The sequence below is a fragment of the Balaenoptera acutorostrata genome, chromosome 4, assembly GCF_949987535.1.
Source record: "Balaenoptera acutorostrata chromosome 4, mBalAcu1.1, whole genome shotgun sequence".
Lineage (NCBI taxonomy): Eukaryota > Metazoa > Chordata > Mammalia > Artiodactyla > Balaenopteridae > Balaenoptera > Balaenoptera acutorostrata.
Window position 1 is genome coordinate 38,309,906 of NC_080067.1, and position 144,179 is coordinate 38,454,084.

At 38.5% G+C, this 144,179-nt stretch overlaps 1 long non-coding RNA gene across 2 annotated transcripts; it reads left to right on the forward strand.

Moving 5' to 3' along the window:
- Positions 1–15,924: 15,924 nt before the first annotated feature.
- On the forward strand, positions 15,925–57,390 carry LOC130708168 (uncharacterized). Of its 2 annotated transcripts, XR_009008271.1 has the most exons (4): positions 15,925–16,341; positions 30,620–30,762; positions 51,948–52,067; positions 53,136–57,390. It is a non-coding gene; the product is annotated as an uncharacterized LOC130708168 (long non-coding RNA). The 2 variants fall into 2 exon arrangements; XR_009008270.1 differs by lacking the exon at positions 30,620–30,762 and having other exon boundaries at positions 15,928–16,341; positions 53,136–57,389.
- The last annotated feature ends 86,789 nt before the right edge of the window (positions 57,391–144,179 follow it).

Here is a 144,179-nt window from a genome sequence, read left to right on the forward strand (position 1 = left end):
AAAAGTTCTGAAACAAAAATAAAATTCTTGCCTTTTCATACTACCTACATAAAAAATTGGAATAAAACTGATAGCTTCAGTGTTTTCAGATTCATCGAATTTTTAGCTACCTAATCCTTGTTTTTTTTAAAATAGGAAACTTACACTCCAAAGAAGGAATGGATTTAGTCAGAATCACATACTTAGTGGCCAAATGAAACTGCTTCCCAGTATTAGAGATAACGTAACAGATTATGGCTGGACCAGGTATTTGCAAATTTTTATTTTAAAATTTGACTCAATACTTTTTAAATATAAAAAGCAAGTTTTGGGTTTCTTTTAAGTTTCAGTGTCTTATAAAAGCTTAGCTTCTTAAGCTACAGTGAGTATCGGAAGGAATTATTAATAAAACAAGAGGTGTTGATAATATTTTATGCAATTTTACAGAGAACATTCTCAATTTTTCATGTGCTTTTTTTTTATGAATTAGCTGGGAGTTTTGACTTCTGTGTCTTTTCTACTCCAATATTTTGTCTGTTTTAAGACTCCTAAGACATTTTCTACCCATAGGCAGAGAAAGCCAATATTAATTATCCATTTGTTTTCTATTTCTTTTGTTGCCTTGGTAAAATAAGTGATTGAGGAAGAAAGAGTTTTAAACAAGAAACTTTTACTTAATAAATTATCTGTTGTAGTTATATAGTATTTGGTACTTCACCTCAAGCCCCTCCTACTTCCCTTTTTAGTAGCTGTAAGAAATTGAAAGATTCAGTTTGTCTTTGAAATCAGAACAAGTAGATTATAATTCTAGCTCTGCTTCCATCAGCTGGGTGACGTGGGCAAGTTTCTTTAGGTCTCTGGGACTCAGTTTCTCCATTTGAAAAATAAGGAATGACATGTATTGTACAGTTATTATGCAGATTAAATTATATGCAGCTTGTAAATTATAATGCTTGATGCCTGACAGAAAGTTGGTACTTAATAAAAAGGGTTCTCCTTTCTTTAGTTCTTTCTTAAAAAATAAAACTAGTAAAGAAATGTTTTATACTTAGTATAGATTAATTATGGATATATACTTAGTTTAGATTAATTTCACTTTGCTTTACCCTAGTTTTGATTCAGGATTCAGTTCCTTTTGAAGTCTTATTTTAAATTTCGATATTGCTTTCGTGGATTTGAAATTTGGGTCCAGGTTACAATTATTCATGTTGTTTCTCTTCTGATGGGGAAAAGCTGTGGATAAAGATTGTTTTATAAAGAAGAGATGGGCTGGAGGGATTAAGGAGGCTCCGTAAGTATCCAGGACTTAACACAGCATCTGATGTGTAGCAGGCTCTTAATAAATACTAGTTGAATAATGAAGGTATTCCATCTCTTCTGTTCACTGCATGGGCATATCTGGGTGTGCTGGTGGGCAGGTGAAAGCCTCTTTTTTAGGGTTTGGTTCAGCATTGGATATTTTTTAATTGATGTATTTTTATCTGATTGTAAAAATTAAAAACCCTGTATAACCATTAGAAAACACAAGTGAAAGCAAACCAGAATTTTTTAAAAAACGCACAGTCATAGTTCTCAGTGTTATAACTATAACTACTTTAACACAGATGTATTTTTCTAAACAAAAATAGGACCTGAAATTGAACGTCACATTTCTACCTGACTACTTTTAGGACAAATATTTGTGAGCTGGCTACATTAACTCCATACTTTGAAAATCAGTCTCTGGCATTAATGAGGCAAAATGAAGTTTAATAGAAAATTCAGAATGAAATTTTGGGCAATTTTAAGGCATGTATAATTCCTAAGAATTCAAAGTTTTTAAAGGATTGCTGTTAAATAGTAACATTTAACAGCATTTTATTTATAATTCCTTCAAATCTTTACTAATACTATTTACTGAACTATTTTATTAATGAATTATTAAGTTGCCTAATACTTCAATCCTATTCATATTGAGAACTGGATTCAATTTTCAATCATTTCTGCGCTTATGTTGAAGTCTCGATTTTCTCCTCCACAGAAAGGAAACAGAATGTAATAGAAAGGAGCTGCATGCCTTCATTTGTTTGACTCCTAGCTTTTAACACAAAATTGCTGTCTACACAAGTGGTGTCAACCTCTCCTTTCACCGGCGTGCAAAAGTGAAGAGAGGCAGGGCCACAATCAGCCAGTGTGGTTATTAACTCCAGGCATCTCACGTCAAAGGTGACTGAGATTCACCAACTGTCCCAGGGACGTGTGAAAACTTTGCTCTGAGGAACTCTGTGGCCAATAATAGGTTGGACTTGAGAACTTTGCTTTGAAAGTTTATGAAGATTTCCCAGGGCCGTAAGAATATGAGCTGTGAATCTAGACCCCTCAACTAGCATTTGTAAGCATAATTTTAAATGCTACTGGCAAATTTTAAATATCACATATAGTTTCTCTAATAATAGTAAATTATAGGAAAGGAAATCTTGCCTTCGACTTTTAAAAAATTAAATATTTACCTCCAAAATTCTAGGTTTGTTTCTACCTTGGTAACAGGTTTGCTGGGCTGGATCAGCTAAAAGCTTGTACATCTTCATATACTGAACTCCAGAATAGCTTAAATGCTTTTTGGTATTAAGTGCCTATAGATACACAAGATTCAGAGAAGGGGTAAAAGTCAAATTATCCCTTATTGCACCAATTTTGTAATTTAAAGTTTGCTTGGAGGGTCTCTAAAATTTTTCATGCAATTGGTAGTTCAGCCTATTTTAAGAAACGCCAGGTATGTAACTCTGTGTACTAGGCTTAACATTAAAATTTCATTGCTTTCCAATGCCAATACTTATCATTATCTTTATAATTAAATCCAGTTTTCATTTATCATCCAGATCAGGCAATCAAACCAGGCAATTTTATCCTTCTCTTCACTTCCCTTTAAAAGAGTATTTGGTAGCCAAGACATGGAAACAACCTAAATGTCCATTGACAGATGAATGGATAAAGAAGAGGTGGTACATATATACAGTGGAATACTACTCAGCCATAGAAAAAATGAAATAATGTCATTTGCAGCAACATGGATAGACTTAGAGATTATCATACTAAGTAAAGCAAGTCAGACAAACACAAATACCGTATGATATCACTTATATGTAGAATCTAAAATATGATACAAATGATCCTACCTACGAAACAGAAACAGACCCATAGATATAGAGAACAGACTTGTGGTTGCTAAGTGGGAGGGGATGGGGAGGGATGGATTGGGAGTTTGGGGTTAGCAGATGCAAACCATTATTTATAAAATGGATAAACAAGGTCCTACTGTTTAGCACATGAACTATATTCAATATCCTGTGATAAACCATAATGGAAAAGAATATAAAAATTAACACAACACTGTAAATCAACTATACTTCAAAAAAAAAAAAAAAAGAGTGTTTGGCGACCCCTTGTTAACTCATCTATTTTCAGGTGTCACAATTCACTCAGCCCGTCCCAATCTCATAAGAATGTATACAAAAGTGAATAATGGCAGAAAACAATTGAGGTTTATTATTATAGAGAATATTGACCCTTGTAATAGTATTTTTTTGAATTTTTGAATTATTTATTTATTTATTTATACAGCAGGTTGTAATAGTATTTTTAAATGATCATTCTTTAGTTTTCTTTTACAATTAAAGATTCAAATCCAGAATGAGAATTCTGCCCTTGTTTTTCAGCTCATCTACTCTGCACTCATCCTGTTTGTAAAAACAACCTTCCCAAAGGAACCCCAGGCCATTATTGCTCTCCCCTGTTCCTGTCAGTATCTGATTCAGGAAGCTTCCTTGAAAAATGGGGAAGAATGGGGTTTTCTACTTTATTATCACCACTGCCGAATATGTTACACATGGATTGACGAAAATCTGAATGCAATAAAATAGCAGTCCATCTATAAAGAATACAGTTTAGGCCTTCAGGATGTAGAATTTGCAGTTGTGCAGACCTCCGTTACAAACATCAATGATAATTATGCTGTCGCTATAAAAAATATAGGAAATGGGCTGAAACAGCCTTCCTCCTGTAATATTCTACAAGTTGTTTGATAAAAGGAACCCTTTCTATAACTTGCTTACTTGTCTCTTTCTTATAGAGGGGAAGGGAAGAAGGGGGTGGGGAGAGGGAGATAATGAGAGGATGGTCCATGGGTGTGTGTGGGACATAGTTCTTTATTGTATAAATGTATTACAGTATATAAGAAATAGTGATGTTAGCCAGCCTCCACAAGGATCTACCATAAATGTAATCAGAGGCAGGGACAGAGAGAGGGAACTGAGACAAGTTACACGGCCTCAGTGATGGGACAATGCCAGCCCATTCTTTTCTTTCCTAGGGAGCTCAAGTCAAACAATAAGTGGAAGGCTCCCAAGCTTAGTCACCACGTGATGACTTGACTGTCAGTGTGATCTCTCTCCTCACTTCCTTCCACCCCATGGGGAGTCCTCACATCCCTTGGAACTCTATGCCTGCTGGGTTATGGAAAGATAGACACATTTCGGGGCTCCAGCGCAGGGTCTCCTGTCCTCCTGAGTCATTCCTGCTTCCCCTCAGGCCGGCTGATCCGCCTCCCTAGGAATGTGGCAGGCAGTGAGCCAGTGGCAAAGCTTCCCTCCTCCACATCACCAGGCAGAGAGGAGAGAGCCAACTCCACAGCTTCTGGTCCCACTTTCCTCTGGGTTAATTCCTCCTCACTCTGTTTCAAATGTAATTAGAGTTTATCCGCTCTGTTCCCAATGTTAGCACTTTTTTGAGCAGGTGAGTCAGGTAATTCTCCTCACCAGCTGCTGCTTCCTGCTGAGTCAAGCCCTCCTGGAAGGCTGCATTTCCTGTTGAACGCCTGATGAGAGGTGCTGCTTGCAGCGAGGCCAGTTAATAAACAGCTCCTCCAGCTGAGACCATTTGTCTGAGGGATATTTCCATCAGTTACCATTGGAACCTGAAGTATTTTCACTGTAGTACGCTGTAATCTCCTGGAGCACTAGGGGAAAAAAAGGAAAAAAAAAAAAAAAATATATATATATATATATATATATATATATATTTTTTTTTTTTTTTTTTTTTAGAAATCTCTGTAGTTTCACCAATAGGAGGTAGCCTCCCTCTAAATGAGCAAGACTCAGCAGGTCTGGCACAGCTACCCTTGATTCTTCCTAGCTGGTTTCTCATGGCTGCTTCTTGCCCAGCCTCCTTTCTGTTTTCAACCTGGCCTCCTCTTTTATGTTCACTTATTTCATTACTTGAAAGGAAACAGCAGAACCTGGAAACTCTAGTCCAGTCATGCTCCTGGACTCCTGTCTCGCCCTGTGGTCTCTTTTGATCTAAATCTCTTTCTCGCTATTACAAATGTGGCAGCTGAGGAGCCTGGGGAATCTGAAATAAACCAAGGGATTGTATGAGGATGTGTTTGTAAGCGTATGAAGCCAGGTATGTCCCCCACATCACTGTCTGATCTCAGGTTGGCGGCAATTGTAGACGGCGCAGCCTCCCTCCCCAAACAGGTTTTTATGGCCACACAGAAGTGTGAGTTCCTACATTTAATTACAACATATGGTGAGTTACAACATGCTCTGGTGCTGATTTTAACACTTGTGAGGCGATTGGAGGATTGTCCATTCTTAGATATTTAATTGCCTCACGGCTGGAGAAGAAGTATTGCCACAAGCTGGTTTCATAATGAAAGGCTACTGCCGGGATACTCTGGTTTAGGCAGGCCTGCTTTTCTTGGGCAAAGACAACATGCACTCCAGCCTGCCTTTGTAATACTATGTTTGATATACTGGTCTTCTGTATTTTTTGCTTTCTCAGCTAGCTCTTTAAAAAAAAAAGTCAAAAAAAAAAGTCAAATTTTAAAAGAAATGGAGTTTAAATTGGAAAATGGCCATACACTATTCAGGTAGAGAGGGCATGTGTAGCATCCTATTACATACACCTATACAGTTTTATACATTTCATATACATAGTTTTATTTGAATTCTTATGAGTGGCTACCTTTTTCTTAAATCTCCTTAATTCATTCATAAAGATGTTAGCACTTTTTTGTGCCAAACACTAAGGGTTTTAAATTTCGTATTTTGTAATTGGTTTTTTCATATTGTGTATTTCATATTGTGTGCTTAAAAACATATTTTGAGTTTGTGTTTATATACTGTTTTCAAGCTGAGCCATTTTGAAGAACTCCAAGATACAACTTATATTTTCATTTGGAATTATAATGATTTTCAACTCTCTTAAAATACTAGATTTTTAATTGAATTGATTTGTTTTGCAGACTAATTTCATGTGGTAATTAAAATGTTTCCTTTATACACACTTCAGCACATTTTGTTGCTGTGGATTCATTTCTAACATCTACTACCTAATCCTGGAAAAAAGAAAAAAAAAATCAAGCACAGAGCATTTCCATTCTGGATGAGACCTAATGTCTTTTCAGTTCTGATTCTGTTTCCTACTAAACCAGGAGATGTGTTTTAGAAGGACATGATTGACCTCCATGGTGTCAACTTCAAAACGCAATCTACCATTCCCCACTAAAAGGAATGAGGACTCCTTGAGAATGGCTGATTCTTGGGCAGCGGCAGTGAGGGTACACCGTGAGCCTGAGATTTTTTTTTAATGCCAGAAATAGGGAAGTGCTCAAAAAATGATGAGAACATGTCAGAAGTTCACAGAAGCCAGCTTGAATGAGTTCCCACAGGCCAAATATAGGACAATTTGGGCATGAGAGAGAGAGAAAAATAAAAAAGAGAGAGTTACATTAATGGAAAATAGTTGAATAAAACAAGAATTAATGGGTCCAAACTGTTAATAAATAAATAAGGAATAAAATAAAGCTATTCCTTACTGCCAGGTAGATAGAGTAGGCTAATAGATAAATAAAATGTAAATTACCATTTTGCAACCGTCCCAGTAAAATTGATTCAAGCTAGAATGATCAATAGGCTAAACCTAGGGGAGGAAATTTGATTAGGAACAATATATTTACATAGTTCCAAATTCTCTCTTCACACATTACTTAATAATTATAAAAGGGAAAAGAGTGTACAGTGGAGAAATGGCATAACATCTTAAACAAGTAGATCTACATTAACCTCACCAATAAGAGGGAAAGTTACATCCAGTTCCTCCAAATTTGAAACCATGAGAAGGACACATCAATCATGTAGCAACCCAACTAAAAATGGGTAATCTGAGTTTAATCACCAGGAAACAACAGAGAAACCGGAATCTTAATCAGTATGAAATAACTGGCCTGTATTCATCAGAAATGCCAATGGTATGAAAGACAGAGGAGGGCTGAGGAACAGTTCCAAATTAAATAAGACTAAAAAGACATGATAAAATGCAGTATGACATCCTAGACAATATCCTGAATTAGGGGAAAAAACTAAAAAGGATATTATTGGTACAACTGATAAAGTTGAAATATAGACTTTAAAGTGTTATATCAATGTTAAGTGTCCTAATTTGTTAATTGTACTGTTACTATGTAAAAGAAAAATCTTGTTCCTAGGAAACAAACTCAGGTGTGGAGGGATAAAGGGGCATGATGTGTGCAACCTACTCTCACGTGGATAAGAAAAAATATGTATATTTTTAAAAGTGTAACATATAATAGATCTATGATAGATAAATAGATATAGATAGATGGATACATAGATGAGAGAGAAATGTTAAAATTTGCTAAATCTTGGTAGACAGTAATCAGGTGTTCTTTGCACTGTTTTTACAACTTTTCTGTAAGTTTGAAATGGCTTCAAATACAAATTTAAAAGAAAAAAATACAGAAGAGAAACAACAAACCAACTAATTTTTATAGAAAGCTTGCTGTAGCCCAATTCACCTGTAAAAGCAAAGAGGAACTAAGAGACATGGAACTTCCCATTAGAATTTGTAAATATACTTGAGAAGACATTAGCATATAAAACAAATCAATGAATCTTATATAATAAAATAGTTACAACTATTTATGGAATAAACCTTTTTAAGTTAAGAATGCACATCTATTTATACCATGGACATTCCCTGATCATATGAAACTACAGGGTTCTAACTTTTTTCCTGAAATCGCATAGATTCAATTTATTATCTGGACCTATTTATCATACAGTTGACTTTTTTAATATAAATTTATTTATTTTTGGCTGCATTGGGTCTTTGTTGCTGCACGCGGGCTTTCTCTAATCGCAGCAAGCGGGGGCTGCTCTTTGTTGCGGTGCGCAGGCTTCTCATTGCGGTGGCTTCTCTTGCTGCGGAGCACGGGCTCTAGGTGCGTGGGCCTCAGTAGTTGTGGCACGCAGGCTCAGCAGTTGTGGCTTGCAGTCTCTAGAGTGCAGGGTGGGTCTGTAGTTGTGGTGCACAGGCTTAGTTGCTCCGCGGCATGTGGGATCTTCCCAGACCAGGGCTCGAACCCGTGTACCCTGCACTGGCAGGTGGATTCTTAACCACTGCGCCACCAGGGAAGCCCCATACAGTTGACTTTTGAGCAACAGGGCTGGGGAGAGGGGCGGTTGGGGGTGCTGACCCAGACACAGTCGAAAATCCAAGTGTAGCTACAGTCAGCGCTCCATATACATGGTTTTGCATCCACAGATTCAGCCAACCATGGATTGTGTAGTACTGTAGTACATATTTATTGAAAAAATTCCACATATAAGTGGACCTAGCAGTTGATACACATGTTTTTCAAGGGTCAACTGTAGTATTATTATTTGGCCATTTCTTTATTTATGTAGCAGAAAAACATTGCCCTAGGACTCAGGACACGTAGTTTTAGGACTAATTTGTCATTTAATTGCCATTGACTTCATCAAATCAGTTAATTTTGTGTGGCCTCAGTTTCCTCACCTATGAAAAGGGGAAGGTGAGCTCAAGAGTCTCTGAAAGTCTTTTCAGCTTTAAAGGCCTGTGATTCTACATGGGATGGAAACTATGAGAACTACACAGGGCAGAAAGCTGATGAAAGTAACTGGATATATTAAATATGTTTTGATGATTTGCAGTTAGGATGCATAAGCAAGTGGCCAGACTTATGTAGAAGCTACACACTTTGATGACAAAGACACTTTTATTTCCCCCAGTACTCCCATACCTTTAATTGTTTTGACATTCGTGGCAAAGTTGCTGTGAGATAGAGTGTACATCATCAATCCAGTTTTTCAGGAAACAAAACAGATCCTGAGAGGTGACCTTTATATCTGTAAATAATATTAATATTTCTTTCTTGGTCTGTCAACTTCAGAAATTTGTATTCATAATCACATAAAATGAGGAAATTAATGCCCCATATGCTTTCTTCCATCTCTACTCTATTTACATGTCCCAACTTTTTACACTGTCAATGTTTCTATCACTTGGGTTGTTCTAAATGGTTGATTATTCTACACTTTGCCAATAGGTTGAGTGAAAAAAAAATTTTTTTAATAAAAAGCTTTTTTACTATTATATAATGCGAGTATTATTACTTAAGGTACAAAGTAGTATGATTAGACCCATAAAGAAGGAAATATAGCCTTGTGTTAATTGACCTATGCTAGTTGAAGAAGAATATTCCAAGTGTCAAGGTCAAATTGATTCCTCTCTTTCAGTGTATTAAGTATCATACAGCAATATAGTTTTTTTAATATTTAGACCATGATTTCTTTATATATCATGTTTGTTGTTTGGAAATTCTGATTAAATTTTTTTCTTGTGGACAGAATTGTAGTATGCTTTCATCTTGTCAAAGATCATTCAGTTTATTAATACTATTTCCTACAGGAATCCTTCAATGTGAGGACTTAGTCTTCAGAGCTTTCTGATTTCCTGTTGCTCTTTGGACTGTTGATTTTCTAAGCCTGCTGAACAACATTTATCTAATTATCTTTCATAGATTTCTATTTTTGTGACTGTCATGTTCACCTTTTTCTTGGCTTCCATGACCTTATTTTTCCTGGATTATTTTTTCTTTTTGCTCTAGTACATCCCCCAATACTTTTTTTTCCAGAAAGTATGCATGGGAGATAAAATTTTCTCAGCTCTTGCATGTCTAAAAATGTCTTTTGGACTTGAAAAATAATTTAGATAGGTATATAATTCTAGTTTCAGAGGAATTTCCCCTCGGAACTTTTAAAGCATTTTCCATTATCTTCTAGCGACCAGTTTTGCTGGGGAGGAGATTAACACCAGTCTGATTCTCATTTCTTTATAGATAACTTGTTTCTTCTCAGAAATGTTTAGGCTCTTATCTTTGACATAGTGAAGTTTCAGAAAAGTTGCCAAGGTGCGGATTTTTTTTTTCCATGTATCATTTTGTGATCCCTTTAAAGTTAAATCATTCATTTAGTCATTACAAATAGAGAGGCTACTCCTTATGTACCAGGCACCTAGCACAGGAGCCTTAGCCCTTCACAGACAAGTTACTCAACTTCTTTAGAGAATACTTCTTTGGTTTTAGTTTAATTAGGGGACACATCACCCCTGCATGTAGATGTGGGAGTAGAGAACAGGGGGAAGACGGACTCTTGTAGTTTTTCTGTGTACATTAAACTAATACCCTTGATTTTTCATTCAATTTCCCCTGGAATTCTTGCCAGTTCCAAGCTTTGAGCTTCCAGCTTTCTCTGTGTAATTTCTTAGTTGTAAATTCTTTGGCTTCTGTTTATAACACTGAAATCTAACTTTTATTGAGCTGTGTTCCAGGAAGTATCCTAGTGCTTCATATAACTTGGCCAACCTACACAACAACCCAGTGCCATAGGTCCTATGATTTTTCACATTTTAATAAATAAGGAAACAGTTGCTCAAAGTCATATAGCTTATGACTGATGGAGCTGACATTTGAATCCAGACAGTCTACGATCCCATCCTCTGCATATCTTGGAGAAATATATAGAAATCTTTCATTCCCTGATATGGGGATTTATTATGAATTTATTTCATTTATATATTTTTTAAACAGGTATTTCAGTGGAATGTGAGGTGGGAAGGCAGAGAAGGAAATTCATGTGTTCTGTCTACAACATTTAACTGAAATCTGTCCATACCTCCTGAATGCCAAATGCACAAATGCTGCTGGTCAAATCTGGGTCTAGGTAGTTGCTTCTGCTGTGAGTTTTTGAGAACCAAAATGGCAGACAATGAGTAGCCAGAGCCTTACTTTTAGAGGTAAGACTAACTGTGGTCACTCTTTCCCATTGCTTTAATAACCTTCCAGTGACAGAGCTGGAATGACATCTTGCTGATAGAACCTAAAGATAGAGGTGAATTTCTCCACTTCCTGCCATGCTCATTTCTCTGATTGGGCTGGTCAAGGGCTGGTAGGTGGAAGGAGGCAGATCACCAAGGGAAGGTGGCACTGGGACAGAAGGAAGGAGGAAGTGAAGAATGGAATTTGTGTGGGAAGCTAGGCTTGGCTTCTAATTAGCTCCCTGCTAATTACTAAATATCTCTAATGTGTCATGTGTTGGTCTAGGTATTCCATGTATATCATTCTATTTAATTTTTATAATGACCCTGTAGCAAAGGTATTATTATGCCCATTTTATAGATTAGGGCACTAGGTTTAGAGAGGTTAAGAATTTTGCTCAAGGTTACACAGGCAGTATGTTCAGCTGGCTTTCAAGCCCATGTCAGTTCTACTCTGCCATGCTGTCTCTTAACTCCCTAGGGGAGTATTTGGAATGGAGCTGGTATTTTTGCATGCTCACCCTTCCTCCTTCTCTCTTGATACACTCTTAGGCACACTCATGCACACATGAATTAACTAATTCAGTATTTATTGAGCAGTTATGTACCAGGTGTTTGGTAGAGTCAAGTGATTGATGTACTCCCTTCCATATGTCAAATCATGCTTGTCAAGCACACTGTGATGTAACTCTCTAAGGGGTGGGAGGAGCGGGTGTGGAATCTGTGTTCAGATACGTGGCTGCCTGTAGATCAGGATTGGAAGGGCTGCAGAAGAGGTCTTTGCAGAAGAAAAGCTCTTTCTCATCTACCACTGGGCCTGCAATTCTGACTCTAGACACTGGTTCCCTGGAGGTGAGATATTTTGCCAAGTTATGAAGCAAACCACCTTGTTAGGGGTCCTTATCACCTTCGTGTGAATTAAATTTATGGGATTTCTCCAAAATGATAGTGTGATGGATCACACAAATTACTTATATCCCTGTATCCCTTTGCAACGGAATTTTTGCCATGACTCCCATCAAAAAATTGAGTTTACTTCTCTATCCTTCGAACCTGGGCTTGGACAGCTAACTTTCTTTGGCTGATGGGACATTAGAAAATGTGGTGCAAGGGCTTGAAAAGTGCTTCCAATAGGGTTTTCCTCCTCCTGCTGCTAGGGACCTTTCTGTCACCATGTGGACAGACATCCTTGAGGATGAGAGACCACATGAAGAAAGGCCTTAAGCATCCCTGGTGTCCTGGCTGTAGCCCCAGACATGAGAGGGAGGCCATTTTAGAGCATTCAGCCCCAGATGAGCTGGCCTAACCCAGAAGAGCTAGCCAGATCACTCACAGGATTGTGATACATTATAAATGGTTGTTTTAAGTCAAATATTGTGTTGTTTTGTTATGGGACAAAAAACTAACTGATGATAGATAGCTAGATGGATAGGTAGTTGTGGTAGGTTGGGGAAAGGGGAGTGAAACAGAAAGGGAAAGGGAGCGAGAGAAAAAGGCCTATATTTGTGCAACTGGAGGGCTGGGAAATCTTGGGTAGAGACAGGGGAGCCCCTGGGGAGAGTGAACTACAGAAAAGGAGGAAGAGAATACACTAAGAACACACTTGACTCTTCCTCATGGTTGATTTTTTTTCTTTTTTTAATTTTTTAAAATTTATTTTTGGCTGTGTTGGGTCTTCGTTTCTGTGCGAGGGCTTTCTCTAGTTGCGGCGAGCGGGGACCACTCTTCATCGCGGTGCGCGGGCCTCTCACTATCGCGGCCTCTCTTGTTGCGGAGCACAGGCTCCAGACGCGCAGGCTCAGTAATTGTGGCTCACGGGCCCAGCTGCTCCGCGGCATGTGGGATCTTCCCGGACCAGGGCTCGAACCCGTGTCCCCTGCATTGGCAGGCAGATTCTCAACCACTGCGCCACCAGGGAAGCCCGGTTGATCTTTTTATAACTCCAAGAAGAAACATTTAAAACATGAACACTTCACCTAAATGTCAGGGTTTTGCTGTAATTTGAACAATCCAAAAGTAATCTGACACTCTTGTTTACTTTTTATTTAATAGTCCAGCAGAGATAAATCATTTCTCAACAGAGTCATTGAGTTGCATGTTGACCCAGAACTCAGTCTAAATACAGCCCTTATCTAAAACTGTGAAACATCAGAAGGGGAAGCCGACTCAATTTGTTCTCTGTCAAACTCCTACCACCTTGTTTTAACATCCCACTGTGTTAGAGAACGGCAGACCCTGATGTTTTGATTCAGTTTCACACTCTCAGTTGGATAATCCTCTTTCTCCCTCCTCTGCCCTCACATATAATGCTTTCTATTTCTTCCACCATGTGAATAACCTACTCCGCAGTCTGGTTACTTGAATGGATGTTTGTTTCAGAGGCTTTAAGCTTTCTGAGGGCAGGGACCTTATTTTATTCATTCATTCTTCTATTAATTTATTTATACAGGGAATGTTTATTGTGGAATGATGAGTCATCCCTGCTTTCAAGGATCTGATTATCTAGCAGAAGAGGAAAAAACATATATCGGTTTGTAAAGAACGTGTAACCTTAACATTGAGTCTTGGCAAAATGTCGTGTGAGCACAGAGAGGAAAGCATCGCCATGGCTCCTCCTGCACCTGTATCCTAATTTGTCTTCCTGCTTCTCTACCTGAGCCCCTAAAACCCAGTGTGCACTCCACAGCCAGAGAGGTTTATTAAAATATATTAGATTCTATCAGTCCTCTGCTTTAAATTGTCAATTTAAACTTCTTACAGGCCTTACAAAGCCAATGGGGTCTGGTGGCGGCCTTGCCCTCTGGCAGCACCTCAGTCACGCTGGCTTCTTTCGGTTCTTGGGAACCAGGCTTGCTCTCTAGCTTAGCGCCTTTGAATTAATGGTTCCTGGCTCTGCATGACTGGCTCTTTCTTGTCATTCAGAGCTCAGCTTACGTGACTGGATTCCTGACATCCAGTGTCACTGAATGTCATATGGCCTGCCTAACCCTAACCATCATGAGTTAGTAACTCCCCCCCTCCCTTCTTCTTCCCTTCCTCCCACCGCCCTTCCCTTGCTCCCTTACTTCTTTCCTTCCTTCCCTCCCTCATCCATTCTTTTTTTTTCTTTCTTAAAACTTTGTCTCTCTTTCTGCAGTAAAATGAAAGTTTCATCAGAACAGTGACCTTCTTCCCTCTCCCATCTCCCCATGTCTGCCTCATAATAAGTGTTCAGTAAATACTCTTTGAGTGTATGAACAGATGAATAGAATTCTGAATGCTGCAGGTACTCCCTGGGTGGAACAGAGGGAGGGAGAAAAGAGAAAAGAGCACCTTATTCAAAGACACATAACAAGGGACTTCCCTGGTGGTGCAGTGGTTAAGAATCCGCCTGCCAATGCAGGAGACACAGGTTCGAGCCCTGGTCCGGGAAGATCCCACATGTCATGGAGCAACTGAGCCCGTGAGCCACAACTACTGAAGCCCGCGTGCCTAGAGCCTGTGCTCCGCAACAAGAGAAGCCACTGCAATGAGAAGCCCTCGCACCGCAACGAAGAGTAGCCCCCGCTCGCCGCAAATAGAGAAAGCCCACGTGCAGCAACGAAGACCCGACACAGCCAAAAATAAATACATTTATAAAAAAAAAAAAAAAGACACATAACAAGGACCAAGCGCACTGAAAGTATTTTGGCACGGCTGGAACACAGGGTGTGAGCTGAGCTTGGAGAGAGCAGGAAAATAAAAGGAGGTGAGAACTGAAAGGTTATATATAATAACACTCAGGAATGCAGACTTCTGCCACTTTCTGACATTGCTGTCCTGCAGGAAGAGAGGGAAGTGGCCTTGACAAAAGATACTGACAAATTTGGTCTGCTGTAATGACTTATTTCAGAGTTTTAACTTGAATTGGAAATGTACTACTGAACTTGGCCAGTTGTGAGAAACATGTATGTCATCATTTTGTGTCATTTATTCATTTGACTCTTACAACAAATCACTGTCAGCAGCAGCTTCATTTATGATTTTTTTTAATTTTGTTTGAGCTTTGTTTATTATTTGTGAGGTTTGAAAACAATTTGGGGAGACAGTGGAAAGGCTTTCATTCATTTTGATAACTTCCTCATTTGTAAAATGGGAGCAATAATAATGCTTATCTCAAAGGGTATTTGTAAGACGTAAATGACTTAAAATATATAAAGTGCTTAGGGCAGTTCTTAATGTAATAATTGTTAGCCTTTATCATCATCATAATCATTTGCTGCTCTCAAGAAGAGAAACATAATGTAACTTTATTGAAGCAATTTTACACTAGGTTCAAAACACTGCTGTAGATGTGTTTACATTTTGCTGGAGAGACACACACTGCCGTTTTGCATTGTGAAGGCATTGCTTGATAATGATGATTGATATCATTTCTTGCATGTTTTTTAAACAGAGTATAAATGGGGACCACTCAGTTAACTGTGTCAAGCCCACTGTTTAAGAACAATGCAAGGGCCAGAATATACCAGGCAGATACTGCGTAAAAGTGAAAAGAGAAATCTCAACAGAAACAGTGCTCTGTAGGATGAAGAGAGTGTGCTTTCCCGGCAGCTGGGTCCTGACATTTTAATCCATTTGGCGAGCCTACTGCAGTGGCCCAGACTCTGTCTGTAGCTCCAGCCCTGCTCACCAAGATTCTAGGCTCCTTGTGGCCTGTGGTTCTGCAACTCAGCTGGTCGGGAGGGCAGGAAGGAAGGGTGGACCCGCTTGACATTTCCTGTCTTGCTGTGAGTCACTGATACCAAGTACTTTTCTTGCACTTCTCTGCCTACTATCGGGAGAGCAGGAATGCGGCCACAGAAGTCAAACCGGAACCATCCCCTGCGTCATGATAACGGCTCTCACCGTGGTAAACTAGCGTGGTCTGCACCGATATCAGGGGGCACTCCCTCCCTGCGCAAGCAAGGAACTGAAGGATGGGCTCGCCATTACATTATCCTTTGTAAGAAGAGGATGATGACACCTAGGAGAAAGAAAAATCCTCCTGTATCACTTTGGTGCAGTGGAAAGGAGACTCATTTTGGAGAAGGAAGGCAAAATTTCCAATTCTGACTCGGCTGGTAAAGATTGTAAGCCCGTCTCACACCTACTTCCCTTCTACTCCCTGCCTGCCTGCCTGCATTGCAAACAAACTGAAGTTGAATATGGGGTTTTGAGATTCCTGTAAGTAAATGCCTTAAAAATAAAAATTTTAAAGTAATTCTTGCTTGTGGAGTATAACGTGAACGGGATTAATCATCTTTGTAGGAAAAGTCTTTCGGGGGGCATGATAATAATTGTACTACCTAACTTCTAAGCTTGCTGGGAGGATCAGTAATAATAATAATAGCTACTGAGCACTTGTCTTACATTGGATATTATACTTTATATACATTATTGCTATTCCTCACAACACCCCGCAACAAGCACCCCATTCTACCAGCTGCCTTGAAATGGGATGATGTATACGATAGTGCTTTGAAAATATTAGTCATTAAATAAAAGTATTTTTATATAAAGGTATAATTAACATTAGTAAAAATTCCAGGGGCAATATTTTACTTAGGTTACGAAGAGCATGAGCTATGGAGTTACACACAACTAGGTTATTAGGTTCAAATACCATTTTGCCCCATAGCTATTGCTTAGTCTCTCTGGGCCTCAATTTCCTCCTCTGCAAAATGGGTGCAATAACAGCTACCTCATGATTATAGCAATCACAAGGACTATTTGTAAAAATTCCACATCTCTGTATTTGACACAATAGGTTCACCACAAATATGGACTCCCCTTTCTTTTCCATTTTTCCTCAAGGTAATAGAAATAATACAAAGATATTTAGAATCATTAATTAGGTATTTGATCATTTTTCAGAGTGCCTGCAGCAATACCGAGGAAGAGGAAGGACACGTATAAGAAAGAGGAATAACAGAATAGTATAAATGAAGGAGTTTGCTGACCATGAGGAAACTGGTCTGATTGTTCTCATAAAGTGTATTTGGAAGTAACTTTGTATCAGAGACTTGAAAAAAAGTTGTGATGGAAGAGGAATTATTAAAAATGCATTTTATTTTCTTTAACATTGTCTGATCAAAACAATATAACTTGATTCTAGGGTTTTGGTAGGGAAGTTGTTATGAATTCAGTTGTAGGAACGAATTTAAAGTGCTAGTCATTGAGTAGCTGCCTCAGAAAACCAGAAACCTGGCCTGTCATACTGAGTATTCACTGGAGGAGAGAGATTAAGCTGTATAGTGGTCACTGCTGTGCAGTAGAGAATTCGATATTTTCAGTATTTTACTTTGTTCACACAATTAAACTTTTTATCCATGAGAGCTGGATCAGTTCTCAAAATGGTAACTATTTTATTAAACAAACAGCTCCTTTTCTCAGTCTCTCGCTAACTTTACACTTCAGAGTAGAAAATAACAAGTCAGTATCTTTTTTTATATCAGTGCAGGTTACATTCAATACACTTCTTGATATTCTCTACTTTTCATGGACAATTTTATGAATGTGGAGTTTGTCAGTACATTTGAAAGACTGCTTGTGTTGAAAAAACAGTCTTGAGAACTATCTCAGCGAACACAGCAGCACCACCCTGTTATATGCCCGAAGCATCATGGTTTTCTGTTCAGGCAAGCTTTGTAGAGATTTGAGCACCGTATCATTGTGTTAGCCCTAAATACTTAAGTATGTAAGTAGCATTCTTTTCCACAATTTTGGAAGCTTAAAACACTGGGTTCTAATTATATCTGCACATCTAAAAATAAAGTATACTCTGCAAAGGAAAGACAGAAGACCAGAAGAAACATTCTTAAATAGTAACAAACTTTTTACTACAAGGTCTTCATTTTATTTCACAGTTATCTCCTAACAAAATTCTTATTCTCTTTGTACGTACACTCTCTGCTATGGAAATGGCTTCAGTTATGGGTGGTAAATAGAAAACTATCTGACAAATTGAGTATACGGCCCTGATAATTATCTTGTATATTATGGTTTCAGGTACTGAGTTGCATTTTCCTACAGTAGTTGATAGTTATTGAGTACATATTTGATAAAGAGTCTAAAAGGTATTATCCAGAAAAATGAGTCCACGTCTTTAAAAAGGATAGAGGGGGATAAAAGGAAATGAGTGAAACGTAGTATACCTTTTAGAAGCAGTTTATAAGATCTTTGTGTGAGCCACATTTAACTAATGGCAGCAGTGTTGGTTGTAGCTTTCATTATTCATGGATATCCTGAGGATATAACATAAAAGTATTTTAATGCTACTAATATTGCTAAGCTTAACATGAGTTTCTCAGTCATGAAAGGGGATTTTCTACTTGCTTAGTTCCTTATTCTTACACTAAAATATAAGCTGTGATTTTTTTTTTTTTCATATTTTGGTTATTTGATATCCCTGATCCACACAATACAGGATCCACATCTAAGGAACAGAAATTTGCTAGTGAGTCACATGGAAAAGAAACTTGAGTGTTTTTCAGGGCGAAGGAATTTTACAGTAATAATGTAAAATAGGCAAACTCAACCTTGCCTCATCTCTTCTGAGTTATTTTTTCCTCCCTTCCCCTTAATCTTCCATATGTTACATAAACTAAATTTAGAGAGGTTTGTCATTTTCAAAATAATTATGTTTAACACAGGAAGCAAAAAAGGTCAATTTTGAAAAGTGACGGTTTTTTCTTCTACTGGTTTTCATCATAAAATTAGAAATACACCCTTACAGTTCCCAAATCTGCACAGTTGAAACTTTTACTAAAGGAGTTAAGGTGGAAGTAAGGCCTAGGCCGTAAAAGACCCGGTAGTTCTTAGAGAACTGGAGTTCTTACTTAGATCCTGAATTTGGAATTTCCCTTCTGCTATTAACCTTCTACTTCTTCTACTATTTAACCCAAAAGTCCATCTCCCCTGTCAGAGTGAGGCCTCAATTCCTCCCACGAATGTTCCAGCTTGGTGCTTGGCTTTCTGACTGCATAGGTACAGTCTTGGTCCAAATCAGCCTCTCCGCCTTCTGTGACAGAGCCACATGGCGGTGCAGTGGTTCTCAAACTTGAATGTGCATCAGAACCACCTGGAGAACTTGTTAAAACACAGCTTACTGGGCATCATGCCTGGAGTCTCCGATTCATTGGTCTGGGGCGGCGACTAAGAGGTAGCATTTCTAAGAAGTTCTCACATGATGCTGCCAGTTGGAAACTACCAGTGTGATGCAAAGTGCCCCAGACTGAAAGCTGAGAAATCTTGCCTTCATCTAGTTTCATAATTTCCCTCCACAAAAACCCTAATGTGTGACCTCTGTGCCTTATATTTTTTTGTTGTTTTTAAAACAAAAAAAGTTTGAGCCGGTAAACTCTTGCTCAGAATGTCTCAATGATTTCTCAATAACAGTATTTTGTTATCTTGATTATTAATTAGTCTTCTAATGTTTGTCACCCTCTTTTTATATAGTAAATTCCCACTGCTTTAGCAAGCCTTTCTGCTTGCTGAAGCATCGTTGAATTGATTGCTTATGAAATAGTTTAAGCTGACCCATGGGCTCTAAGTGAGCTGTTTTCCATCTCCAATTGCTTCCTTCACCCAGAAAAACTATGCGAAAGCTCTATAGCATCTTCTTCTGGAACCAAATGGCTCTCACACAACCATGAATAAAGTTAACACGTAAAAACCTATCATTTTTGTGGTAGTACCAAACTGATTTTTACCTCCAGTTAGTCAATCACTTTTAGCAGAGGGAAAGCAGGTGACAACATTGGGATCCTTGTAGAAAATAGACAACGTCCAGAAGATACTTAAGGCTGTCCTAGCTCCAAGCTGGGGAAAGATCATTTCCCTGGGGCTTAATTCCATTTTATACTTCTCTTTGTAACTTCATTTCTCAGTTTATTACTCATTACTGATAATTCTATGTTTGACTCTGGTTGGGCAAGATTTTGAAATGGCAAACCATGTATTATTTTCATTTAAATTTGCTTCAGGGTTAAAGGAGTCTGAAGATCACTGTTTTTTGACAGAGAATCATCTAGATGTACATTCCAACAGATATGGAATTCCTTTCCTTTATTATCCACATCTGCTTTATGTAATCCAACCTTCTCCTAGCACTGAGAGACAACCATCTACCCATAATTTGCCAATTTCTATTCTGCTGAATACTGTCCTGCCTGGTTTTCGTAAGAATATTCCTACTGTTATTCTCTTGAGCATTAAAAGCAAGCATAAGCCAAGAGACATACTATGCATATATTAATTTAAAAAAAAAACAAAAACCAAGTCTAATAACACAAGACAGCTCCTTGCTAAGGGGCACTGCCACCATCAACACCCTCATTCCCAAAGCTTCACCTGTTATCTCATAGTACTCCCATCTGGTTCTTTCAATAGGATTTCCAGCTCCTGGGGGCAGGAATCCTGTAATACATCTTTTGCATCCTTCCCAGTGTCTAATGGAGTACTGAGCATCACATGGATATCCAATTAGCAATTGCTGAGTCATGCTGAATTGAATTAAAAATTCCCATATTCCTGGTGCTAATGAAGGAAGCAACTGAACCTGCCCCTGCTCTCCACAGTCTGAGAATTATCATGAAAAGTAAGGATTATCAGATAAATGAAGATTACCAGGAAGGAAAAGCCAAAGACCAATGAAAAATAGTGCAAAGAAGGGTTCCAAGAATAATAATTCCCCTTTAACTTAGTTGTCTCTCTGCTGCAGAAAGGGAATGTTTGGTAAATGTTTGGTGAAAGTTATAGCCCACATGGTCTATTGCGATTGTCACGTGTACCAGCAGCATAAAGCGAAACAACTTTTCTTTAGACCTGCCTGAATTTCTAATAAAAAAGTTTTGTGTTTATTTCTTTGATTCTATGATTAGTAAGCTTGTGTATAAATAATGAAAAGTGCTTCTCCAAGTCCATGACTAATTCCTAAATATTAATTCAGTGCTCAGACACTAGTTTTTACTGCACATTTTCATCCCTAATGTAAACCTTGTGAGTGTCATGTGCAGGAAGTAGGACAGAGAACAGAGGTCTTCTGTTAACTTTAGGGCTATTACATGGACTTCCTTGAGGACTGTGTGTTGGGTTCCATATGCTACAACCGTGACCTCATAGTCATCTTTACCATGCCTTGGCTAGCTTCTGGTTTTTAAAATCTACTTTTGAATCTCTTGCTTTTTAGAGTTGTATTATAAAATCTGTCACTTTATACATTTTTTCCCCAGTGTCTAGTGGAGTAATGAGCATCTTGTGGGTTTCCAATTAACAATTTTTTAATCATGTTGAATTGAATTTGAAAGTTAAAAGGAATTTAAAAATACTATTCTTTGTTTCCAGGATGAAAGTTTTGCATGGCATCTATGGTATAATTGAACAATTATTACAAGCTAAATTATTACAAACTAAATATCATAAAATATTGAAAAAATATTGTAACCAAAAATTGGCATTGCATACAAACACAGACACACCTTGGCTATTTCCTATAACATATTTGTCTTATAGTTTTTATATAAAGATTTTACGTAAAAGCATTAACCACATTTTTGTTGTTGTTGTTGTTATTGACCACATTTTTTGAAAAGTATTTGGAATTCTTTGTTGTGTACAAATGCTAAGGTAGGACCACATGGGACCCATTTTTTTGGCTTTTGAAAAAGTAAACTCAATTTTTCCAATAAGTCTATGGATATTACATGGTATGTACATATGTTGGCCCGATAGATAACTTTACTTGTAGGGTTGGTCCAGTAACAAATCAAAGTCTTAAAAGAAAAAAGAATTAATGTCTTGGCACCACCCCACCTCAACTTTAAGGAATTCTCTGTAATAATGAATTTTCACCCTTTATAATAAAGATTTTCTTCTCATGCAGATGGTGGTATTTTGAATGAACACAAGTATATATAAAAGATCAATAGGAAATAAAGTTATACCCATATGAAAGGTGCTATTCTCTAAATAACAAAAATTGGACTATAAAATAAAGATGATGGTTTTAGTTTTCTAAGTTCTCCCTCTTGTAATTTCATTGGCCCTTGTTCAGCAAAATGAAAATTGAAAATTAGCCTTTGTTGTTTTATTATACATACATATATCTTGCAATCCACTTGATAGGCCACCATTGTCACTGGCAAAGCTAGAACATTTCATCAGACTGTTGTTGTGACTAGAAGTTTGGGATTGTTTAGCAAAACTAGAAGTTTGGGATTGTTTAGCAAAACTGAGCTGGGAGCAGGCCTGTTTTGCTGTGCTCACAGACCTGATTAAATGCCATTTTTCATATGCAGTAGAACCTAAAGCAGTGGTTTCCAAAGCATGGCCTGAGAATCGTCTAAGAAGCTTGTAATTATGCATATACCCAGGCCCCACATGGACCAACAGAATCAGAACCTCTGGGTGCATGGCCTGGAGATTTACATTTAAACAAGTATCCCACGTGATCATTACGCTCACCAAATTTGAAAGCCAGTAACTGCAGGCTCACATTTAATAATTAAAAAATATACAACTCATCTTTTGGTTAAAAAAAAAAAAAGATTAGTTTGGTAAAATTTATTTTTCGGTTTTATTTGCTTTGCCTCTCCATTCAGTGTGCTTCTGTTATTTTCTGTTCTCCTCCTTTTCTCTCTTCTCTTACTAAAGTAAGTCTCATAGAATTTTAGAACTACGTGTGATTAGAATCCTTTGGTTACAAGCAGCACAATCTAATTCTGAATGAGTTAAGCTAAAACTCATTAAACTCATAAATAAACAAAATTTATTGCAATTTATGGAGTAGCTCATAAGTCAAAAATAAATCTGAAGACCCAGTGTTAAGAAAAAATACGAGTTAGAGTAGAGTAAGAAGGACCTACCGTCTTCACTTCCTGTGTCACTTTATTCAAATTTCAAATTACATTTAAAAAGTATAGGCTTTGTCTACCATGGTCCTGTTCCCATATCTTGGCCAGGAGAGGGAGTGTAGCTTAGGAGTGCTTTCCAGAACTGGATCTAGTGACTGAGGGGTAGATCTCTAAAGCAAAATAGTAGTACCTTTACAAGAAGACTGAAGAAAGATTTCCATGTGGTCAAAAATGATAGATTCACCATGATGCAGAAAACTTTAGAGTACTGAATGTGAAGTCGTTATTTTAATCATAAGTCACCTAACTTCTGAGAGTTAGTTAACAAATACTTATTACACAACTAGTACTCTGAGTCAGGTGCTATATTAGGTGTTAGGGAAATAATAACAAAGTTACTAGAGGTCAGGGCAACAAATTAAGGCAAATAGTAGGTGGGCTAGTTTAGATTGAATATGTTTATAATAGGAAGTCTCTAATCAGGACTAAGGGAAGAGCCTGTTTATGTAAATAAAAGTCTGAATCAGATGCCTTTTCATTTAAATGGGCTATTGTTTCCATTAACTAAGGAAGGCACAGTAAACACTGTTTGCCTGCTGGGTGTTCTTATGGGGCCTTAAGGAATAGATATGGGGCTTGCAATTTGTATAGTAGTGGATTAAGTAATTATTGAATGAATGAAATGACCTGATTACAAGTTTTTCTCTCAGTTAAGTAGGAGAGTAGTCTTTCTGAAATTATTTTGTGTTACATTACATTACATTATTTATTTGAACAGACACCATCATTTCAACCAACTTTTATTGAGCACCTAATGTGTGCTAGCTACTGGGGATACAAAGATTGTTCCTGCACTCAAGGAGTTCACATTCACTTTCAGGGAGTGCCTTTATTCAGCAATAATGGAAAAGCAAACTTTAGCCTGGTTGTATATTAACTTATCAAAAGTTCAGTGATTTGCCCTCTTAAGCTTGTTTTTGCAACAGGTGGTCCTGCCAGGAATGCTCCAGTCCCCAGTCACTCCACTAATCAATACAGATTCATCCTTCATGTTTGACATAAAAAGACCCTCTGGGTCGAGTTTTCTTGCTTTCCCTAAAATTTAAGTCTCCTATAGCATTTTATGCCAATACTTCCATCCCATAATTGCTTACCTGCCTTGCTCCCCACTAGACCTTAACTTCTTCATCTTCCAGGAGCCTAGAGCCTGCTTAGACAATCTCTTACACAGTTTCAACCACCATTTATACTCTGAGAAAGCTCAAAGCTATGTCTCCAGTTCAGAAATATCTGTTAATTTCTGGATTTATACAGCCTACTGCACACACAGAATTTCCGAATCTGATCTCACTGATCATTCCCTCATTTGTTTCCTCCTCTTGGAATCCTCAATTTGGGTGAAAGGTACTGCCTTCTATCTAGTTTTCCAAGACAGAAACCTGGAATCTCCTGTGCCTCTTCCATCTCCTCCTCCTTGCACATGAATTCAGAATTCCTTCACCTTAATATATTTCTACACCACCCACTCTACTACATCCCCGCTGTCACCACCTTTGTTCAAGCCAGCATGATTTTTTGTTTGTTTGTTTTTAACGTTTTTATTGGAGTATAATTGCTTTACAATGGTGTGTTAGTTTCTGCTTTATAACAAAGTGAATCAGTTATACATATACATATATCCCCATATCTCTTCCCTCTTGCATCTCCCTCCCTCCAACCCTCCCTATCCCACCCTTCTAGCTGGCCACAAAGCACCGAGCTGATCTCCCTGTTCTATGTGACTGCTTCCCACTAGCTATCTATTTTACATTTGGTAGTGTATATATGTCCATGCCATTCTCTCACTTTGTCCCAGCTTACCCTTCCCCCTCCCCGTGTCCTCAAGTCCATTCTCTAGTAGGTCTGCATCTTTATTCCCGTCTTGCCCCTAGGTTCTTCATGACCATTTTTTTTTTTTTTAGATTCCATATATATGTGTTAGCATATGGTATTTGTTTTTCTCTTTCTGACTTACTTCACTCTGTATGACAGACTCTAGGTCCATCCACGTCCCTACAAATAACTCAATTTCGTTTCTTTTTATGGCTGAGTAATATTCCATTGTATATATGTGCCACATCTTCTTTATCCATTCATCCGTCAATGGACACTTAGGTTGTTTCCATATCCTGGCTATTGTAAATAGAGCTGCAGTGAACACTGTGGTACATGACTCTTCTTGAATTATGGTTTTCTCAGGGTATATGCCCAGTAGTGGGACTGCTGGGTCGTATGGCAGTTCTCTTGTTAGTTTTTTAAGGAACCTCCCTACTGTTCTCCATAGTGGTTGTATCAATTTACATTCCCACCAAACAGTGTATGAGAGTTCCCTTTTCTCCACACGTTCTCCACCATTTATTGTTTGTAGATTTTTTGACAATGCCCATTCTGACTGGTGTGAGATGACATCCCATTGTAGTATTGATTTGCATTTCTCTAATGATTAATGATGTTGAGCATCCTTTCATGTGTTTGTTGGCAATCTGTATATCTTCTTTGGAGAAATGTCTATTTAGGTCTTCTACCCATTTTTTGATTGGGTTGTTTGTTTTTTTGATACTGAGCTGCATGAACTGCTTGTAAATTTTGGAGATTAATCCTTTGTCAGTTGCTTCATTTGCAAATATTTTCTCCCATTCTGAGGGTTGTCTTTTCATCTTGTTTATGGTTTCCTTTGCTGTGCAAAAGCATTTAAGTTTCATTAGGTCCCATTTGTTTATTTTTATTTCCATTTCTCTAGGAGGTGGGTCAAAAAGGATCTTGCTGTGATTTATGTTATGGAGTGTTCTGCCTATGTTTTGCTCTAAGAGTTTGATAGTGTCTGGCCTTACATTTAGGTCTTTAATCCATTTTGAGGTTTCTTTTGTGTATGGTGTTAGGGAGTGTTCTAATTTCATTCTTTTACATGTAGCTGTCCAGTTTTCCCAGCACCACTTATTGAAGAGGCTGTCTTTTCTCCATTGTATATTCTTGCCTCCTTTATAAAAGATAAGGTAACCATATGTGCATGGCTTTATCTCTGGGCTTTCTATCCTGTTCCATTGATCTATATTTCTGTTTTTGTGCCAGTACCATACTGTCTTGATTACTGTAGCTTTGTAGTAGAGTCTGAAGTCCGGGAGCCTGATTCCTCCAGCTCCATTTTTCTTTCTCAAGATTGCTTTGCCTATTTGGGGTCTCTTGTGTTTCCATACAAATTGTGAAATTTTTTGTTCTAGTTCTGTGAAAAATGCCAGTGGTAGTTTGATAGGGATTGCATTGAATCTGTACATTGCTTTGGGTAGTATAGTCATTTTCACAATGTTGATTCTTCCAATCCAAGAACATGGTATATCTCTCCATCTATTTGTATCATCTTTAATTTCTTTCATCAGTGTCTTATAATTTTCTGCTTACAGGTCTTTTGTCTCTTTAGGTAGGTTTATTCCTAGGTATTTTATTCTTTTTGTTGCAATGGTAAATGGGAGTGTTTTCTTAATTTCACTTTCAGAATTTTTATCATCAGTGTATACGAATGCAAGAGACTTCTGTGCATTAATTTTTTATCCTGCTGCTCTACCAAATTCATTGATTAGCGCTAGTAGTTTTCTGGTAGCATCTTTAGGATTCTCTATGTATAGTATCATGTCATCTGCAAACACTGGCTCCTTTAATTCTTCTTTTCCGATTTGGATACCTTTTATTTGTTTTTCTTCTCTGACTGCTGTGGCTAAAACTTCCGAAACGATGTTGAATAACAGTGGTGAGAGTGGGCAACCTTGTCTTGTTCCTGATCTTAGTGGAAATGGTTTCAGTTTTTCACCATTGAGGATGATGTTGGCTGTGGGTTTGTCATATATGGCCTTTATTATGTTGAGGTGAGTTCCCTCTGTGCCTACTTCCTGGAGGGTGTTTATCATAAATGGGTGTTGAATTTTGTCAAAAGCTTTCTCTGCATGTATTGAGATTATAATATGGTTTTCCCCCGTCAATTTGTTAATATGGTGTATCACATTGATTGATTTGCATATATTGAAAAATCCTTGCATTCCTGGGATAAACCCCACTTGATCAGGGTGTATGATCCTTTTAATGTGCTGTTGGATTCTGTTTGCTAGTGTTTTGTTGAGGATTTTGCATCTATGTTCATCAGTGATATTGGTCTGTAGTTTTCCTTTTTTGTGACATCTTTGTCTGGTTTTGGAATCAAGGTGATGGTGGCCTTGTAGAATGAGTTTGGGAGTGTTCCTTCCTCTGCTATATTTTGGAAGAATTTGAGAAGGATAGGTGTTAGCTCTTCTCTGAATGTTTGATAGAATTCGCCTGTGAAGCCATCTGGTCCTGGGCTTTTGTTGGAAGATTTTTTAATCACAGTTTCAATTTCATTGCTTTTGATTGGTCTGTTCATATTTTCTATTTCTTCCTGGTTCATTCTCGGAAGGTTGTGCATTTCTAAGAATTTGTACATTTCTTCCAGGTTGTCCATTTTATTGGCATATAGTTGCTTGTAGTAATCTCTCATGATCCTTTGTATTTCTACAGTGTCAGTTGTTACTTCCCCTTTTTCATTTCTAATTCTATTGACTTGAGTCATCTCCCTTTTTCTCTTGATGAGTCTGGCTAATGGTTTATCAATTTTGTTTATCTTCTCAAAGAACCAGCTTTTAGTTTTATTGATCTTTGCTATTGTTTCCTTCATTTCTTTTTCATTTATTTCTGACCTGATCTTTATGATTTCTTTCCTTCTGCTAACTTTGGGGTTTTTTTGTTCTTCTTTCTCTAATTGCTTTAAGTGTAAGGTTAGGTTGTTTATTTGAGATGTTTCTTGTCTCTTAAGGTAGGATTGTATTGCTATAAACTTCCCTCTTAGAACTGCTTTTGTTGCATCCCATAGGTTTCGGGTCATCGTGTTTTCATTGTCATTTGTTTCTAGGTATTTTTTGATTTCCTCTTTGATTTCTTCAGTGATCTCTTGGTTATTAAGTAGTGTATTGTTTAGCCTCCATGTGTTTGTATTTTTTACAGATTTTTTCCTGTAATTCATATCTAGTCTCATAGCATTGTGGTAGGAAAAGATACTTGATACGATTTCAATTTTCTTAAATTTACCAAGGCTTGATTTGTGACCCAAGATAGGATCTATCCTGGAGAATGTTCCATGAGCACTTGAGAAGAAAGTGTATTCTGTTGTTTTTGGATGGAATGTCCTGTAAATATCAATTAAGCCCATCTTGTTTAATGTATCATTTAAAGCTTGTGTTTCCTTATTTATTTTCATTTTGGATGATCTGTCCATTGGTGAAAGTGGGGTGTTAAAGTCGCCTACTATGATTGCATTACTGTTGATTTCCCCTTTTATGGCTGTTAGCATTTGCCTTATTTATTGAGGTGCTCCTATGTTGGGTGCATAAATATTTACAATTATTAAATCTTCTTAGATTCATCCCTTGATCATTATGTAGTGTCCTTCTTTGTCTCTTGTAATAGTCTTTGTTTTAAAGTGTATTTTGTCTGATACGAGAATTGCTACTCCAGCTTTCTCTTGATTTCCATTTGTATGGAATATCTTTTTCCATCCCCTCACTTTCAGTCTGTATGTGTCCCTAGGTCTGAGGTGGGTCTCCTGTAGACAGCATATATACGAGTCTTGTTTTTGTGTCCATTCAGCCAGTCTATGTCTTTTGGTTGGAGCATTTAATCCATTTACATTTAAGATAATTATCGATATGTATGTTCTTATTACCATTTTCTTAATTGTTTTGGGTTTGTTATTGTAGGTCTTTTCCTTCTCTTGTGTTTCCTGCCTAGAGAAGTTCCTTTAGCATTTCTTGTAAAGCTGGTTTGGTGGTGCTGAATTCTCTTAGCTTTCCTTGTCTCTAAAGGTTTTAATTTCTCCGTTGAATCTGAATGAGATCCTTGCTGGGTAGAGTAATCTTGGTTGTAGATTTTTCCCTTTTTTCACTTTAAATATGCCCTGCCACTTCCTTCTGGCTTGCAGAGTTTCTGCTGAAAGATCAGCTGTTAACCTTATGGGGATTCCCTTGTATGTTATTTTTTTTTCCCTTGCTGCTTTTAATATTTTTTCTGTGTATTTAATTTTTGATAGTTTGATTAATATGTGTCTTGGCGTGTGTTTCCTTGGATTTATCCTGTTTGGGACTCTCTGTGCTTCCTGGACTTGATTAACTATTTCCTTACCCATACTAGGGAAGTTTTCAACTATAATCTCTTCAAATATTTTCTCAGTCCCTTTCTTTTTCTCTTCTTTTTCTGGGACCCCTATAATTCGAATGTTGGTGCGTTTAATATTGTCCCAGAGGTCTCAGAGACTGTCCTCAATTCTTTTCATTCTTTTTTCTTTATTCTGCTCTGCAGTAGTTATTTCCACTATTTTATCTTCCAGGTCACTTCTCCATTCTTCTGCCTCAGTTATTCTGCTATTGATCCCTTCTAGAGAATTTTTAATTTCATTTATTGTGTTGTTCATCATTGTTTGCTCTTTAGTTCTTCTAGGTCCTTGTTAAACGTTTCTTGTATTTTCTCCATTCTATTTCCAAGATTTTGGATCATCTTTACTATCATTATTCTGAATTCTTTTTCAGGTAGACTGCCTATTTCCTCTTCATTTGTTAGGTCTGGTGGGTTTTTACCTTGCTCCTTCATCTGCTGTATGTTTCTTTGTCTTCTCATTTTGTTTAACTTGCTGTGTTTGGGGTCCCCTTTTCGCAGGCTGCAGGTTCGTAGTTCCCGTTGTTTTTGGTGTCTGCCCCCAGTGGCTAAGGTTGGTTCAGTGGCTTGTGTAGGCTTCCTGGTGGAGGGGACTAGTGCCTGTTTTCTGGTGGATGAGGCTGGATCTTGTCTTTCTGGTGGGCAGGTCCATGTTTGGTGGTGTGTTTTGGGGCGTGTGTGACCTTATTATGATTTTAGGCAGCCTCTCTGCTAATGGGTGGGGTTGTGTTCCTGTCTTGCTAGTTGTTTCACATAGGGTGTCCAGCACTGTAGCTTGCTGGTCCTTGAGTGGAACTGGGTCTTGGCATTGAGATGGACATCTCTGGGACATTTTCGCCATTTGATATTACGTGGAGCTGGGAGGTCTCTGGTGGACCAGTGTCCTGAACTTGGCTCTCCCACCTCAGAGGCACAGCCCTGATGCCTGTCTGGAGCACCAATAGCCTGTCATCCACACGGCTCAGAATAAAAGGGAGAAAGAAAGAAAGAGAGAGAGAGGGAGGGAGGGAGGGAGGGAGGGAGGAAGGAAGGAAGGAAGTAAAGTAAAATTAAATTAAAATAAAAAAGAAAAATAATTATTAAAAAAATTTTGTAAGTAATTAAAAACAAAGAAAGAACAACCAAACCAAAAAACAAATCCACCAATGATAACAAGCGCTGAAAACCATACTAAAAAAACAAACAAAAAACCGATAGACAGAACCTTAGAACAAATGGTAAAAGCAAAGCTATATAGACAAAATCACACACAGAAGCATACACAAACACACTCACAAAAAGAGAAAAAGGGAAAAAACTATATATATATATCATTGCTCCCAAAGTCCACCTCCTCAATTTGGGATGATTTGTTGTCTATTCAGGTATTTCACAGATGCTGGGTACATCAAGTTGACTGTGGAGATTTAATCCGCTGCTCCTGAGGCTGCTGGGAGAGACTTCCCTTTCTCTTCTTTGTTCGCACAGCTCCTGGGATTCAGCTTTGGATTTGGACCCACCTCTTCATGTAGGTCACCTGAGGGTGTCTGTTCTTTGCTCAGACAGGACGGGGTTAAAGGAGCAGCTGCCTCAGGGGCTCTGGCTCACTCAGGCCAGGGGGAGAGAGGGGTACGGATGCGGGGTGAGCCTGCGGCGGCAGAGGCCGGCGTGACATTGCACCAGCCTGAGGTGTGCTGTGTGTTCTCCCGGGGAAGTTGTCCCTGGATCACAGGACCCTGGCAGTGGCAGGCTGCACAGGCTCCCGGGAGGGGCGGTGTGGATAGTGACCTGTGCTTGCACACAGGCTTCTTGGTGGTGGCAGCAGCAGCCTTAGCGTTTCATGCCCGTCTCTGGTGTCTCTGCTGATAGCCGTGGCTCGTGCCCGTCTCTGGAGCTCCTTTAAGCGGCGCTCTTAATCCCCTCTCCTCGCGCACCAGGAAACAAAGAGGCAAGGAAAAGTCTCTTGCCTTTTCGGCAGTTCTGGACCTTTTCCTGGACTCCCTCCCGGCTATCCCTGGTGCACTAGCCTCTACAGGCTGTGTTCACGCCGCCAACCCCAGTCCTCTCCCTGCGATCCAACCGAAGCCTGAGCCTCAGCTCCCAGCCCCCGCCCGCCCGGCGGGTGAGCAGACAAGCCTTTCGGGCTGGTGAGTGCTGGTCGGCACCGATCCTTTGTGCAGGAATCTCTCCGCTTTTCCCTCCGCACCCCTGTGGCTGCGCTCTCCTCCGTGGCTCCAAAGCTTCCCCCCTCCGGCCCCCACAGTCTCCGCCTGCGAAGGGGCTTCCTCAGGTGTGGAAACCCTTCCTCCTTCACAGCTCCCTCCCACTGGTGCAGGTCCCATCCCTATTCTTTTGTCTCTGTTTTTCCTTTTTTCTTTTGCCCTACCCAGGTACGTGGGGAGTTTCTTGCCTTTTGGGAGGTCTGAGGTCTTCTGCCAGCGTTCAGTAGGTGTTCTGTAGGAGTTGTTCCACATGTAGATGTATTTCTGATGTATTTGTGGGGAGGAAGGTGATCTCCACGTCTTACTCTTCTGCCAGCTTGAAGCTCCTCCAAGCCAGCATGATTTTTGTGAGGAGAACTGCAGTAGTTTCTAAATTAGCCTAGCCCCTTCTGGTCCATCTTCCAAAGAGTTAGCAGAAGCCAACTTTATAAAACAAAACTTATTTCCCTTACCTCTTTTAAAAAACATTTCAAAAGCTCTTGTAATGTTAAGGAGAAAGGAGAAGAAAGTTCATGTTCACAGGCACTATATGAAAACCTCTACATCGTCCATCCTCGCCCATAAGTCTAATTTCTAGGTCTGCCAAAGCCAGCATATAGTGTTTGAGGTCCCACCCCGCCACCCTATCCCAAGGCCTTACCATTTTAGTGAGACTGACTTCCAACTGCCTGACGTCTTTCTCCTCTAGCTGTCCTCAACCGACAAATATCAAAACCTGATGCATGAATGAGTAGTCCAACTTCCTTCCTCTGGTTAGATAACTCTAAGGCCTGTGTCCTATATCAACTCCCAGAATTCCCTAGTGTAACTGATTTCCATTTATCTGTATTTACCACAGTGGTAACAGACTTGATAAAGTAACCTTTGCGGCTGCCTCTCCTTTCCCAGCTTACTTTCCCACGGTCCTCCCAGTATCTCCTGGGACCACCCCACTGATACAATGAATCCTTGTCTCTAAATCGGATTTTTAGGAAGCCAAATAGACACCCAACATGTATCCGTTGCTTCAGAAAAAAAAAAAAAAAATTGCATTTTTTAAAATGTCATGTTTTCCCTGGAATGATTCCAGCTCCTACCTCCATTACTTTGCTAAACTTTACTAATTTCTTAAAATTTTTGCCCAAGCACTGCCTCTTTAAAGGAAGCTTAACACTGAATTGTGGACTGGAAAGCTCTACCTCACCGTACACAAGCACACCTGTACCATGGCAGACACCTTAATCTTTCATTTGTTTGTCTGGCTTCCCTAGTAGACTGTGATCTCCTTGAGAGTAGAGATCAAGATATATGAGAATGTTTAGTCCAGCCCTAAAAATATAAGGGAAGACAACGTTGATTAAACTCACTAAATGTTTGCTTGAATGAATGGTTTTTAATGAATACGTTATGAATGAATGAGTAAATAAAAAATGAAACCAACAAGGGCAGATTTAATTCAAGGAAAGAAATCTATTGCTGAATGAAAATTTATGCAATTAATCCCAAGTTTCAGAAGAAATAGTTTGGTTTATTTGCACCATTGTTCTTCCAGTAAGTGTGGATAACAATAAAATATTACATTCTAAGCAATTGTTATGTCCCAGACACTGTGTAAGCACATTAAAAATATTACATATCTGGGCTTCCCTGGTGGCGCAGTGGTTGGGAGTCTGCCTGCCAATGCAGGGGACGCGGGTTCGGGCCCTGGTCTGGGAGGATCCCACATGCCGTGGAGCAACTAGGCCCGTGAGCCACAATTGCTGAGCCTGCGCATCTGGAGCCTGTGCTCCGCAACGAGAGACCGCGATAATGAGAGGCCCGCGCACCGCGATGAGGAGTGGCCCCCACTTGCCACAACTGGAGAAGGCCCTCGCACAGAAGCGAGGACCCAACACAGCCATAAATAAATAAATAAAAATTAAAAAAAAAAAAAGAATAAAAAAAATATTACATATCTAATCTTCCCATTGTATATGACATTATGATATCATATTACACCTATTAGAATTTATTATTATTATGACTATTATTGTTATTATGACTGTTATTGTTAGTTCTATTTAACAGAGTTAATTATGCTCATGCTGGATATTTTAAAGCAGTTTCTTTTCACAAGAGTCTCAGAAAGTCCCATTATCCTTATCAAGGTGGTACAGAATAATAAATTCAAATGATGGGTTGAGTTTGGGAACTTTCTGCCTTTTGCCTTAATCAATACAGAAGGTTAATAATTGCCAGGGGCAAACTTCTGGCCTCACACTGTTTTGTAACTTTTTTTTTAAATTTATTTTTGGCTGCATTGGGTCCTCATTCCTGCACGCACGCTTCCTCTAGTTGTGGCAAGTGGGGGCTACTCTTCCTTGCGGTGTGTGGGCTTCTCATTGCGGTGGCTTCTTGTTGCAGAGAACGGGCTCTAGGCATGTGGGCTTCAGTAGTTGTGGTGCGCAGGCTCAGTAGTTGTGGCTCACGAGCTCTAGAGCACAGGCTCAGTGGTTGTGGTGCACAGGCTTAGTTGCTCTGCGGCATGTGGGATCTTCCTGGACCAGGGCTCGAACCCACATCCCCTGCATTGGCACGTGCATTCTTAACCCCTGAGCCACCAGGGAAGCCCTGCTTTGTAACTTAATGCAGCCAAAATACTCTTATTATGACCATAGGCTAGAATTTCCTAAAACCAGTTTCAGAATTATATTTTACAAACACATTCAAAATTTGGGTTCACAATAAAGTAGTAAAACATTTATTCAACAAACGTAGTAAGCCCTTTTTGTATATATTGCATGGTATTAACTTCTGGGGATACAGATTTAACTAAGTCAGGATTCTGATCACTGGCATGTGGTAGCTTATCCTGAATAATACAGCTGACCCTTGAACAACATGGGTCTGAACTGCGTGGGTGCAACTTATACTCAGTTTTTTCAATAAATATACAGGCCCTCAGTATCTACGGGGTTCCATATCCATGGATTCAACCAATCACAGATCATGTAATATTTATGATCTGGATCTGCAGTTGGATGAATCCATAGATTTGTAGTCTGTGGATACCAAGGGCAAATACGGGACTCAAGCATCCGTGGATTCTGGTATCTGTGGTGGGTCCAATCCCCCTCAGATTCTGATGACTGTAATTGCCCTTTCCAACTTTAGGATCAGTGACCAAAAGGTACCACCTAAGTCTTTTTTCCTCTGCTGTGTCTAGGATTAAAAATAAAGATTGACTTAGTCTTTGATAATTTTGTGTTTGTTTAGTCTTTCTGCTAAGAAACTCCAGATGCTTTATAGACATTAGCATGTTTATCTTGAAATGACTACTCCCTTTGTGTCAAAACTGAACTAAACAATACTTTAATTTTATCTATAAATGAATGAATTTATTAATTTTGCTTTTCTCTTGTGGTTTTCTCTCTTAAGAGTACTTGTTTTTTTGTGAGGAAAGGGACCATGTTTTACCTATTTTTGTATCACCAGGACCAGCCATGGCTTTAGGCACCTCATAAGCACTCTATAAGTGTTTCTACAATGGATTAAAAAACAATTCTGTAAAACATTTCATGCTTTTAAGTGTAAAAACTAGAAATGTTTTTGCAGAGTAGTTCTTTATAAATTTTTATCAATAAAGGCATTTAAGTTTAAGTCCTATGAACTAAACTGCACCTTAGTTAATCCCCACCCCAGTATCTTTTCTTCCAGACATAATTTGAAATCAGTGATAAATTCTAATTCATAAAACTAATCTCTAGTGTTACATCCTGTCTGCCTCATTCACTAGCTTTCCAACAATAATCTGAAGTAGTCAGCATGTAGTAATCAGGAAACCTTTACTGGCGTGCTTCCAGGCCCTAGTCATCGTTTATGAGCCTTAACACTATTAAGTCACATCGACTTAGGCTCAACCACATGAATGAAAATTCCACGATACTCTAAGCCACTATGTACAGGTCCACAATTTACAAAGAGGCTGTACGTAGAAGTTCGTTTTCACATCAGTGTCTGCAGCTTGGAGAGCATTTTCATAAATTCCCAAACTAGCCCATCAAATCCTTTTGTAAACTTTATTTAAAGACAGCTGAATCATAAATGCTAATAGTTGTACTTAAAGTTACGGATTCTGGGTCGTGGACCTCTGGTGCAGGACACTGGGGAGTAGGGATGGGGTTTGTCAAAGAGAGATGTATACCCCGCGGGCCTGAATAGACCAGTGTAGCAAATCCCCCAGTCTTTGCAAAGCCTATGCAGCACCACTGGGGGCACGCACATTTACATTACTTTCGGGTCACACATACCTTCCGGAGCCCAACAGCAGGACGAAGGCAGAGGGCTGGCTTCCCAATGTCTAGACTTACAGCTTTCTTTGGATAGCCCTGCCACCTTTTCTCTAAAGGGCCAGATAGTAAGTATTTTAGGCTTTTTAGGCCATACAGTCCCTGTCACAACTCTGCTGCTGTGGTGTGAAAGCAGCCAAACATGATACATAAACATATGAGCATAGCTGTTATAGTAAAACTTTACTAACAGATACTGAAATTTGAATTTTATGTAATTTTCACTTGTCACAAATATTATACTTCTTTTGAGGTTTTTTTTCCCCCCCCCCAACCATTTAAAAATATAGAAACATTCTTAGCTGTGCTGGACAAAATAGACAGAAGGCTGGATTTGGCCCACAGGCCATAGGGTGCCAACCCTGCTTTAAAACAATCTGTGTTTGAGACTTCCCTGGTGGTCCAGTGGTTAAGAATCTGCTTTCCAACGCAGGGGATGTGGGTTCGATCTGGGGAACTAAGATCCCACATGCTGTGGGGCAACTAAGCCCACACGCCACAACGAGAGCCCTCGCGCTCTGGAGCCCATGCGCCACAGCTAGAGAGAAGCCTGCACGCCGCATGAACAGCCCGCGTCCCACAACTAAGACCCGACGCAGCCATAAATAAATAAATAAGTAAATAAATAAATAAATATTAAGCAAAAGCATCCGTGTTTAACTTCACATTTGCTAAAATTCTCTTTCTGCCTCGTGTTCCATCTCCCTCATGCATGCTGAACTCCTGTTTTGTTCTAAATCCCCTGCAGGATGATACTAGGCCAAAGTATCCCATGCTCTGATGTGTCTAAATTTTCCTTCCTGCCTTCCCATTTCCCAGGTACAGCTTTCCAGATAGTTCTTAAGAAAAATTAAATGGATTCACCAAGAAGTGCTGTTGCCAGAGTATTCTCTAGAAAATACACATCTGGACCTGTCTTCCCAGTTCCAACATTTCCCTATCTTTCCTTTGACTGAAAGAAATTATTTAATCTTTTAAAGTCAGCTGTTAAGTCCTTGGTCACCTGGCTGTCATCTCCCATCAGATCTTGCTCCTTATCAGTTCTGTGATTCTCACATGCACTACACACCCTGTGGCCAGGCCAATTGTTTCCTCATTGCCAAGCAGGGCAGTTTTTTGCCCTTTTGCCCTCGTGCAGACCACTCTTTCTGTAATTCTTTGACCCCTCTTTCCTGATATGGAACTTCAGTTGACCCTCCAAGGCCCAGCTCTAAAGTCACACTTACAGTGAAGCCTTTGCTAATACCTTAAGAAATCGCTTTATAAAAACAACTATAATGTATATATATATATTAAATTAATTAACTTATTTATTTTTGGCTTGTGTTGGGTCTTCGTTGCTGTGTGCGGGCTTTCTCTAGTTGCAGCGAGCGGGGGCTACTCTTCGTTGCGGTGAGCGGGCTTCTCATTGCAGTGGCTTCTCTTGTTGCGGAGCACGGGCTCTAGGTGCGCGGGCTTCAGTAGTTGTGGTGCACAGGCTCAGTAGTTGTGGCTCACAGGCTGTAGAGTGCAGGCTCAGTAGTTGTGGCGCACAGGCTTAGTTGCTCCGTGGCATGTGGGATCTTCCTGGACCGGGGCTCGAACCTGTGTCCCCTGCACTGGCAAGTGGATTCTTAACCACTGCACCACCAGGGAAGTCCCTATAATGTATTATTTATTATGACATATAACACTCTGTGGTGTAACTATCTGTTTATATACCTTTTCTTCCTGCCAGACTGGTTTCAGGTGGTTAGGGATTGTGTTTTCTTCATCTTCACTGATACCTTCCTCTACAACCTGCAGGTCCTAGCCCAGATTTGGCAAATAGTGTATTCCTATGATAGGTATTAAATTTAACCCTCCAAGAGAGTTTAATGTTTTCACTTTTAGAAGTGTCTATTTGTTAACTCTAGTGAATTTCGAACTGGCAGAGTTTCAGGCTATAGTAAAATAAAGTGAACACATTTGTGCATAAAAAATAAATACACTATTTGTCCTCAGGGTCAGCTTCCCCAAGGGGTGTCCATGGTTTACAGTCCTTGTTTCTTTTCTGGTCCCCCAGGCTCACCATCACATCCAATGTCCCCATGACCTTCATGGGTAAGGCTGCAGGTCTGAGGAGGGAAGTGGAGTGAGAGGAACTGCCATTCAAACTACCAGTCAGCTGTCACTTGTTTGAAAGCTAGTGACTGAGGCAATACCTGGTACTGCTATTTTCCTTACCTACCACATCCGGGGAGCAGAGTAGGGTTTAAATGGGAGTGACACAGAATCTGAAGTGTGTCACTTGGAATTAAATAATTTTACTAAATGCAGAAAGAGTTAGGGAAATGAACAACTTTTAGTCTAAAATAAATGGCAGTGATACAATGAAGGTCCTGTCAGGAAGGTAAAATGTAAACAATTTTCTGATTTCTCCTTGGAAACTTTTCTACCTTTTAGACCTATTCAATCTGATTTCTAAGGGGAAAAAAAGTAAAACTAAAAACAACAGAAAGAATTTTCATTAGATATTTTTAAATGGTTATTAACTAATTTGTATTCTTTTCCTGGTTAGCAACATAGTTTCACCTTGATTACTATTTTGATTTTGACATCCCTGAAATTTAGAAGTAGAGATTTGATTATCTATGGATTATAGCAACGTTCCAAACCTGGTTTTCTTTCAACTTTCTAAACAGGACATTGTGGACTCATTTCATCTTCCCATTGCAGGAATTACAGACTAATTTTTTTTTAATCTATTTAAAAATTTTTTTCATTTATATACAATTTTAAAAGATTGCTTTCCATTTACAGTTACTGCAAAATATTGGTTATACACCCTGTGTTGTACAATACATCCTTGAGCCTATCTTATACCCAATAGTTTGTACACCCCCCTCCTCCAACTTCATACTGCACCCCTCCCTGGAAACAATTTTTTTTTTTAAACATCTTTATTGGAGTATAATTGCTTTACAGTGTTGTGTTATACAGTTTCGGCTGTATAAAAAAGTGAATCAGCTATATGCATACGTATATCCCCATATCCCCTCCCGCTTGTGTCTCCCTCCCACCCTCCCTATCCCACCCCTCTAGGTGGTCGCAAAGCACCGAGCTGATCTCCCTGTGCCATGCAGCTGCTTCCCACTAGCTATCTATTTTACATTTGGTACTGTATATATGTCAATGCTACTCTCTCACTTCATCCCAGCTTACCCTTCCTCCTCCCCGTGACCTCAAGTCCATTCTCTATGTCTGTGTCTTTACTCCTGTCCTGCCCCTAGGTTCTTCAGAACCATTTTTTATTTTTAGATTCCATATATATGTGTTAGCATATGGTATTTTTTTTCTCTTTCTGACTTACTTCACTCTGTATGACAGAACCTAGGTCCATCCACCTCCCTACAAATAACTCAATTTCGTTTCTCTTTATGGCTGAGTAATATTCCATTGTATATATGTGCCACATCTTCTTTATCCCTTCATCTGTCACTGATGGACACTTAGGTTGCTTCCATGTCTTGGCTACTGTAAATAGTGCTGCAATGAACATTGTGATACATGTCTCTTTTTGAATTATGGTTTTCTCAGGGTGTATGTAGTGGGATTGTTGGGTCATATGGTAGTTCTATTTTTAGATTTTTAAGGAACCTCCATACTGTTCTCCATAGTGGCTGTACCAATTTACATTCCCACCAACAGTGCAAGAGGGTTCCCTTTTCTCCACACCCTCTCCAGCATTTATTGTTTGTAGATTTTTTTGATGATGGCCATTCTGACTGGTGTGAGGTGATACCTCATTGTAGTTTTGATTTGCATTTCTCTAATGATTAGTGATGTTGAGCATCCTTTCCTGTGTTTGCTGGCAATCTGTATATCTTCTTTGGAGAAATGTCTATTTAGGTCTTCAGCCCATTTTTGGATTGGGTTGTTTGTTTTTTTGATATTGAGCTGCATGAGCTGCTTGTATATTTTGGAGATTGATCCTTTGTCAGTTGCTTCAATTTCAAATATTTTCTCCCATTCTGAGGGTTGTCTTTTTGTCTTGTTTATGGTTCCTTTGCTGTGCAAAAGCTTTTAAGTTTCATTAGGTCCCATTTGTTTATTTTTGTTTTTATTTCCATTTCTCTAGGAGCTGGGTCATAAAGGATCTTGCTGTGATTTATGTCATAGAGTGTTCTGCCTATGTTTTCCTCTAAGAGTTTTATAGTGTCTGGCCTTATATTTAGATCTTTAATCCATTTTGAGTTTATTTTTGTGTAGAGTGTTAGGAAGTGTTCTAATTTCATTCTTTTACATGTAGCTGTCCAGTTTTCCCAGCACCACTTATTGGAGAGGCTGTCTTTTCTCCACTGTACACTCTTGCCTCCTTTATCAAAGATAAGGTGACCATATGTGCGTGGCTTTATCTCTGGGCTTTCTATCCTGTTCCATTGATCTATATTTCTGTTCTTGTGCCAGTACCATACTGTATTGATTACTGTAGCTTTCTAGTATAGTCTGAAGTCAGGGAACCTGATTCCTCCAGCTCCGTTTTTCTTTCTCAAGATTGCTTTGCCTATTTGGGGTCTCTTGTGTTTCCATACAAATTGTGGAATTTTTTGTTCTAACTCTGTGAAAAATGCCATTGGTAATTTGATAGGGATTGCACTGAATCTGTAGATTGCTTTGGGTAGTATAGTCATTTTCACAATGTTGCTTCTTCCAATCCAGGAACATGGTATATCTCTCCATCTGTTTGTATCATCTTTAATTTCTTTCATCAGTGTCTTATAGTTTTCTGCATACAGGTCTTTTGTCTCCTTAGGTAGGTTTATTCCTAGGTATTTTATTCTTTTTGTTGCAATGGTAAATGGGAGTGTTTCCTTAATTTCTCTTTCAGATTTTTCATCATCAGTGTATAGGAATGCAAGAGACTTCTGTGCATTAATTTTTTATCCTGCTGCTCTACCAAATTCATTGATTAGCTCTAGTAGTTTTCTGGTAGCATCTTTAGGATTCTCTATGTATAGTATCTTGTCATCTGCAAAGAGTGACAGTTATACTTCTTTTCCGATTTGGATTCTTTTATTTCATTTTCTTCTCTGACTGCTGTGGCTAAAACTTCCAAAAGTGTGTTGAATAATAGTGGTGAGAGTGGGCAACCTTGTCTTCTTCCTGATCTTAGAGGAAATGGTTTCAGTTTTTCACCATTGAGACTGATGTTGGCTGTGGGTTTGTCATATATGAGCTTTATTATGTTGAGGTAGGTTCCCTCTATGACTACTTTTTGGAGAGTTTTTATCATAAACGGGTGTTGAATTTGGTCGAAAGCTTTTTCTGCATCTATTGAGATTATAATATGGTTTTTATTCTTCAATTTGTTAATATGGTGTATCATATTGATTGATTTGCGTATATTGAAGAATCCTTGTATTCCTGGGATAAACCCCACTTGATCATGGTGTATGATCCTTTTAATGTGCTGTTGGATTCTCTTTGCTAGTATTTTGTTGAGGATTTTTGCATCTATGTTCATCATAGTTATTGGCCTGTAGTTTTCTTTTTTTTGTGACACCTATATCTGGTTTTGGTATCAGGGTGATGGTGGCCTTGTAGAATAGTTTGGGATTGTTCCTCCCTCTGCTATATTTTGCAAGAGTTTGAGAAGGATAGGTATTAGCTTTTCTCTAAATTTGACAGAATTCGCCTGTGAAGCCATCTGGTCCTGGGCTTTTGTTTGTTGGAAGATTTTTAATCACAGTTTCAATTTCATTACTTGTGATTGGTCTGTTCATGTTTTCTATTTCTTCCTGGTTCAGTCCTGGAAGATTATACCTTTCTGAGAATTTGTCCATTTCTTCCAGGTTGTCCATTTAATTGGCATATAGTAGCTTCTAATAATCTCTCATGATCTTTGTATTTCTGCAGTGTCACTTTTTACTTCTCCTTTTTCATTTCTAATTCTATTAATTTGAGTCTTCTCCCTTCTTTTCTTGCTGAGTCTGGCTAATGGTTTATCAATTTTGTTTATATTCTCAAAGAACCAGCTTTTAGTTTTATTGATCTTTGCTATCATTTTCTTTATTTCTTTTTCATTTATTTCTGACATGATCTTTATGATTTCTTACCTTCTGCTAACTTTGGGGTTTTTTTGTTCTTCTTTCTCTAATTGCTTTAGGTGTAAGGTTAGGTTGTTTATTTGAGATGTTTCTTGTTTCTTGGGTTGGATTGTATTGCTATAAACTTCCCCTTAGAACTGCTTTTGTACCATGCCATAGGTTTTGGGTCATCGTGTTTTCATTTTCATTTATTTCTAGGTATTTTTTGATTTCCTCTTTTATTTCTTCAGTGATCTCTTGGTTATTTAGTAGCGTATTGTTTAGCCTCCATGTGTTTTTTCTAGTTTTTTTCTTGTAATTGATGTCTATTTCCATAGCATTGTGGTCAGAAAAGATACTTGATATGATTTCAATTTTCTTAAATTTACCAAGGCTTGATTTGTGACCCAAGATATGGTCTGTCCTGGAGGATGTCCATGAGCACCCGAGAAGAAAGTGTATTCTGTTGTTTTTGGATGGAATGTCCTATAAATATCAATTAAGTCCATCTTGTTTAATGTGTAATTTAAACCTTGTGTTTCCTTATTTATTTTCATTTTGGATGATCTGTCCATTGGTGAAAGTGGGGTGTTAAAGTCGCCTACTATGATTATGTGACTGCTGATTTCCCTTTTATGGCTGTTAGCATTTGCCTTATTTATTGAGGTGCTCCTATGTTGGGTGTATAAATATCTACAATTGTTAAATCTTCTTCTTGGATTGATCCCTTGATCATTATATAGTGTCCTTCTTTGTTTCTTGTAATAGTCTTTAAAGTCTATTTTGTCTGATATGAGAATTGCTACTCCAGCTTTCTTTTGATTTCCATTTGCATGGAATATCTTTTTCCATCCCCTCACCTTCAGTCTGTATGTGTCCCTAGAAATGGGTCTCCTGTAGACAGCATATGTACGGGTCTTGTTTTTGTATCCATTTAGCCAATCTGTGTCTTCTGGTTGGAGCATTAATCCATTTACATTTAAGATAATTATTGATATGTATGTTCCTGTTACCATTTTCTTAATTGTTTTGGGTTTGTTATTGTAGGTCTTTTCCTTCTCTTGTTTTTCCTGCCTAGAGATGTTCCTTTAGCATTTGTTGTAATGCTGGTTTGGTGGTGCTGAATTCTCTTACCTTTTGCTTGTCTGTAAAGCTTTTAATTTCTCTGTTGAATCTGAGTGAGATCCTTGCTGGATAGAGTAATCTTGGTTGTAGGTTTTTCCCTTTCATCACTTTAAATATGCCCTGCCACTCCCTTCTGGCTTTGAGTTTTTGCTGAAAAATCAGCTGTTAACTTTATGGGGATTCCTTTGTACGTTATTTGTTGCTTTTCCCTTGCTGCTTTCAATATTTTTTCTTTGTATTTAATTTTTGATAGTTTGATTAATATGTGTCAGCATGTTTCTCTGCGGTTATCCTGTATTGTACTCTCTGTGCTTCCTGGACTTGATTTTTACTATTTCCTTTCCCATGTTAGGGAAGTTTTTGACTATAATTTCTTCAAATATTTTCTCAGACCCTGTCTTTTTCTCTTCTTCTTCTGCAACCCCTATAATTCGAACGTTGGTGGGTCTAATGTTGTCCCAGAGCCCTCTGAGACTGTCCTCAGTTTTTTTCATTCTTTTTTCTTTATTCTACTCCCTGTCAGTTTTTTCCACCATTTTATCTCCCAGCTCACTTATCCATTCTTCTGCCTTAGTTATTCTTTTATTGATTCCTTCTAGAGTATTTTTAGTTTCAGTAATTGTGTTGTTCATCAATGTTTGTTTGCTCTTTAGTTCTTCTAGATCCTTGTTAAATGTTTCTTGTATTTTCTCCATTCTGTTTTCGAGATTTTGGATCATCTTTACTGTCATTACTCTGAATTCTTTTTCAGGTAGGTTGCCTATTTCGTTTTCATTTATTTGGTGTTGTAGGTTTTAAACTTGCTCCTTTGTTACAAATTTTTTTGTCGTTTCTTTTTTTTTTACTGGGTGGTGCTGTATTCCTGTCTTACTGGTTGTTCAGTGTGCGATGTCCAGCACTGGAGTTTGCAGGCAGTTGGATAGAGCTGGGTCTTGGCACTGAGTTGAGGACCTCTGGGAGGCCTCACTCCAATTGATATTCCCTGGGGTCTGAGGTTCTCTGTTAGTCCAGTGTTTGGGCTCGGAGCTCCACCACAGGAGCTTGGGCCTGACCTCCGGCCTGGGAACCAAGATCCCGCAAGCTTCGTGGTGCGGTGAAAAAAAAAAGGAAGGAAGAAAGAAAGAGAAAAAGGAGTGGTACAATATCAAAGAATAAAAAACAAAATAAAATTAAAAAGATAAAAAATATATTAGGGAAAATAAAACTATAATGGAAACAACTGCAACAACGTAAAATAAAACCACAACAGAAAAAAGAAAAAAAGGGGAGGGGGTGGCGAACAAGCCAAAAGGAGAGAACAATAACAAAGTATAAAGAATAAAATAAAATTAGGAAAATAAAAGATTTATTAGGAAAAATAAAAATATAAAAGAATCAACAACAATGAATCAACAAGGTAAAACAGAACCCCAATCTAAAAGAGGAAAAAAGAAAAAAAAAAAAAAACCTTGGCTGTGGGGGCGGAGCTTAGGCAGGGGCAGGGTTTAGGGTGGGGTGGGAGGGGTGACGTTCAAGCGTGCGGTGGGTCCTCTACTTAGGACCTACGCAGAAGGGGAGAGGCAGCACGTCGGAAGGAGGGCCTCTGGAGTGTGGAGTTCCCGAGTTTGGAGGTAGCGCCCTGAGTGAGGGTGTGTGGGTGGGGCTTGGGTTCTGCACGGCAGGAGGGAGGCTCCAAGGGCAGAGGATTAGGCCCAGGAGCCCAACAGGCTTCCCGGTGCCTACGTGGACAGGGAAAGCACTGGCCCTGTTCCCTTCCATTCTGCTGCGTCCTTCCCCCACCATCTCCCCCAGGGTCTCCCCCGTCGCCGCTGGACCCCTAACCGTGGGTGGGTCCTGCTGGGTATAGGAATTCCATCCCTCCCCCAGCCACCCCTCAGGGGTGCCAGTCCCGGAGGTCCAGCCTTTACTTTTGCTCCACCTTTCCTCCCTCCCATTCCCTCCGGACCCACACGGCTGGAAGGGGCCTCGGTGGGCAGAGGATCAGGCCCCGGGATCTCAGCAGGTTCCTGGGGGTCCAAGTGGGCAGGGGAAACCTGGCCACACTCCCTTTTGATCCTCTGCCCTCCCAGGGGTTCCCTAATTTACCCCTTCGGGCGTGGGATCCCTTCCCCTCCCCCAGCCGCCCCTCAGGGGCGCCAGTCCTGTCCCGCCTCCACTTCTCCTCCCCCCTCACTCTCCCCACGCCCCATGTCCTACCCGGTCGCTGGGGGCTTCCTCCCGTCCCCGTAGGTGTCTGTGGTCCCCCACTGGTGCCTGGTAGGGGCCCTAGTTGTGCAGAGACGCGAATTCCACGTCCTCCTAGTCCGCCATCTTACACAAACTAATTTCTAAATGAGTCTAAAATAGGTGTTCATAACCTGGAAACTGTGGGCCCTTGAAGAAGCCAAAAAGACAACCAGACGTGCTTCTTGCCTTCATGAAACATTCCTATTTATGCATTATTTATACTCTAGGCCGTTTGGCTATCATTTCTGAATTATTCAGCCCTCAACACTTTGCATCATGTTTGGTGCTCAATAAATGTTGGCTGAATATTAATAGAGGAAGGAGACCAAGAGTTTTAAGATGCTGGGGAGAAAAATAAATAATAAATGTAGTTGGTCACGAGTGAACCGAAAATAAATGACTCACTGACTGCCAATATGGGAAGTTCTTATTGGAGGAAAGCAGTACAATTATTCAGCAGTACAGGGGCGAAGTTATTAAGTTTAGAAAGAGCCCAGTTGAATTTGTATTTCTTGGGGTCCTTTCAGATATCAGCATGGATTTATTTATTAGTCAGGTTAGTTTGATGTCCCAACCAAGGGAGCTTAGATATGATGAAGGAGGGGAGAGCAGGACAGTAGTCTAGGGAGACAAACTGCAGGCAAGAGCAAAATTTGGGGAAGAAACATTGCTGAAAATAACTCCCCACTGGATACACTGGCCAAACGGAGGGTAAAAACACTCTAACTCCAGGATCTTTGGGTCTTTGGAACATGGAAATGAAACCTTTAAAAAAAAAAAAAAATCTCTTTTTAATGGAAATGAATGTTAAAAAGCTAATTTTTTTTTAACACTTCTTGTGATATGAGGTACATTTAAAAAACTTGAGGAAAAAAAAGTCCTAAAACAAGTTTGGATCAGTTTAACTTTACAATGTCAGTTTAACTTTATATCAGCCTTGGGTCTCCTCTGAGTTGACTTCTCAAAAGCAAAATCTACTTTGTGTAGTTAGGTTAGAAACTGTGTTAACACATACTATTTTAAAAGAATCCAGAGCCTCAATGAAATTAGAACTGTAATGGGATCTAGGGCATTATCTGTAACATTTGAACAGCTTTTCTTCAGCAGGCCTGCTACATAGCTGAAATAAATTCCTGCAGAAGGTATTGCAGGATCTTTCTGGTTAAGTGCACTAAACTTCGCTTAAGTGTTCCATGCTGATACTTTTTTTTTTTTTTTTTTAGCAAATAGAAGTAGAGAGACCAGATTCCAACAGTGGCCGCCATGGCCCACTTTTGAATTCCTGGCAACTAAAGATTGTTTGATAAGTATCTTCAGCCCAGGTTACAAATTCAAAGGTTTTCTTCAACAAGGGTAGAAAACAGGCACAAGGGTTTATCTTCTATCAGATGGCACAGCTGCTATCTTCAGGGCTGGTGGAGTCAATGAGATTAGGAGAAAGGCAGGTATTTAGATAAAGAAGAGTTTATCAGAACAGGAGTCTTACCAGTGGACATTCAATCTAGCTTTTAACAATCCAAAAAGAACTAGTCTAATCGGCCTTTCCCAGCATTACTATGTGGTCTGTTAAGAGAGCTGCATATGGTAATGATGTATCACAACATTCTGTAGATCAAGATCACAAGGAAACTTTGAAATTAATTCATCAAGACAGTGAAATTTCATTTGATCAATATCTCCTTTTTTCCCCTCTTTAAATAAATTCTTATTCCTGGTCTTTATTTTATGGTGGTTACTTCTCTTGTAATGTAACTCTACATAGGGTTTTGAAAAGTGACACACTCATTTTCAGTCACGACTTGTTTAAAAAGTGAATATATGAGGCGTATTATAAAAAACTATAGACCCTTATACCTACAAATATAGATAATTTAATACATTTCCTAGCTCTTTCTTTTCCTTAACAATTTACCTATATAATTTTTACATGGTAATTGATATAATTGTCAGCTTTTTTTTTATATAACATTACTTCGCATCTCTAAATGTGTTCATATTTTAATTTCTTAAGTTACATTGTAATCTACAGAAATAATATAGTTTGTTAAAATGTTTCTGATTGCAGGCTCAATTTTTACAATTGATAAGTGAGTAGATCTAACAATAAGGATAATTCTGTATATGTTATATTATTAAGGAGTCTGTATATCCTGACACTATCATAGGAAACACTGTTTTTTCTTTGTAAAGAAGTAACTCAGAAGCACAAGATGTGGTACAATTATACTGTTGTTTTGATTAATCATTTTCTTCTGTGACAATTAACTCAGATTGTAAGCTTTAAGATTATACAAAAGGAAACACAGGAAGATGTAACTTATCACAGATCTTTAATTTGCTAACAGTTATAAGTGGGCCACTGGAGACAAATTATAATGGGCCTTCATCTCATCTTTTTCACGAAATTGTGTTTGGCAGGCTGTTCTGACCCTATACCCATTGCCAATGTTTTTTTTTTTTTCTTAATGACCAACTATTTTCTCTGCAACAGAATTTGTTCACTCTAAGTCTAAGGTGGCTGGCATCTTCTAACTAATACTATGAGGGTCACACATATTTAATAGATTGAAAGGATGGTCTTTTATAAAAACTAATTATTTACATGTGTTGTATAAGAGGGAGGATGGAGACACTCCATGGCACTAATAGTGTGAGCTTTCTGAAGTCTTCATTTTTAAATCTTCTCTGACTAACCAGTAGTAATGATTCCTCCAGTGATTTGGGTGTGCTACTTCCTCATTCCTGTACGTATAGAACAGCAAATAGTTAAATAGCAAGTTCTACAGGCAAAGTGCTGTTGTAGGCACTTTACTTACATTAATTATTTAATCCTTCCAACAACACTGCGGCAAGTATACTATTAATAGCTCCATTTTATTGATTAATTGGTTGATTGATTGATTGCTATGTTGGGTCTTCGTTTCTGTGCTAGGGCTTTCTCTAGTTGTGGCAAGCGGGGGCCACTCTTCATCACGGTGCGCGGGCCTCTCACTATCGTGGCCTCTCTTGTTGCGGAGCACAGGCTCCAGACACGCAGGCTCAGTAATTGTGGCTCACGGGCCCAGCCGCTCTGCGGCATGTGGGATCTTCCCAGACCAGGGCTCGAACCCGTGTCCCCTGCATTAGCAGGCAGACTCTCAACCACTGCGCCACCAGGGAAGCCCCAATAGCTCCATTTTATAGTGAGGAAAATAAGGTATAGAGAGGTTAAGTAACTTGCTCAAGGTCACTGCTAATCACGGGGGGGTAAGACTCAGACAGTCTTGCATCAGAGCCCATGTTCTTCACCATATGTGCAGCATCTCACAGGCCAGGGCAGGAAACTGGCACACACAAGACATCATGCTATCTTTTAATATTGAGTAAGAGAGGATTAATAAAAGATCAACATTCATCATCTTGAAATGGAAAAGTAGACAAAAAATTGGGGAGAGAAATTCATCCTAGGTGGCCACTTATTCAAGTCAGTATCTGTGCTCTTTCCTCTTACGATTACAGCTTACACTGGCACTGCATGGAATGTCATATATCATCTTTAAAAATTCCTCTGAAAATATGTCTTCTACATAGGAATACGGTGTTTCCCTTACACTTGGCAGCTTGCATATTTGTTTATGGTACTAAGTCGTTTTGCAATTCCTTAAATCATTTTCAACCTTTTGAGAAGGCGGGGATCATTAGTCTTAGGGTCACTTCAAAAGCAGCTATCTGTCAAATCTTTGGATATGATAGAACATGGGTCAGTTATCTACAGCAGGGGCGAGGGCAGATGAGGGGAGGTAGGGATCTGGAGCTACAGGCCCCCGTGGGGCTGATACAGGCAGGAAAGAAGTTCTTTCTGGCCAGTGGATTCCAGGAACGCAGGAGCATGCGATGTTGTGAAGAGAAAAGAGCATGGGATTTGGAGCCAGGAGGCTTAAATCTGAGCATTGACGCAACAAACGCTAACTACATGAGCTCATGTGCGTTATTTAACTTTTCACTCTTCTGGATTTTTTTATGGCTGTTAGGATTAAATAAGAAAATAGATTGTGTGCTCTGTGAACTATAAATTATTAAATACATTTGAGCTAATTAAAAAAAAAAAAAGATGGACAGTGGGCACTAAATTAGACAATCAAGCTGAGCCTGAATCACTGATGTGGCATAATAGCGGTGTCCTAGCCGGTGGTCAGGTGCCACGATGGGTAATCCAGATCTGAGCGAGAGTCGGAATCTTAGATCTCAAGGACATCTGTGAGCAGCTGTCAGAACTCCAGCCTCTGGGCTGGGGTTCAGGCAGAAAGCCCCAAGTTTAAGTATATTAAGATGCTAGGCAAAACTCTGGGTATTTAAATAGGTCGTAACAAAGCCACTGCCCAGATACTGGATCATAATGTCATCTGTGAGAACAGCAAGGATTCCTTGAGTCTGCATCCCAATATTTGGCTAAAGTGCCACCAATCCTTTTATCAGGCTCTGACCATGGGATGTAATGGCTGCCAAGTCTGGGAACCTGATACTAGTCTCCCAAACTAATGGACCACACATGATTCTTGGATTACAGAAATAGAGACAGCTTCAAGGGGGTGGAAAATGAGGACTCAAAGGTGACTTTGTGGTTTTTAGCCAGGGTGGCTGGGGCCACAGATATCTCATTTACAAAGGTTGCTAAGTTGGGGTCCAAAGGTGAGAAAGAAGGGAGATGGGAGAAGAGTAATATTCTGGAAAGGCAGGATCATGGTTGCATAGTCATGAGTTGCTGTTGATACCATACACCTAGAACTCAAAAGGAAAATTAGGACCAGAGGTGTGAGTTTGAGACTGTTCACACAATAGTTGCCTCTAAGCCCTTGGAAAGTGTTTAGTTTCCTGGGGCTGCCATAACGAATTACCACAAACTAAGTGGCTTAAACAGCAGAAATTTATCATCTCACAGTTGTGGAGTCTAGAAGTCTGAAATCAAGGTATCAGCAGGGTTGGTTCCTTCTGAGGGCCTGAGGGGAGAATCTGTTACATCCCTCTCTCCTGGCTTCTGGTAGCTCAGGTGTTCTTTGGCTTGTAGATTGTATTTTCTTTGTGTATTCACATAGTCTCCCCTCTATTCATGTCTGTGTCTGTGTCCAAATGTTGCCCTTTTATTAGGACGCAGTCATATTAGATTAGAACCTGCACAAATGACCTCATCTTAACTTGATCCTTTGAAAAGACCCTATTTTCAAATAAGTTCACATTCACAGGCACTGGGGGTTAAGACTTCAGCATCTTTTTGGAGGACACAATTTAACCCATAACAGAGGAAAGATGGTTCCTAGGGAATGTAGAATAAGCAAGGAGGGGGGTGAAGTAAGGCCTTTGAACTTGTGAGCATGAACAAAGGCATAGAAGACTGAAGAAGGAGATGTAACTATCTCATGGAAATAGGAGGAGAACCAAGAAAAATGTAGTAGCCAAGAGAAGGAAAGTTTCACATAAAAAGGATCATGATTTTAAATGATAGAGAAAAAATTAGGCAGTTGAATGAGGACTAAGAAAACATAGCTGGATTTGGTGATCAGGAGGTCACCGATGTCCATTATAAGAAGTGTGTGTGTGGGCTTTCCTGGTGGCGCAGTGGTTAAGAATCCACCTGCCAATGCAGGGGACACAGGTTCGAGCCCTGGTCCAGGAGGATCTCACATGCCGCGGAGCAACTAAGCCTGTGCACCACAACTACTGAGCCTGTGCTCTAGAGCCTGCAAACCACAACTACTGAAGCCCAGGTGCCTAGAGCCTGTGCTCCGCAACAAAGAGAAACCACTGTAATGAGAAGCCTGTGCACCGCAACGAAGAGTAGCCCACTCGCTGCAACTAGAGAAAGCCTGCACACAGCAATGAAGACCCAATGCAGCCAAAAATAAAGTAAATAAAAATTTTTTTTAATTAAAAAAAAAAGATGAATTCAAATTTGAAAAAACAACAAAAAAAAGAAGTGTGTGTGACATAGTGTTTCTGGGATACCCCCCATGGGCTCTGTCTTAGTTTGGGCTGCTGTTACAAAGTATCATAGACTGAGTGGCTTATAAACAAAACAGTTCATTTCTCAAGTTCTGAGGCTGGAAGTTCCAGATCAGTTTGCCAGCATGGTTGGTTCTAGTGAGAGCCCTCTTCCAGGTTATAGACTGCCAAATTCTCATTATATCCTCACCTGGAGGAAAGCAGAGAGGGGATGCGAGCTCTCTCGTGACTCTTATAAGGGCACGAATTCCACTTATGAGGGCTCCACTGTCATCACCTTATCTAATTCTAATTACTTCCCAAAGGCCCCACCTCCTAATACCATGACATTGAGGGGTAAAGTTTCAACATACGAATTTCAGAAGGACACATTCAGTCCATAACAGACTCAAATCTAAGCTCAGTCATTACCATGGGGGATGTTGGCACATTATTTAAACCCTCTATGTCTTAGTATTCTTATCTGTAAAATAGGGATGATAATAATAGTTTCTACCTCATAGAGTTGTTATGAAGATAAAATGAGCTGTGCTTAAAATAGTGCCATGTTATTTGTGTGCGTCAAAGGACACTATCAACAGAGTGAAAAGGCAACCCATGGAATGGGAGAAAATATTTGCAAATCATTTATCTGATAAGGGATTGAGTAGGTTTTAATAATTACAGGTATTCGATTTTTAAAGCCACTTTGCTTTTACAAAAGACCTACATTAGTACCCATTTTTGCTAACTGAAAAAAATCCGAAGAGGATTTTCCTTTTTATGAAAAAAGGCGAAAAGTGAAAATAGCATGCAGTGTTTGTTTTGCAGTAGCCCTTACAGACGCAACACATACCTTGAACTGTGCAGCGGTGAGAGTGGCGCCACCAAGCTCCTTTCCTGGGAACTACACTCAGCATTTCAGCCTCAAGCCACAAAGCTTTGAACTGTGTAAGTATCTCTGCTTTATCTCAATTTAGTCTGTGCATCTGTTAGCAAGAAGTGTCCTAAGGCAGTTGCTTTGCCACTTTACCCCATTTTAGCTTAACATTTGGATATCGGGGGGAATCTGTAATTGCAACTAAATTAGTAGCATTAAAGGCTCTTAAACTTCAAGATCAAATATATTTCAAGTATTATGAAAATTAATGTTTAGATATAGAAGTGTTCCTGGCCAAAACCAGAAATGTAAAAACAGTTATCATATGTAAGTACCCCAAAATTTAAAACTTTGATGGGGTTATTCTGAAATTAAATCTGAAGAATTAAACTAAGCAAATGGGAAAAAGAAATGAAAGCTCTATGGCTTTAATTATTTGTGTACTCTCATAATTTTGCTAAAATATCTTTTAATTGGAAAGGTAATTAAGATATTCTCAGCTTCTTAGTCAACTCAAACAAAATAAGTACAGTCCTGCCTTTTTAGTAATTTCACAGTCTTTGTTTATTGAACTGTGCTATTAAGGTTAAGTTCTCAAATTAGTTTTCAGAACATTTCGTAGTTGCTGCAATATGATAAAACAATGTTAAGCTTTCCATTTTTAGATATAAAGGGCCATTATGTATTCAAATGTTTATAGAGGTAAAACAAATTTTATTGGGCAATTCACAATTTAAAAAACACTTTGCATTGATGTGTTTAAAAAAATTAGTTTCCCCCAAATTTATCATTTCATGCTTATTTCATTTAGTAGGATAATAGATTCTTTACTCTCACTCTACTTTCCTAGGATTTAGATACTGGATGATCCCGCCAGATTTTAATTTCTAGCTAGGTATGAATGGAAGTTCAGATTATCCGATGAGATTAGTAATTAGATTTATATTTTCTTTATATAATATTCTAGTAAATTGAATGCTGGCTCCCAAAGATATCAGATCTTAATATCTGGAACCTTTTCTTTACCTTATTTGGGAAAAGGGTCTTTGCACATGTGATTATGTTAAGAATTTCGAAATGGGGAGATTATCCTGGATTATCTGTGTGGTCCCTAAGTGCCATCACATGTATCCTTACAGAAGACATGCAGAGGGGGCTTGAAAATTACACAGAGGACATATGAAGACAGAGGCACAGATTGGAGTGAAGAAGCCACAAGCCAAAGAATGCCTGTAGCCACCAGAAGCTGGAAAAGGCAAAGATTTCCCTCTGTAGCCTCCAGAGGAAGTGCAGCCCTGTGACACCTTGATTTTGGCCCAGTGATGTCAGTTTTTGAACTTCTAGCCTCCAGAACTGTAAGAGAATGAATTTCTGTTGTTTTAAGCTACCCAGTTTTGGTAATTGGTTATAGCAGCCACAGGAATCTAAAACAAATATAAACTTTTACAGTGGCAAATTTTCACCCAGTCACTTTAATGTTGCAGGTAGTTCTGATGTTTCCACAAAAACCCTGGAGAGGAATAGTCCTATGAGTTGAACTACAAGAATTCTATTTTTAGGGAGATATAAAGAACTAGAAAAGGAATGTTGCTGACATGATGATTCAATAGAAATGGTATCCAATTGCATAAACTATTTCATTAGCCTTTAAGGTTTCTGTAAGGCCAAGAAGAAACTTCATAAATGTTAGAGAAATAAACACTGATTGAGTATTTTAATCTTCTTCCCATTAATTACTTAAAAAGTTATTTTTCTAACTATAAAGATAGCATAATCACATTGAGTAACCTTTGCAAAATAGGCAGGAACAAATTCACATAAAATCCTCAATACAACTACTGTCATCGCTTAGTTATAATCACTTACATTCACTTTCTCCTTTTAAATGGTAGTAGTCATTTAATGCCTACACTATTGTATATTGATTTTTTTCACTTAATAAATATGCAACTTTTGCTATTGTTACTTAGTCTTTATAACTGTTTTTTTTAAAAAGATAAAACAGTTTTAAAGATAAAACTGAGCACGGGCTCAGTAGTTGTGGCTCGCGGGCTCTAGAGCACAGGCTCAGTTGCTCTGTGGCATGTGGGATCTTCCCGGACCAGGGATCGAACCTGTGTCCCCTGCATTGGCAGGTGGATTCTTAACCACTGCGCCACCAGGGGAGCCCAGGGCTGGATAATTCTTTGTTGTTGGGGGCTGTCTTATGCAATGGAGAATGTTTAGCAGCATCCTGGTTTCTATTCCACTTGATGCCAGCAGCTTTCCCCTCACACAGTTGTGACAACCAAAAATGTTTCCAGACATTGCCAAATGTGACCTGGCAGGCAAAATATCCCCTGTTGATTGATAATCATTGTCATAGAAGCTAAGTTCAATCATTGGACAATCCAATACTAAAATCCAAGTTTGGTGCTTTTTATCCACTTTTAATGGTCTTGTTCGACCATTTCTATGGAAACTTTTGAACTCATGGTAGTAAAATGGCTGCTGCATCTCCAAGTGTCACATATACATTTCTGGCAGGAGAAGATTAACAAATAATGAGAGGCAAGAACACTCCTCCCAAGGAGGCCATCTTTTTATTGAGAAGGGATGCCCTCCCTAGTGATTCTACCTACATATTATTGGTCAGAAGTGTATCACGTGGCCACCTCTAGTCATGGAAAAAGCTAGGAGTTCAAATTCTTAGCTTTAACAGCCTCTATAATAGAGCAGGAAGAAGGGTATTTGTGAATGGTTTTTGAATAGCCCGTCCACAACATTTGCTAAATTTCCCATTCTAGTTCACTTACTTCCCTGTGGCAGATGGGATGGGCAAGAATTTGGAAGCTGCTCAAGATGTTTAGTCATATCTATGTGAGGTCTTACTGTGCTGTGATTTATTATCTAGAAAGTGCTTCATGAAATCTTTTCCAGCTGATTGGTTTGGTGATTTTTTTAAAATTCTGTTTTCTCTGAATTAGGAAAGTGTATTCACTCATGGACAAGTAGTGTCATTGAAAGGACCCAGTTAATTTCAGCTAGAAAGGTCACTACTTCAAACCAGCAGTGCTTTTGCCAGTTGTAATAAACATGCCTATCAATTCATATCATCCACAGGCCAATGTTTAGAAGACCCATATCGGTTTCATTTCCCATCCAGCAATATTCAGCAGTGTCCCAAAGTGCTAGGTGCTAGCTGCATCTGAAGATGTAGAGGATGTGGATACATCAGACATATAATAAGGACACAATACAAGCAGCAGAACAAATCACCACCTAAAAGCAGAACTGTTTGTTTGCTTATATCCCAAGTAGCTGAGAAATTTTAATTATGCACTTTTTCACTTTTCCATTCAAAGAAACATGCCCCTACCCAAATGGTGGGGTTGAACTGTATCTCCCCAAAAGATACATTGAAGTCCTAGCCCTGAGTATCTGTGACCTTATTTTGAAATAGTGTCTTTGTGGATGTAATCAAGTGAATATGGGGTCACTAGGGTGGGCCCTAATCCATTATGACTGCTGTTCTTCTAAGAGAAGAGACGTAAAGACATCTAAGGAGAAAACCATGTGACTACCCAGGCAGGGATTGGACTCATGAACGATAAGCCAAGAAACACCAAGGATTGTTGGAAATACCAGAAGCTAAGAGAAAGGCATGGAAAAGATTCTCCCTTAGAGCCTTCAGAGAGAGCGTGGCCCTGAAGACACCTTGATTTCAGACTTCTAGCCTCCAAAACTGTTTGAGAGAATAAATTTCTGTTGTTCAAAGCTGCTCAGTTTGTGGTACTTTATTATGCAGCCCTAGGAATCTAACTAATACACTAAGTATGAAAAAATAGCAAGTCCTTGCTAACTGAAAAATAAGTAGTACCTTCTATTAGGCTCTTCAAAAGATAATTTTAGACAAGTGCTTCTATTCTTCATGTATGTTCTCTTTCACTTTATTCGAGTGGTCAATTTCCCAATGCTAATTTCCTTTCCTTTGCTTTTATCAAATGACAAGATCCTTTCCAGATCGAACTTCTTTCTGGAAGAAGGGCAGATGTGAGCCTGGCAGTCAATATCAAGGGAAAGGTGGCAATGGGAAATGGAGAGTCTTTCCTTCTTTGTATGATTGCGGAGGGTTTGGATGCTTGCGAGAGAGAAAGACTTCATCTAAAACCCTAACAGAATGAAACCTCGTAATGGATTGCATCATAGTTGAGTATCTGTGTTAGTTGGGGTCCTCTAAGAAGCAGACAAATTAATATTAGATGTGCAGAAAATGTGTCAGGGGAAATGCCTGAGAAGGATAAAGGGAAGGATAAGAGAAGTATCTGGAGAAGGCAAGGAGAACCTTCCAATCATAATGCTGGTCTGACTCCTGTGAAGGGGACAGAAAAGGAAGGATAGTTGGATAGGAAGAGTCTCAGTTTTCAGCACAGTTCCAAGAAATGTTCAGCCAGATCAATGGGACATCTTATATCTAAATTGCCCATCAGGACAGTCCTGCATCCCAGGAATGGGCTTGCCCAAATCCTCCCCATGCTCAGTCACTGGCCAGGAGCGCTCATAGGAAATGTAGCCTGAGATCAGATGTGGTGGTGGATCCAGAGGAGCAACATCTGGGCCCTCAGTCAACCATGCTCCCAGCAGCAGGAGATCTGAGCACTGTATTTTCAAGGCCACGACTCTGTTCAAAACCAGAACAAATTTTGAGTGTTGCCAAAAGATCATGAGAGGGCTGGAATTCTTGAGTAATAAGCAACTCCAGCCTGATACATTTGCTGGCTCCTGAGATGACAGTTCCCGTTGGCAATGGCTGGTCAGAGACACTTTTCTTGTTTGCCTACCTCGTGTTTCCAGGTTCCTGTCAGAGGCTCCCAGCTGTGCTTCTTGCCAGCAGCTCTTGCCCAAGGCATCTCCCACTGAGAAAGGCTCTGTGGAAGCAGGTCTTTGGTGAGCCCCACCCTGGGCTGCATAGTGCCTAACCTGACTGCAACGGCTCCAGGTATTTTCTCCCAGCTTCAGGAGTGGTTTGCTCTGGCAGTGGTTCCTGGTGCCCACCACCCCTCCTTTGCTCTCATTGTTCCCCCTGCAGGACCCTCCTTCCTCCTCTGCCCATTCAAAGGCTGCCCAAACTTCAAAGCTTAGCTTAATTCCACTTCTTTCCCAGAATTCAAAAACATATTGTATAACCTATTCATTATTCAATCAAGGATTTCCTTATTCATTAACTTTTTTTTTTCCCCAACAGAATTTCTTATACTTTAATAATTGATACAACCATAGTGGGGAAAAATTGGCATCACCTAGTAAATCTGAACTTGCACATACAACCCAGTAATCCTACACCTAGGTATATAGCCCACTATATATCCTAAATATATACCCATAACTTTTTCACAATTAAGAGATATATATAAGAATGTACATGGCAGCATTGTTTGTGAAAGCAAAAATTGAAACTACTAAAACCCACAAACAGGAAGTTGGATAATTCTGGAACATTCACACCTGGATTACAATACACATAAAAATGAATAAGCCATAGTTATACATGTCAACATGGATGAATCTCATGAACTTACTAAAAAGGGGGCAGGTAACAAAATAATACATTGTTTAAGGTTACATACAATCACATAGAGTAAAACTATAAAGAAAAGCAAGAGAATAATTCACACAAAATTCATTATAATGGCTACTTAGGGAGTGAGGAAAGAGGAGGATGCAGTTTTGGAGGGACATACGGTAGGCCTCAAAGGAACTGGTCATCTTCTATTAAGTTGGGTAGTGGGCAAATGGGGTATTAGTCCTTAATGTACATATGTTACACATATTCCTTTGTACATGAAATAAAGTTCATACACAAATTATTAAATTTAGTGTGCATAATAATTCCTGTTTAAAACATATATTAACAGGACCAGTTCTCAGGGAATGTGTTTCAGCAGGTCTGGGGAGTAAGGAGAGACCTCAGGTTCAGCTTTTTTAAACAAGCATCCCAGGTGCACCTGCAGGTAATCCATGCAGGGCCATGGACCACCTTATGAGAAATACTAGATTGTTCTTCCTGAGTTATCAAGGTTTATACCAAATGTTTATGGACTTTCTCAAATGAAATCTTACTTAAAAAGAAAAAAAACAGTTTGTAAAAAGGATCAAAACAAGGGGGTTTTGGTTAGTGTTGGGAAGGAGGCCCCAAGACTTGATTTTTGGTTCTTCCTCTCCCCACTCCGACTGCAACCTTGGAAGCAGCTCTAGAAGTCCGTAACTCTATGACCAATGGCAAAAAAACGTCCAGTGTCAAGCCCATTCAACATAATCAAAATAAAAAGAACTCATTATTTAGGGTTGACTAAAAGACAAAGGCAAGCTGGGAAATAAACCTTGGGTATATTTTAGCCAGAATTTGTAAAATGTGTTTACTAGTATGACTTGATTATGCACCCAATTTGCATATGTGGAAGCACCATGTCTAACACATAGTAGGTATGCAATACAGCTTAAGTGAATAGGTACCTGATACATTCAGAACCTTCGATAAAATAGGATTTAAGGCAAGAGACATTATTCTGTGATTCTAAGTTTTGGGTGCAATTCACCACATAGTAGTAGCCATAATTTCTTCCACTGGAATGCTTCCAGGCAACAAAAGTAATGGATTTGTTAAGGTACCCACGGCAAACCCCAGCACCCTGAACACCTGCTGAAAGAAAGAATTTTCTAGTTACAAATGTACTTTGAACATGCTGTCTAGAGCAGATCTACTCTGCATGAAACATGTAGCCAAAGTCAGAAAGGAATGGAATGGAATATTCAAATAGGGAAAAATAGGTGGGTGGTTACATATTGGCGTAAATGGAACATCATGTAGAGAAATGTGTTCTTTCTCTCTGAATTTACATTTTATACACAAATCGTATAATTAATACTAGGCCATTATTCATTAACTTTTCACATGGGGCCTATCTTATTTCTCTAATAATGCATATGACAAATTCTTAAATATATGAGCCACGATAAATACTTTTCTACAGGGCTAAAAAAAAATTTAGAAAAACACTGACGCTGTTGATATTATTCAATAATATCCAATGAATATCTGCAATGACAATGGGTCTAGTCACCCAGTAACTATTCCTGGTTCCCTAGCTGCTGACATTGTGTCTGTTTCCAGACCCTTATGATTCATTGTGAGTTGACAGTACAGTATTCTGAATGTTAAGAAGTATTCCAAATTATTTTCTAGTCAAAATAATTTTGCAAATACTGGATAAAACAGTTATATATATTTTTTCTGAAATATATTTTGGGGCCTTTAATATGGTTTTTTTTGGCATTGTGAAGTTTAAAGAGTTAACAAAGTACGGAGCATTTACCAAATTTCTTTGACCACAGAGGTTTTTTTTCCCCCCCATGAAACATGTTGAGAGACTAGAACTATGTATTTTTGGAAATACTGGATTAAATATCTAATCTTCCCAGGGGTGGTTTTCATTTTGATGGGAGATTCTAGAAGACCAAAAAGACTTCATGACCTAAAAGAGTGACACTCTAATGGTGGAATTTCAGGCGTTAAGAAAGTCAGGAAAGTTATGAAGAGGAGGAGAAACTATTTTGGCATGGGTCTAATGTATCCTGCCTGATAACACTGCCCCTCCAGTGACCTCATAGAAGCTCTTATTAAGAGCTCCGATTTTGCAGCATGTCATCCTGATTTGGATTCAAGCTGAATTGTTCTATTATTCACAGACTTCATGTTATCACTTGCCCCGCCTCTCCCCCACTTCAGAGTTGCACTCCTTCCCTGTGAAACTTCTTACTGAGCCTAGAAAAGCAGCCTGAGAAATTGCATGACTCCTCCATTCTCAGAAATGATATCCTTAGTTTTTAGCCTAAAATCAGGATCCTATCTTAAGAGAAGCCATTGCCTGTCTGGTTGGGGACACTTCAAGGTTATCAACTCAACACACGTCCACTGAACAACCAAAATGTGCAAAGTCCTGTGCTTTATGTTTGCCTAATGTCATAGTTTTCTCTGTTCCTTAGGAACAATCTAGATTAATGGAACAAACCTAAATTTAGTAGTCTGATTATTTAATGTTTAACCAAATGTCATGATCTTATTTAGAATGCAAAATGAAAGCAAGGTAATATCTTTGTTAAGGTCTCCACTAAAACTATTTTCTATGTAAGTTGTACATATAATTGGGTCATGATCTGTCCCTAAAGCTTTCTGCTTCAGAATATTGTTGTGTACTCCATTATTAAAAACTCTGTTTAGAGATGTGGGAGTCTCTTGTGGACTATACGCTTAACTATTAGACTGTGATCATCAATTTTTTATGGATTACCCACTGTCAGTAAATGTTAATAAATGTGGTTGATATATTCATTTTAAATAATCAATATTAAAGAAATTTCATGGATGCTTTTCTAGTATGAAATTGTTATTTCCTACTCTTTCGAAGACGACATTATTATTACCACTAATGTAATTCCCTTTCCCAGGGCTCAGTAATGCCATATAGCCATCATTTCACTAATTTTGCTTCATTATAAAATTTTTCAGAAACGGGGCAGATGCAATTATCAATATTTAATGACAAAGAGATGGGAAATAATCAAGAGTTTTTTCTATAATTCATAATAGGCAAACATATTAACTGACCTTGGCAATGAAAAGGTTATTTTCTCTCCTTTTTTGTTTTTTCTTTTCCCCGTTGGGATAATGTGTTGATTACTGAGCTTAGACTGGGCTTGCCACCCAGTGGCGTCTCAGTTTTGGATTTATTTTGGCCATCTTGGCCTGGGTGTGTCTTGGGGGAGGGAGGATCTGTGAAGTGGACCTTGCTGTGTAGGCAGCTGGAGAGAGCCTGGTGGACAATAGAGAGGACCACATGGGTCACCCCCCCAGCCAGCCCTGGAGACTAAGTCGGAGGCCTGTGAAGAAAGAGAAGGAACTGAAAGAGCTGTTTTAACTCAAGGACTGGTGAAGAACCAGGAGGTAGGCCCATTGCCTGAGTGCCCTGGATGAGACAGGAACCATGTATTTGTTGACTCTATGTCCTGGTTTTCCTGGGATAGGTCAAGTCTATTCTTCTGTCTTGGGATAACTGTTAATCAGAGCCCCCTCTCACTCTCAAAACTGTTCAAACTAAGAAAATAAATTATATATTCACCCTCAACATAGAGTGAGGCAGAAAAGAGACTCTCTCCTTGGTGAACAAGGAAGGAACTGTGCACCTCTGAGGTCAGAGGGCTGAAGGGAAGGCAGGGACATTTTGCCATCTCATGGAGGGCCTGGGCTGTGGTGACCAGTGTCCCCCAAATGGCTTTGTGGGTGCCAGGCATCACTTAGAGGCTGCACTGGAAGAGCGTGAGCTGATCTGTTTGGGGACACATGGAGTGTTGTCCTGAGGACTACCTGAAATACTGAAGAGAGACTTGTTAGGAGGGAATTTTTGTCATGTGACCTCACTTGATCTCCAGGCTGGTAAGGCAGGGGGAACCTAATACAGGGCTTGGCAGTAATCACAAGGGCCCATATTAATTCTAAGAATTTATTTGTTTAATGCATTCAGCAACATTTTGGAATGGGTATGATTCAGTCACAGTGAATCTTAAGTAGTTTCCCCAAGTTAAATGGATCTAAATAATGCTGAACGCTTTATCAAATAGTAGAGTTCAGCAGTTTATCAGTCTGGATCTGGGTCTTTTGAAATCCTGCGGCTCCTGTCTGAGGCAATCACTCAAAAATTCTCAGTGATGGCAAGATGCGGATGATGACTAAGTTCGCTTCCAGGTGTGGAGCCAGTTTGAAAATAACTATAGTGCATTTTTGACTGATTAGCTCATGCTCTCACTTTAACATGATCATGTCTGTCTGACTTATTTTTATTATGTTATATAACCAAAACCTTTCCCAACACAGGAATAAAAATAGAGAGAACTGCCATAAGTAGTTATGCATTATCTGTTCTAGGGACGGTTTCATATTTTGTTGGTTCTCAGAGAACTGCCTTAAATTTACTTGTGCTTCATTATAATAAGGGTTAAAGTCAAATTACTACCCTCATTTTTGGTTTTGGTTATTTAACCTTTGGATTGAAAAGGACATTTGCATTAGTGCTCTGAATAAGTTAATTTTAAAAAATCTCAACAAATCTAAAAGAACTGATGTACCTCCCCAAGTTGAATAATCAATTCCTTTCCTTTCCCCACCATCGCTACTTTTTTATTGGTATATATAGGATGTTTCCTTATAATGCATTAATAAAAAGGCTTTTTTTCTGCTTTTCCACATTTTTTTTATGCATAGGGTTCGCTCTCTTAAAGAAAGACACTAAGTTCTTTTAAATGTTTTAGCCCCGACAGCACAATAACTAACAAATATAGGTATTTATGAATGTCCTTTGTATTCATGTACTTTAATTTTATATTGTATTTTGTTTCTTGGGGCAATGACTCTGAATAGTATGAATTATTCTATTTTTAAATAATCTGATTATTTTGTTTTCCCAATGTTTTTAGTATGTTTAATTCTTCCATATTTGTGTATTGTATATTTACATTACCCTTTTTATTTTATGATGTCCTAAGTAGAGGAACCATTTTTATTATTGAATTTTTCCATTGTAAGCTCAGCTTTTTCTTTTTTTTTTAAATAAGAAAAGCAAATGTGAAAAATGGTTGTTTAGCACTGACTGAATTATTTGGGTATAGAAATGATCTGACTATTGCATCTTTTGAAAATAAAAATGATCTAATTATAAAAAATACATTCCTCAGACCTTTGGCTTTTCTTCCTTACCTACAGTAACCTGTCCAGCTATGCTGTTTAACACATCATCTTTCACCTTCTCCAGGATCTTCCTCCATGAAACAGCTCCTTTTTCCTGAAATAATCAACTCTCTCTTGACTGGCCCCTTCCGTTCTACCTACAGACACCATCAACCCTTCCTTATTTATAAAAGCAAATGAAAGCAAACAAACAGACAAACAAAACACCACCATTTTCTCCACTGTCTTGCAGCTTCCTTTACCTTCTTTACTACTAGATATCTTGAAAAAGCCACCCTGGGCTACTTTGCATCAATAACCTCTCTCTTATCATCTGACTTGCTCCTGTCTCAACTGCCCTTGATATCTTAAAGGTCCCCAGTAACAGACAATTCTCCGATGTGCTGCTACAGCCTCCTCAACCTGTCTGAGCACTTGATGATTTAATCACATCCTCCCTTTCTTAAACCTCTGTTTTCCTTGGTTTATTTTGATGTGGTCCTGTTTATAATTGCTGTACCATTTTGAACTATCACCACTGCCCCCAATGCAATATGATATATTCATCCAGACTCTAGTTCATCATTTAGGAAAAATAATAATTCAGTTATGTAAACATCTAACATCAGGATATAATACAAATGGCATAGAATTATCTGCCTTTGAACACTTTCACCATCAAAGTTCCTGAAAATTAAGTTGAGGTCAGCAAGCCTTCTGGTTTTACGGCTGGTACCTTGGGCCCCAAGTCCCTAATGCATCCCATACTAGAACTTTCAGTGATTCAGTGGCAGAGTTAGCACAAAACTACAGGTATGTGGTACAATTTTAGTCATCCCATGAGCATTCTTATCTGTTATTAAAAAGAGAGAAAGATTTAAATGAAGCCTATCTGTGACTGATGTCAGCTGAGTAATAAGGCAGTGTATCCTTTTAGAAACATTTCAAAGTGATTTAAAGGTTAAGAGCTACTTCTTGACACTTCTGATCCTCTACACATTGTCTGGCCTTGGCAGCCCCTGTACTCATACACTCTGATGTGCTTCAGAATGTATTTCAGCAGTCTATCCTCCTCTCCCTCTTCTCTTCCTAGATGGTTATTCACATTCTTTTACATTATGTTTATTCAGTCAGCATTTACTGAATGCCTACTAGGGGTGAGTTCCTTTACTAATACTGAATATATAGAGATTAATAAGACACAGCCTTTGTTCTAGCATGTAGTCCATTAGAGGAGATGGACACAGTCAAATATTCATGAAAAGACACAGAGTTCATGTCTCCCCACAACTACAGCACCTGCTGGATGCTGGTGGGGGACCCTGATGGCCAAGGAGACGGGAAGAACCCCCAAGTGAACTGGTAGGACATGGGGGGACTGAGTGGGGAGGAGAAGTGGAGGCCAGACAGGATCGGTGCCCCTGAGGGGTGGCTGAGAGGGGGGAGGGGTTCCCACACCTGGAAGGACCCTCAGGGGCTCAGATCAGGGGGGGAAGAGGCCCAGTGTTTCCCCTGCCCAATCGGCCAGGGAAGTCTGCCCGGCTCTTGGGCCAGGTCCTACGCCCTCAGACGTCCTCTCCGGGCCAGGTTGGTCCTGGGGGCGTAGGAGGGAGTCCAGGAGAGAACAGGGGAGGCAGGTGGGAGGGGCCCTCCAGGACCAGAGGAGGGGGAAAGGAGCAGAGGGCGTTAGCCCCACCCACTGGGGCGTTAGCCCCACCCAGGTTGGGGGGTTGGGGGGGAGCCTGCTGAGCTCCCAGGCCGGTTCCACGCCCTCCAAAGCCCCCTCCAGGCTGCATGTGTCCTGGGGGCATAGGAGGGAGGCCAGGGAGACCAGGGGAGGCAGGCAGGAGGGGGCCTCCAGGACAGGAGGAGCAGGAGGGGAGCAGAGGGCATCTTCCCCGCCCACTTGCGCCTAGAAAGCCTGCTGGGCTCCCAGGTGGGGTCCCCCACCCTCTGAGACCAGAGGGGAGAGGCATGCCTGGGCCCCTTCTGTTCTGTTGAGCCTAAGCACCCCCATCCCCCCCATCCCCCTGGCCTTTTCCAGCCCTGTGGGTCCTAAGCATAGGCCTTGCCCACTGCCCAAACTTCACCCCTGCTTAGGCCCCGCCCTCCACAGCCAAGGCCTTTTCCACCTTTTTTTTTCTCTTCTCTTTTAGTACTATGGTTCTGTTTTACCTTCCAGTTGTTGTTTCATCTATATTTTTATTTTTATACATATATTTTTATTTTTTACTTTGTTATACTTCTCCTTTTTCTTTTTTTTGCCACCCCATGTGGCTTGAAGGTTCTTGGTTCAGGAGCTGGGGGTCGGGCTGAAGCTCCTGTGGTGGAAGTTCTGAGTCCGAACCACTGAATTAACAGAGAATCTCAGACCCCAGAGAATATTCATCAGAGTGAGGTCTCCCAGAGGTCCTCATCTCAGCGTCAAGACCCAGCTCTACCCAACAGCCTAAAAACTGCAGTGTTGGAAGCCTCAGGCCAAATAACCAGTAAGACAGGAACACAATCCCACTCATAAAAAAAAGGAAAAAAAAAAATGAGATGACAAAAAAATATGTCACAGGTGAAGGAGCCAGGTAAAAACCTATAAGACCAAATAAATGAAGAGGAAATAGGCAATCTACCTGAAAAAGAATTCAGAGTAATGATAGTAAAGATGATCCAGAATCTCAGAAATAGAATGGAAGCATGGATCGAGAAAATACAAGAAATGTTTAACACAGATCTAGAAGAACAAACAAACAGAGATGAACAACACAATAACTGAAATGAAAAATACACTAGAAGGAATCAGTAAAGAATAACTGAGGCAGAAGAATGAATATGTGAGCTCGAAGACAAAATGGTGGAAATAACTGCTGAGGAGCAGAATAAAGAAAAAAGAATGAAAAGAATTGAAGACAATCTCAGAGACCTCTGGGACAACACTAAACACACCAACATTCAAATTATAGGGTTCCCAGAAGAAAAAGAGAAAAAGAAAAGGTATGAAAATGTTTGAAGAGATTATAGTGGAAAACTTCCCTAACATGGGAAAGGGAATAGTCACCCAAGTCCAGGAAGCACAGAGAGTCCCATACAGGATAAATCCTAGGAGAAACACACCAACACACATATTAATCAAACAAAAATTAAATTCAAAGAAAAAATATTAAAAGCAGCAAGGGAAAAAAAGAATAACATACAAAGGAATCCCCGTAAGGTTATCAGTCGATTTTTCAGCAGAAACTCTGCAGGCCAGAAGGGAGTGGCAGGATATACTTAAGTGATGAAAGAGAAAAACCTACAACCAAGATTACTCTACTCAGCAAGGATCTCATTCAGATTTGACGGAGAAATCAAAAGCTTTTCAGACAAGCAAAAGCTAAGAGAATTCAGCACCACCAAACCAGCTTTACAACAAATGCTAAAGGAACTTCTCTCTAGGCAGCAAACACAAGAGAAGAAAAAGACCCACAAAAACAAACCCCAAACAATTAACAAAACGGTAATAGGAACATACATATCGATAATAACCTTGAATGTAAATGGATTAAATGCCCCAACCAAAGACACAAACTGGCTGAATGCATACAAAAACAAGACCCATATATATGCTGTCTACAAGAGACCCACTTCAGACCTAGGGACACAAGAAGGGCTGGAAAAAGATACTCCATGCAAATGGAAATCAAAAGAAAGCTTCAGTAGCAATACTCATATCAGATAAAATGGACTTTAAGATAGACTGCTACAAGAGATAAGGAAGGACACTACATAATGATCAAGAGATCAATCCAAGAAGACGATATAACAATTATAAATGTTTATGCACCCAACATAGGAGCACCTCAATACATAAGGCAAATGCTAACGACCATGAAAGGGGAAATCGACAGTAACACAATAATAGTAGGGGACTTTGGCACCCCACTTATACCAATGGACAGATCATTCAAAATGAAAATATATAAGGAAACACAAGCTTTAAATGACACAATAGACCAGATAGATTTAATTGATATTTATAGAACATTCCACCTGAAAGGGGCAGAATGCACTTTCTTCTCAAGTGCACATGGAACATTCTCCAGGATAGATCACATCTTGAGCCACAAATAAAGCCTCAGAAAATTTTACAAAATTGAAATCATATCAAGCATCTTTTCTGACCACAACGCTATGAGATTGGAAATCAATTACAGAAAAAAAAACTGTAAAAGCCACAAACACATGGAGGCTAAATGGTGCACTACTAAATAACCAAGAGATCACTGAAGAAGTCAAAGAAGAAATTTTTAAAAATACATAGAAACAAATGACAATGAAAACACAATGACCCAAAACCTATGGGATGCAGCAAAAGCTAAGAGCAAAAGCTCTTCCTAAGCTCTTCCCTAAGAGGGAAGTTTATAGCAATTCAATCTCACCTCAAGGAACAAGAAAAATCTCAAATAAACAATCTAACCCTACACCTAAAGCAACTAGAGAAAGAAGAACAAAGAAAACCCAAAGATAGTAGAAGGAAAGAAATCATAAAGATCAGAGCAAAAACAAATGAAATAGAAACAAAGAAAACAATAGCAAAGATCAATAAAACCAAAAGCTGGTTCTTTGAGAAGAATTGATAAACCTTTAGCCAGACACATCAAGAACAAGAGGGAGAGGACTCAAATCAATAAAATTAGAAATGAAAAAGGAGAGGTTACAACAGACACTGCCAAAATACAAAGCATCATAAGAGACTGCTACAAACAACTATATGCCAATAAAATGGACAATCACAAAGAAATGGAGAAATTCTTGGAAAGGTACCATTTTCCTAGACTGAATCAGGAAGTTAGAAAATATAAACAGACCTACCACAGGTAGTGAAATTAAAACTGTAATTAAAAATCTTCCAACAAACAAAAGTCCAGGACCAGATGGCTTCACAGGCGAATTCTATCAAACATTTAGAGAAGAGCTAACACCTATCCTTCTCAAACTCTTCCAAAAAATTGCAGAGGGAAGAACAAACACTCCCAAATTCATTCTATGAAGCCACCATCACCCAGACACCCAAAGCAGAAAAAGATATCACACAAAAAAAATTATAGACCAATATCACTGATGAACATAGATGCAAAAATCCTGAACAAAATACTAGCAAAGAGAATCCAACAACATATTAAAGGATCACACACCATGATCAAGTGGGATTTAACCCTGGGGATGCAAGGATTCTTCAATATATGCAAATCAATCAATGTGATACACCATATTAACAAATTAAGGCATAAGAACCATATGATCATCTCAATAGATGCAGAAAAAGCTTTGGACAAAATTCAACACCCATTTATGATAAAAACTCTCCAGAAAATGGGCATAGAGGGAACCTACCTCAACATAATAAAGGCCATATATGACAAACCCACAGCACACATCATACTCAATGGTGAAAAACTGAAAGCATCAACTAAGATCAGGGACAAGACACGGATGTCCACTCTCCTCACTCTTATTCAACATAGTTTTGGAAGTCCTAGTCATGACAATCAGAGAAGAAAAAGAAAGGAAAGGAATGCAAATTGGAAAGGAAGAAGTAAAACTGTCACTGTTTGCACATGACATGATACTATACATAGAAATCCTAAAGATGCCACCAGAAAACTACTAGATCTAATCAATGAATTTGGTAAGGTTGCAGAATACAAAATTAATGCACAGAAATCTCTCACATTCCTATACACTAACAATAAAAAAATCAGAAAGAGAAATTGAGGAAACAATCCCATTTACCATCACAACAAAAAGAATAAAATACCTAGGAATAAACCTACCTAAGGAGGCAAAAGACTTGTAATCAGAAAACTATAAAACACTGATGAAAGAAATCAGAGATGACATAAACAGATGAAGAGATATACCATGTTCTTGGATTGGAAGAATCAACATTGTGAAAATGACTATACTACCCAAAGCAATCTACAGATTCCATGCAATCCCTATCAAACTACCAATGGCATTCTTCACAGAATTAGAACAAAAATGCTACAATTCGTATGGAAACACAACATACCCCGAATAGCCAAAGCAATCTTGAGAAAGAAAAACGGAGCTGGAGGAATCAGGCTCCCCAATTTCAAACTATACTACAAAGCTACAGTAATCAAGACAGTATGGTACTGGCACAAAAACAGAAATATAGATTGATGGTACAGGATAGAAAGCCCAGAGATAAACCCACGCACATATGGTCACCTTATCTTTGATAAAGGAGGCAAGAACATACAATGGAAAAAAGACAGCCTCTTCAATAAGTGGTGCTGGGAAACTGGACAGCTACATGTAAAAGAATGAAATTAGAACACTACCTAACACCATACACAAAAATAAACTCCAAAGACCTAAATGTAAACCAGACACTATAAAACTCTTAGAGGAAAACATAGGAAAAACACTCTTTGACATAAACAACAGAAAGATCTTTTTTGACCCACCTCCTACAGTAATGGAAATAAAAACAAAAGCAAATGGGACCTAATGAAACTTCAAATCTTTTGCATAGCAAAGGAAACCATAAATAAGACGAAAAGACAACCCTCAGAATGGGAGAAAATATTTACAAATGAAACAACGGACTAAGGATTAATCTCCAAAATATATAAACAGGACTTCCCTGCTGGTGCAGTGGTTAAGAATCTGCCTGCCGATGCAGCAGACATGGGTTCGAGCCCTGGTCCGGGAAGATCCCACATGCTACGGAGCAACTAAGCCCATGTGCCACAACTACTGAGCCTGCGCTCTAGAGCCCGCAAACCACAACTACTGAGCACACATGCCACAACTACTGAAGCCCACCTGCCTAGAGCCCATGCTCCACAACAAGAGAAGCCACTGCAATGAGAAGCCCGCGCACCTCAACGAAGAGTAGCTCCCACTCACCGCAACTAGAGAAAGCCCACGCACATAAACAAAGACACAATGGAGCCAAAAATAAATTAATTTTTAAAAAAAAGACAGTTAAAAAATATTTATATACAAAATATATAAACAGCTCATGGAGCTCAATATGAAAAAAAAAATTCAATTAAAAAATGGACGGAGACCTAAACAGACGTTTCACCAAAGAAGACATACAGATGGCCAAGAGACTCAAGAAAAGATGCTCAACATCACTAATTATACGAGAAATGCAAATCAAAACTACAATGAGGTATCACCTCACACCAGTCAGAATGGCCATTATCAAAAATCTAGAAACAATAAATGCTGGAAAGGGTGTGCTGATAAAGGAGCCCTCCTGCACTTTTGGTGGGAATGTAAATTGATACAACCACTATGGAGAACAGTATGGAGGTTCCTTAAAAATATAAAAATAGAACTACCATATGACCCAGCAATCCCACTACTGAGAAAATTCAAAAAGAGCCATGTTCCACAATGTTCACTGCAGCACTATTTACAATAGCCAGGACATGGAACCAACCTAAATGTCCATCAACAGATGAATGGATAAAGAAGATGTGGCACATATATACAACGGAATATTACTCAGCCATAAAAAGAAACGAAATTGAGTTATTTGTAGTGAGGTGGATGGACCTAGAGTCTGTCATATAGAGTGAAGTAAGTCAGAAAGAGAAAAACAAATACTGTATACTAACACACATATACGGAATCTAAAAAAAAAAAAAAAAGTACTGAGAACCTAAGGGCAGGACAGTAATAAAGACGTAGACATAGAGAATGGATTTGAGGACACGGGGTGGGGGGAGGGGGAAGCTGGGGCGAAATGAGAGAGGGGCATCAACATATACACACTACCGAATGTAAAATAGATCGCTAGTGGGAAGCAGCAGCATGGCACAGGGAGATCAGCTCAGTGCTTTGCGATGACCTAGAGGAGTGGGGTAGGGAGGGGTGGGGTAGGGAGGGTGGGAGGGAGACTCAAGAGGGAGGGGATATGGGGATATATGTATGCATACGGCCGATTCATTTTGTTGTAGAACAGAAACTGACACAGTATTGTGAAGCAGTTATACTCCAATAAAGATCTATTAAAAAAATATTCATAAAATACTTACACTTTTGTCTATACACTAAATGTGCCTTTGAGAAACAACTCCTCCATCACTCCAAGTTTACTTCACGGAACTCAGATTGGTTCAAGGGTAAGAACATGAGTCAAACAATTCCAATCAGGGCGCTTTCATAAAATTTGATGTGTAAATATTGAGTAAAACAAGATGGTTTTTCTTTTTTGAGTTCAAATTTGAGACAACTAGCAGTCTCCCATTCTTAGGGCTAGCCTAAGAATAAGAACAGACAGAGGGAACTATAATAACAGATGAAGTGTGACCAAATCATCATGACATCATTTGATCACTGATATTCAGCCAGCCCTACTGAATTGCTTCCTTGAACCTCCAAGAGTTCAGACTAATACAATTGTATAATAAGTGCACTGAGAGACCACATATAGGCATTATGCAATCACAGATGCAGAGTCCAACCTGGAAGGATAAGGCTAGGCTAGATGGAGCCCCCAAATTTCCTGAAAAGTGTAAGTAGCATGCTTTGGACAGAAGCTCAGACCCTCAGAATGCAATATCCAGAAGCACCAAAGCCCCACAATATCAGTTCATACTGCTACATACTCAAAAACTGCATTAATTTATTTTAATCATCAATGAAATTTAAAAATCAGTGAATAATTTGAAAAGTTTTCTTCATAAGAAATAGTGCAGGGCTTCCGTGGTAGCGCAGTGGTTGAGAATCTGCCTGCCAATGCAGGGGACATGGGTTCGAGCCCTGGTCTGGGAAGATCCACATGCCGCGGAGCAACTGGGCCCGTGATCCACAACTACTGAGCCTGCGCGTCTGGAGCCTGTGCTCCGCAACAAGAGAGGCCGCGATAGTGAGAGGCCCGCGCACCGCGATGAAGAGTGGCCCCCGCTCGCCGCAACTAGAGAGAGCCCTCGCACAGAAACGAAGACCCAACACAGCCAAAAATAATTAATTAATTAAAAAGGGGTATATTTATAGACAGTACTGAGAGAACATGGATTTAAAAAAAAAAAAGAAATAGTGCAACTTAAAGTGTGGTGTATCACAGATAGAACTGTTTACTAAGTGTACAAATCCAGAAGGTTTGTCATGGGATTCTTTGGGCCCACCCCAATCCCGGTAGTCCAACACATGGCAGGGCTTCAATTTTGCTTTATGCTCCCGTAGCTCCCTGCACTTCACCTTTTTAATACTCAGTACATTTAAAATGACATTTCCTGAGAGAAAGCACTCTGGGGGTAGGGATGGCATCTGTCCCTCTTGTGTTTCATTGTTACCCACACATACGGCTCAGTGCCTGAACTGCTATGGGTGTTCCACACATTTGCTGTATGGAATTGTCTCAAAAGTAGGAACACCACACATGGCAAAGCTGCAGTCAGGAATCTTTCTGTATGCTGAGGTAGATTGTAGAAGGAGAGGAAAAAATATGGAAAGTAAGAAGAAATGTCCCTGGTGGCAAAGAGGACAGGTGGCAGTTCTGCTGGACTGATATAGAAACACCTTCCTACTTATCCTCCCATACACAGTGTGTACTGTTTGGAAGGCCAGCTTAGAGAAAGAAGTTAGCTACTCCAGCAGAGGTATAACTAGCACAAGTCTTTCTAGAGGCCAAAGTATAAACGTGTTCCATAGAGTTACAAAATGCTGGGGGAACTAAGGCCTGGGGTGTCATGAAGGCTGCTTGTTTAATGATTTCTATTCTCTTTCTCTCTTTAAGAAAATACATATGTGTACATATATATATATATACACACACACACATATATATATGCATATATATATTTAATTTATTATAATACACAGTAAGATTATTGCCAGATATTTCAGCCTATGTAAAATTATCTATGATGTCAATTTCCTGGGAAAGTGGTGCCTGTAAAAATTTACTTAAATCATTTATTTAACACAAAGTAATATACACACATATAAACTTAGCCATTTCAAATTTGAGGAAATGTGATCCTTGAATGTTAATTACATTTTTTAAAATGTAGAAATTTGCAAACATAGAAATGTGCAGAGAATGAACCCCTTTACATCAACGATTATCAACTCATGGCCAGTCTTCTTTCATTTATACCCTCACTCATTCATGCCCTCCTCATATTTTTATGGAAAACCTAGACTGCATATCATTTATTATAAATAGTTCTATATGTATAGGATATAGACTTTTAAAAAACACGACCAAAATAATTATATCACTATTTTTTTTTTGAAATTTACTTTTATGACTTGCAGTTATATTTAGTAACTAGAATTTGCTACCAAGGCTAATTTTTCATTTAGGATGGTAGAGCCTGATTTGATCACTTTTCATAAAGGATGACTCATTTGAAATTTGTAATTTGTTTCATCATTCAAAAAAATGATGAATTTATTTCTTTAAATAGATTAAACAAGGCTTCTAGGGTCTCATTAACAGCATTAATTTGTTCAGGACACTCTTATCACATATTAATGGGAAAAAAATGGTGCCCTGTATTTCTTAAGTCTGATGGGGAGAAGATTCATATCATCAGTGCCGTCTGACAATATTCATTCATTCCATAACTCTTGGAGTGTTTTGTGCTTTGCAACTTAAAATACTTTTAAAATAGTTATTTTATTCTTTACAATAATCCTGTAAGTTGGTTATTATTAGATTCATCTTTATTTCAAACAAGCGGAACCACAGCTCAGAGAGATGAAGTGCCTGAGGGTCTGAGTCAGTCTCCCAAAACTGGGGGTTCATTTCACCGAATTACACTGTTTTTCTATGAATCCTTCCATTACTGCTCTCCTGCAAAGATATCCGTATTGTACATGATCAAACTTTCAGGCCCCTAGGTAAAGAGGAAAGGTAAAAATGAGAATATGTCTCACACTTCTAATCTGACTACGCTGTTATGTTCAACATACTTATGTTTTTCAGCCTCTTGCACACACACGCCTGATGACACAGCTTGCGCTGCTAAGCTAGTAATATTACCAGGGTCAGAAGGTGGAATCAAATAAATACCTTTTCCTCTCTGCAGAAAAATTAACCCTTGTCTGAGAAGGATTTCTTGTCCAAGATAAAGTTCTCTTCCTTCAGCTTTGACTAAAGTCATGTTCTTAAGGACCTGTAGGCAATATAATTTTCTAAAACAAATAAAGCAACTTGATTTTTTTAAATCTGTAGTCTTTCTTGTTGCTTCTTATTTTTGTCTTCCCATGTATTGATAAAATTCATTCCTGAAAGAATTTATTTTCACCATTTCTATTTTCAGTGACAATTTTATATTATGTATGTGTTTGTACTATGGATGAATATAAGAAGATTTGATTCACATTACAAATCCAGCACTGATTGTCAGAACACTCAGAAACAATGCAAATAGAGATTATGATGCTCCTCAAGGCAGAATTGCTCTTAATCAAATAAACGGATCATGGTTGTTTAATGGAAAAGAAAAAATAATTTTTGAACGTTGGAGAAGGAACAAGTAAATTGACCACTTGAGAACATTTTGAAATTAATATGCTAAATAATTATTGCAACTTAGTGATCATTATCATTAATTGTTTTGCCTCTTCTTTTGGGAATAGCATTATTCCTCCTTCTCCCTGCTCCCCAGCCCATGTAATTGTAATGAGAGCCTCATCCTAATCAACTCCTTGGCTACAGTGACTGCTGGGGCAGGTCCCTGTCTGAGGCTGGTCCAGTCATAGCACCCTGCGCCTCCAAACACAGTGCTAAGTCTAGGGGTAGACCTGTGACTCAATCCAGCCAGGAAAAATCCTTCTATGACTGCAGCTGGGGTTGCGGATGAGAGTTTGTTGTGTCCAAAGGGGTTTGGACACAGGTGAGTAAAGTATGAATCAGGAGCTTTTGGCAGCCAGATCTTCTCAGAAAAGCCTGTCTGAGGGAACGTAGCCCACCTGCAGAGAGATGTGGAGAAGAAACCTGAAAAGGGTGAGAGCAGACAGTGTGCGAGCCCCTGGAGCTGCTGACCAGTCCAGCTCCTGCCTTTCCTTTCCCACATTTGGAATATGCAGCCAATAATCACTTCCCTCCCATTTTGGTGGGGTTTTTTTTTTTTGTTTTCTTTTGTTTTTTATTTTTTTGCTTAATCTGGTTTAAGTTTTTGTCATTTGCAAATTAAAAAATCATGTCTTTAATACTATACACAATATTTTATTTCTAACACAGAAATAGATATAGATTAGAATTCCTGTTCTATCAATTACTAGTTGTGTACTCTTGGGCAAATTAGTTAAACTCTCTAAACTTCAGTTCGTTATATGTTATAAGGATAATTTTTATTCATAATGGTTCATTTATGGGGTGGTTGTATGGATTAAATAAGATCTGTATATAAAATGCATAACTCTAAATCTCTAAATTATACCAGCTTTTTTAAAATTTATTTTTTGAGGTAACATTGTTTTATAATACTATATAAGTTGCATGTGTACAACATTATATTTCTACTTCCGTATACACAATAGCACGCTCACCACCAAAATTTTAGTTTCTATCTGTCACCATACAGTTGATCCCTTTTACCCATTTTGCCCCTCCAACCCAACCCTTCCCCTCTGTTAACCACTACTCTGTTCTCTGTAACTATGTGTTTGTTTTATTTATTGTTTGTTTGTTTTTTATATTCCACATACGAGTGAAATCATATGAAAGCATACCATACCTGCTCTTATTATTATCTGTGGCACACTTTGTTTACTCATTCAGTTAGAGAATGGGTAGATTGAATTCTTGGGCTCAGTTCTAAATCCTTTCCTGTATCCATCTCCTTTGTCTATAGCTTTGCAGTTTCTCCCTCTAAAGGTGGATATATTCCAATTCCCCCCACTCCTTGATTTTGAACTTGGCTACGGGACTTATTTTGGCCACAGGTTGTTAGCAGGCTTAAACCCAAGTAGAGGTTTGACTAGTACTTATATGATAGGATTTGTTCTCTTGCACTCTGCCATTGTCCCAAGAAGAAACACATCCCAGCTGGTCCCAGGAGGATGTGAGACACATGGAACAGAGCTGCCCCAGTGGACTCACAGGTTCTTGAGTAAAATAAATGCTCCCTGTTATTCTGAGCCTTTGAGATTTTACGGTCATTACACAGCAGTGACTGAGTGATACATTCCAATAGGTTTTAATTCAAACTGATTTCATTATAATAGAAAAAAACATTCAAGTATGTATATTCCACCAAGGAAAAGAATTATTCATTAAAAATGCTTGAATAAAAGGATTTTATGTCCACAGATATAGTAGAAAATGACCAAGGATACTGGTTCTTAATCCACTGGAGTTAGAGACTCTTTAGAATATGAGCAGAGCCCCGAACTCCCACGACTGCATTACAAGCACACTATTTTGTATACAGTTGATGGAGCTTATAGATGCCTTAATGCCCATTGAGTCTGTAGAGTCTGTAATGCTCAGATTCAGAATCTCTGGTGTACGGAGTCATGGTATAGAAACACTGAGTTTGCTATGCAGCAATGAAAGTCTGTAGCTTTCAAAGCAAATCTGATTCTGGGAAATGATTTACAAGTATAGTTTGCAGGAGCTGTGCATTAAACACATATTTTGGCCTGACCTTACCTGATGTCCTCAGGAATGTTCAGTCTGAAGAATATGCACATAGTAATTATTTAATTTAATATGCATATTCACTTAGGATTTAGCATATATCACCTTATATGGTATTTTTTTCCTTTTTTATATGTGCATACTATGTGTCTACACATCAGTGCTACATGAGTTCAACAGAAAAAAAGAATGATCAGGGGCTGAATGTGGTTGAGAAGCTTTTCATGAAATACGGAGTCATAGGCTCCACCCTGAAGGAAGTATGACTGAAATAAGTAGAAAACATAGGGAACACCGTTTGATGTGGATGTGAATCTGAGCAAATGTGTAGAGATGAAAACACATGTGATGTCTTGTGACGGTTAATTTTATGTGTCAAGTTGACTGGGCCACAGGGTGCAGAGATACATGGTTAGATGTTATTCTAGGCCTGTCTGTGAAAGCGTTTCTTGATGAGATTAACATATGAATTGGCTGACTGAGTAAAGCAGACTGCCCTCCCCAATGCTGGTGGGCCTCATTCAATTCACTGAAGATGTGAATAGAACAAAAAGGCTGATAAAGGAAGAAATTGTCCTCTCTGCCTGACTGTCTTTGATCTGGGATGTCTATCTTCTGGAAATTACACCACTGCCTCTCCTGGTCCTCAGACCTTTGGTCGAGCACCAGAACTATACTATCAGCTCTCCTGGATCTCCATCTTGCCAGCTGCAGATGTTGAGTCTTTCCAGCATCCATAATCACTTTGTGAGCCAATTCCTTATAATATTAAAATAAATTTCTTTCTCTCTTTATATATAAATATATACATAAATTATAATTGTATATATTATATAAATTATATATGTTATATATTAATATATATAATATTGTTTCTATTATATCTATTGGTTCTGTTTCTATGGAGAACCCAGGCTAACGCATGTGTTGAATGGGACATTTTTATCATAATATTAATCTATTGCATAAGGTAAGGTGAAGATGTCCAGTTTAGCTAGTAGAAATAAAGAGAAGTTAAGCTAATACATTTAGAAAAAAACTGCCTAGAGGTCAGCTAAACTTTGTGAGAAGGGAGAGACAAAACAATAGAGTAAACATGTGGAACTCTGGTCTGGTTTGCATTCTTTTAAGTATAAGAGTGAGTGTAGCTTAGAGACAGTGGACTTTTGACCAGGTCTAGTTAAAACTTGTCAAAACTCTGTGTACATTCTCCTTTTTACCCTGCCAATCATATCTCTGCCTTCTGGCAATTGAATTAAATGCAAATAAAGTAAATAAGACTGGGGCAAAGAAGAGAGAATTTCCAGGCACTGTTCACCTATTGCTTTTGCTGCTGACTTTGGCTGGTGTCATTGTTAGGTAAAAAAACTTGGGACTATTTTAGCCACACTCTCCTGTGCCTGCAGCTGCAACTGCTGATTTGTGTAGAGATACAGAGAGAGATTAGATCAGAGAAGTCAACAAGGAACTGATTGTGGAGGGCCTTGACTATAAGATTAGAAATCACACACAAAAAAGTGTGTGTGTGTATGTGCGTGTGTTGCTTTGGATTGGAAAGGTTATATGCAATATCATGATTTACTGATAATCACATGAAAACATGGATTGATGGATTAGAGAACAAAAATCACATGAATTGGCAGGTGCATACCACACTATCATTCAACATAAGTTTATGATGTTCAGAATACTGTGTTGGGGATTCAGAAGGCGTAAAGTCAACAGCAGCTCTATCCTAGCATACAGTGACAGATGGGACATTACCTCTATTATAAGGACACCTGTATATGTAATACAGTATTAAAGTACCTGTAATATACTCAGAATAAGTGACAAAGATAGAAAAACAAATAAGTACTTTCATTGTCAATATGGTATTTCCAAAAAGTAAGTGACAAAAAGAAGCAGTTTAAGATTAAATGGCAGAGTTAGTGCCACCAATTCTAGTTGTTCCTCCATTAGTAGAGCATATTATTTAATACTGATACATATTTATGGCAGTCAATATAATTTCACCATATCAGCTATTGATACTTCATGTTTTGCTTTGGTTTCTAGTATAATTTGAGAATACGTGGAGAACCTGGGGGGAGAGGAAGTCTCACTGATAAGCCATTGATCAGTTCTGCAGGTTTGCCTGTGTCAGTCTCAGACTATAATCTCTTGGGTTCCTGACTTCCTGTCTCCATGTTTAAGAGATGTGAATTAGCAGAACTTCTATTTGAGAAGCAGAGTGAGAGGATGGAGTGGTGAATGCGAAGACAGAAGATCTTAAGTAAGGCATATAGATTTGATTTACTAGGAAATTGAAGAAAAAAAGGTTTCATTTGCAGAGGGTGAAGATAACATTTGCAAAGTCGTATTGTAGGCAGCAGGGGACGGCAGAGTGAATGATATGAGAGGCGGAGAGAAGAGTGAGTGTGTGGGCAAAGACTTCCAAACTGGGGAACCTATAGGTAATAGGTTGCAAGGTAAGAGAGTGGCAGAGATGTTAACAAGGTAAAAGAGAGGGAGTGTCATGAGATTATAGGGGGATAATCTAGTGAAAGCACTAGTGAAATCAACCACTTAGGAGTTGCATTCTGAAAACTGAGTCACTCCAGGGGTTACAGAAAAATGTCATGTGATGATGAGTCCACAGAAGAAGGATGACCAGCAGCACGAAGTGCAGTGACTTCGTTTTGTTTGAATAGAGTTGGTGGTGGGAGAACGGTTACAAGCAGATTGCTGTAATGTGTTAATTTGCTTAGAGATCAGCAAAGAGGGAGAGGAAATAAATTCTGAACTATAGAGATCAAAGCATTTTTCCTTTGCAATGGAGTTAAGTACAGAGCTTGAGGTACTCAGTTGTAAAAGATTTATTCACATGTAGACACAATAAGGCATGATTACTACTTTGAGGAGAGATACAATTAATAGAAAGTAGCAAATGAGATTATTTTCTTCTCTTTTTGATTATTTAAAAATTGAAAAGAAAGGCTTAATTATGTTTTAAATATCAGGTGCTGAATAAGCCCAGGGAAGCCCCTTCTATAACAAATTTTTAAAATAAAGCATTATTTCCACAATGCTTAAGAAGGTTTTGAAGATCTACTGTCAATATTGACAATATAATGAAAGTGTCCGAAGGGTGTAATATTTTATTGCTCCAAATTTAAAGCCTTAGCCTATTATCACCCTTAACGTGAGGCAGTATGATGGTTTTTTAAATTAACACATTTACAAAATTAATGTGCAAATAAACAAATGATGCATAACCAAGTTATTTGTTAATGTGTAAAAATACGGCGTTTGTGGAATCTGCATCTTTGAGTTATAAGTGTTTTTTTTCTCCTGAGTATATTCTTTTAAGTCAGATTCGTGGTCTCCTTTTATACATGAATTTGTGAGCAGGATAGGAAGTTACAGAGAATTTAAAAATCTTCATTTAGTTTCACTTCTTAGGGATTATGACATCTAGAAAAGCCTAAAGACACTTTCTATCATATGAAACAACTTTTGGCTGAAGAAAACCTTCATGTAGGAGGGAACTCCCCCTGCTGTGATGTCTGGGAACAGGAAAACAGAAGCCTGATGTTGAGAGATATTAAAGTGTGGAGGTTAAAGTGTGCTGAGATTATTTTCTTTTCATATCTAGGATCAGATGAGTAAACACTTTCATTGTCAATATCATGTTACTACAAAGAAAACAGAAGCAATCTTCACTATATGAATATGCAGCTTTTTCCTGTTACTTTCAAGAGTTCTTCAAGTAGAATGTTGCTTTTTATTTTATTCTGCCACATAGTGCATTTTCATCTACTTCTGCTTTAGTCCCATTTAATAATATGAAACTTTTCCACCTGACTGGCAGAACTTCAGGATAAACTACATTTTCAAAAGAACATCTGTTTTTGAATACTGAAGAGATTGAATTGTCTCAAAATTTCATTTGTTACTTTAGCAAGCAAGCGCACACATTTTAATGAATTTAAAGAGGTATTGTTTATGGGCCATATAAACTGTTACTAAAGCACCTGTAATGTACTCAGAGTGAAATGACAGAGGTAGAGAAACAGTAGGCTGTATAATACAGAATGGGCTCAGTATCCACTGTATTCAACTTATAAGAACGTTCAGTTTCTAAACAATAGACAGTGCAGGCATCTGTGTTTTTCAAAAGCTTTAAACGTGTTTATCTTGGATGACACCACACTTGGATAACATACAGAAAAATTTTCTTCTTTTGATTTTTCTTTCTAATTATACGGGGCTGATGAATCCGGTTTCTCGTTGGCCCTCTGATTGAGTCAGCAGAGGGGGCCAGAGTTACCAGCCAACGGTCCTGACCTAGAATGCTTCAGTCAGGCAAGCAAAAGGGATGTAGCCAATGAACCTCCTTTGTGTTCCAAACAATCAGGATAGGTACAGGAGGGTAGCAGAAGTTTTCTGAATCTGAAATGGCAAGACTTTCTTTTTAAGTGTTTTGGTGTTTCATAAAGAAAAGACTTACCATTTGCAAATAGGATTTTTCTGATTTCTCATTTTAAAGAGCAAAATTTGTAACTTATGCAACTAGGCATTGCATAATCTGCTCAAATACAGTTCTCGTTGGAAATATATTGTGAGTTTGTGGAAACTGTAATTGTCATACTAAGCATTGATGTGCAAGTTAGTGTAGAGGAGTAGTAAATTGCTAGGTTTTCTCATAGTTCTCACTGTTTCCTATCCAAGCTACTATTTTCTCTTTTCTGGATGCCTGCATTAGCCTCCTGACAGGTCACTCTCCTTTCACTCTTCCTCCTCTACACTCTGTTTTTAACATGGGAGCCAGAGTGATCCACTCTGTTCAAAGACCTTCCAAAGACTTCCCAACTCAGAGAAAAAGCCTAAGTCCCTACAACGGCCTCTGGACTTTGGTGCTTCAAAATCCTCTGACTTCATCACCTGCAGCTCTCCCTGTGCTCCCCCAGCTCTAGCCAGCTGGCCCCTTGTCACTCCTTAAATGCTGAAGCTCATTCCTACCTTAGAGGCATTGCCATGGCTGTTTCCTCCACTGAATGCTTTTCCCACAGCATTTCCAACCTCCTAAGTCTTCGTTCAAATACCATCTTCATAATAGAGCTAGAATACTCTTAGTTCCCTTTAATCTGTCCTATTTTTTCTATAATACTTAATAATGTTCTAGCTTACTTTATAATTTATTTATTTGCAATGTTTGTTATTTTTTAATGTCTCCAGGCACTAGAATTTAAGCTCTGAGGATAAGGAATTTTAAAAAAACTTTTATTTTCAAATGATTCAGGATTCACATGCAGTTGTAAAAGATAATACAAAGAGATCCTGTATACCAGTCACCCAGCTTCCTCAATGATAACATCTTACAAAACAATGGTATAATATGACAACCAGAAAACTGACATTGATTTAATTCATCTACCTTATTCAGATTTCACTAATGTTACATGAATTCATTTGTCTGTGCATTTAGTTCCGTGCAATTGTATCATGTGTGTAGATTCGTGTGACCATCATCACAGTCAAGATACAGAACAATTCCCTCACAAGGATCGAGGGTAGGAATTTTTGTGTGTTTAATTCATCGATGTATTCCAATGGTCTGACACACAGTGAGTGCTCAATAAATAAATTATTTTATGCAATAGAATTTATATAAAAATATTATCAGTTTTGGGTTCCCAAATATTCGAAACCCTACTCAAGTTGGGTTTTTTTTTTGATTGTTGTTAATTTAAAATGCATTTATAGGGAGACATTCAAGATGGTGGAGGAGTAAGACGTGGAGATCACCTTCCTCTCCACAAATACATTAGAAACACATCTACATGTGGAACAACTCCTACAGAACACCTACTGAATGCTGGCAGAAGACCTCAGACTTCCCAAAAGGCAAGAAAAACCCATGCACCTGGGTAGCACAAAAGAAAAAAGAAAAAACAGAGACAAAACAATAGGGACGGGACCTGCACCTCTGGGAGAGAGCTGTGAAGGAGGAAAAGTTTCCACACACTAGGAAGGCCCTTCGCGAGCGGAGATGGGGAGTGGGCAGTGGGGGAAGCTTCGGAGGCACAGAGGAGAGCACAGCAACAGGGGTGCAGAGGGCAAAGCGGAGAGATTCCCGCACAGAGGATCGGTGCCGACCAGCACTCACCAGCCCAAGAGGCTTGTCTGCTCACCTGCCGGGGAAGGTGGGGGCTGGGAGCTGAGGCTTGGGCTTCGGAGATCAGATCCCAGGGAGAGGACTGGGGTTGGCTGCGTGCACACAGCCTGAAAGGGGCTAGTGTACCACAGCTAGCCGGGAGGGAGTCCGGGAAAAAGTCTGGAACTGCCTAAGAGGCAAGAGACCAATGTTTTGGGGTGCACGAGGAGAGGGGATTCAGACACCACCTTAGTTAGCAACAGAGAGGAGCGCGAGCCTGGCTATCAGCTCGGACCGCAAAGACGGGCATGAAGCGCGAACACTGCCATCGCTGCCACCAAGAAGCCTGTGTGCAAGCACAGGTCACTACCCACACCCCCCCCCCCGGGAGCCTGTGCAGCCTGCCACTGCCAGGGTCCTGAGATCCAGGGACAACTTCCCTGGGAGAACACACGGCATGCCTCAGGCTGTTGAAATGTCACACTGGCCTCTGCCACCGCAGGCTCACCCCACATTCCAGTTATGACTACCGTACCCCTCCCTAACCCCGGCATGAGTGAGTAAGAGGGCACTAATCAGGCGCTGCTTTAACCCCCTCCTGTCTGGGCAGGAACAGATGCCTGAGGGCAACCTACATGCAGAGGCGGGGCCACATCCAAAGCTGAAAACCAGGAGCTGTGCGAACAAAGAAGAGAACGGGAAATCTCTCCCAGCAGCCTCAAGAGCAGCAGATTAAATCCCCATGATCAACTTGATGTACGCTGCATCTGTGGAATACCTGAATACACAATGAATGTTCCCAAAATCGAGGCGGTGGACTTTGAGAGCAACTGTAGACTTGGGGTTTGCTTTCTACGTCTGATTTATTTCTGTTTTTTTTTTAAATTAATTAATTTATTTATTTATGGCTGTGTTGGGTCTTCATTTCTGTGCGAGGGCTTTCTCCAGTTGCGGCGAGCGGGGGCCACTCTTCATCGCGGTGCGCGGGCCTCTCACTGTCATGGCCTCTCCCGATGCGGAGCACAGGCTCCAGACACGCAGGCTCAGTAGTTGTGGCTCACGGGCTTAGTTGCTCCGTGGCATGTGGGATCTTCCCAGACCAGGGCTTGAACCCATGTCCCCTGCATTGGCAGGCAGATTCTCAACCACTGCACCACCAGGGAAGCCCCTATTTCTGGTTTTTATGTTTATCTTAGTTTAGTTTTTAGTGCTTCTTATCATTGGTGGATTTGTTTACTGGTTTGGTGGCCCTCTACTTTTGTTTTTTTCTCTTTTTGTGAATGTGTCTGTGTATGTTTCTTTGTGTGATTTTGTCTGTTTTGTTTTGCTTTTACCATTTCGTTTGGGGTTCTATCTGTTCTTTTTTTTTCCTATTTTTTTTCCTTTTCTTCTGAGGCGTGTGGATGGCAGGGTCTTGGTGCTCCAGCCAGGTGTCAAGCCTGAGCCTCCGATTGGGAGAGCTGAGTCCAGGACATCAGACCAACAGAGTCCTCCCGGCTCCCCATAATATTAGTTGGCAAGAGCTCTCCCAGAGATCTCTATCTCAACACTAAGACCCAGCTGCACTCAACAACCAGCAAGCTCCAGTGCTGGACGCCTCATGCCAAACAACTGGCAAAACAGGAACACAACCCCACCCATTAGAAGAGAGGCTGCCTAAAATCATAATTAGTTCACAGACACCCCAAAACACACAACAAGATGCGGGCCTGCCCCCCAGAAGGACAAGACCCAGCCCCACCCACCAGAACACAGGCACCAGTCCCCTCCACCAGGAAGCCTACACAAACCACTGAATCAACCTCACCCACTGGAGGCAGACATCAAACACAATGGGAACTATGAACCTGCAGCCTGCGAAAAGGAGACCACCAAAAAAGTAAGTTAAACAAATTAGAAGACAGAGAAATATGCAGCAGATGAAGGAGCAAGGTAAAAACCCACCAGAACAAACAAATGAAGAGGAAATAGGCAGTCTATCTGAAAAAGAATTCAGAGTAATGATAGCAAAGATGATCAAAAATCTTGAAAATAGAATGGAGAAAATACAAGAAACGTCTAACAAGGACCTAGAAGAACTAAAGAGCAAACAAACAATGATGAACAACACAATAAATGAAATTTTAAATTCCCTAGAAGGAATCAATAGCAGAATAACTGAGGCAGAAGAACGTATAAGTGACCTGGAAGATAAAATAGTAGAAATAACTACTGCAGAGCAGAATAAAGAAAAAAGAATGAAAAGAATTGAGGACAGTCTCAGAGACCTCTGGGACAACACTGAATGCACCAACATTCAAATTACAGGGGTCCCAGAAGAAAAAAAGAAAAAGAAAGGGTCTGAGAAAATATTTGAAGAGATTATATTTGAAAATTTCCCTAACTTGAGAAAGGAAATAGTCAATCAACTCCAGGAAGTACAGAGAGTCCCATACAGGATAAATTCAAGGAGAAACATGCCAAGACACATATTAATCAAACTATCCAAAATTAAATACAAAGAAAAAATATTACAAGCAGCAAGGGAAAAGCAACAAATAACATACAAGGGAATCCCCATAAGGTTAACGGCTAACCTTTCAGCAGAAACTCTGCAAGCCAGGAGGGAGTGGCAGGATATAATTAAAGTGATGAGAGGGCAAAACCTACAACCAAGATTACTCTACCCAGCAAGAATCTCATTCAGATTCAAAAGACAAATTAAAACCTTTATAGACAAGCAAAAGTTAAGAGAATTCAGCACCACCAAACCAGTTTTACAACAAATGCTAAAGGAACTTCTCTAGGCAGGAAACACAAGAGAAGGAAAAGACCTACAATAACAAACCCAAGACAATTAAGAATATGGTAATAGGAACATACATATTGATAACTACCTTAAATGTAAATGGATTAAATGCTCCAACCAAAAGACGTAGACTGGCTGAATGGATACAAAAACAAGACCTGTATATATGCTGTCTGTAAGAGACCCACTTCAGACCTAGGGACACATACACACTGAAAATGAGGGGATGGGAAAAGATATTCCATGCAAATGGAAATCAAAAGAAAAATGGAGTAGCATTTCTCATATCAGACAAAATAAACTTTAAAATAAAGACTATTACAAGAGAGAAAGAAGGACACAACATAATGATCAAGGGATCAATCCAAGAAGAAGATATAACAATTGTAAATATTTATGCACCCAAAATAGGAGCACCTCAATACATAAGGCGAATGCTAACAGCCATAAAAGGGGAAAACAACAGTAACACAATAATAGTACAGAACTTTATCACCCCACTTTCACCAATGGACAGATCATCCAAAATGAAAATAAATAAGGAAATACATGCTTTAAATGACACATTAGACCAGATGGAATTAATTGATATTTATAGGACATTCCATCCAAAAACAACAGAATACGCTTTCTTCTCAAGTGTCATGGACATTCTCCAGGACAGATCATATCTTGGGTCACAAATCAAGCCTTGGTAAATTTCAGAAAATTAAAATCGTATCAAGTATCTTTTCCAACTACAGCGCTAAGACTAGATATCAATTACAGGAAAAAATCTGTAAAAAATACAAACACATAGAGGCTAAACAATACACTAATAAATAACCAAGAAATCAAAGAGGAAATCAAAAAATACCCAGAAAAAAATGACAATGAACACATGACGACCCAAAACATATGGATGCAGCAGAAGCAGTTCTAAGAGGGAAGTTTATAACAATACAATGCTACTTCAAGAAACAAGAAACATCTCAAATAAACAACCTAACCTTACACCTAAAGCAATTAGAGAAAGAAGAACAAAAAAAACCCCAAAGTTAGCAGAAGGAAAGAAATCATAAAGATCATATCAGAAATAAAGGAAACAATAGCAAAGATAAATAAAACTGAAAGCTGGTTCTTTGAGAAGATAAACAAAATTGTTAAACCTTTAACCAGACTCATCAAGAATAAAAGGAAGAAGACTCAAATCAACAGAATTCAAAATGAAAAAGGAAAAGTAACAACTGACACTGCAGAAATACAAAGGATTATGAGAGATTACTACAAGCAACTATATGCCAATAAAATGGACAACCTGGAAGAAATGGACACATTCTTAGAAAAGTACAACCTTCCAAGGCAGAACCGGGAAGATATAGAAAATATGAACAGACCAATCACAAGTAATGAAATTGAAACTGTGATTAACAATCTTCCAACAAACAAAAGCCCAGGATCAGATGGCTTCACAGGCAAATTCTATCAAACATTTAGAGAAGAGCTAACACCTATCCTTCTCAAACTCTTCCAAAATATAGCAGAGGGAGGAATACTCCCAAACTCATTCTACGAGGCCACCATCACCCTGATACCAAAACCAGACAAAGATGTCACAAAAAAAGAAAACTACAGACCAATAACTATGATGAATATAGATGCAAAAATCCTCAACAAAATACTAGCAAAGAGAATCCAACAGCACATTAAAAGGGTCATACACCATGATCAAGTGGGGTTTATCACAGGAATGCAAGGATTCTTCAATATATGCAAATCTATCAATGTGATACACCATATTAACCAACTGAAGGAGAAAAACCATATTATAATCTCAATAGATGCAGAGAAAGCTTTCAACAAAATTCAACACCCATTTACAATAAAAACTCTCCAGAAAGTAGGCATAGAGGGAACTACCTCAACTTAATAAAGGCCATATATGACGAACCCACAGCCAACATTGTTCTCAATGGTGAAAAACTGAAACCATTTCGTCTAAGATCAGGAACAAGACAAGGTTGTCCACTCTCACCACTATTATTCAACATAGTTTTGGAAGTTTTAGCCACAGCAATCAGAGAAGAAAAAGAAATAAAAGAAAACCAAATCATAAAAGAAGAAGTAAAGCTGCCACTGTTTGCATATGACATGATACTATACATAAAGAATCCTAAAGATGCTACCAGAAAACTACTATAGCTAATCAATGAATTTGGAAAAGTAGCAGGATACAAAATTAATGCACAGAATTCTCTTGCATTCCGATACACTAATGATGAAATCTTAAAGAGGAATTAAGGAAATACTCCCATTTACCACTGCAACAAAAAGAATAAAATACCTGGGAATAAACGTACCTAAGGAGACAAAAGACCTGTATGCAGAAAACTGTAAGACACTGATGAAAGAAATTAAAGACGATACAAACAGATGGAGAGATATACCATGTTCTTGGATTGGAAGAATCAACATTGTGAAAATGACTATACTACCCAAGGCAATCTACAGATTCAATGCAATCCCTATCAAACTACCAATGGCACTTTTCACAGAACTAGAACAAAAAATTTTACAATTCATATGGAAACACAACATAACCCGAATAGCCAAAACAATCTTGAGAAAAAAAAAAACAGAGCTGGAGGAATCAGGCTCCCTGACTTCAGACTATACTACAAAGCTACAGTAATCAAGACAGTATGGTACTGGCACAAAAACAGAAATATAGATCAATGGAACAGGATAGAAAGCCCAGAGATAAACCCATGCACACATGGTCACCTTATTTTTGATAATGGAGGCAAGAATATACAGTGGAGAAAAGACAGACTCTACAATAAGTGGTGCTGGGAAAACTGGACAGCTACATGTAAAAGAATGAAATTAGAACACTTCCTAACACCATACACAAAAATAAACTCAAAATGGATTAAAGACCTAAATGTAAGGCCAGACACTATCAAACTCTTAGAGGAAAACATAGGCAGAACACTCTATGACATAAATCACAGCAAGATCCTTTTTGACCCCCCTCCTAGAGAAATGGAAATAAAACCAAAAATAATCAAATGGGACCTAATGAAACTTAAAAGCTTTTGCACAGCAAAGGAAACCCTAAACAAGATGAAAAGACAACCCTCAGAATGGGAGAAAATATTTGCAAATTAAACAACTGACAAAGGATTAATCTTCAAAATACACAAGCAGCTCATGCAGCTCAATATCAAAAAAACAAACAACCCAATTCAAAAATGGGCTGAAGACCTAAGTAGACATTTCTCCAAGAAGATATACAGATTGCCAACAGAAACATGAAAGGATGCTCAACATCACTAATCATTAGAGAAATGCAAATCAAAACCACAATGAGGTATCACCTCACACCAGTCAGAATGGCCATCATCAAAAAAATCTACAAACAATAAATGCTGGAAAGGGTGTGGAGAAAAGGGAACCCTCTTGCACTGTTGGTGGGAATGTAAATTGATACAGCCACTATGTAGAACAGTATGGAAGTTCCTTAAAAACTAAAAATAGAACTACCATATGACCCAGCAATCCCACTACTGGGCATATACCCTAAGAAAACCACAATTCATAAAGAGACATGGGGACTTCCCTGGTGGCACAGTGGTTACGAATACACCTGGCAATGCGGGGACACGGATTCGAGCCCTGGTCCAGGAAGATCCCACATGCCGCAGAGCAACTAAGCCCATCTGCCACAACTACTGAGCCTGTGCTCTAAGGCCTGCAAGCCACAACTACTGAGCCTGTTTGCCACAGCTACTGAAGCCCGTGCACCTAGAGCCTGTGCTCCGCATCAAAGAGAAGCCACCGCAATGAGAAGCCCGCACACCGTAATAAAGAGTAGCCCCCAGTCGCCACAAATTAAGAAAGCCCGCGTGCAGCAACAGAGACCCAACGCAGCCAAAAAAAAAAAAGAAAGGGAGACATATACCACAATGTTCATTGCAGCACTATTACAATAGCCAGGACACGGAAGTAATCTAAGTGTCCATGAACAGATGAATTGATAAAGAAGATGTGGCACATATATACAATGGAATATTACTCAGGCATAAAAAGAAACAAAGTTGAGTTATTTGTAGTGAGGTGGATGGACCTAGAGTCTGTCCTATAGACTGAAGTAAGTCAGAAAGAGAAAAACAAATACTGTATGCTAACACATATATATGGAATCTAAAAAAAAAAAATGGTTCTGATGAACCTAGGGGCAGGACAGGAATAAAGGACAGACGTAGAGAATGGACTTGAGGACACGGGGAGGGGGAAGGGTAAGCTGGGAGGAAGTGAGAGAGTAGCACTGACATATATACACTACCAAATGTAAAATAGATAGCTAGTGGGAAGCAGCTGCATAGCAGAGGGAGATAAACTCAGTACTTTGTGACCAGCTAGAGGGGTGGGATAGGGAGGGTGGGAGGGAGACGCAAGAGGGAGGGGGTATGGGGACATATGTAACGTATAGCTGATTCACTTTGTTATACAGCAGAAACTAACACACCATTGTAAAGCAATTATACTCTAATAAAGATGTTAAAAACAAAAAAATAAAATGCATTTATAAATATGATTCTTTTAGAACACATACACATTGATCTCGTTTCTAAAGGGGTGGTAATCATGATGTGGTTGCTGGAAATATGATTTAATACGAATCCTAAAAGCATTGTTGCTTAAGGGCTCAGAAAAGTTATTTAATATCCTTGATTTTCTAACTATTTTAATGCAGAATTTTGGGGAAATAAAACACAAAAATTTTACTGATAAGCTAACCATATTTTAAATATATCCTTGAAAAGTGGTATGAGAGTGAGTCATGGTAGAACTGGCAAGCTATCTTGTCACCTTATTAGCTTTTCTTGAGGGGATTCATTAATATACAAAAATTGGAATCACACCAAGGCTTTTTCCACAGGGATAATATTCTAATCATTATTATCTCCCTAATTTTTTGTTGTTATATGGATTCACTCTACAGCAACAGTGATGGTCGCTCAATTTCATTTTTTAGTTTATGAAATGGCGGACTTGGCAGCTTAGTCTGGAAACAGGAGAGTTTTCCTCTCTGTAAAGTTTCTTGGCATATTCAGGAATTGAACTCTAGCTTTTAACTGTGTTAATACCACAGCACGGTAACAGTAGGTGGCTGGAATAGGTTACCCTGAGGAGGCCAGGGTTATAGTTAATGAGGAGGCCAGGGTTACAGTTAATGATTCCTATCAGGATTCTTCAACCAATGGAATACATAAAACTTGATACCTATCAGAATTTTTACAAAACAGTAAGCCTCCATCTTCTCATCTCCCGTATGTAAGTGTTAAAAATTAGTAATATAAAAGCAAGCTAACTTCTTCCGATTTTTTCTAGGATTTCATATCTCTTGTAGCTTAGGAGGACATTGTTTAGTTAATTAGAAAAATAAAAAATAAAACAAAAACTGAGAGCAAGAGTAATTTTGCAATGTAGCTATCTATACTTAACCACTTCTTAAGTATTTTTTGTTTTGAGCTAGAGACGTGTTTAATTTTGGTCAGGTCTAAACAAATTTTAATAACTTTTATTTTTCACTGAGATCTTAAGTCTCATTAGCATAAGTAGAATGTTAGAGAAAAATGTAGCTAAATCATTTGGGATCAAAGATAATCTATGGTCTGAAATTATTAAAACAGGAAACTGAAGAAAATGTTAGCTATCTAGCTGAGGAAGAATTTCACTGGTTGACAAGTATTAAAAGAAATTATAAACAAAAAGCTCAATAGATGTGATTAAAATGTACAATTTTTCATTTAAAAGGAGACCACATATATATATTTAAAGACAAACCACCAACAGGGAAATATTTAAAACAAATAAACATAAAAAGTTAATATCCTTAATATATGAAGTATTCTTCTATGCCTTCAGTACTATTTCAAGTACTTTACATGGTCTATCGCATAGCAATCTGTAAATATATATCAAAAGTCTTAAAAATATTAATAATTTTTGACCAAGTAATTGCATTTCTGGGGCTCTGCTCTAAGTAAATAATTCCAAATGAAGAAAAAGATTTATTCTAAAAAGGTATTCATCACACCAAAAGAATAGTTAGACATGATAGCCTATATGGACAGAGCCTTTATACAGCTATGAAAATCATACTTAAGAAGGATTTTGAATTATGTGACAAAGTTTATATGATGTAAATATCATATAGTTTGATCACAATTATGGAAAAAAAGCATAGAAAGATTTTAGAAGGAAAAATGCAAAGTTTAAAAATACCTACCTCTAGGGACTTCCCTGGTGGCTCAGTGGTTAAGAATCCACCTGCCAATGCAGGGGACACGGGTTCGAGCCCTGGTCCGGGAAGATCCCACATGCCGCGGAGCAACTAAGCCCATGAGCCACAACTACTGAGCCTGTGCTCTAGAGCCTGCGAGACACAACTACTGAGCCCACGTACCACAACTACTGAAGCCTGCGTGCCTAGAACCCGTGCTCCACAACAAGAGAAGCCACCGCAATGAGAAGCCTGTGCACTGCAACAAATAGTAGCCTCTGCCTGCCGCAATTAGAGAAAGCCCGCACGCAGCAACGAAGACACAATGCAGCCAAAAATAAATGAATAAATTTATATTAAAAAAAATAGCTACCTCTAAGTGATTTGGGGGGAGACATACTTAGAAAATTAAATATGTTAGAGAATTACATAAATTATATGACTTCCCTAAATTATACAATGTCTGACTTGCTTTTATAATAAAAGATCCATGAAAAGTAAGTTAACTCAATAACTTAATTTAGTTAAAGACTTTAGTTCAAGATTTGCACAAATATGACCTCAGAACTCTATTTTCAAAATTTTCCTGAACTGTTATAAAAAAAAAGTGGCAGCAACAACAACAAACCCATGACATTGCTACTTTTATTATCCTCACTTTATAGATGAATAGATGATAGAACCAAGACACAGAGAGGTTCAGAAAGCAAGATCACTCTTCCAAGATCACAAAGCAAGCAAATGGTAGAGCTGGGATTTCCATTGAAGTCTGTACTTATCATGCTATATGTACTGCCAGTACTGGTTTGAAAGATAGTAAGCGCAGAAACTAAACAGGACTTGGCAATCAGAAGCCTTGTCTTCATATATCAGCTCATCTACTACTTACCAGCTGCTTGATCCTGGTTAACTTACTTGTATAAAATATCAATTTCCCAATCTAAACAATAGGCATAATAATGCTAATTTCAGAGGAATCTGGTGAATATTACATGTGAAAGTCTCTAGCCATTATAGAAGTCTGATAAATGTTAGTTGAATCTGACTATAAATTAAGTGCAATTATTGCTCTCTATCATCTTACTTGGCCATTTTACTAAAGAAAATACAAAAGTATTTTTTAAGCTAAATATTGGACATTTATATTTGAAGAGGTGATAAATGCATATGGTATCACTTAATCATCTTTAAATTATATTTACAGGTGGGGGAATCAGTATACTTTTACCCTGGCTTCGCTTTTCCTTTTTTACTTCCAGTTATTTATATTTTTATCATTTCTGTATTCAACCATAATCCTCCCTTTTTTGGTTTTAGTTTCTACCGATAAAAAGAATTAATACTTGGGCTTCCCTGGTGGCACAGTGGTTAAGAACCCACCTGCCAATGCAGGGGACACGTGTTCGAGCCCTGGTCCAGGAAGATCCCACATGCCGCAGAGCAACTAAGCCCGTGCACCACAACTACTGAGCCCACGCTCTAGAGCCTGCAAGCCACAACTACTGAAGCCCGCGCACCTAGAGCCCATGCTCCGCAACAAGAGAAGCCACTGCAATGAGAAGCCCGCACACCGCAACGAAGAGTAGCTCCTGCTCACCATAACTAGAGAAAGCCCACACACAGTAACAAAGACCCAACGCAACCAAAAATAATTAATTAATTAATTTTTAAAAAATGTTCTCAAGAAAAAAAAAAAGAATACTCGTTGCCAGTCAGTTTGCCATGGTGTTTCCAGGCACCTCTTGGTTGGCTGAAGTTTGTCCTCTAACAGTTTAAAAAATAAATGATTTACTTTATTTTCCAGCTTTATTGAGATAGACTATAACATTGTGTTAAGTTTAAGGTGTACAACAGGATGATTTGATATATGTACATATTATGATCTAACAGTCTTATGAAGAAGAATTGATGGTAAATATATTCTTTGGGTTCTTGCATTTTCAGACAATTTTTTTCTAATGGCCTTTATATTTGCACAATGGTTTGGCTAGGAATGCAATGTTTGGGTCACACTTTCTTTTGGCCTCTGAGGGAACTGCTCCAACGTTATTTAAGAGCTGAATGTTTCTTTGTAGCTATCTGAAACCAGCCTGCTTCCTTTCTCATCATAGATTATATGATATTATGCCTGCAGGTTCAAAGGATTCTTTATTGTAGTATCCAAAAATTTTAGTAAGATACATCTCAAAGTTTACCATTCTGTGCCCTCTCCCCCTTTTTTGGTTTGGGATACAATATGCTCTTTCAGTCAGTAGATTCAACTCTTCTTTCTGGCAAGTTTTCTTAAAATTAACCCTAAGTATTTGTTATCTTCATTATTTCAGCCCTCTTTATTGTGAACATCAATTATGTACATATTATCCATCTTTTTTTGCCCATCTTCCACATTCACTATTTACCTTCTAAAATATTTTGTCCATTTATATTTTATGTTATTTGCTTTTCTCAGTTTTGTTCTTTATATGACTTACTGCATTTTCATCTGCTTTCTATATGCTTCTTGGCCTTCATTTCTATAGTATTTTTATCTTTTCTTCCTTGAGTTCTGCCAGCTCATGTTTCATCTCCTTTTGTTTTCTCACCAACCTGAGCTCTTACATATCAGTTAATGCTTTTTTTAATTTTTAAAAAATTTGCACCAATAAGTTTGACTGCATTTTTAATTTGTTTCCTGGCAATTATTTTTTCTAGTTTCCTTATCCTCTATTTTTGCTATTTTTATCCTTTAATTCTTACATTATTTTTGTAATGGCTGTGTTGGTTCTTTTTTTTAAATGTAATTTTTACTTTATAGTGGATTATAGTTGATTTACAATGCTGTGTTAGTTTCAGCTGTACAGCAAAGTGATTCATTTATACATATACATATAGCTATTATTTTTCAGATTCTTTTCCCATATAGGTTATTACAGAGTATTTGAGTGGAGCTCCCTATGCTATATGTAGGTCCTTGTTGATTATCTATTTTTATATATAGCAGTGTGTGTATGTTAATCCCAACCTCCTAATTTATCCCTCCCTGACCTTTCCCCTTTGGTAACCATAAATTAGTTTTCTAAGTATGTAACTCTATTTCTGTTTTGTAAATAAGCTCATTTGTATCATTTTTTAGACTCAACACATAAGGGATATTGGTTCTTTTTTATTTGTATTCATCTTCCAATTATGTACATTCTTCCTAGATCAGCTATTTGCTGGAAGTTTATGCAAGGAAGGGCCAGGCCATTATTCCATAGCAGCAGACATTTTCTGTAGGCCTCAAGGTCGGCATATGTGAATTCCTTGAGCATTCTTTCCCTCCTGAGATCAGCGAGGATTAGCACCGCAGGGCTGATAAAAAGGCAGAGGGTCTCTGTTACAGCTGCCTCACTGCTGGTGCACTTCCTGTGTGTCTGGTGTTGTGTGGTTCATCCTTCAGTCCTGTTTCCTCTGCTCCTCAGAGCTGGCTTGTGGGTAGACAAGCTCTCACACCAGATCTCTTACCCTTTTCCTTATGTCATGATCAAGAGGTTGCTTGTTCTGAAATTACTTTTTTTGCGGGGGGAAGAGTGAGTTAGCTCTGACATTATTTCCTGAGAATGTGGAACATTAGGAATTTTCCTTTCACATCTTCCCTCATGCTTATTTGACCTTCACTCTTTTTGGTAGCCCTTCTGCTTATGTCCTGATTTGGGGTTTTATTTATTTTCAAGCACGGAGCTTGCATTTTGTTTCTTGTTCTACTTGCTGGTTTGGGGTGATTTCTGAGAGGGAAATGGGAAAAATCCAAATTTATTGAAACTATAAGTCTGGCTATAAACACAAGTGATTGCTTCTTGTTTGCATTCAGAAAATAATTGTGGTAAATCATTATACATCCTGAAGATTTGGGGGAGTTTTGACTTGTTCTCGAACTGTTCCAGAAAGAACCGGCTACACGTAACATCTATCTGCTTTTGCTTTTCACTAGTCCCTTCTACTTGTTCCTTGGATAGTAATTTCCTGGTTTCTATTCATTTATTTTCTGTCTTCTCTCACTTTCTTTTTATTCTGTAAGTTTAGATATAGTGCTGATTTCATGTTGATGAGTTCAAACAGAACAAATTAGAATAAAGATAAGATGGGTTGGGGAAAGCTACTGAAAATGAGGCACAAAGGAAGCAGGAGGTCTTGACTTCTGCCACTTCCAAACAAGGACAGAAGATAAATCTGAGTTTTCTTCAATGGGAGCCTTGGAGATTTGCGCTCAGGTAAACTGCATGAATGGTCACAAAACAACTCCAATTTTGGAAGTATAGAAACAGAAAATCTCAACATCAAGAATTGATTTTTACAAAAATGTCAAAATAATCATTGAAGGACATCAGACTGTTAGGTATTTCACATATATTTGCTATTTAGATACTCTTGGATGGGCACTACATAATGTAATCTGATCCAAACAAATTGTCTAAATCAAAACCCAGAAATTGAAGGAAATTACCTGAGTATATATATATTTAAAATAAAATAAAAATCACACCTATTTTTAATCTTGAAATAAGTATCTGAACTTCTTTATTCATCTTGAGGTGAATTTGTGGGCTACCCTGGGAAGCAGGTGATTTTGGGAAGGTCATCCTTTGCAGCTGGGGCAGACCAGGAGGAGGTGATGGCTGGAGTGTTGCTGACCTCACACGGTTGGGCAGCAAGTCCTTCCATGGAGGGAATTCTGGGCAGTGCATCTCTGTGTCCACTACAATAAGAAATCTGAACCTGCCCTGTCTTCTAGCAAGGACCCTGGCAAACTGGCAATGCTCTTAGCTGGCTTTTAACACTTTGTGCTTTCTTTATCTTTGGGTATATCTTGATGCATAATCACCCTCTGGCCACCTTTTCTCCTGCTTCACTCTTTCAAAGCTCAATGTCATCAGCATGGAACAATGGACTGTTTGCTTTTTCTAGTAATTTGGTTGAATTCTGTCTTTGACAAGGAATCATATTCTCCTTACACTGGCTTAGCTGTTCTTGCTATTACTGACAACTCCTGATATTTTCAGCACCATAACTCTTATCTTGTGTTATTGCTTATTTAATTCTCTCTTCCTGGGTTTGCTAAAATCCCTAACACCTGGCTGAGTGAAATACAATAACTATTTATAGCATGAATAAATTATAGTGTATGGTTAATAAAAACTCCTTAACTTCCTAGAGCCATGATCAAGAGGCAGTACAGAGTAATGTTTAAGAGCACAAAACCTGTGGCCAGCTATAATCCTGGGCAAATTTCTTACCTCTCTGTAACTCAGTTTCCTTATCTGTAAGGAGAGGATACTAACAGAATCCACTTCATAAGTTTGATGTGAGGACTAAATAAATTAAATATGATGCATTTAGGACACTACTTGGCCTGATACGTGTTGTTGTTGCTGTTATCATTATTTTGGCAGGATGGAAGGAGAAATGGAAACTACAAGTTTGGTGAGTCTTATCATGGATGTAAAATAAAAATCAATTGCTTACTGGCTCCTGCAAAATAAGAGACAGATGTCCACAAGTACATGGCACCCAATAACATCAAAGAATTAGTTTGGTCATAGATAAGTGAAAAGGTTTTATAAGTAGATAAAAAATAGTTTTGGGGGATAGATTATTTGATGAACTCTTTCCAGTCATCTGTTAATTAACACAACTACAACTCACATACGACAAAGACAGTTTTAAGCAGAACTTCGTTTTCAAGTCCTTTAATCCTGCAATTTATCATCTTCTTAAATTTATCTCATGATTTCTCTCTTTTAACCTTAAAGTTACCCTAATTATGAAATATTTCAAGTGTACATAAAAATAGTGAAAATAATATAACTTCCTTCTTTTAAAAAATCCATCATTATCATATCAACTTTTGCTATATTGTCTTTAGGTTTCTCTCAATCTCTGTTATTATCTCTCTCTTTCTCTCCTGTAAATTCTGCCACCTAAAGAACTTCTGTCTTATTTCAATGAGACCGAACACCTTAGGACTTACATGGATCTCATTGGTACTCCTTCTTCTTCCCTAAGATTTTATGGCATCATTTTAATGATTAAGATTGCATAGCATTGTTGTTTTCCTTCCCAACCTAGCTGAAAGTTTTAATTAGCAAGTAATATTTCAAGTCTTGTTTAAAACCCCTTTGCTTCTGAATAGAGCTATAAATTCCTTCATTTGGGGGAGGAGGAAGGATCCTGTTGGGGGGGGGGGGTTCAGTGGGACTTGTATCTATTTCTGCCTTAAATATCTTCACCTCACTTGAATGCTAGTACATGCTCTTCACCCCTGTGATAAACTCTGATATAATAATGTAAAGAAAAGTAATAATCACCCTTGGTCACTTAAGAGATGAAAAGAAGAACTTCATGTTGCTATGGATACTGGAGTCTTGCTGGCTGCCTCTCATCTTTAAAACACTAACATTGTAACATTCTAGCCTAAACTTCCCCTGTTACAATAATGAATCAGTTAAAGATATAATTATTTCAAAGCTACAAGGCAGGAAAATGCCATGGTCCCTGCAATTCATCACATATTTGATATAAAAGCTCCACAGTCAAAGTGAAAATATTAACTTTAGATTCAATAATTTGCAAATATGCTTAGGGCTGCCTTGAAGACAAATACAAAGAATTTACTAACCAGCCCATTTGAAAGTTAGGCATGCTTCTTCTAAAATATATGGGCTCTTTACAGTAGAAGAAATGGGCTACATATTCACAGGTTGAGTCAATGATATATTTTTGGCGGTGGGGGGGAATGGGGGAGGAAGAGAGGAATGCCAGAGAAAAAGTATTTGGATCAATAGATTGTAGGTCTCAGGGCAGTTGAAGAACTGAGGGAATAAGATGCTTGAATGGGTGCTCGGAATTAAGATTTTAGAGGGATTGTTTATTTGCAGTGACAAGGTCTAGGATTCAACCACGGGAGTAAGTGGCTGAGGTTTTATAAAGGACATGACCACTGGAGCAGAGGAATTCTGAGAATTTAGTGATAAGGATGTTGGAAGCCTAATACGAACAGATTAAATCACTAAGGGATAGTGTTAGATAGAGCCAGGAACTAAAATCTTCCAAGAATGAAGGTAAATGAGATAGAGTCAGTGAAAGACTACAACAAAGTAGTATAGGATTATCTAATATTTTATACATGAAAGAACTGAGATCCAGAATTGTGAACCGATTACCCAGGGTTATACAAGTTCTTAACACAGCCATACAACTCAAACACAAGAAATCTGTCTCCAAGCTAAATGTGTTGGCCACCATATCACACTATCAATCATGATAATTTCTGTGAATTCAACACTGAATGAAGATAGGAAATATCAGGAAGCAGTAAGTTTGTTAAGTGTTGGGTGGGGTGATGATGAATTAAGTTTTTTGCAACTTGAATTTGAAGTACCTGCGGACACTATAGTGAAGAGGGCTGTTAATTAATTGTAAGTTACACATTCAAGTAGAGAGGTTTCCTAGGCAATCAGAGATCTCAGAGATATAGCTTTGTGAGCCATCAGTCCATAATGGCATTTGAAGCAATAAATTTGGATGAGATAAAACAGGAAGAGAATGTAGAGAGAGAAAAGAAGGCTAGTAAAAATTGGGTACAACATATAAGAAGCAAACAGAGAAAATGGAATAATACAAGAAATTGAGAGAAGAGTCTCGAGGGGATATAGGGATATATGTATACATATAGCTGATTCACTTTGTTGTACAGCAGAAACTAAGACAACATTGTAAAGCATTTATACTCCAATAAAGATGTGAAAAAAAAAAAAAAACCTAAAAAGAATTTCAAGTAATAGAGAGTGATCAATTGCACCAAATGCCCCGAGGAGATTAAATGGGATAAGGAATGGAAAGAATCCTTTAGAATTGTCACTAAGAAGGTCATGGGACCAATAATAATTGAGTTATTATTTAATGATGAATAATATTTAACAATGAATAATAAATGATTAAGCTTTGGAATTTCAGGGATCAAGCAGAAAGTAGAAGAGATCAGTTATGATCAATACAGCTCTGCTGAAATCATTGTCCATTAAGTCTACGGGAAAGCTCTACCAGTCTTACCATCAAAGAAGTGTCACAACAAAGTGTCAAATGTTTGCAGATAATGAATTACAAAGGTATTGTCCAAAAGATATTCCTTTAAATAATGGTTCAGTGGTAAGGTAATTTGGGAGACTGATATCTAATTCCTCTTGGAAATGGACAATTTATTTTAGCCTATTCAAGGCTCTGAGAAGTCCTAAAGCAAAGCAACTACATTTTGATTAGTTCAGCTTTTCCCGGTAAAGAACTTTATCATCATCATCATCATCATTTGCAAAGCACCTTTTAACATTCTAAGATTAGCATTCTGCAGAACACATCTGGAAGAAGGCTGATTTATAATTATCAGGCCAGAATGCACCGCTGAAAAGAAAATACTTCAAGTCATTAACCTCTTTTGGGTACGAAAATTATGACTAAGAGACATAGAGTACTAGAGCAACCACTAAATTCAGTATATTTTCTTCCTAATTGTACCCAAGAACTAAACATTAATGTTTTCATTTATAATCAGTTATCACAATTTAAATTCTTAATAAATCAGAGTTTTAGGTCAATAAGACTGTAAATACTTTAGTCACTTTAAGTCACTTCAAATCATCTTCTGCATATTAAGTTTACAATAATGATTGTGTTGGAAAACTCATTAAAGTGCCTTGATTTAAGCTCACAATAACAGACTGATCAATTCAGATAAAGGAAAAATAAGCCGCAACCTGCCTAGAATTTTGATCAGTTTTTGCCATCAGAGGGAGAATATACTCTTCATCTGAGGCTATCTGAGACTTTCTCTGGGATTTATAGGTGGTCCCTAGTTCCTATATTAAAGAAAAAATGACATCAGAATTATTTGTGACTGACATTCATCAACTGATGAATTGATTGGCACATTACTAATAGGATATCTAATTAAGAACATTCTTGGTGATGACAAATGACATAATTATTGAATTTAAACTGCCAAAGAGAGAAATGGCCTTAAAGCCCTTATCAAAGGGAGATGTTTTTAAACACTTTCCTTCGGAGATTAAGACTTATTTGAACAATGGAAATTAACTTAAAACATAAGAAATTTTGTGATTTGTTTTTTAGATAAAATTTCTGATTATACATTACTTTGTTATACACTACAGATTAGGTAGGTTGTTGTGAATGCTCATTTCTCTTCTCTTAGCAGTGCTAACAGAAATATTTTAGGGAAAATCTGGGTAATTTTTTTGTTTCTAAGAGACATGAGGTAAGTAAGAAGACACAGTAAACATTACAAGTGAATGGGATTTTAAAAGTGGAACCCATCTTTGAAAGAGTAAGTTCTTCTTTATTTAATCCATCAAGAAATACTTACTGAATGCTTACTATGTAAGAAATTCTGTTTGAGGCCTGTAGTGTTAGAGAATACAGCAGTAAAATATTCAAAGTCCACGTGCCTATGAATCTTCCATTCCAGTAAGGGAAGCAGACAAGGAAAAAAAAAACCAAATAGGTAATTTCTGCAATAACAAATGTTGTGCAGGGCTTCCCTGGTGGCACAGTGGTTGAGAATCTGCCTGCCAATGCAGGGGACACGGGTTCGAGCCCTGGTCTGGGGAGATCCCACATACCGCGGAGCAACTAGGCCCGTGAGCCACAATTACTGAGCCTGCGTGTCTGGAGCCTGTGCTCCACAACAAGAGAGGCCGCGATAGTGAGAGGCCCGCGCACCACGATGAAGAGTGGCCCCCACTTGCCGCAACTGGAGAAAGCCGTCGCACAGAAACGAAGACCCAATACAGCCAAAAAGAAAAAGAAAAATTAAAAAAAAAATGTTGTGCAAAAAGTTAAGTAGGGTAAGTGAGGGAGGATAAAGAAAAAGTTTAGGAACATCCTTCTCTGAGGAGGTGATATCTGTGCAGAGACCTGAATGGTGAGGCACGGCAATAAGAAGTTGCAGGGAAAGAGCCTTTTTGGCAGAAGGAAACGTGTGGGAAAAGGCCCAGAGGCCCATGATCTCAGAGTATGTGAGGAAAAGTAAGAAATCCACCATGGTTGAGCTTAAGTGAGCATATAGGGGTGTGGTAAGAGGTGAGCTTGGAGAGGTAGACAGGGCCAGGTCATGATGGCCATGGTCAAGAATACGGAGTTTGTTCTAAGCTTGACTGGAAACCATTGGTCAGTTTTAAAGCAGAGGAAAGGGTATGATCTGATTTATATTTTTAAAAGACCCCTTCGAGTGCAGAGTGGAGACTAGACCATAGGAAAGCACAGAGACAGGGGACGCTTGTAGGGACCAAGACAGTAACAGTGAAGGCGATGAGAAGTGATCAGCTTGGGGATCTATTTCAGAAGCACAGGTGACAGGCCTAGCTGCTGGATTTTGATATGGGGCCCGAGGAGAGAAGGATAAACAAGGATTATGGCTCTGTTTGGGCCTGTGCAATTTGGTCCATGATGCAGAAACAGAGATTAAGATAAAAGCAGGTTTACACCAAATGTTAAAAGAAAACTGATTTCATTAACACAACTAGGGAGTCCCTAAAAATTCCTTAAGGATGTTTTTGTAAAGTTAATTCACTTTCACAAAGAAACCCCACTAGAATTTAATTATGATAAATGTCTTCACTGGAGTAACAGGTGGCAAAAATGTATATTCAGGTTAGAAGCTGCGATTTGCAAGGACTTTTTTTTTTTTTTTAATTTAAAAAAAAATTTTTTTTTATTTATTATTTTATATTTGGCTGTATTGGGTCTTCGTTTCTGTGTGAGGGCTTTCTCCAGTTGCGGCGAGCGGGGGCCACTCTTCATCGCGGTGCACGGGCCTCTCACTATCGCGGCCTTCTCTTGTTGCGGAGCACAGGCTCCAGATGCGCAGGCTCAGTAGTTGTGGCTCACGGGCCCAGTTGCTCCGTGGCATGTGGGATCTTCCCAGACCAGGGCTCGAACCCGTGTCCCCTGCATTGGCAGGCAGATTCTCAACCACTGCGCCACCAGGGAAGCCCCGCAAGGACTTTTTTTACTTTGGGAACATAAGCAAGAAAGACTAAATAGCTCATCATAAGATGTAGATTTATATCTCTTAGTATCAGAAGGGCTTCAAAGTCTTTTGTGTATATCCTTCTCAGCAAGCTAAATTGGATAGCATTTTCAGTAAATATAAAAGAGTTTACTTATACTTAAAAAAAAAAACAAAACTATTCTCCTCCATGGACATACAACAAATCAGCAGCTAGGGAGTGTTACCTGCCTTTAAAAATAAAAGTAGCTATATTCATGCTGAGTGCTATATGAGTAAGAATAACTTGCTAACCTCTCTTTTTACCAAAAACATGGCAAGAACAAATTAAAGAAACAGTGACTGGAGTTAGGCACAGAGACAGAATTTTTGGCAGTAAATCAGTCTTACAAACAAGTAGATGCTAGCAAGAGCCACCTAGACTAGATTATAAGGAAACATTTTTATATGGCAGGTTGATAAAGAAACAAACTTTATCTCCTGAGAAATCTGTTCCTGTAATTATTAATACATAAGAGAGGAGTGGGGAATAATTCAGTTTATCTGAAAATACACCCAAACTTTCTTCAGTAATGCCAACAGCTTCAGGACAATGTTTGAGGGACATTATATTTGTTGAAATAAACTGTAAAATACTGTATGGAGATTGCTTAGTGTATAAGCAAATTTCAGCAACTCTTTTTTATGGTAAGTTTTGAATGTCCCTCTCATGATTAAAACAATAAATTGAAGTATTTGACTTAAATTGAAGTTTTGACTTAAGAGATGGACAATTTTTTGTTAGGTTTTCCAAGTCCATGCCAATGTTAATTTTTTTCTCAGTTCTATGAAGTTTTGATATATGACTACCTCTCATAGGACATGACACAATAAAAATAAGTATCTAACTTTTCATGGGCTTACGGCTTTAAAAACAAGTAAACAAGTCCTGCATGATCATAGCTTTTTGTTGAATCCATTGCATGTTATTTGTTTCCAAGTTGTTTTTGTAAGTGCAACTGAATTATGAAGTGTTAAATTCTTTGAAGATTAAGAAATTGTTGGAAAGCAGAATGCAAAATTTTCTGGAATGACCACCTCAGAGACTGAAGACATAAGGTCTGTTGCTTTTCTCTAAATTTACTGCAGGCAGTAAATGTTAATCAGATCACCTTGCTTATTAGCTCTGGTCAAAAATGTGCAATGTACACATATTTTGAAGAAAAGAACTACAAGAAAGAGAGAAAGTAGATTTTCACTGCAAAATGTTCCCAGTAACAGGGGACACTGCCACAAATTGTGATTTCAATTTTCCGAAACGCCCACTGGCCAAGTCAGTACGGAAACAAATTTATTTTCTATGCTGTGTGAATTCACAACTCCCATTAGACTTGTAGAAGCAATCTCGGCTCTATTACAACAGTGCATGATCCCAAGAATAGTCAGCCACTCCAAATTGAATTAATATTCAAGAAAATGTTCCTATTCATCACATTATACATGTGATTTATTCCTTTATAACAATTCCATGTTTATTGCCTTGCTTTTATATTCATTGTAAATGTATAATAGCAAACTATTGGTTTAATTCAGCATAAATTACTGGATAAAAATCTAATTTCACTTTGATTATATAAGAGAGTAAGCCAGCTCAAGATTGTGTTTCTTTACATACAACCATCTTTAGTGTGGTGTTAAATGCCTAATTAATTCATACATTTTATGCAATGAATTAAACAACCTTCTTAGTTGTGTCTGTGCCTTATTACATTAAATGCTTTAATAATCAGAACTAGATTTTCAAAAGAGTGCTGTCAAATTCTCATGACAAAAATTTGTTCCCACCTGATTTTTTCAAAGCTAGCATAACTTTCTACAGGTCTGAATAGCCAGGTAATTCCATCTGGGCAGCCTTCCTCAGCAAGGCTCAATGAAGTATTTAGATTGACCTTGTTGGCAGGCAGTACTGTCTGTTGTATGGTAGCACCTCCTGGGTGAAAAGGTAGGCCAGAGGTGATTTTCTCTTTTCAAAATATAAAGAATGGTCTACCCCTGTCTTCTTCGCAAATATCATATGCAATGAGGTGTTTGGCTTGAAACATGAACATTTTGATTCTCATTTGAGGACCTAAAGTTGAAAACTTGACAACCCTGATCATTACTGCCAACCAACAAACCCTGCCAAGCTTTAGAAGATGTCAAAGGGCAGGGTAGCCAAAAGACTTGAAAAGAGTAACCTTCGAGGTAGAGTTGAGGGAAGCACGAAAGTGGGTTGTGTAACAATCTGGTTCTGCTTTCTGGTATTAGGGAAAGGGACCTTGCAGGAAGAAAGCCCAGAGGATGGGCATAGGAAATCACCCTGTGAGGATCTCTAAACACAATTTAGAGTGAGCCAACTCCTGGTTACAGTTCTAAGGAATATCTGACTGCTTATAAAAGGCTTAACTAATTGAGGGATATGATGGAATTAGACTGGGAAGCTGTGAGCTATCCTATCTTTGAGAGTTGCCAAGGAAACTCAGAGGATTGAATAGGGTATCTATGGGGCAGATTTTTAAAATGAGACCTGGAGGAGGTAAAGAAGGGGGAGGACTAGAAAGAACAAACAGCTGGTATTAAACTGCAGCTAAAGGCAAGAGGGCTGCGAGGCTCAGCTCGTGAACAAAGCTGATTGGGCCCTGCTGCTCACGCTGAGTCTTCGGAATTTATACATGACAGGAATTCAGCAAGTCACTGGTTGGTTTCAAGTAAATTCTGGACCAAATAATATGCAAAAGCAGGGCTGCATATGAAATACAATAAGGTAATCATACTCTGTTTTATTGTTATTATTGATTGTACGTCTCCATTATTTTTCCAATCATTTTTCACGTGTATTCATAAGAATACTGCATTTGAAGCAGACAGAAAGAAAATTCCTAGAAACAGGTCCACATTTCAATCAACCAAGATAATGAAAGATAATTTAGTAAATCTATTGTGCTTTATCTATCTCCCGAAATTTGATATCAAAATGTTTTACTGTAACAGAGTGCATATCTAGCCTTCAACAATTTCTTTTCCTCAAATTAGCACTGCCAAATCCCAAACCCAAACCCCCTTCCTCTCCCCAATTCCCCCAGAGCCATGATGTGTTTTGTGTGGAAGTGTGTATATGTTGAATATTTTTTTCTGGAGTTTTAAGTCAATTAAAAAATAAATCTCACTTCTTTTAACATGGAATAATTATTTGTGATTATTTAAAAATCCAATCCATTTTCCTGAGGCTTATTTTCAAAACAGCTTTTCATAGGTGTGTAAAATTTTAATTAAATACTGTGCAAGAATGCCTATTTAGAGCCTTTGTAAAAGAATTTGATTTTAAGCAGCTAGTCCTGAAAAGCATGCAGCCAAATAGAAAAGTTGATGCTGGGCTTAAAATGTGGCCTTTTTGCCATCATCTCATTATTTTGAACCTACCTATGCCAATTTGGTCATACACAATGCATGAGTTCTTTTGAACGGATACATCAATAGTATCTACTAATGAAGTTTTGACCTGGCAGAGCACTACTTATGCTACCATAACCTGGCAGTGTGCTGATAAATGTTTAACAACTAGCTTTGAAAAATGTATGTGTGTGCATGCATGTGTGACAAAAGATGTGAAGCACACTTTTCACAGATAATAATAAAATATATACTTTTCATTATGGTAGATTGCATAGAGCTAATTGAATCTCATGGAATGCCTCACTGATTTTGGCCAAACTCTTGCATCTGTAGCCAACCTAGGGTTTCAATTAATGAATGAGTAGATCCTTCATGAATATTAGTTACTACTTTTGCTTTTGTTAATGAGTATTGCAGAAGTGAAACACTGAAGACTTATGTTGGAAGCTCATTTGACCATCTATGACGTATGTTACTTTGCTGAATCAGATGTGTTTTCAAATACTGGAAGAATAGTTCTTTAATTTTTTGTCCTATTTATAGTGTAATGGCTATACATGTGAAAAACATTTAAGTTTAATCTGCATTATTAACATTTTCTGCATCATTTTCTTAAACAGTAAAATAGTAAATCAAGCCCTGATTTATAGGAAATTACTGACAGAGATATGGGTAACAGAAACACTTCTTATAGTAGACATCTTTGAAGAACAGTCTTCCTGATTAGAAGGCAAGTGGGCCAAGCTACAGACCACTTATTGTTTTCAGTCTCAGGATTAATGCACAAGCTAAACAATACATACATAATATCACACTGTATATGTTAAAGTATTTTAATGTGCATTACAGCTATTGTAACACTACCATTGAATATCACGGAGATTTATAGGTTGTTATGTCTCAACATGTTTATAATTAACTACACATGCAAATAATGGGGTACAAGGTCCCACTTTATAAAAAGTGAAGTGCTGCATATTGCAGAGAGTAATGCAATAGTAATATGTACTTCTGTAAAAGAAAAAAATAAAATATGGAAGCATATAAAGTAAAAAAATGAAAGTTACTACCTCCTTGCCCACTGCTCTAATCTTATTCCTCAAAGGTAACCACTTTTAATAGCTTATGTGTAGCCTTTAAATTTTTTTCTGCCCACATAGATATTTTGATTAGATGGTATTACAGTATGCTTTACTTATTTTATTTATTTATTTATTTATTTATTTGGCTGCACCATGTGACATGCCGGATCTTAGTTTCCCAACCAGGGATCGAACCTGTGCCCCCTGCAGTGGAAGCACGGAGTCCTAACCACTGGACCGCCAGGGAAGTCCCAGGTTTACTTATTTTTATTAAGATAATACTACATTATTTTTATCTTTAAAGGGACATATAATATTGTTATGCAACGTGTATTTTTTCTGTTCATAATATATTCTTCTTGGTCAGTATATATAGCCCTACTTTATATTCCATAAGGGCTGTGAAATATTCTATAGCAGTAATTTTTCTCCTACTAATAGAAGTTTAATCATTGGAAGCATTCCTTTACCAATAGAAGTTTAGGTTTCTTTCAAGTCTTTAAATTTTTTATATGCCTTTGGCTTTTGCAAAAAAAAATACAGCAATAAATATCTTTGCACATGTATGTGTAGCGTGTGAATTTCTATAGGCAATAGAATCCTAGAAATAAAACGTGCAGGCTTCTTCAATCCCTGATTTTTGTTTGTTTGTTTGTTTTACTTGAATGCATATATATTTACATATCTGGGTATCAGTAGTTTTTACCTTAAAAACATAACACAAGTTTGGGATTACCAGATATAAACCACTCTACATAAAACAGACAAACAACAAGGTCCCACTTGTACAGCACAGGGAACTACACTCAACATCTTGCAATAAACCACAAGAGAGAAGAAAAAAAAGTACACAAGGTGTGTTTGTGTTCTTAGACTTCATCCAGACAAGTTCCTGTTAAAACATTTCCAAGGAACTAACCTTCTCTCTTACTACCTCTAATGTCCAACTCTTCTCAGATATTGTTTCTCAGATCCGTAAAATTTACCATCAAACATCCAGAAATGGACACACTACAGTGAATTGACCTTAACATCATTCTTCAGATATAATCCTGATATATTTCCAGACTATTCTGCTAGGGGAGGGGAAGCATCACAACACATAAAACTTTCAATCCTAAGCTAGGTAGTAACTTAGTTTGTCTCAAAAGGCTTCTCAAAAAGCCCACAACTGGTAAGATATTCCCTAAATTACTCCTCTTAAATATGGGTTTTAAATTGCAATAGAATCTATACAATGGCAGAAAAATAAACAAAAAGAAGGCAAGAAACAGAGTGCACTGCTTTAGAGATATTAATGCACTTATGTGCCTTTATCTCTGATTATGACATTATCCAGAAGTATCAAGGATTATACAGATTGCCAAATTTTTTAAGGCATGTTAAAGAGTTCATTTTATTTATTATTTTTTTAATTGAAGTATAGTTGATCAACAATGTTGTGTTAGTTTCAGGTGTACAGCAAAGTGATTCAGTGTTATATATATATATATATATTCTTTTTCAGATTCTTTTCCCTTATAGGTTACTACAAAATATAGGATCACATATTTCTTATTTTACCATTACTGATGCCATGTTGGGATCAATTCTAGTTTTGTATACAAATATTTGCCAACCCACCATCCCAGGTAGTGAGCAGATATGCTCCAAGGGTACCCCATTTTTTGAGTTCATAGAGTTCCATATTATTTGGCTTTTGAATACTCTGGTTCAAAAGCTTTGATTCTGGAACTCACATTTGCTATAGATGCTTTCATTAATGAATTATCTGACCATTAATTTTAATAAATAAGTGAAATGATTTTTTAAACTATGTTTATTGTTAACAAATCAGAGTAAAATGAATTCTTTTTCTTAAGATTTTTTTTTTAAAAACATTTATTATTTATTTATTTATTTAATTAATTTATTTTTGGCTGCGTCGGGTCTTAGTTGCGGCACGCGGGATCTTTCATTGCGGTGCGCAGGCTCTTTGTTGTGATGTGTGGACTTCTCTCTAGTTGTGGCATGTGGGTTTTCTCTTCTTCTTTAGTTGTGGCGCACAGGCTCCAGGGAGCATGGGCTCTGTAGTTTGCGGCACACGGCCTCTCTAGTTGAGGTGCGTGAGCTCAGTAGTTGTGGCATGTGGGATTAGTTGCCCCATGGCATGTGGGATCTTAGTTCCCTGACTAGGGATCGAACCTGCATCCCCTGCATTGTAAGGCAGACTCTTTACCACTAGACCACCAGGGAAGTCCCTAAAATGAATTCTTATATTTCAGGGTCCATTAGCATATCTTCAGGGTGAGACTGTCAGTGTCCTACTTACTTGGGAAAAAAGAATGTGTGTCTATAAGGAATACTTTTAATTAAAGTGGAGAAAAACATTTAAAATTGTTCAAGTAGCAGAGATTATTGTTTGTTCACAGACTAGATTCTGTAATAAATTCTGTGATTTGCTGAGTTATGAACAGGTACGTGTCTATTATTCTGGTGGTAACTTTCAGAGTTGGAACACAATAGCAGAGTATTAAGCCATTCAGAATTGAGGCTACTGCTGGAGTCTGGGGCAGGTGGATTCTCAAGTCTTAGTGAATTTTATACCATCTAAATGCATGAATATCTGGTCAGTTTGTTCTTATAAAACATGTACAAGCATCACAAATATATGGCATATTTCTTTTTATTAGATATGTCAGCATTCTTCTTTGCAATTACGATAAATGATTTGCAACATAAACTTGCTTCACATATATTCAGTGGTGTTATTCAAAGCTTAATTACATGTTTTAATTTTTTATAAGGCATTCTTTTCTGCCACCTTGAAATACTCAGATTGTTTAAACCCAACTAAGTAGAAAATAAGTCTGGTTGAGACATCTCTGATGCGACCTCTATTGGGTGACAAGGAGTGGGAAGTGTGTGAGTGTGTGTGTGTGTGTGTGTGTGTGTGTGTGTGTTTACATGAAGCTACTGTGTATCTACTCAAATTGGTGACTTTGAAAATCTGAAGATGTTACGATCTCTAATATGACAATAAAACTCACTAGTGCACACTCTTAAGAAATGGACCAGAGTATGAGAATACAGACACCTGGCACCATATGATATGAAATATTCACTGAGGGGACAGTCTGATAAGGTTAACAGAAAGAACTTCAAGAATTCTAGAAATAAAGTTCACAGGCACCTTCAACCACTGATCATGTGCTTCTTTACTTTGCAATCAGGGAATCATCCTGGTTTCAACTCTTATCAAAAGCTTCTTAAGTTTTTGGTTAGAGGACAAAGAATGCTCATGGGATCTGGATTGAGCCTTACTGATCTCAGTTTCTATCAGTTTATAGTTTAGAGGGACAGTCAAGAGGCTAAATTCTTGAGCCGCTTTACTTTCCACAGCTGGATGAGCTCAAACTTCTGATCTGCAGGCCTTACATTGTATTGTCAATACAGAAATTAAAGGAAATCACTCAGGCTCTCACTGAGCTGGGAAATCTGTACAGCCAAGCAAGGCGATAAGAGAATTACGACCTAGGAAGAGCAGGATGACTCTGCGTCTTTACTGAAAGGTCATCTGTGTTTGCTTTATAAGTGCAGCAGCGAGGCAGTTAGTGAGACAGAAGCCCCTGAAGTCTGCTTTCTCACTGTTTAAAACATTTTATTCTTTTTGGTCAAAACCATTTAGGTGTTTAATTTTGAGGACACTAGACTGTAGGTTTTAGGAAGGTTATGAGAATATCTGTTTTGCCGCCCAGATTTCTAGGACCTGGCACAAAGCAGGTGTTCAATGATTACTAATGGGTGAATGAATGATGGAAAGGAACTGCATCTTTCCACAAGTGAAGTGTTGAATAAGTATTATCATTGTGGTTGGCAGTCTCCAGACTGGCCCTACTGATCTCTGCTTCCTGGTATTCACACCCGTTGTAATCTCCTCTCTTTGACTGTGGGCTGGATCTAGTGACCTGCTTTTAGTGAACAGAAGACAGCAAACGTGATGGGATGTCACTTCCGAGATTAGTTTACGGAAAGACTGTGACTCCTATCTTGCTTGCCCAGTCCTACCCCTCAGAGCCCTCATTCTGGGGGAAGCAAGTTAACATGTCACGAGTAGCGCAATGGAGAGGCGCACGCGGCAAAGAGCCGATGCCTCTGGCCAGCAGCCACATGAGTGGGCGTGCAAGCACAGCCTCCCCTGTCGAGGCTGGAGATGACCGCAGTCCTGGCCAGCACCTCGACTGCACCCAATTAAGCTGCATCTTGACTCCTGACCCACAGAAAAAGTTGTGAGATAATAAGTGTTTGTTGTTTTAAGCTACCACATTGCTGGGCAATTTATTATACAGTAATAGAAAGTCAATACAGTTGAATTGATTCGCTATATTATTTCATTAGTTGTAAAAACTCCATTTAATTGCATAACTCCTGAAAGACATTGAGAGTCTGTTGAGAAATATAATTCTTCTATTTCAAACTTATTTTAATGGCCATATAGTTAAAAACCAAATTACTTCACTCAAAATCACAAATTACTTCAAATAGTTAAAATAGGGATATTTACTCTGAATTTCTTCATCAAAAATAAGAAGTAGAAACATCTTTTTTTTTTTTTTTAAACCAAAGGCACATTTTGGCCAACCCAATTTTTTTTTTAAATTTTATTAATTAATTAATTAATTAATTAATTTTTAAATTTATGGCTGTGTTGGGTCTTCGTTTCTGTGCGAGGGCTTTCTCTAGTTGCGGCAAGCAGGGGCCACTCCTCATCACGGTGCGCGGGCCTCTCATGATCGCAGCCTCTCTTGTTGCGGAGCACAGGCTCCAGACGCGCAGGCTCAGTAGTTGTGGCTCACGGGCTTAGTTGCTCCGCGGCATGTGGGATCTTCCCAGACCAGGGCTCGAACCCGTGTCCCCTGCATTGGCAGGCAGATTCCCAACCACTGCGGCACCAGGGAAGCCCTAGAAATATCTTGATGATCTTTTCACTGTCATGTGAGTAACATTCAGATCAAGGTGAGTAATAAACTTATTTAGACATTTATCACCTTCAACGAACTGAACTGCACCCAGACATTCAGATGGAATCCCCATGCAGGGCGCTGTGGTGAAGGTCGCGGTCGGTGGTATCAGACTGCCTGAATTTGAGTCTAGCTTTGCTGCTTATTAACTTAATAAATTTGGGCAAGTCACTGATCTACATTTATTCACCTACAAGGGAAAGAGAATGGGTTGTAAAAATAAGTGAAATATAACATATGAAGGAGTTATAGAGATCCCATGCTCTGATGGTGAATGAAAAATCCACAATTTCACTTTCTCATGGAGTTTTCTCAAGGCAGTTCCATTTTTCATGGTCTTTTCAATTATTTGGTCCCTTGTTTTGATGACATTAGTGCATTTCTACATTCACAAAATAAGTGGGCAAGCTGTAATTGTACGTGTTTCCTTTTACTTTTTCTTAAATGTGGCTACTAGAAAATCTACACTTACATATGTGGCTCTCATTATATTTTATTAAAAGTACTATCATACTCTCTGAGTTTAAGAAAAATAGCAGTATGCCTCCCTCTTCTCCACTGTCTCCACAATCTTCACTTTCTCTATGCATTTTTACCTCTTTTAGGTAATTCATTTGGGTGATTTGGTAATTATGACTTCTTCTCTAAATAACACACTTTTGTTGCTACTTTTTGATTTTTCAGTCTCAGGCATTATCTCTTCACATCCAGTCCCCACTCTGTTCTCCCTCAGTCCCCAAGGATTATTTCCCAACCCATAGCAGTATTTGCATCATATGAGAGCCCCATTCACAACTGTGGCAGATGGGAAACCATGACTGAATGTCTTTTCCATACAATTTTTTGTCTCCCTAGGACTAATGTGTCTTCTTGCTTTTCATTTGCCATTTTTTCTATGTACTTATTAATAGTCTAGTCTCAGACCTTTTGCCAGTGTTCTAGATCTCTTCCTAAGATGCCAGTTGTGGGGCTTCCCTGGTGGCATAGTGGTTAAGAATCCGCCTGCCAATGCAGGGGACACAGGTTCGAGCCCTGGTCCACGAAGATCCCACATGCCGCAGAGCAACTAAGCCCGTGAGCCACAACTACTGAGCCCGCGTGCCGCAACTAATGAAGCCTATGCGCCTAGAGCCTGTGCTCTGCAACAAGAGAAGCCACCGCAATGAGAAGCCCGAGTACCGCAACAAAGAGTAGACCCCGCTCGCCGCAACTAGAGAAAGCCCATGCGCAGCAACGAAGACCCAATGCAGCCAAAAATAATAAATAAATAAAATTTTTAAAAAAGAAAAGCACAGACTCTTTAAAAAAAAAAAAAAAGATGCCAGTTGTGTCTGGTATTCTCTCAGAAGTCCCTCTCAGAGCCATCAAACTTACTCCCAACAGCACTGGGTTTTCTTTCTATCTGGCGCACAGCTGCCATCTGGGAGTCTTTCTTCTGCACCATCCTTGGGATTCCCCTCATCCTGCTCCTCTGTTGGATCAACTCTTTTCTATACCAGGACTTCCTCTTTCTTGGTTTAGTTCCTCATTTATGATAGACTACATTTTCCAATGTTTTTCAAGGAAAAGGAACAAGAGAGGTAAAATTTTGAGATTTGTATGTCTGAAAATGTTTTTACACTGATTGGGATAGTTTGGCTGTGTAGAATTACATAGAATTTTCCTTTTGAATTTTGAAAGGCTTGCTTAGAATTTTCTAGCTCCAAACTGCTGCTACTGAGAAGTCTGAAGTCATTATGAACCCATACACTCTGTGACAATATTTTTTTGCTTTCTCTGGAAGTTTAAAGGATCATTGTTTCACCCCCAGCATTCAGTCATTTCTGTGTACTGTGGCTGCACTGATTTGGTTCTACTGCCAACTAATGGCTGTTGCTTCTTCCTGGGATGCCGCGACCCCCAGATCTATTTGGCTGCCTCCCTCTCCTCTTTCTCAGTGACACCTACTCTGATCACTCTCAAAACAGCACCCAGACCCCATCCCTGCACCAGTATTCCTGATCCTCCTTACCCTGCTCTGTTTGTTTGTTTGTTTGTTTGTTTGTTTTCATGGCACATATCACATTATGTCATGAGGTCTATTTTCCACTTCATTAATTTTCTTTTCAGTTTGGCCTAATCTGCTGTTTAATCCATCGATTTTATTTCAATTATATATTTATTTCTAAAAGTTATGTTTTTTCAAACATATTTGGTCATTTTTGATAGTCTCTTTCTCCTAACTTATCTTTTTTATTCCTCTTTTATATCTTTTAACATAGTAAATATATTTACTTTATATTCAGTATCTAATGATTTCAGTGTTTGAAGTCTTTGTCTGGTTTTGTTGCTTGTTGTGGCTCTTGACTCCTATTTCCTCGTGTGTGTTTGTTGGATATTATAAATTGTTAATTTTTACAATTCTATGTAGGAATTCTGTGAGGACTGGGTGCAGAGAGAATGAGCATTTACTTCTGCTAGGGTCCTGAGTGTACTACATCATCTGTTTAATGCTATTTAATGAGATACTTCTTGGAATATTTCAGGACCACAGAGACATGTGATTCTAGGCCTGTGTGGGCTGGTTTGTCCTTGCTAAATCCCACAGATTTTTTTTTTTTCTGTTAACTAAAACAGAGATTAGACAGTTTTCTTTTTAGTCCACCATTGCTAAAATGGTTTTCGAACAGATCAATTTGTTTTTATACACATAGTACTACCAAAGTCCCAGCTTTATGGAGGGTGGGTTCAGATGTTTTATCTGGCTCTGCACAGGTGCCTGAGGCTCCAGGCTAGCTGCATGAATCCCATCGATGTCCTCAGGTAATGCTGCACACTCAGTCTTTCATACCTGCTGGGGTTTCCTGCTTCTATTTTGCTCCTGGCTGCAGGGGATAGACTGAACTTTTTTTAGATACTAGTCCATCAATTAAAAAAATATTCTGTACACATAAAGAATTTTAGGATTATTAGTGTACCATAATAATGGAAACAAAACACTGTAAAGAGAAATATAAGACATTTCTTAAAAGCTATGAATATTTATCATACATATATAATGTAAAGCATAATGTACATAATATCCATGCTCCTACCAACCAGCTTAAGAACTAGAACGTTTTCAATATATTTGAAGCTCCCTGTTTGCCTTCCATGATTAAATAACTCTCCCTCCTTAATAGAGGTATCAGTTATCCTGAATTTTGTGGTGACATTTGTTTTTCTTAAGAATTTCTATACTACTGTGAGTATCCCTTAAAAATAATGTTCATTTTTGCTTGTCTTCAAACTTTACATAAAAATCATACCGGTAAAATTTATCTGCAACTCACTTTATTTTTATTTGTTGAAGATTGTTTGTGAGATTCTATAAAAAGCTTTTTACTTCCTCAAAAATAAACTAACCATTTATTCACAGAAATGTCATGTCAATGATAAAGCACCATAAAACAAATAATTACTAGAGGCCTTGGGAATTTCTGTGTTTTCCTTTTATTGGAAATGACAGTTCAGTTGAAAAGCTTAATATTGACTAACTCTTCCCCTAATTAGAAAAAAAATATTTATCATGATAACATGGAAAGAAATGCAAATTCTTCTGTTGCAGCAGTTTTATATTGTGTTTGTTATTCTTCTTCCTACAAACCCGATGCCAACCACACAATTCCAGATGACTTAAATAATGTTTAAGTTTAACTTAGTTTTAAGTTTATAAAACTAAGCAGGAATTGAAGTAATAAATAACACCATCAAGCTGCTTGTTTATTTCTACACACACACACACAAAATGTTAAATTATTAAGAATTTTGAATGGGATAAAATGTGTTTGCTTTCTGAACACGTTTATCAATCTAACATTTCCTTCTTTCTTTGTTTACTTCTGTTTTGGGGGAAAGGCTGAAAAAATTCCTTAAAGAATTATACGTCTTAGGGGCTTCCCTGGTGGCGCAGTGGTTGAGAATCTGCCTGCCAATGCAGGGGACACGGGTTCGAGCCCTGGTCTGGGAAGATCCCACATGCCGCGGAGCGACTACGCCCGTGAGCCACAATTACTGAGCCTGTGCGTCTGGAGCCTGTGCTCCGCAACAAGAGAGGCCGTGATAGTGAGAGGCCCGCGCACCGCGATGGAGAGTGGCCCCCACTTGCCGCAACTAGAGAAAGCCCTCGCACAGAAACGAAGACCCAACACAGCCATAAATAAATAAAAATTAATTAATAAAAAAAAAAAAAAAAGAATTATACATCTTAGAAAATCCACCCTCCACCCCTTCCCAGTCTATTTTCAGATATCCGTGAGTTAATTTCGGGGATGACAAGAGCCAAATGCAGAGAACACAGTCAAAAGGGAAACATTACTGGGAAAAATGTCATCATATCACCAGAGGAGAGAGTGTGAATTCTCAACATTCTGGAGAATTTCTATTGCATCTTCTATACACTAGTGAGTTAATAAGACTCAAGCAAAAAGAAAACAGAAAGGGAGTGCTAATTCCTCTTTTGTTCTACCATAGGCAAATGCCATGCCTTTTCAAATATGTAAGTGACTGAGGTCTACCTACCACTCATCAGACCAGGAGAAAAGGATTTTCATGAAAAACAGAGGCCAGATGTCATAAACTACCATGAGGTATAGTCTGCCTTAAACAAAGTAGGTACTTAATAAATGGTTTTTTGCTTTAAGTAAATTTCGAGTGTCCATTCATATTTTCACCCACAATTGCCTCTTAAACATATACACCCTAATACAAATTCTGTACCATAAACATTAAAAGATACTTTATAATTCTCCCTAAATGCCAGTTAATAAGGGTTCTATCTTTACAGAGCTTCCTTAGCATCAAATTTAGCCATGAATATTTCTGGGGTATTGGTCATACTTTCAATAGTTGGAAGTTATAATATTTTCCTGTGGATGTTATCATTTTGACAGTGCTTCTGAAACACACAGTATGCATATTATTCAGCACTACTGTATATTGCCTTCTATTTTTCTGTTTTCTTTATTTGTTCATGCTTTCACTTTTCAGTCAGATACTCAGTTTTCCTCTGCTTTCTAACTTATATGCATTAGCTACTTTCACTAAAATATTGTTGGTCACCCTGTCACCCCCCCCCCCCAAATATTTACTGAGCACCTACTATATGTCAGGCATTGTTTTGAGGGCTCAGGGTACAAGGGTAAGAAACAATGTATCTTTGACTTAGTACTTACTAGTGATTAGAGTCTGCAAAGTTACATGTTAACATGAATACAACTGTCCAATTGAAATACCCATGGGTTCTACCTGGCAGAGAAAGTAACCCTAAATTTTATGGTTTCATTGCCCTATAGGATATAACCAGTTTTGTGTCTAACATAGCAAATTCATTTCAGCATGCCTTTTCTGAATGATATATAAGCATTTATTCTACAAATTCTCCTTGGAAAAAGCTTTATCATCTTTACTATTTTCTTATTAATGAGTTAAAAATTTAATGCTAATTCAGGATTGGTATGAGAGTCTTGATTTTGACTTTCTGAAAAGTATAATTTGACCTGAGGATGAAAGAGAAAACTTTTCTGAAAAAGGAAGGTTTGAGTTCAAATCTAAATGACAAGAAGGAGACAGTCATGTGAACAACTGGGACATAGTCCTCTAGGGAGACAGAACAGGATGTCTCAAAGCCTGAAGCAGGAATTAGTGTGGAGGGTTGAAGGCTCAGAGACCTGCATGGAGCAGAAAAGCAGAGGAGGAGGAGGAGATGAGTTCAGAGGACTAGTCATGCGGCAATTATGTAGGGCTCTGGGGACTATGAATAAGGACTTCAATAAATGTTTCCTAAAATTATACTATCTAGGAAATCTCAATTCATATGTGCTTGCTTTCACACCTAAGGTAAGATCTTCAATCCCTTAAAAACAATTGAGGTGGGGGGAAAAACATAAGGATTTGCACAAACAAAAGAAAGAGAAAAATAGAAAAAATATTTCCAATTAAGAAAATGTATTGAATCATGCCCTCTGAGATGATGCTTTCATTTAAAATGAAGACTCAGGTGGGTGCAAATATTCCTACAGGTCCCCTTTTCTTCCTCACTTTTCTCAGTAAAGAAGAGAAACTCCAGATGCCAAATCATCAGAGACCCATGGAGGAGAAAATAAAAGCAGGGTTCTGTGACCAATTCTGTCCCTGATTGATTGTGTTTTTAATTGTGTTTTAGCTTCCTCATCTCTACACTGAGCATGAAATTGCCTAGAGATCTGTGTGGTTCCTCTGTGGAAAGGTTTAAGACAGATAAAATTAGCTGTAAATCATCTTGAATTTCTAAGAGAAATATCCCAGACTCTGTGGATTAGGGTTTGTCTTCTTCCACCTTGCTTTGCCTCACGTGATGAGGGGAATAACAAAGACAAAAAAGGGCAACTCTAGTTCCTTATTCTTCCCTCCTTGTGACCAGAGCGTTCTGTGCTGTTAACGTTTCACTTCTTAATTTACAAAAGGTCGTAATATTGTGTTTGTTCTATGTGGTTTTCTTTCAGTAAATTTGTCTTATTTTGCTAAGAAAGAAAATGTAAAGAACTAACGTAAGATTATGGGGTATTTTTATTTGTTTTTCACTTGCCTGCTTATTCTCGTTTCCTTATTATTGGGTCCTGATCTTTTGGCAAAGTTTATTTTCAGTTTCTATTTTGTTTTCCCAGTATTGTGGAAAGGTCTCAACTGTCACCCAGATGGCAGAAGTCCACCAGAAAATCCAAACTGGGGAAATCCTAGAGTTGAAAAGAAGACTTTTTTTTTTTTTTTTTTTTTTTTTTGAGAAAACCTTACCAAAGTAAACATGCCCAGGGATACCCTTGTTTGCTGGTAAGGAGATCTGTAGAAAATTCTGAGATAAGGGATGGCAAAAATAAGAAAATACAGGCATAATTAATTATCAGAATATCAACTGATGTTACAGATGTGTCAAAGCCCAGCTTCTGGATGAAATACATTATTAGCAAACTATTCTATGCCTTATGCACCTTTAATTTTATTTTCAAAAATTCCCATGACAATGTTCAGATATCACGGGATATCATGGGATACAACCACACTGACACATTTCATGCCAAAACTGGTTTAGGAATTCTGCAGCTCAAAGGAGGAGGGGATGCTGCAGCGGAGAACAGGCACTTCTGAAACGTCTCGCAAGGGTACGTTCGGAACTGCGTGGTCTTCTGAATACTGTCTGGGTATTGACAAGAAGATTCAAATAGATTATGTAAACAGTGGAGCCTTGGGAACGGCACACATCTTGAGAAGTAATCTGAGTGGCGTATATTTAAGACAATCCATTCATATTTGAGCAAAACCAAGCAATTTATATTTCCTGGATGTCAGCCTGAATGGGAGGCTGGAAGAATGGTGATGCGTCACTCTCATTTTAGATAAAAAATCATGGGTAATCATGTATCTACACATCAACTTATGTCACAGAAATACACCACATAAGAAAATAGGACCTCCATATGCTGCTGTTGATGGTATAAATTGTTACAAACTTTCATGGAGGACAATTAGGAATTTACATCCAAAAGCTTAAAAATATTTATGATCTTGGACTCATCAATTTCTCAAGAAAATAGGAAGATAGATGTTCAGGATTATATAACTTATTTATTATGTTGCCATTGTGTTTACAACAATGAAAATCGGGAAAGAGCCTATCAAACCAGAAATAGAGGAATGACAAATGTGTTTCATTCACACTGTAGAATACTTTGAAGCATATACAAATTATAATAAAGATTTATAATTATTGACCTGGAAATATATTTTTAAATTTTAAATGATAAAATCAGGCTACAGAATTTTCTCGATACATAAGGCTTATTAAGCTATAACCCCTAAATTAATCCAGGAGCAGTATCCCTCTTATAGACTCTGGACCCAGAATGGAATACAATCTTCATTCATGTCTCTCTCTATTTGTAAAGAGATACAAATACTAGGACCACAGCAACTGTTATTAACATATGGCATCCCCAATTCTCAGGAGTCTCCTGCTCTTCTATTAAGCAGAATTTTCTCACTCATGCAACCTATTCTTACATCTTCCCAACCTCTACCACAAAATGCACAGTTTCTCAGAGTATACTCGGGACACTTCCTGTCTCCTGGTGTCTAGCACCTAAGGGGAGAAGTTCCTTTGGTTCTGAATGCTCCCATCAGACCAATTCTAGCTTTTGTGCTTTGTTCATTTTTAAAAATCCTATTTAGATCAAAAGAGGGACAAGAATAGGTCTATACTTGATCAGTCTCCTAAAAAGACAGGCCTGGGGCTTCATAATCAATAATGGAATATATTTTTCTTTCTGGGATCATAGCAAATATTTGTTTGCAGTTATTTAATTGAAGTTTTTAATGGCCAAGATATGCCTTCACTAAAATAAATGCTAAGAAATAAAATGGTACCTCAACAAATTTAAGAGTATAGAAATTATCTCAAGCATCTTTTCTGACCACAGCGGCATGAAACTAGAAATTAACCACAGAAAAAGAAATGAGAAAAAAAAAACGATTACATGGAGACTAACAACATGCTACTAGAAATAAAATGGTAGTGTTTAAAAATAAACTCTTCAGAAAAATATATGGATGCTTTCCACATCTGAAATTTAGGAAAACTAAGCATGGACTTAAAGACATGAAAGGAACAAAATATTGTCTTCCCTGCTAACATAGGTCCTTAGTTATCCTACAGATCTCACGTGCCATCCCAGGGAATATTTAAGCCCATTTCAATGTTGATGTGTCACTGAATTGCTTCTGTAAACATAAAGCCCAAATATTACAATGCTTTGTTCCAGTTGAGTTCTAATATGTATGAAAATTAAACTCTGCTACAACACATGACGATTTCAAAAAATATTTATGACCAGATCAGTCTGTTGAGAATAACGAAACATGTGAAGTGTGCAAATTACCTATCCTCTGGTTAAAAACTGTATGTGCCTTTAAATTTATTGGAGGATTTAGGCTACAAACAAATGTAGGTTTTCAACATATCTGATCCATAGTAGAGTCCAAAATTTTTATTCTGTTTTTTTTCCCATAGGTCACTGTGTTCAAGGTATAGTGCATATGTTTAAGAAATTATCAAATAAAATTGTTGACTGTAACCTGATTTCAAGGTTTATTTAGTTTGGAGTGGAACTGCAGTGTGATTTGCAGCTCAACAAACTCGAGGAATTCCCTGAATCCTTTATTACAAGCCAGATACTTTGAACTCTCTTCCTTGTAAATAAAGTGGTGTTCCAATACCTCTATTTTAGGGTTATTGTTGGGATTAAATGATATAACATGGGCAAGGGGTCTAATACAGTGTTTGACACTTAGTAGATTCTCAACAAATGCTAGTACTGTGTCATTTTCTATCATCGACTTCAGTTAAGTTATTCCAACAAATATGATCACTTAAAATATATGCAGGGGAAAAAGACTCATTTGGATAAGCTTGAAGATTCAAGCCTCAAGTGCAGCAATAAATCAGAGTTTGAGAGGTTTATTCAGGATTCTAGCAATTTCATGGATCTCTGAAGGCAACAGATTCCAGGATGGAGAACCCACCATATGGAGAGTGTACTCTCCCTCTAGGGTCCCCTGCACAAACAAAGGTTTGCATACAAATGAGATAAATCACATTTTTTGAGCAATCTTCACAATTTTCCTATAAATCTAAATCTATTCTAAAACAAACACTTTTTAAAAATACACTCTGAGAAAATGACCCTAAATGAGAATACACATACATACACTTACACACACTTCTGAAGGTGGAAAAGTTTAACAGTGAAAATTTGGAAATAAATCATGTCTGAAGAACTGTGAACATAACTGAGTGATCCACAAATTATAGGAGATACCACATTGTCATTAAAGATTCAAAAAATGTGGAATATCTTGATATACAGAAAATCATTCATAAATGAGGTGTGAAAAAGCAAAACACATAATAGCATGTTTACTCTGGTTATAAAAATTTCAAAAAGCCATATTCACATTAAAAATAATTTTAATGTGAAAATGTAATAATGAGTTAGTGGCATTTCAAATTTGTGGACATTTTCTGTGGATATATCAAATAAAATATTCTTAAATATTCCCTTATTCACATGGAAGCAATCCTCTCCTCATTCAGACTAGTTAATCTGAACAATTTTTTTTCTCAACCTAATTGTTAGATTCTCGAGAGAAAGTACCCTCTTTTATTCTATGATACAGTCACCCACAGTGCTTACTAGCTCCAGGCCTGGTATAAAGTAAGAACTCAGTGAAAGCTCATTAAATAAAAATTTCAATATAATCTATTTGTTAACCTTAAAACCTTTTCTAGACTTTTTTGTTCAATATCATAAACATTTTTTAAACTTTTAATTTTTATTGTTATAACATACAAACAGAAAAGTACTCAAATGTGTTCAGCCTGATGAATGTGGTAGATGTAATTATTGCTTAGCAAATATGCACTCATTCTCCCCTTTTTACCCCCATAACCTCATGGGAGAAGGATGGTCCCCAGCCTTTGATGTTGGGCCTGGCCATGTGACAGGCTTTGGTCAATGAGATGTTTGTAGACATGCTGTGAGAAGAAACTTGCAATAGGCCTACACAGTTGGGTTTGACTTTTGCATTTTTCCCATTACATGAGAAAAATGTAACTTGGGTAGCCACTGGTTCCTAGCAATGAAAGCCACATGAAACAGACCTGGTCCAACCCTCTTCTGGAGCCAACTTGGATCCAGCTGAACCTCACCTAAATCAAGCACTAATCCATAGATCCACGAGAGGGAAATAAATGATTATTGTTTGGTGACACTGACACTAGTTTGGGGATGGCTTGTTACACAGCTTTATTATGACAATTACTGATTGATGTAATTGATGTTGCACTGAATCTATAACAATTTAAAAATAATGATATCTTTGAGTTGAGTCTTCCAATTCATAATTGTGATTTATCCTTCTGTTCACTTAGGTCTTCTTTAATTATTCTCAATAATACTTTGTGATTTTCTGAATGATTATCTTAAAAATCATTGATTATTCTTAGATTTTTTTTATGTTCTTGTAAATGGCATATTTGAAAAAATTTTAATTGAATTTTTTTGACTGGAATATAAATTATACTATCCAGCAATCTTGCTAAAATTTTTTAGAGTCTAATACTTTATTTGTAGGTTATTTAGGATTTTCTATGTACAATCATGTTGTCTATAAATAACGAGAACTTTATTTTCTCCTTTGCAACCTTTATATCGTTCATTTCTTTTTCTTGTCTTTTTGCATTGACTGGACCTTCGGCAGACTGTTTAATAGAAGTGGAAATAGTAGGTATCTTTTATTTATTCATGATCTGTCACCGGTTGGGTACCCTCAGAAACAGATCTTGAGATGGAGATTAGTGTACAGAAAATGTGTTAGGAGTGGTCTTGGGATCTACCCATGTGGATGGAATGGAGTCATAAGGAGGGCTGGACTGAGAAAGAAGTTGGGCTACGATGTGATCTCAGACAGTGCCTCAGCCAACCCATGAGGAACTCTGAAGCGAGGTATCTCTTTCAAGTTCCTCCAAGTAAGGGAAGAGTACCAGGGTTTATATCTCTGTATTAACCAGTGACTGGCTGAGGACTCCCCAGGTGAGGAAGGTGATGTGACTTTGGATGAGGTGACTCTCCTCCATCAGTACAACTTCTAAAGGAGGTGGACAACTAAGGGCTCTCTGCTGGAAGTACTCCCAGAGGCTGTAACAGAATGTATAATGGTCCTTTTCCCATTATTTCTGAATTTCAGCTGAAGGCCCCAGTTGAGCCTAAGGAATGGCAAATCACATATTTTAAAGAATGATATTTCCGTGAGGGCTGGCTAAATGTTACATAGGCTGTTTGAAGTAGTTTGTGTCTACTACTTCAAACAGCCTATCTAAGAGAATGAGAGAAATTTAAAGAGAAAAAGTTTTCTATGTCATATTCTTCACTCCCTTAAGACAAAACAAGGGACTTTCTAAAGAGATTGGTTTTTATTGTTGATGTTTTGTTTATTTGTGCTGGTTTTAATTTTTTTCAAGAGAAGAGAATGGAATTTTATTCCCCAGCTGGATACTTATTAAACTGCATAAATGTATTGTTATGCCTTATGCTACCCTTGCTGAACTTCAGAGCATTTGGAAAGGTATATTGACATAGAGACTGGTACCTGCATTTGGTCTGGGGAAGTTTGAAGTCTGAGGTAGGTTAGAGCTGTCCATTATAGCAGGAGGAGCAAAGAAGGCAGTTTTGGTATGAGTAGCATGAATGCAAATTTCTATGGGTCAAGTGAATCCATTGAAAATAGCCACTTAAGCCATCTAGGCAGGATCCTGTAGAAGGAGCTGGTTTGTGGAGTGTAAAGGTCTTAGGTGAAGGAGCCTGTGGGTTCACCACGGAGATGAGGGTGGAGGGTGCAGAGCTGAGAGGGGTCATGAGAAGTCAGCAGGAAAGATCATCACCTGTGTTAGCAGATGGTGCCCTGCAGAGGTCCTAGAGGGAGTCTCCAGGCAAACCTCAACTGTTCTCTAGGAAAGAGCCTGCATTTAGAACCTGCCATAATTGAGGACACAGGTGGGTTATAATAGCACTAGACAAGTAAGACTTTGACCTTTTCCTTTAACTCTCTCTCCATCAACTATTCTCACCTTCCAACTCTCTTCCACCCCCATGACCCTGGCAGTGTCAGTACCAGATCAAATAGGAGAGGAAGAATAAGAGGCCAACAAACTTTCTCAAGCCACAGATCTGACCTGAGACGATGGAGTGGGGGCATAAGAGAGTAGGGGTGTCATTGTGGGAGTAGATACTGAATTAGATATGGTATTAAAATTCTGATTTAGTGTTAAATTGTAGTTTTCTAAACAATTACTGAATCTGTTCACGATATTGCCAAGAGGTAGAAAAGGGTGATCTAACTTACTGCTTAAAAACAGTGAGAGAAAAATACAGCCCTGATTCTCCACTAAAATCAGACAATAACAACAAAGTAATAATTAGTAAAATTAATCACAAACCTTTTTTCAGGGTTTTACCTTTTATGAAACACTTCCATGTGGTCTAACTTATATACATTATATTCTTGGTCTTCCTCAATACAACAACAATCAATATTGCTTTTCTCTCCACTACAGGATATTGAAGTAATCTGTAGCCTCTTCTAGAATGTTCTTCCTTCTATTTTAGCCTAGGTAATTCTTGCTATTTCAGAGCCCAGGTCAAATGTCTTTGCCTCAAGGAAGCCATCTCTGTCACCCTCCAGTCAGATTTACTCATACTATGCTTTCATAGCACCATTTCCACTTCATAATACTTTTCACAATTTTCCTTTAAAAATTATGTAATTAATTAGTTAACACCTAGTGTTAGCTTCATGAGGGCAGGGCCCTAGCGGATCTTACTCAGTATTGATTTTCTGGTACCTACCACAGAGCCTTCCTCATAGCAGGGGCTCAATAGATATTAACTGAATAAATAGAGAAATGATGGAGGCCAGAACCAATATGTCTTGAGATTCCTTGTTCCTAAGAAGAGTTTCTTTGGATTCTGTGGTCGGTAAAGTTGGAGGCCAAAATGCCTTCATGATAGTGGACACCTGTGGCTGCATTTGATGTTTTACTATGGCCTATTAAGAGACACTGAACTGGGTGGGGAGGATCATCACTTGCCATGAGGTGGGTACAGGAAGGAGGAAGAATGTAGATGGCTGAGGAGGGTGGGTCACAGGTGGACTTGTTATTTTATTTATTTATTTTGTTAGACAGCATCTCTATTCACTAGTAAGTCCCTTCCACCTTCATCCTTATAAAGATAATGGGATAATGATATACACATTTTTAAAGCAGGTTCTTCGGTCCCTTTGAAGGAAAGTGTTATATAAGTCCATGGTGTTATTTTTGCCTGATCAAAGGGGAAAATGTCAGGCTAACATCAAGGACAATGCTTTTGATAATTTTTTAAAAGGTTATGCATGCTACCTTTTATTCTGCAGTCAATTAGACATCCTCTTTTTTAAACATAAAACTGAGAAGCTGATATTTCTCTTTTTAATGACATTTTCTTACTATGAAAAATTGAGCATATTTTCTAATGAATTATTAGAAAAGACCAACCACCTATCCATAAAAACTTTTAAGACCACTATATCCCCTCCCTCCTGGCATTTTACAACATTTAAATTAGCTTGGTAATATTTTAAAATTCTACTCAGTTTAGAGTGTTTCCAGAAATACACAAATAAAGGTTTACCCTGAGGCTTCCAATTAAGCTAAAGCAAGTTTCATTTCACTGAAATGTTACTACTTCTTCTTTGACTTTTGAATATGATGATTGTTAAAAAATCTTTCTAGAGTCAGATTATTATCCACTCATTTTCCTTTCTAAACAGGCTGGCTTTTTAATCTTCATTTGTTGATGGCTACTTTTGAACTGATCAACTAAGCGGTATCATAGAATACAAGAAGGAAGGTAGTTAACTGAATTAAATTTCAGGATACATAGAGCAAATCATTATGTCGTACACCTAAAACTAATACAATATCATGTCAATTATATCACAAATTATTTCAGGAAGCTTCCTAGAAGTTTAAAATATAAATGTGGCCAATGCCATGTGTGTAAACTAAATGCAGCACCTTAAAGAAAGAATTAAATTATTTATTTTCATTGACAATGACATTGATCCTAGTGGCCAATAATTACATGACCAATAATTATAAATTATGATATAATATTCATTGATTTAATCATGAATAAGTTTATAAGCCAAAACATATGAGAAGTAAGTTTATGAATAAAGGGAGTATTTTCCCTCCATTAATCTGGTTTAGTTATAATTATGGGCCAAATCTTTCTTGGGAAGGTAATCAAGGCACACTACCAGACCTGTCAGAATTCCAGAGGTGACCTGGCTTAGATCCAGGCTGAAAAGTTTGGTCTCAACCATGAATTTTCACAATGAACAGAACAGGGACCAGTGTCATATTAACTTAAATATTAAAGGTATTATGACTTTATATTGTGTTCCCCAAGCTGCTAATACTTAATGGATGGATTAAAGTCATTATTTAATTTAGAAAAAAACTGATCTTGTGAATAATATTTAATTTCCCACTCAAGGATATGGTATTGCTCCTTATTTATTCAAGGCATTTATTTTTATCTCTAATGGCGTTTTTGGCTTGAGCCTAAGCCAGGTACACCTTTGGAATTCTGACAGTTTTGGTGGTACCTGGGAAATTAATGGGCAGTCTGCTTGAGGCTTAACTGCATGAGAGAATGAGACTTTTGCTAGAAGAGAACTGATTCTCAGAGAAGAGGGTGTCAGGCAACTAGTGAAATCAGTAACAAATCCTTGGACATAAGTGAGGAACAGGCACGACTGAGAGGTCTGCATAGAGCACAGAATTTATCTCCTGTTCCAGCCACGTTCCCTTCCCTCAATTCTTTATTCATATGTAAATTTCCCAGAGGAGACACTCTGAAATTAAAAAGGGAAAATACTGTGTTCCTAGAAACTGCTCCAGTCATCAGATCACAAGCATACTTCTTTGGCACTCCTCTAATAGATTATAATCCCACATGGGAGAGGGGTCTTCTCTAGTCTTCACCACAGAACACAGTGCAGCACTGAACAGAGGACCCAGCGGGTAAGTAAGACTTGAATCAATGGACGACGAAGTTGCTGGGCAACTCAGTGGAGGTGGCAGCTGTGCCTGGCAGGAGGGACAGAAGGACATCTGGGGAAGTGTTATACCCACCAAAGAAAGCCAGAGTACCCAAAGGAATGGTGGAGTTCAACAGAAGTGCAGTAACAGAAGAAGGAGCACCTGGAGGAAATGGAAGTGGGGATGTAGGACACTCACCTAAGGAAGCAGTTCCTGGAGGAAAACAGCTCGACTGCCGGTACTGGGAGGTGTTGAGGTGCTTTCATTTAGCCTTTGGGGTAAGGGAAGAGCATCTCCAAAAGGAGGCAGAGCAGGAAGGGAAACTGCCATATGGTTGCTGGCTTCTCAGCTCCTGTGACACATTTCCTGGGGACTTCTGGATGGAGTGGGTGGAGGGAGGGGGACATTTTGCAGGAGAAAGAAATTCTGAAAGAGCAGGTGGGACAAGGGCCTGCAAGTGTGGCTTATCGATGTTGGTGAAATATAATGTTAATTTTAGGGTTGGCATCTTCTGGGGAAATGGGCCTTGGTACTCTAAGCAACTTTCTTCATAAAGTCTTAAATATCACGTAGGTTGGTTGGTTTGATTTTCGATAGCTACAGTAAGTTGGATTTTTTTTTTCTGGTTATGTATTTTAATCATAGTCCAAAACAAACAAAACTTTGAAAAAAAATTATTGAAGCAAATTACAGTAAAAAATAAAGAAGTGTCAAAAATTAATGTAAAGGTGAAAACTGAGTAGGAAATGAAAAGAGAATTATATTTTTTGAAAAACACAACAAAACTATGAGGTTTCACTATACGTTAACTACCACAATTGGATGTAAAATAAGTTTTGAATATTCTGGTAGTCAAAGCAAAGAGAAAATGATGATAGGTTGTATAATACTTTTACATTTTTAGGTGATATTACCTTCATTTTAAATTACTGTTTAACTCTTTTTAAGTGTTTTCTCTTACAAGCAACATACAAACGCATCTCATTTAAAGAATTCAAACAATACAAAATGTGTACAATAAAGTAAGAATTCTACTCTCCTTCTCTGTCAGAAATACTTTTAACATATGATGTATGTCCTTGCATTCTTTATTCTACATATTTTTTGGCTGTCAATACATGAAAGTGAAGCCCTAGAGAGATCTGTATGAGAAGGCTTCCCTGTAGGGGTTCTAATTTGAGTGAGCCTTGTCCTGGAGGGTTGTAGTTCATATGTATGAAAAAAGAAAAGGAAGATGATGACGAAAATGCTAATATTTTCTTTGCATATAGAAGAACAATGATTTAGAATTTTTCAAAGGTCCCTGTATATTTCAAATGTTCTACATGAACTATGTATTACATTTTAAATTAAAAAAACCCAAAGTGTCAATTTAAATAAATAATACCAGTCAGTTTCTAAGGGCACAGATGCAAGAAGACTTTAAGTCAGAGGCTTAAATTTTAGGCCAGTTGGCAATGTTTGGATGGTAAAAAATCTGTTAGAGGTTTGCATAAATTGCTTGGCAGTACTACTATGCTGCATACAGCTAGTTTTTCCCTCAGTTTTATGAATAACCTGATTTCTTAATAGTCAATTCACAGACCCAGTTTAGGATTTATTTTTTTTCTCCATACTCAGATTTAGTTCCACACAAATAGATTATTCAAGCACTGAGGGCCCACAAATCAACTTAGAAGTCATGGAATTGGAGATATTCTTTTATAAGTCTCCATTAACTCTGTGTAGATCATATAATATCATCTATATCCATTTGTTAAAGTTAAATTCTTTACAACATGTTTGCTGAGCATCTACTATGTGCTAGACATTTTGCTAGACACCAACAATATCTAGCAAAAATAAATAAACGTATCTTGTTTTCAAGCCTGGTGATAAAAATCAGTTGGATGAGTGAAGGTTAATACTTTGAGGCGCTCTAGCATAGACAGAAGCAAAAAAACTGAAGAAAGAGAGCTAATATGAATTCTAGTAAGGTAAAATTGCCTGTAGCCTGGTTTATTTCTCTTTCTTAGTAACTAATATTATAGATTCTTCATTACAGGACTGGTAAAAATATTTGAAAATTAACAAGGTAGCCTTTATAATTTTCCATTGTGTTTAAAGTCCTAAATGTTATGCTTTATAGCTAGGCTTTGGATGTAGATTTTTTCCTCTATTAATAACTGTTCTCTAGACTTTGAATCAAAATTTTCTCTAACAGTTTCTTTTTTCTCCTTTTTTTTTTTTTTTTCTTTTTACTGATGAGCCTAAATTTGAAGCATAATTTCACCACTAAAGCCTTCTAGGCTCCATTCCACACTGCAGTATAAGCTAACGTCTTTCCGACAGCTCCATATTGTGGATTGATATTTGTATAGCTCAATTTTGCTGCATAGGTTCACAACCAAGCTGTGATTTGCATGCAATCCAAGCAGGGAGCTAGCTCATTTGAAAAGAATTAAGATCCAGTTGAGAATTAGCTGATAAATACAAAAGATTTGCTTAACCAAGTAAAGTACTTAAAGGGCAGCGATTACTTGTAAGAGTTTTATCCTTTTGTTTAATATTCATGAGTGCTGATCCATGCAAGAGTTCTCTTAGGAGCGCCCCAAAATACTAATTACATGGAAGTAGGGATATTGTATCTGCTGCAGCTATTTTTTGGTAGATTACTTTGTAAAGAAGTTAACCCAGAATGAATGTTCTAACGCCTACTCAGAGTTCTAGCAAAAGCAGTTCTTTTCCAGAAATCTGAGCTCCGATGAAAGCATTTTCTAGACTTACAAAGCACAATGCCTTGAAGAAATCCAATGAAACTCACTTTGTTTTGGGAAATATTTGCCGAGTTGCCTTGCACTAGAACTATAAGATTTATTTGAGTTATAACAGGCTTGAACACCTGAAGAAATCCTTAGAGTAGATCTCTTTTTCGAAGTTCTAAGAAATGAGGTTTTTTAAAAAAATTCTTTTAGTTTCATTAATTTTACAGTGTAAATGTGCTGATTCACTTCTGTCTTGGCAAGGGCTTGATGAAACGTTTGTACTAATGTCATTTAAAATTGTGAACTTGTTCATCGTCTGTGTATTTTAAGCTTTACATCCAAATAACCTTTAACTTTGAAAAGTTGAGGTGGTAGTGAAAATTAATAACTTTGTAGCCTCTTGTTTAAGTTCTGAGATTTAATAAGTAGGAAAGATAAGGAATTACGTTTTACACCATAGTGACTGACTCTTCTCAATCACTATTGAAAGTAGGACATATAGAAACAGAGGAAGGAAATAAACTTCTAAATAAGAGCTAATGGGGACTATGGAAATTTGTAGGATCCAGAATGTTTAACTGAGGTTAACTGGTTTCAGATTAATTCCTTCCCCCATAAGTGATAAATAATTTGAATTTATGGATAAACACTGATATAAGACTAGATATTACAAATGAAGATAGTATGATTTCCTAGATAAATGAGGAGGTTTTCTGTAGCGAGCTGACCATGGGTCTGAAAGTGTGGTAAATTACTTTCAGGAAAATAGGGTCTCTGGCCCATTGCAACATTTGAGCAAGCAATTTTAGGGGGCATGTTGTGAAAAGAAAGAAAAATCTTCAGAATTAAAGTTTAGGTTCTAGGATGCAATTTAATTGCCAGTCTGGCTTGGCAATTTGTTAATGGGCTCAGTGAGAATGTTTTAAGAATATGGATGAGAAAAAGGTGGCGCCTAGGGAACAGAAAGAAAATACCAGATGAGGTACAAGGAACCCAGGATTCAGTAACAGTAACGGAAGCTTAATCTTAAAAACTCATTAAGAATCTTATCAAAGTTCCTATTAACAGGCTTTGGAGACTGCCCAAACTCTTACATAGAAAGGAGGAGGAAGGATGGACATGAATTACAATTGACATTAAATAACTGATTTAAACATGTGTTGGCTGATACCTGTAATTACTACTTTAGATATTTTCTGTTGGTTACTTATTTTTTTAAAGCATGTATTCAACCATGACAAGTTAAATTCCATATGTGAGGTGATATGGGCAGGACCGATGATACCACAGCGTCATTTATTACTGTGGCTTTTCCCTAGCACTTTTACGTGATCTAAATTCTGTGGCTTGTTGGCAACAGTTCATGCCTGCTCTCACAGAGTGTGTGCCTGTGATGTTTGAGAGATAATGTGGTTTCAGGTTGTGAAATCTTACTTTCATCATGAATTTACGCTTTTCACCCACACCCACACACCCCTATCTCCAGTCATCCCAAACTGGGGACTGTTTCTCCAGGAACTGCTGACTTTTGTTTATAGTTTCCGTTGACTTCAAGTATCTTTGATAATTCGTTTTCACAAAGTTTCAATCTGAATCAGAGGCTCAGACAAAGAAAGACTCTACTGCCTAGAGACTAGGAATCCTAAAGAGAGTTCTGAGTCTGGCCTGAGGGAAAAAGAAATTTTAGGGGCAAGAGAAGGGGGGCAAGAATAGGCGAGGGGGCAAATAACAGGTACTGTCTGAAGGGGACGACCCCCTAGGGATCAGCCCTAACAAACGTAATCAAACATAAGTTTCCATCATTCACAGGATGTGTACCTATGAATTTTCTCCTAGTGGTTTTCCTCTCCCTACTTTTTTTGTTACCTTTCTTACATGGCCTTTGTAGGCATTTCAGCGTGTGACTGCCGCTTTATTGCTCTATGCTGAACTAAACAAGTAACACAATTTCCATGTTGATGTTTAGCTCATACCCTTCATTCCATCACTCTGTAGTTATGTAATTGAACAGAGTGTGTATAACTCTCTTATTTCCCCTCCTCACATCTTCCTTCCATTGTCCCAAACTCCTCGAGCTCTTGAACCATTTTAAATCTTTCTCTAGCCCTTTCCTGATATAGGTCACTACCAGTGCAAGCAACTCAACAAAATAATGCTTTCACTCTATATCACTGCTTTAAAAGCCTACTGACACTCCCTGTTACAAATAAGATTTGATCTATTTTTCTTTTTTAAAATTCAGCCCTCCTTTGCTTACTAAAACCTCTTTCTAGTCCTCTCTCCTACGACTTCTGTGGTTCTCTGACCTAGCTGATAATTAAAATCCCCTGGCAAACTTTTTAAAAGAGCAGTTCCTCAGGGCCTGACCTCTAGAGCTCGGTCTAAGTGGCCTGGGGTGTGGCCTGAAGGACAAGTATTTTTCTCTTGCTTTTAACTTACGTATTTCTAATTTGGAGCCAGGCTTGAGAACCACTTACCCAAGCTAGTGGTTCCAGACCAGTAGCATATGCATCACCTGGGAACTTGTTAGAAATGCAAATTATTGGACCCCACCCCAGATCTCGTGAATCAGAAACTCTGGGGGTGAAACCAACAACCTGTATTTTAACAAGATCCTGACATACTTCAAAGCTGTGCTGTCCAATAAGGTAGCCACTAGCTACCTGTGGTTATTGAGCACTTGAAAGGTGGCTAGTCCAAATTGAGATGGGTTATAATGTCAAGTACACAATAAATTTTGAAGACCTAGGATGTCTTATGTCCATGTTCTGTAGACCTATGTCTACAGAAATAGGATGTAAAAGTGACATAAATGATATTTTAAATTAATCAAATGTTGAAATGATAATATATTGGGCAGGTTAGGTTAAATAAAATATATCATTAAAATGAATTCTACCTATTTCATTTTTTAATGTGCTTGCTCGAGAGATTACATATATGGCTTGCATTAAATTTCTCTTGGACAACACTGATCTAAAATTTGAGAACCACTTATCTATGCCATCAATATTTTCTATACAGACTTTTTTTCACAACGGTTTAACCAAAACACAGACTGGCTTTTTGATTCCACACCTCTGCACCTTTCATGCATCATTCCCATCATTAGACCATCCTTCTTACCCCTCCATACTTGAACGACTCTGCCTGACTCTTCCAGGCTGAGCTTTTCAGGTCTTTTTATTTCGGAAGTATCTCCTAGCCACTCTAGCCTATGACAACTCTCTTTCTCTATTTTTGTAGTTCCCGATTCCAGAATGTAAGGGAGATTCATAAAGGGAACAATTATGATTGGAGAATTCATAGAAAGGGGGCAGCTGTGCTTAATCTTCAAGGATGGTGGAATCACTAAAAGGTGGAAGAGGAGGGTACCAGGCTGTCAGACTGAGGTAGTGAGGTCAGGAGTTCCTGGACATCAGAACCCATTCTCCCCCGCCCCCCGATTTGCATCTCCCATAGTGCAGGTCAGGGTGTGTCCCACAAGGTAGGAGCCCAACAGATATGTGGCTGGTGAAAGTGATGGACCTTAGAGGCTAGAGTGAGGGAGGACAACTGCTAGAAAAGTGGATAAAAGCCACAGGATCCAAGAATGAGGCCTCTTTTTGAAAAAAAAAAAAAATCTCTTCATGTTTCCACTTACTGAGATGGTGACAGAAAATTCAAAGGGTAATTGGTTTCAGTAACTTGTAGAAATCAAACCATGTACGTGGAGCTTTTGTGATGATGGGAATAGGGTGGCAGTAGAGAGCGCATTTCATTGTAGTCCAGTAATACTTTAGGGGATTTTTCTTACATGTTTCCTATGTTCTATTTTACATCAGGTACAATTTTGCTTAAAGGGTGTAAGAGAGACTAGATGACCTCAAAACACTACTTTCTGCTCTGGACTCTACTGCCTACACCATGCAAGGCAAACCCATAACAGTGGAGGAGAGGTAATCCCTTCTCTATTCTATTTAAAATTCCACAATACTCTTGCCTTGCAGCATTCTTCTACTTTCTCAGCATTCTCTTTCTTGTCATTTCCCACCATCATGTCATATAAAAGCAGAAAAAAGAATGATGCTGTTAGGGCTGTGATGGGGGAGATTCTAAAGTAGAAAAATAAACGCTAACCATGCTTCTCCCTGTACGTAACTAGTTTGCTAACCCTCAGACCACTCTAGTACATGAATTCATTTCATTCTTTCTCTAATCACGCAATTTTATAAAGTTAATGTTTAACATTTCTCAGAGAGAACCATTTAAACCACCAGACATCCCAGATGCTTTAACAGTTGCTTCAAGCACTTCAAAAAGTTCTTGCATGAAAACATGGATTTGATCTTTGTAGGCTCCTCAGGGAAACAAGCAGTACTTCCTGAATTGATCAGAACTTTCTGCCTCCAGAATCGTTTAATCCTCATTAATAGGAAGAGAAATATCTACTTGCAAATACTTCCTAAGACTCAAATAGTGATGTTTTAAATTTAATCAAGATACATGAGTCCCAAGACAACGAAGTACCTAGGTATGATACTATCAAGTTAAAAATTACCCATTTCTCATCACCACCTGGAAAAAAAAGTTTTAAAAAATGAACCTACTTGCAAATGAACCTGTAAAATACCACCAGCCAAGCATGGGATTGGGATAAAGCATTTCTTCAAAATGTCTATAGATCATTTCTTTAAGGTGTAGGTGAGTATCTTGCAAGTTATCACAAGGTGCACATTTTCATAGTCACAGTGGGGAGAAATGTGATAATATCTTGCTAGATGTTTTTTGTGATGAGGCAATGTGATCAATAAAAAAATCTAAAAGGGTAGATTTGAAATACAGAAATCAATTTTAAGTGAGGAATGAAAGATGAAAGAATAAGTTATGTAGTTTCCAAAACCTGTGTGCTCTCTTGGTCTATTTTACTTTTTATATCTTTTTTACCCAACTGTCATTTTGGTTTCCATTTCCCAGGAACATTCTATGGTATTGCCAAGTTGTGTTGCTGACATAGGTTTTCAAGATCAAGAATGGCTCTATCAATTTTCTTTTCTTTTCCAAAGATGACTGAAAGTTTTAAGTCTCTCTGCCACCCTCCACCGCCCACCAATTTTCTGTAAATAGAATTTTACTCCTTTAGAAAGTAGTAAAGGTAAGAAGTTAGAGGGGATATCTGTATATCCTCATAATATTCACCAGAAATAATAATAAAAACTGTACTTATAAATCTACTTCCTTATGTGAAACAACCTTTGGGGTTGCAAATTGGCTCTGGAACCCCTGGTCACAACTGGTTCGGGTAGCTGCCACTTCAGAGACTCAGTGTCCTAACCAGCTTTCCTTATCCAAATCCAAAGAGTCACTAAATGCAGAAAATCTGATATCTGAACACTCTGTTCTCAGACAATGGAGCTCACCTTCCTAAGAGTAGCTGCCCTCGTTTCTCTAGGGGGTACCCAGTTAATCTTCTGTTGACTCTGAGATCTATTTCCCAAACTTCTCCTGCCCCGGATTGAATGGCAAGGAATGACCTTCCCCAGGTCATCCAATGGGAGGCAAGATTGGGGTCAGGGGTAGGAAGATGGCAGTGGTGTTTTTCCTTCTTTTTTTTTCTGATTTTCACGGCATTTATGGCAGCATCTCTTCCATAGTTCTGATTTCTGCCAGGCAGCCCCTCTTCCTGTAGTCCCAGCTCTTTCTGGTCAATGCCTGCCATGTCTACATCCCACAAAATAGCCTGGCTTGTGGGCTCTTATAATACCACTTCCTCTGATTGTCTCTCCAGGCCTAGGAATGATCGCTTCTTCCTGCTTTTGCCAAACTCTGGGTGGCCTCACCATCCCCTCACAGGTGTCTCTGTTTTTCCACCAGCTGTTGCAGGAGATACTCTAGCCCCTTCTAGGTCCCCTTACTGGCCTGGTGTACCCATCACCCTGCTACTATGAGTTTTGACTGCTGAGAGCTCAAAACTAGCCCCCTTCTCTGAGACTCGTCTGACGGGAGCTGACAGAGCAGCCACAGCCAATACTGATGGTTATGAAACACTGACCCTCTTTGTCAAGGAAGGGACAATTCTGTGGTGGGGTTTATGATCCAGAGCCTTCCCTCTGTATCAGGCCAAGGCTGTGCATGACTTGAGCCACATCCTTGCTTGGTTCTTTCTTTTTCTCTATCCCGATTTGCTCTCTCCCTCACAAGCTCTTCTTAACGAGCACACCTTCAGAAGAATCATCACATGCTTGTCACCCAAATCCTTGTCCCAAGCTGTCATTTCTTGGTGACCCAAACTGAGGAAGCTGCATAATTAAACCCCTCTGTTTGGAAGTCTTAGAGTAGTCTGTGTTTTCCTGACTGTGTCCTGAATGATACAGAGAGCTAAAGCAACACTCAGCATCTCACTTGCTAGAAAAAAGCACAATGATAATACATGCTTGGGTATTCTAGTACAAAAGCAATCTCATACCCACTACTCATTTGATTGTCTTCACCCCTCTCTGAGGTACAGCTTCCCCTCATGGTCTCCCTATAATCTCAGTGGTTTTCTTTTAATTCCTTTAATATGGTATATTTTTTCCCACCTCAGATTAGTTTCCAAATGCTCTTACTTTTTCTGGAATGGGGTAAGGGATATTAGGTGAATTGTGTACACGACAACTCAACCAGGAGATAGAACTGGGTCATAAAGATTTTCTGAGACCCAGGACAGTGAGTTTTCTGTTGCCCCACATCCTTCTAATTAGGAAGCAGTGATGCAGAAAATAATTTTTAAAGAGGAAATTAACACAATCAAGTAAAAAGGTATTGGAGGTTACACTGCTAACTTACTGTTTTGTATTGAGAAGTAAATTATCTCTCCTTGATGCTCATTTAGAGATATTAGATCTCTATGACAGGAAGAGCAGGGGCCAAGATAAAACTCGGCCTCCTAGGGTAATTCTCACTGGCATCCTTATCTTCTCCTCCAGGCAAGGGAATATACCCACCAGTGTGATTCTGTGGGATCCCTGACAAGTGAGCTACTGGGTGGTGGTCATACTTCCACTGAGGATGGCAGCCAACCACTGCCTTCCTCTCCACCCCAACTTCCACCATCATTCTGCTTACTCTCAACTTCAAATGGGTGAGCTCTGCCATGCCCCTGCCCCTTCATGGTTCTTTGATCTCTGTAACTCCACTGGCTTTCACATTCACTTGCCCTTGTCACGATTTGGAGGTCTCTTCCTTTGAAACATTACACTTCAATAACTCACCATCAAACCACAATCTCATATCTTTCCAGCTCTTACTTCATCACCCTAGCATACTCTTTACTCTCATAAAATTAAATTTACTTGATTTTTTTCCAATTTCTTATCGATTTGTCACCTTCACTTTGATCCTGACCTTGCTTAAACTCTATGATCGATGGTGTTCAACTATAAAGAGCACAGTAATCTATGGAGTTGAACTATTCTCTTGACAATATCCTCAGCTCCCATACTCCCTTTTCTATCTCTACCCTCATGGCAATATTCCAGCCTAGAAATCTACAATTTCTCTTCTCAGCTCCTATACCCAGGTAACTGAGTACTACTGAGGAAGCCAGTACTCACCATGGCACTATGAGCAGATAGAAATCTCCTATTTCAGTTGGACAATTGCAATCATTAAGTATGAAATTACCTAAAACATATATATGCTCACACATCATTCCAGTCTGATGATGATAGGTCCATCCTGTTCAAAGTCAAATGAGCCCAGACAAGATATCCCTTCCCATGAGCTCACTGAGAACATGTACCATGTTTTATCCCTATTTTATTAATATTAGAACCTGGAACATGGTAGGTAGTCAATAAGTGTTCTATTTAATGATTCACTCTCTTCTCTGTATTTTTCTGTAACTTTTATCATATTTGTTTATGCCTACCTACCTTACTAAGCTGTGAGTTCCTTTAGGACAGAGATTGTTTCTTAGCCATATTTTATCCCTTGTACCTGGCAAGGTCTACAGCATAGTAGGTATGAGTGAACGAGGTGAGAGGAAATTAATACTTTAGTGACACAGTCATCTTTGTGTATTTAAATATTATTAGCTGTGTTGATAAATGGATATCTTAATGAGGAAATTAGTAACATGACAAGTCCAAGTGTACAGTTATGGCAGCTCAATGAGTTCTAAGTTGCTTTATTACCAAATAAATTTAGATAATTATTTTCATCTCAAATTCAAGTCAATTCATTAAAAAAACTAACGAGATGATTTTTAGCCTGAGAATGGATGATCTGAGGGCCCCACATTTTCTTTTGCCTGGGTTCCCTTTAACATCACTTGACAGAACTGAAGACACCTATGCACAGGTGTAAGTTCTCATTATGAAATCTACTTTATCTTCTTCTCTTTGATTATTTAGTTTAGTTACTTATATAGTTTCCTTTAGGATACACTGCTTGGTGTTTTTCTTCTTTCTTATTATCATAACAGAAATCATCAGAGTTATAACTCCTACTTCCTAATCCATTATTTCAGTCTATTTACTGCTGGCCATTGCCCAATCACACACACCTAATCACGGTGGTGCTTAATCATGGTGCACGCGCGCACACACACACACACGCGCGTATGATATAGAGAATAAAATTAAGATTCTGGCCCTGGACCTTCAAGATGGTGGAGGAGTAAGATGTGGACATCACCTTCCTCCCCACAAATACATCAAAAATACATCTACATGTGGAACAACTCCTACAGAACATCTACTGAATGCTGGCAGAAGGCCTCAGACTTCCCAAAAGACAAGAAAATCCCCACGTACCTGGGTAGGGCAAAAGAAAAAACAAAGACAAAATAATAGGGACGGGACCTGCACCTCTGGGAGGGAACTGTGAAGGAGGAAATGTTTCCACACACTAGGAAGCCCCTTCACTGGTAGAGACAGGGTTGGGTTGCGGGGGAAGCTTCTGAGCCACTGAGGAGAGCGCAGCAACAGGGGTGCAGAGGGCAAAGCAGAGAGATTCCCGCACAGAGGATCAGTGCCAACCAGCACTCACCAGCCGAGAGGTTGTGTGCTCGCCCGCCAGGGCAGGTGGGGGCTGGAGGCTGAGAGCTGAGGCTCAGGCTTCGGAGGTCAGATGCCAGGGAGAGGACTGGGGTTGGCTGTGTGAACACAGCCTGAAGGGGGCTAGTGCGCCACAGCTAGCTGGGAGGGAGTCTGGGAAAAACTCTGGACCTGAGAGGCAAAAGACCATTGTTTTGGGGTGCGCGAGGAGAGGGAATTCTTTCCCTGTCTGCCCAGAGAAGGCAGAGCACTGCTTAAACGAGCTCCAGAGACAGGCGCGAGCTGCCACTATCAGTTCGGACATCAGAGACAGGCATGAAATGCTAACTCTGCTGCTGCAGCCACCAAGAATCCTGCGTGCAAGAACAGTCACTATCTGCACTTACCCCCCAGGAGCCTGCACAGCTCGCCACTGCCAGGGTCCCGTGATCCAGGGACAACTTCCCCAGGAGAACACATGGTGTGCCTAAGGCTGTTGCAATGTCACACCAGTCTCTGCCTCTGCAAGCTCCAATTATAACCACCGTACCCCTCCCTCCCCCCAGCATGAGTGAGCCAAAGCCCCCTAAAATCAGCTGCTGCTGTAACGCTGTCTGTCTGGGTGGGTTAGAACAGAAGCCTTAGGGCAACCTACGCAAAGATGTGGGGCCAAAACCAAAGCTCAACTCCAGGAGCTGTGTGAACAAGAAGAGAAAGGGAAATCTCTCCCAGCAGCCTCAGGAGCAGTGGATTAAATCCTCACAATCAACTTGAGGTACCCTGGATCTGTGGAATACCTGAAAGACAAGGAATCAACCCAAAATTGAGACGGTGGATTTTGGAAGCAACTGTAGACTAGGGGTTTGCTGTCTGCGACTGACTTGTTTCTGACTTTTATGTTTATCTTAGTATAGTTTTTAGCGCTTGTTATCATTGGTGGATTTGTTTATTGGTTTCGTTGCTCTCTTCCTTTTTTTTTTACTTTTTTACTTCAATAATCTTTTTATTTTTTAATTTTAATTATATTATTATTTTTTTAAATTAAAAACAATTTTTTTTTCTTTCTTTTTTCTCCCTTTTCTTCTGAGCCGTGTGGCTGACAGGGTCTTGGTGCTCCAGCCTGGTGTCAGGCATGAGCCTCTGAGGTGGGAGAGCCAAGTTCAGGACATTCGTCCACCAGAGAGCTCCCAGCCCCACATAATATCAACTGGCAAGAGCTCTCCCAGAGATCTCCATCTCAACACTAAGACCCAGCTCCACCCAACAGCCAGCAAGCTCCAGTGCTGGATGCCCTATACCAAGCACCTAGAAAGACAGGAACACAACCTCACCCATTAGCAGAGAGGCTGCCTAAAATCATAATAACTTCACAGACACCCCAGAGCACACCACCAGACACAGCCCTGCCCATCAGAAAGACAAGATCTAGCCCCATCCACCAGAAAACAGGCACCAGTCCCCTCAACCAGGAAGCCTACACAAGCCACTGAACCAACCTTACCCATGGGGGAAGACACTAAAAACAACGGGAACTACGAACCTGCAGCTTGTGAAAAGGAGACCCCAAACACAGTAAGTTAAGCAAAATGAGAACACAGAGAAATATGCAGCAGATGAAGAAGCAATGTAGAAACCCACCATACCAAACAAGTGAAGAGGAAATAGGCACTTTATCTGAAAAAGAATTCAGAGTAACGAGAGTAAACCTGATCCAAAACCTTGGAAATAGAATGGAGAAAATACAAGAAATGTCTAACAAGGACCTAGAAGAACTAAAGAGCAAACAAACAATGATGAAAAACACAGTAAATGAAATTAAAAATTCTCTAGAAGGAATCAATAGCAGAATAACTGAGGCAGTAGAACGGATAAGTGACCTGGAAGATAAACTAGTAGAAATAACTACTGCAGAGCAGAATAAAGAAAAAAGAATGAAAATAATTGAGGACAGTCTCAGAGAACTCTGGGACAACACTGACTGCACCAACATTGGAATTATAGGGGTCCCGGAAGGAAAAGAGAAAAAGAAAGGGTATGAGAAAATATTTGAAGAGATTATATTTGAAAACTTCCCTAACATGGGAAAGGAAATAGTCAATGAAGTCCAGGAAGTACAGAGAGTCCCATACAGGATAAATCCAAGGAGAAACACGCCAAGACACATATTAATCAAACTATCAAAAATTAAATGCAAAGAAAAAATATTAAAAGCAGCAAGGGAAAGCAACAAATGGCATACAAGGGAATCCCCATAAGGTTAACAGCTAATCTTTCAGCAGAAACTCTGCAAGCCAGAAGGGAGTGGCAGGACATATTTAAAGTGATGAGAGGGAAGAACCTACAACCAAGATTACTCGACCCAGCAAGGATCTCATTCAGATTCGATGGAGAAATTAAAACCTTTACAGACAAGCAAAAGCTAAGAGAATTCAGCACCACCAAACCAGCTTTACAACAAATGCTAAAGGAACTTCTCTAGGCAGGAAACACAAGAGAAGGAAAAGACCTACAATAACAAACCAAAAACAATTAAGAAAATGGTAATAGGAACATACATATTGATAACTACCTTAAATGTAAATGGATTAAATGCTCCAACCAAAAGACATAGACTGGCTGAATGGATACAAAAACAAGACCCGTATATATGCAGTCTACAAGAGACCCACTTCAGACCTAGGGACACATACAGACTGAAAGTGAGGGGATGGAAAAAGATATTCCATGCAAATGGAAATCAAAAGAAAGCTGGGGTAGCAATTCTCATATCTGACAAAATAGACTTTAAAATAAAGACTACTACAAGAGACAAAGAAGGACACTTCATAATGATCAAGGGATCAATCCAAGAAGATTTAACAATTGTAAATATTTACACACCCAACACAGGAGTAACTCAATACATAAGGCAAATGCTAAAAGCATAAAAGGGGATATCAACAGCAACACAATAATAGTAGGAGACTTTAACACTCCACTTTCACCAGTGGACAGATCACCCAAAATGAAAATAAATAAGGAAACACAAGTTGTAAATGACACATTAGACCAGATGGACTTAATTAATATTTATAGGACATTCCATCCAAAAACAACAGAATACACTTTCTTCTCAAGTGCTCATGGAACATTCTCTAGGATAGATCATATCTTGGGTCACAAATCAAGCCTTGGTAAATTTAAGAAAATTGAAATCGTATCAAGCATCTTTTCCGACCATAAGGCTATGAGACTAGATATCAATCACAGGAAAAAATCTGTAAAAAGTACGAACATATGGAGGCTAAACAATACGCTATTAAAAAACCAAGAGATCACTGAAGAAATCAGAGGAAATCAAAAAATACCTAGAAACAAATGACAATGAAAACATGATGACCCAAAACCTATGGGATGCTGTAAAAGCAGTTCTAAGAGGGAAGTTTATAGCAATACAATCCTACCTCAAGAAAGAAGAAAAATCTGAAATAAACAACCTAAGCTTACACCTAAAGCAATTAGAGAAAGAAGAAAAAAAGAAAAACCCAAAGTTAGCAGCAGGAAAGAAATCATAAAGATCAGATCAGAAAGAAATGAAAAAGAAATGAAACAATAGCAAAGATCAATAAAACTAAAAGATGGTTCTTTGAGAAGATAAACAAAATTGATAAACCACTAGCCAGGCTCATCAAGAAAAAAAGGGAGAAGACGCAAATCAACAGGTATGAAATGAAAAAGGAGAAGTAACAACTGACACTGCAGAAATACAAAGGATCATGAGAGATTACTACAAGCAACTATATGCCAAGAAAATGGACAACCTGGAAGAAATGGACAAATTCTCAGAAAGGTATAATCTTCCAGGACTGAACCAGGAAGAAATAGAAAACATGAACAGACCAATCACAAGTAATGAAATTGAAACTGATTAAAAATATTCCAACAAACAAAAGCCGAGGACCAGATGGCTTCACAGGCAAATTCTATCAAACATTTAGAGAAGAACTAACACCTATCCTTCTCAAATGCTTCCAAAATATAGCAGAGGGAGGAACACTCTCAAACTCATTCTACAAGGCAACCATCACCCTGATACCAAAACCAGACAAAGATGTCACAAAAAAAGAAAACTACAGGCCAATATCACTGATGTACTTAGATGCAAAAATCCTCAACAAAATACTAGCAAAGAGAATCCAACAGCACATGAAAAGGATCATACACCATGATCAAGTGGGGTTTATCCCAGGAATGTAAGGATTCTTCAATATATGCAAATCAATCAATGTGATACACCATATTAACAAACTGAAGGATAAAAACCATATGATAATCTCAATAGATGAAGAAAAAGCTTTCAACAAAATTCAACACCCATTTATGACAAAAACTCTCCAGAAAGCAGGAATAGAGGGAACTTACCTCAACATAATAAAGGCCATATATGACAACCCCACAGCCAACATCAGTCTCAATGGTGAAGAATTGAAACCATTTCCTCTAAAATCAGGAAGAAGACAAGGATGCCCACTCTCACCACTATTATTCAACATAGTTTTGGAAGTTTTAGCCACAGCAATCAGAGAAGAAAAAGAAATAAAAGGAATCCAAATCAGAAAAGAAGAAGTAAAGCTGCCAGTGTTTGCAGATGACATGATACTATACATAGAGAA